At 43.8% G+C, this 115,582-nt stretch overlaps 1 protein-coding gene across 1 annotated transcript; it reads left to right on the forward strand.

Annotated features, from left to right (window-relative positions):
- Positions 1–225: 225 nt before the first annotated feature.
- Positions 226–87,781, forward strand: DAP (death associated protein). The gene is made up of 4 exons (XM_077810792.1): positions 226–352; positions 10,840–10,936; positions 80,811–80,853; positions 87,549–87,781. The coding sequence occupies exons 1-4, from the start codon at positions 298–300 to the stop codon at positions 87,666–87,668; spliced, it is 315 nt and encodes a 104-aa protein (XP_077666918.1). The 5' UTR covers positions 226–297; the 3' UTR covers positions 87,669–87,781.
- The last annotated feature ends 27,801 nt before the right edge of the window (positions 87,782–115,582 follow it).

The following is a 115,582-nucleotide window of genomic DNA, read 5'->3' on the forward strand; positions in this document are numbered from 1 at the left end:
TGTAATTCTGCCTTGGATCCCCTCCCCCACCCCCGCTCCTGTCCGGTCTAACCCCGCCACGGTGCCCGGCTCCCTGGCCCCCGCTCGGCCCCAGCTGCCCCGCCGCGGCCGGGAGGAGGGGCCGGGCGCGTGGGCTCGCCCGGAGCTGGGGCGCGCGCCTCGCCCCGGGCATCCTGACATCAGCGCCCGGCCACGTTGGCAGCGCGGGCGGTGGAGGGGGCGGGGCCGGGGCCGGGGGCGGGGCCCGCGGCAGCCAGTCCCCGGCCCTGCGCAGCCGGACGCGGGGCGCCGAGCACCATGTCTTCGCCTGACCAGGAGCGAGCCGAGACCCGGGCTGGACACCCCCCTGCCGGTACTGCCCCACCCCCACCCCGGCTGCGGGGAGCAGAGGGAGGCTCGCCAGGCTCGCGGCGCTTGGCGGGGGGGTCGGGGGCTTGCGCGGGGCCGGCGCACGCCAGCCTCGGGGCCAGGCTCCTGCTGCCCGGGCCAGGGCCGACCCCTCCCGCTCGCCCCGGCCCGGGCATTAGGTGGTGTTGGCGCAGCCCCGCCAGCAGCCCGGGCCGAGCGGAGCGTGCAGCGACTCGCTGCCTTGCGACCGAGCCCCGCGCCCGGCGGTGGCGGCGGCTGGTGTGGCCGAGGTGGGACTTGGTAACGCCCGCGGCCACGTCGGCGCCGCTTGCCACTCGCTGCAAATCTGGAGGCGGCGTTTGTTCAGGCGCCAGGCCGCTGGAGGCTCTTTTTGGTCTTTCCGTGGGGACAAACGTGCAACCGTGTCAGCATGTTGGTTACTGTCCGCACGGAGATTTGGAAAAGTAGAGCCCCGTGCGAGTGCTGAGCAGCGGCCTGAGGGCTGGCTGGCTGCCCTGGTCCCGAGCCGCGATATGGCCAGGTGTAGCCGCCGCCGCCGCCCCCTGCTTTTTTAAAAATTCTTATCAGACTTAAACACTTGCTGTTCAAAACAAAGTCTGAATCGACTCCTCTTGCTCAATGCCATTACCGAGCAGACGTGCCCCACCCCCGTTCAAATCTTCAGTTCTAGCTTGTGCTCTCATTACACTTTTTTTTTTCCATCTCTCTCTCTCCCTTTTCCCTGAGCAGTCTGCGCTAGAAAAAAACCCCTACATTTCTGAGTCCAACGTGTCTCACTTCCTTCCCTTTTCCCAGATAAGTTTTGTATGGGCAAGTAATGCCTGGCTTGGTGCATGTTGTTTGGCTTTCCAGTTTAGTTGCTGAGCATGGATCAGCTTTATCTCTGTTTTCTCCTGTTGAGGACCCAAGAAACAGTCTTCGAGTGTTGCCCTCATCATGTGCCCCCTTCATGGGGAAGGGACAAAATAAGAAGCTGGAAACACAGGACCTAATGCTTTTGCTATTCGCACCAGTGCGACTTGAATGTAAAACACTGTTGTGATTTAGTAGTGCTTTTACACATTTTTACACAGGTGTACATGACAATCCAGATTTTAAGGCAGCAGAGAATCAGACCCAGTGTTTCTAGCCATAATAAATTGTGGAGATTAGAGGGGGGGAAAAGGGCTGTGATAATACACATAAAAAAGGGCTGCTTTATTGCTAGGTCACAAGACTCTTCTATTGGTGTTGGCACAACAATGCATGTTTGGGGATAAACGGGGCAGAAATTAAAATAATTTTTAGGAGCAGCATTAACTCCTACGCTACATGTCTGTGGGGTTCCTACACAATCATGCAATGTGGCTACATCTGAGCACCATCGCATCCCCTGCAGAGCCCCACTCTGCATAGTGGGCTTTTATTGTCACCCACAACAAGCAATTCTTCCTGCTCTCCTCACCCAGCTATCTCCCAAAGGGGTGCTTTGGATCCTAGGTGAGCAGCAACCTTTAAAACGACTTCTTTCTCTGTCTTTTTTCAGAGGGAGAGGGTTTTGTGTTTTTGTTTTTTTGGTTTTTTTTTTAAGATGGTACTAAAGTTTCAGCTCTGTTCCTTTTATTCACTGGGTTAGTTTAATAATTCTGTCTTCTAGCCAGTAGGAATAAAATTATAATTTTAGAGTCTTACAGCACCATTATTGCTATGGTTTTAAGATTTTGTCACAGGAATTTTTTCATCAGAGTCACGGACTGGTTATGGGCAATAAACGTTCATGGAATCCTATGACCTGGCCATAGAGACATCGCCGCGGGCGGGGGCAGGACTGACCGTCCAAGCCCTGCTGCTGCGGGGAGCTGAAGCCGAAGAAGTCACAAAGGTCCGTTAAAGTCACGGAGTCCATGATCTCAGTGACAAAATTGAATCCTTAATTATTGTATAAAGACATTATGTCTCACAGGTAAATGGCAATGAATTTAAGCAAATTTGGGTTCTATTTTGCAGCTTTATGATGTACACAGAGTCTGAAAAGTGAATGTTCATGTGTCATTTTTTTGTAAAATACAAACAAAACATCAGAAATTCAAATTATACATTGTATGGAAGATGCTGACTAGAGAATTAGTAAAATGAAAACATCAAGGAGCCAAGAGAGTAAAAAGTTGAACCGTGGAAGAAATTTTTGGTCAGACTGTTTGACGGTTTGGTTTTGCTAACACTGTGTCCAAGGTATTAATAACAAAAAAAAAGAAAAAAAAAGTGGGGTGAAGGATAGGTTTTTCCAAAATTAGTTTTAAAAATCTATATTTAGGCATGTAAATAAGGGACCTGTTTTTCAGAAGTGTTAATTGAGCACCCAGCTACTCCCATTGGAAACAAGCAACGTATATGATACAATGACAAATTAAGTACAATGCATGTTTCAGCTGACTGGCTGGCATTAAATGTTTTTACTGTAATACCTGTGGAAGGTGTGAGTGACAGCACAGAGACTTGACTTGACTTTTAACCTCTCTCTATCCCTAGAACAGCTACAAAACAGACATTGGGAGTGTAAGCTTCCCCTGATCTTGCTGCCATGGTGCTTTAACTTCTTCTGGTTTGTTTTTTGAGGCACCTACTCTAGAGGTGAAGAGGCTGTTTAATCATTGTGCCTATTCAGATTGTTGCAAATCTCAATAGAGATGCCAAAATGTAATTGCTATGTGGACATCTGTCTACTGGGCCTTGGAATTAGACCACTGGTTCATTCTGTCTGAGCCTGTGAACAGTTGTCTGCTTATAGACTTAGAAGTGACTCAGACAGAGGATGGTTTTGAACCATTGACAGAGGTGAGAGGCTGCGAGCTGTATTTCCATCTCTTCTAACACTGGAGAAAATCCACAGTAATTCCATTGACTCTAGTGGACATCCATTAGATTGTCAGTGGTGTACCTGATATCAGGACCTAATTCTCTAAATGCTGAGCTATCTAGTTTCATGATTAAAAAAAAATATTGAAGTGGTAATTTACAAATTAACACTAATAAAATGGAGATTTGTGGTTTTAACAAGAGACTGTCAGAGACCAGGACATGGGTGGTCATGTCTAGTGCTGACATTACTCTGAAGTCTTTCATTTAAAACAAAAACAAAAACAAAAAAACCTGTTTAGATTTCAAGTTGAGGTCTCTATATATCTGGATATCTGTTGGTAAGTTTAGCGTATCTATATTATATTTGAAGCTGTTTTGGTTAGTACATCTAACACTCGCTGTAAAGAACGTAATTATGTTTACTCAGTTCTTTTAACATCGGCAGGGTAAGTGAAGAATTGTGGGTGTGGACAGTGTATTTTTGAAACTGCACTAAGACATTTTTTTAATTCCAACTGCCTGGTAGAATACTGACAGGAAAAGGTATATTTAGTCAACAATGAAGGAGTATCTAGTAACATTTTCATAAGTTTCCAAACCTTTCATTTTTCTCTCAATATTAACTTAATAAATGCTGACCCAAAAACATACAAAGTAAGAGTATATTTAATGAACTTTTAATAGGATACATTTATTTTCCTCATGTTGGTACAATTTAACATTGGGCTGGAATCATTACCATATAGTTTGTGTAAAATTAATTTTAAATACATAGCATAAATATTCAAGGTTACTTGCAAGGAAAACTGTCAAAGGGTAAGACTTTGGGGCCTACATTAGAGTTTCTGGGCACGTAGTGACTTCATTCAGACTTGTGGGTGCCCGGTGAATACAAGATTAGCCCCAGACTTGACATATCAACAATCTAAATGTACTAAGCTGTGAATAGTAATGGAGCTGAGATGACTGGGGAGCCTCTGGTAGATATCAAGAAGAAGAATCAAATATGTTAGCATGATATCTCTCAGACTTCAACAAACGGCCTACAGCTACAAAACAAGCCCATCCATTGGTGAACAAAACTAGAATCTGTACTGGTTCCAGATCTCCAACTAGCATCCCTACTTTAGAGCAGTGCCTAAACAATCCAACAGGATATTTGGAACAATCTTGCTTGTCAAGGAACATACAACAGTCCTTGCCCTGTATTAAAAAAGACATCTTTCCTGCCTTTCGGGGAGAACACAAGGCATAGCAGTTAAAATCAAATCAGGCTCTTACTCCAGAACCTGAACAAATGAAACCCTGCTTTTTTTTTCTGAAAGCGTCATAAGGGGCTATTGGACTTTCCTTGCTTACGTCACACTAGAACTAGGTGGCCTCCCTTGCTGATCCTCTCTTTGCAGCTTGAGGCAGATTCCAAAAAAAGTGGAAATACAAGGAAACTGAGTTTAGGTCCAAAAGTTATGTAAAATTTTGGGACACAAAAAAATGACTGTTTTTAAACTTAAAATCTTGGAAGTACATAGAGAATTAAATGCCGTAGTAGTTTCTTCCACACTGACAAAACTTACTACACTAGCAAGAACACAAAATGATGGGGGTTTTTTTTGTTTATTTTTGTTGTCTGAATATTCCCAGTAATAAACCAGCAGAGAACAGTGACCAATAGCTTGACTGTGTAATAAAAGTGGAGCAAGACCCTGACCCAACCAAATTTAGGGGTAACTTGATCTTTTGTGTCCTATTTGGTGAAAAGAATGGTGTGGAAATAGACATCATAGTGAATGCTTGTAACCTGACAAGTGGGGAAGTGAGCCTTCCCTAAAAGTATAGTAACTTGAAATTGATCCTACTACATTTTCTTTACGCTTGTGAATTAAGGTAAATAAAAAAATTAAGTTCAATAGAGCTATTCATCTGAGTAAAGACTACTCATGTGAGTAAGAATTGTGGGACTGACCTTATATCTTTGTGCTATTTTCTTTCAGGTGGGGATTGAAAAAAAAATCTTTTAGTTTGTCCCAGTTCTTGCTGGTAGATATGTTTACTTTTGTGCTTCTACACTGTTATAGACAGAAAAAAACATACAAAGCAATAAGCTTTGATAATATTTGTTTTAATCTTAAATAAAAAAGTCATGCTTCCTGTTCTGTGGTTCCTCAAACAACTTATCTTCCATAACCTAGATTTTGTTTTTATTGCACCTTTTTTCTGTCTGTATTGATTCCTACCTCCGAGCCCATTGTGGGAGGTATTAATGGGGCTAATTGTCTTTATAAGCAAAGGTAAATGGAGATATTAATGCTGGATGGTGTTTTATAGGCCATGACGTTATTTGCTAATGCAAGCAGTGTCTTTAATAGTTTGCATCATGAAAGATTAGCAGGAGTTTGTCATGACGTTTCTTTGCACTCACTAGTAAAATCCTCTTTATATCTGATATAAACAGTGTTCACTATTGTAGGATTTTATGTTTTAAAGATAATCCAAGAATTCTTAATATAAATTTTGAGAAATAGTAAACTGCTAGATTTTTTTAAAAATATGTTGCCAAGCATGATTGCTTTAGTTTTGCCTTGTAACTGTCGCTTAAATTGTTCTCCATTGTAAAATTAGGGTACATTTTAAAGGTTTTGATTGTTTTAATATTTTAAGAAAAAAAATCTAGTTAAAAATCAACCAAATAAATCCTGTAATCAAACTGCTGTTGCCTTGTCAGGATAAATTTTTAAAAACTAACAATTTTGCATTGCTCTCCTAGACACATGGTCTATAGCAGAGGTGGGCAAACTATGGCCTGTGGGCCATATCCAGCCTGCGGGACCATTCTGCCCGGCCCCTGAGTTCCAGGCCGGGGAGCCTAGTCCCCAGCCCCTCCCCCGCTGTCCCCCCTTCCCTGCAGCCTCAGCTTGCTGCGATGCCTGCACACTGACCCACCGCTCTGGCGGCATGGCTGGCTCCGGCATGGAGCAGTGGCGTCCTGGGGGGCAGTCAGGGGATGGAGCAGGGGGCGAAGGTTGTGGGAGGTGGGACAGTCAGGAGATGGGGAACGGGGGGGGGTTGGATAGGGTGTGTGATCCTGGGGGGACAGTTAGGGGTGGGGGTTCTTGGGAGTGGGGGGGTCGGAACAAGGAGCGGGGGGGGTTGGATGGGGAAGGTTCTGAGGGGGGCAGTTGGGGGTGGGGGGGCCAGGCTGTTTGGGGAGGTACAGCCTTCCCTACCCGGCCCTCCATACGGTTTTGCAACCTTGATGTGGCCCTTGGGCCAAAAAGTTTGCCCACCGCTGCTCTATAGGGACAACACCGAAATTTTTTTTTTTTTCCCCACAATTCTAACTTGTGAAAAGCTCTGTTCATCCACAGGCCCTTTGGTTTATTTCCAGAATTCAGAGATCACCATTCCTTGCTATGATACAAACTTCTCCTTAATGTCTCTGTCCCCCAGAATAAATACAACATAAATATTAGCAGTGTGTACTTGTCTTCAGAATGTGGACAATCTCTCAGGTTGATGTGATTGTTCATTCATTATGTTTGTTCAGGTTGTGGCTTCTCTGAAACATCCAGTGAGCTCTTTCATAGTAGCAATATCAACTTGAAACACAAACGAAAAGGTTTGATGTGACTCTTTATGCTTGCATAGAGTTTTGCATTCTCTGTCCCTTCAATGACTTTCTAAAGAAACTACTGATTGTAACACAATATGAAACCTGTTTCCTTCAGGGACATGGTTGCAATAAGGTACAAGAATTTTAAGGTGGTGACCAAGTAGATTTTTACCAGTTACTAATGTCACCACACAATGTTAAAACTGAAAATTTAAAAAAAAAATAAAAATCAGTTTTACGACTTCGTTCTTTTAGGCCCAAAGTCAGGGAACCACTTGAGTTGTCCTGATTACAGAACCAGAGTTTAGTTTCTGTCTTACAGTTCTCAAGATGAACAGTGAACTGAGTTTCACTTTCAAAGAGAATGTTTGGGTTGGTCTACACTGACCAGAGTTTCAGAGCTGGCAGTTACAGCACCGCTCAGAGAGCACTGAAAAGAAACTGCTGTTGTGTGTTCACACTGTCAGCTGCCTGCCCAATAGTGTGTTCACACTTGCGGCACTTGCTGCGGTATTTGGAGCAGTGCACTCTGGAGAGCTTATCCCACAGAGCATCTCTTCCTCTTCTGCTGCTAAGAGTTGCGGGAAGGCGGAGGGGGTCGCAGGGCATCCTAGGTCCTGTCCCATGATGCTTCACCAAAGGCAAGTCATGCTTGGCCAACATTATTGCCTTCTCTGATGAGATAAGTGGCTCTGTGGATTTGGGGAAAATGGTGGATGTGTTATATCTTGACTTTAGCAAAGCTTTTGATACAGTCTCTCACAGTATTATTGCCAGCAAGTTAAAGAGGTATGGATTGATGAATGGACTATAAGGTGGATAGAAAGCTGGCTAGATTGTTGGGCTCAGTGGGTAGTGATCAATGGCTCCATGTCTAGTTGGCAGCCGGTATCAAGCAGAGTGCCCTAAGGGTTGGTCCTTGGGCCGGTTTTGTTCAGTATCTTCATTAATGAACTGGAGGATGGTGTGGCCTGAACCCTCAACAAGTTTGCAGATGACACTAAGCTGGGGGGAGAGGTAGATATGATGGAGGGTAGGGATAGGGTCCAGAGTGACCTAGAAAAATTGGAGAATTGGACCAAAAGAAATATGATACGGTTCAACAAGGACAAGTGTAGAGTTCTGCACTTAGGAAGGAAGAATCCCATGCACAACTATATGCCTCTGGGCTAAGCATCAGTTCTGCGGAAAAGGACCTGGGGATTACAGTGGATGAGAAGCTGGATATGAGTCAGCAGTGTGCTCTTGTTGCCAAGAAACCAATGGCATATTAGGCTGTATTAGTAGGAGCATTGCCAGCAGATTGAGGGAAGTGATTATTCCCCTCTATTCGGCACTGGTGAGGCCACACCTGGAGTATTGTATCCAGTTTTGCTCCTCCCACTACAGAAGGGATGTGGACAAATTGGAGAGAGTCCAGCGGAGGGCAACAAAACTGATTAGGGGGCTCGGGCACATGACTTATGAGGAGGGGCTGAGGGAACTGGGGTTATTTAGTCTGCAGAAGAGAAGAGTGAGAGGGGATTTGATAGCATCTTTCAATTACCTGAAGGGGAGTTCCAAAGAGGATGGAGCTAGGCTGTTCTCAGTGGTGGGCATATGACAGAACAAGAAGAAATGGTCTCAAGTTGCAGTGGGGGAGGTCTAGGTTGGATATTAGGAAACTCTGTTTCACTAGGAGAGTCGTGAAGCACTGGAATGGGTTACCTAGGGAGGTGGTGGAATCTCCATCCACAGAGGTTTTTAAGGCCCGGGTTGACAAAGCCTTGGCTGGGATGATTTAGTTGGTGTTGGTCCTGCTTTGAGCAGGGGATTATACTAAACGACCTCCTGACGCCTTCCAACCCTAATATTCTGTGATTCTAAAGTTACCGTTAATGGGCCAAGAAACAAAGCAGGTCTGCCAAAGAACCTGTAGCAGCGGATTGTCCCGTGAATCTATGAGAGTTTCCTGGAGATCTCTGAGGCAGATTCCCGTGAAGTGAGGGAGTCAATCAACAGCCTGTTCCGCCGGTTAGACTAGGCATGTGGTGGTATGTGCATCATACAGACACAAGCATGCTTTCTGCAACTGTCCTGCCCCCAACAACTCGCTTCAGCGATTCCCAAAATCAAATCCACTTACCAGGGGCTTCCTCTCCTGTTTGTGCTTCACCAAGATCTGGCAGCTGTGACTGGCTAGCCTTCTCCGGGGTAGGAATGAACTGCTGGCTGCATGCATCTCTGACCTCTGAATTGTCCTCTGCCTCTGGGTCACCCTCCACATCCTGATCCAAGATTTCCTCCTCCTGGCTTGGTCCTCTCTCGACTGGCACGCGAGCCACTGAAGTATCCACAGTGGTCTTCACAGAGGAGGTGTGGTCGCTGCCGAGTATCGCGTCCAGCTCTTCGTAGAACTGGCAGCTTGTGGGTACAGCACCAGAGCAGCAGTTTGCCTCCCGTATCTTGTAGGCCTTACACAGCTCCTTCACTTTGACTCTGCACTGCAGTGTGTCCCGGTCATGGCCCCTTTCTGTCATGCATCATGAAATCTGTGTGTAAGTATCATAATTCCTACAGCTGGAGCGCAGCTGGGACTGGACAGCCTCCTCTCCCCAAATGCTGATGAGGTCCAGGAGCTCAGCATTGCTCCAAATTGGGGAATCACTTGGTGCATGGAGCAGGCCGGGCCATCTGGAAGGTTTTGGTGAGACCACTGCATGCATCACCGAGCAAACAGGAAGGGGACTTTCAAAATTCCAAAGGAATTTACGGGGTGAGGATGGTAGCTGCTCACCTGAGGGCAGGGCAGTAGAGTTCAAAATGATGATTATAGAGGCGAGAACAGGCATTGTGGGACACCTCCTTGAGGCCAATCGCAGCGCTGTAATTGCCCAGGGTATCTACGCTGGCACCGTGATGCTGTACCCCCAGCACAGAAAGCTGTACGCCTCTCATTGGGGTGTGTGGGGTGGATGTATGTGTGTGGTGTTTTTGTTTTTTGTGTTACAGCGCTGTAAGTAAATAGTTTCTGTGCACTAAATGGCTTTGCAGTGTGTACATCTCAGGAGCTACAATGCAGAAAGCTGCTTTACTGCGCAAAAACTTGCCAGTGTAGACAAGGCCTTTGTTTCTATTTGGACTAAAAATAAATCATGAGAGAACTTCTGTTGGGTTTCAGGTTTGGTAATCAGCATTGCCAACTTCAAGAGATCAAAAATTGTAAGTTTTTTTTTTTTTTAAATTATTTTTTAGGTCAGTCTCTTGTTTGTTTTTTTTGTTTTGTGTTTTTGTTTTTTAACTCCTCCTGCCCATCCCCAGGGTGTGTGCATGTGACTGTTAGTGTTGCCTACTCTCCCACATGTATTGACAGTGCTGTTGAGAGTTCTTTTGCGAGATCATAAGTGAGGCTTAATTTTACTTAGATATCTCATCTCTCATGATAAATTTGTAAGAGTTGGTATGTCTGGGTAATGCTTGTATTTTACAGACACAAACGTTTGCACCAAAGGTGAATGGATAGTGTCTTTAAACTTTTTTTGGGTAATGCTATTTTTTTAAAAAAACCCTTTTTTTAAGTTGAGTTTTGTGTTTTACTAGTACTATAGTATGAGTAGTACTGTACTTTCAGTATTTATTTGCTGTTGTTGTTATACGATAATAAACTTCTGTGTGTGCTGTTTTGCAAAAGAGACTGCTTCTATGTTACTCAGTTGGATAATCCCAGACTTCCTTGGTCTCCTCTCGTTGCCAGAAATTAATGGAGACAGATGTTGAAGTAAGAGTCTAACATTCTAAGGAGATACGAAAATAATAAGATGTACATTGAGTGGCCAACTTGGAAGGCTATATAAGGCAGTATAACATGCCTAGGAGTGAGACGCAACAGCTGCTGCTCAGATCTTCCACCTGCAAATATTCTCATGCTCTCACTGAGTTGTAGAACCTGATTATTAAATTTGTTTTTTGGAAATGGATCCTTATTTTTACTAGTTTTCTCTCCTTTGGTTATATTGATTTGATTTTTCTTATTTTCATTCCAGTGAAAGCTGGTGGGATGAGGATTGTGCAGAAACACCCGCACACTCCAGATGCCAAAGAGGAGAAAGATAAGGATGACCAAGAGTGGGAAAGCAGCAGGTGAGCAGTCTGAAGTCTATACGTGATTTTATGCATATAGTACAGCTAATTCTATCTCTTCGAACATTAGCATGAGTTTGTTTACCTTGGTGATAAGTTTAGGTGAAACATGTTTATTTGGGTAAGGCCTTTATGCTGTCTGCAGTTGCTTGTAATCTGCCTTTGTTTTTGTATTCCAGTTCAAAATAGAAACACAGAATCAGATTATATATGCCCTTGTAAGAGGGTTGGGAAAATAGCAATTTACACCTTGCTGAGCTGTCTGTAGATCATCTTGCCAGGTGAATGCGGCCCCTTTCTGCTCTGATTCCCCTCTCCCCTTCCAAGTAAACCTGAGACAAGGCCCTTCTAATCCACAGTTTTCCTAAAATCTGTTGGAAAATCCTGCCAGCTGTGAGGTATCTGTAGAGGCCAGGGAAGTCTGGACTCGGGCCCACTGCTTCTGAATTGTTCCCCAGGTCACTAAGGGTATGTCTACAGTAGGTAGGCAGTTAAACCCCCGCAGCTGATTCGGGCTTATGGGGCTCGGGCTAAAGGGGCTGTTTACTTGGGGTGTAGATGTTTTGGCTCCAACTGAGCTCTGGGACCTTCCTACCTCACAGGGTCCTAGAGCCTGGGCTCCAGCCCAAACTCTGTCTACATCATAATTAAACAGCCCCTTAGCCTGAATCAGTTAGCATGGGCCAGCCATGGGCTTTAATTGCAATGTAAACCATGCCCTCTGCCCCCAGAGTTCCAAGTTATGCTCTTGTGATTTCCTTCCATGTCTGGCCTATTCCACTCTCCCTTGCAGGGATTTGAGTGAGGAGCAAGGGGTCAATTTAAAATAATACAGACAATGTTTGCCTGGTTATTTTAGAAGGGGGAAACAGCATGGATTTGGAGGGGGATTATGCCATACACGGCAGCTGTTTTCTGGTTCCTTTCCCCATTCACCCAGTTGCCAAAAACACAGAGCCCCAAATGTGAGAAAAACCAAACTTCTGGGCTTTTGTGACGTGAGTGATGCTGTACTGGTTCAAATTCCCTGCTTTTTAATTCAGTGTACACCAAGCCCACTCGTTTTGTGTTTTTTCATTCCTCCCTGGGATGATATGGCTGACAATACCACCTGTTTATTACTGTCCTGGGCTGAGGGGGGAGAGACAGCAAATGTTTGAGGATGTGTGAGCTTCTGGCTCCTTGACTTCTTGTTTTGAAGCTGGACTCACCTGCTGGGAGACTGTGCAAAACAGTAGTGTATTTTTCCATATTTACTGGACTCCTTGCCTCATTCTGCTGAAAAATCAGTAAAAAAGGTTTCATTATTGTATGTCAAAAATATTAAAAGTAACTTTAACACTAACAGTATTTAAGATTGATTTATTTTTATTTGGCATTCAAGTTTGAAAGCTGTAGTGGCTTCTTATGCTTGAAATATGTAAAATAAACATGTATGGTGCCAGCTGTTTCTCCTTTATAACTAAGCCCAATTTTACCGAAATCCTATTTATGCTGATTGACCTCACTGCTCCCAGTATTTAGTAAAGGTGCCAAAAAAAAAAAAAAAAAAAAGGTGGTGAGCTACTTTCTTCTGTGCTGTTCTTAACACTGTTTTAGCTACAACAAGCTGCATTGTCTTCAGGAGTAAAAACGAGCCATGAACTTTTTTCTTTCCACTGGTCACTGCCACTTGAAATAAAGAATTTGTGTGTGGAGAAGGAGTTTTAATTAGTATGTCTGGATGAAAAGCTGGAAGAATTGAACAGCCCACCTTCTACCGGATTAGTCATCTCTAAAATCTGTCTGGAAAAAAGCAAGTTGGAGCAGAGAATTTTTGGGCGGGGGGGGGTTGGGGGGGAATTTTTCATCCTCTTTGCCAAATGTTTATTGGCTTTGAAAGGCGTATACTTCCTTTGAGGTGTGTAACGTGCTGTTCATTTTACTTTATTCTCTGTACTGTGTCACCCTGAAACCATTGTAGGATGGTCCTGTCTGTTCCAGATCCAAATGAGAAGTTTTGCTGTGCCATTTTGATAATGGTGACCTCTGAGCCTCTGGTTTGATGTAGCTGTCTCTCTGATTTGTTGAAACAGGGTTGCCTCCAGTGTTTCCCTTTCATAGCAAAACAGTACTGTGAAAAGCAATAAATATAACTAGAATTATCTTACTGTTGTAAAGCAGGGCACACAGGAATTTTTTTTGTACTTAGAGGATAAAAGTATAACAACCTATAGAACTTTCATCTTAAGTAAGGGGAGAAAAGCACTTACGTCTCGCAAGATCAATTGTTTCAGCTTGCTGACCACTTTATCTCTGGAAGTACCCACTTGGTGCAGACTCTTCACTCTTGTCTTTCTGTAAACTATATTGATCTTGTGCTTTTGACCTCACAGAGGTGTTGAGGTAAAGTTAGTTTCAAAATTGTTTTGGAATTCAATAAATATCCGTTTGAATTTCCTTTTAATCAGATTGAGCCCTACTGTGGTAACGCTAGCAGGAAGGGTATAGTTAAACAGGAAGCAATGTGAGTTAGTGTCTGGAATTGTATGGCATTAACCTGAGGGGGTAGGTGCTGTTCCTGGTTTGCTTGTCTGGAGAGGAAGGGAGAGAGAGCCGCCCACTCCCCCAATCATAGGCTAGTAGTGCTGTAGCCCCTGGTGTAACAAGGCAGGGCATATGGACTCAAGCAGCAGGTCATTTAGCTGCAGCTGGGCAGGGTGGAGATGATTTAAATCACTAGTCAGGAAGACTTGATTTAACCATGGATTTCGACATAAAAGTGCATTCTTGTTGGTTGTTATAGCCTTAATACGTATTCTTCACAACTCAGAGATACATGTAGGTTTCATTTTTAGAAGGTTCACACTATACATTTTTTAAGTGATTTGTTCTAAAAACTTTTCAGATTAGTTTTACGGCTATATCAGAAAATGAATGATTGGTTATTTCATTTACCAAAGGTAACTGAAGCAGATATTTATGAAGTCATTGGGAGGTGAACTATCTCCAATTCAACAGGTTAATCATTAATATTTGGAGGATTTTCTTGCCATGCTGTATAAGGAGGAGAACATCACCAGACAGACATTTAAATTGTTTTATTTAACTAAAACAACAACGTTATGTATTCAACAACAAACATTTTAACAAAACAAAACAAGCATATGAATTTTTGAATTTTTAGTTAAATATTTAAGTTTTCTAAAATCAGGTTTGTTTTTGTTAAAAATTGTTTAACTAAAATAGTTAAATGAAATTAAAAAAAAAAAAAAAGACTGTCAGCCAAGTCAACATGAGAAACTTAAAATATTGGCTTCTGCAGCTAACTCAGTCGTCTTCACGTTCATTTTCCCGTTTGTTCATAATCTGGAAAAGAAAAACAAGCTTTCCTGCTTTTTCGGCTCCCAAATGATTTCTCACTTTGGAATCAGTTAGTTCAAAGGAAGAAAATATTCTTTCTACACCGGCAGAAGAAGCTACTGCTGTTAAGTGAGATTATCACTTCAACAGTCTCTGAATCCAAGTGCGTAAGTGACTGGTGTGACTTTCTTTAAAACATCATCAGCAAACATATTTCTTGAATGCTTCACCCTTAGCTCTGAAGTTTATTATAGTTGGCATTATGGAGGGATGATTGTTGGATGTCCATGTCATAGCCAGCTCCTCTTCTTCAGCAGTTAAGGTTTGACCCTGGTTCCGAGTATTGAGAATATTTGCAAGAAAATAAGCTGGAGATAGTGCTTGTCCCATTTGTTTTTTTAATGCTTGTAATTTAACTCTGTCATTGCATATTTCTCTCTTTAAGATCTCACTCAGTTCCTTGCAAATTTCAACAGCGTCAGCAATAAAACACCTATTTCCCTGCATTTTGCTCGAGGCTATAGAAATAGGCTTCAGGGTACTCCGCATGTGTTCAGTGTTTCTCTTAAGCTCAGTGTTGAGAACTTTGGCTGTGACAGTGCCATCTATTTTTTCACAATTGTGTTCACAAACTGCCATCAGATTAGGCCAGTTCTTGACATAGTGATCAAAACAGTCCACTACTGAGTTCCATCGCACGTCTTGTGGGAGAGTTAACTTGGTTCCTCCCACTTTTTTCAGAGCAGCTGCTGCAAAGTGGTTGTTCTGGAAGTACTTTGCAATTTCAACAACATTAGTCTTTATTTCTGGAACACTGAAGTCTTTGGCTAGGAGGTGCATCAAATGAGCACTGCAGCCATATGTTATTTGCTTGGGACGCTCTTGTAAATTTTTTCTCACGTTGGATACATTTGCAGCATTGTCTGTGACCAGGCTGCGTACTAGACATTTGAATTTTTTTTCACAGTTTGTTATAGCTTTTACTGCTGCTACTTGTAAGTATTCTGCTATGTGTGCATTTCCTGATGTATCAATTGTTTCTGTAAGGAAGACGTTCCCTTCTTCTGTTGTCACACAAGCACATACAACAGGATCATTGTGGACATTGCTCCACCCATCAAGACTCAGGTTAACAATTTTACCCTGGGGTCGGCAACCTATGGCATACGTGCCAAAGATGGCACGCGAGCTGATTTTTAATGGCATGCTGCTGCCTGCCAGGGCCTTGGGGAAGGGGAGTGGAATCAGGGCATATCCCCTCCAGCCCCCTCCGTGAACCGCTCAGGGCAAGGGGCTGGGTGCACCCCCACGACCCCAGCCCACACCCCAAGCCCTCTGCCCTGACCCCTGCAGCCCCCTCACACCCTCTGCCCTGACCCCTGCAGCCCCCTCACACCCTCTGCCCTGACCCCTGCACCCCCTCACGACCCCAGCCCTCTGCCCTGACCCCTGCACCCCCACACATACCAAGCCCCCCCATGCCCTGATTCCTGCACCCTCCTCACACACCCTGCCCTGATTCCTGCACCCTCCTCACACACCCCAGCCTCTTGCCCTGACCTCTCTCTATCCCCCCACAACCCCAGCCCTGACTCCTGCACCCTCCTCACACACCCCTAGCCCCCTTCCCTGACTCCTGCACCCCCACACATACCCAGCCCCCCCGCACCTTGTGCCCTGACTCTTGCACCTCCCACATTCCCACCTTCAGCACCAAACGGGAGCTCCTGCACACCCATTCCCACCTGCACCCTCGCTCTAAATGGGAGCTGCCCAGGTAAGCACTCCACACCCAAACCTCCTCCCCCAACCCTAAGTCCCCTCCCTCATTCTAGCTCCTGGCTAGACTTTACCCCCCCCCAACCCCCAGCCTGCTCCTTCACCCCCAGCCCTGTGCTCAGTGCAGAGAGAGAGGAAGAGAATGGGCTAGAACCAGGGAGAAGGTAGGTACCCACGCTGTATGGGCAGGGCCGGGATCCCAGACTGGCAGCGGGCTGAGTGGGGCCGGTAGCTGGGACCCTGGCTGGCAGGAGCCAGCGGCCGGGACCACAGACCGGCAGAGGGCTGAGTGGCAACGGGCTGAGCCGCTCAGCCCGCTGCCGGTCTGGGGTCCCAGCCGCTGGCCCACGTTCAACCCGCTGCCTGTCTGGGGTTCTGACTGCTGGCCCCTTGCCAGCCGGGGTCCTGGCCGCAGGCCTCACTCAGCCTGCTGCCGGCCTAGGTGAACGGAACCCCAGGCTGGCAGCGGGCTGAGCGGGCCGGCGGCGTAAGATTAGCATTTTAATTAAATTTTAAATGAGGCTTCTTAAACATTTTGAAAACCTTGTTTACTTTACAAATGACAATAGTTTAGTTATATAGTATATAGACTTTATAGAGAGAGACCTAAAAAACTTTAAAATGTATTATTGACACGCAAAACCTTAAATTAAAGTGAATAAATGAAGACTCGGCACACCACTTCTGAAAGGTTGCCGACCCCTGCTCTAGACCTTTTTCACACTGCCCAATTTCTCTTTCATACAGTTTATCCAGCAATTTGCCTTCGACATTTGCTATGTTGGATGGACTATATCCTGGTCTTAATGACTGAACCATGTTAATGAAGTGTGGGTTCTCAGTCATATGGAAAGGAGAGTTTGCTGCATAAACAAACCAGGCAATTTTTTCATCAATTACCTCTTTTTGTAATCTGCTGGTTCTTATCACAGATTTATCTATGGTTGTTTCTGGATGATGGAGATTTTTTTCTTTTTGCTACACGTGATAGCCACAGTATATGTGACCCACATGATTTGACTGAAACACTATCATTAGCAGATAACTCTGAAACTACAGAAAATGTTGGTGACCTTGAAGGTGGAGAGTATTCAGAATCCTGTATGTTGAAGATGGATTCTCCTAAACAAAATAAGTCAATGCAGTTATTTAATTGTTAATTACCATACTGCTCATTTAGTATTACTCATTGCATTCACTGACACTCAGTACTATTTTAAAGGTGAAATTGTAAAAGGAAGATCTGCCTATTTCAGCTATTTATTTTTTATCCGAACTGCATTTAAAATGGTAGTACCATAGAGTAACAACTATATTTTTTTGCTCAAACATGAGAATTCAAGAATAGTCTAGAAGGACTTAATTAAAACTATCTTTAGGTAGGTTTTTCCCTCAGAAAGCATTTTATCAAAACTATCCAATTTAAATAAAAATAAATCTGACTTTTTTTTTTTAATTTAATTGTATTTATTTATTTTTATCCACCCTGCAGCTGGGTAGCAAAAGCAGACATGACACTAGATGTAAAATTGTTGCTGCCTCAGTCAGAATTAAATTAACAGTTGTATATCCGCTAATTTGCTAGAGGATGCTGCTCCTTTGAGTGACTCGTCCCTCCATTCCAGCCAATCCATGCTCTCCTGCTAAAACTTGTGGGCTGCTGATGTCCATGTAGAGGGGCTTCCATGTGTTCAGGGGGGAGAGGAAATGATGCCACTGAAGCTGCTCTTCTTTCTTCCCCAGTCATCAATGTGCTTACCAATCCCTGCTGGTTGCCATTTTTGCTCTCCATATCTAGAAACTGAGGGGGATGTTTTTGCCCTGAATAAGCCCCATCACTTTTCTTCCGTTCAACTTAAGTTATTCTTCAGTCATCAGATGAGTGACTTGATTTACTTTTATTCATGGTTCACTGTCCTAGAACCATGTTGTTAATGATGCTGAAATTAATAATGTTTCCATGAGCACTAGAGTCAGGTAGGCACTGATGAGCAAATATATGAGGAAGAATATGGAAATCTAGTGTATTTTGTGCAAACATGAATTATGTATATAGTGAAGACTTTAATTTTAAAATCAGATTTGCATTTCAAAATAGACCTTAATATCTGTGACTGATCATGAACAGAATAAGAGCTATTAAGCATTTTTTAAAATGCAATTTTAATTTATAGGTAACTTTTAGGTTTTTTTTGCAAAGCAGGGAGACTTTGTTTAAGCTTTTCTTTTTATGTTTTTTGTTTTGGCCACATTGCCACCATAAACAGTCCTGACGTTCTTTATATGATATCTCTGCTTTTTTGCATTCATAGTTAAACATTTCAGGGAACTTTGTCAGCTGACAATGGCAGCTGATAATGAAATAAGGGAAAAATGATACAGAAAATATTAACTTATGTGTATTTAAAAGGGCGGCCTGAAAGATCTGGTGTGCTGGTGACTTTATCATCTCATTTTAGGTCCAGTTTCACACAAGAATAGTGAGGGATAATGCTGGAGCTGGTGATGGACACAGAACAAACCCACATGCAGTGTGTATTTCCTTCTGTTTTCAGAACTCTCCTAGGCTGGTGGTGGTTGAGGTGGTGGGATTGCACCACTGCAAGTAGCAAGGGTACAGTGTGTCCACGTGGTATTTCAGGTGCAGTTTTAGCCTTTGTCTATACCACTTGCATTGTACTACACCAATTCTGTTGCACTGCCATTTTAGATGTTTATTCCACAGTTTCTGGTATAGCTCTTTGAAGCAGTGATTTCTGGGAGATTTCAAAAGGGTGCTTGGAGCCCACTAAGATTGTTGCAGAAGTGGTCAAACTCCCATAATTATATTAGAAATTCCAGAACATGTTCCATTTCTTAGACCTCTCCTCAAAATGACAATAAGGCAAGATGAATGGCTGGCTTTTAATGCTCCTCAAGAAAGCTTTCTTCTAGAGTTCTTGCAAAGAAGTTGAGGCATCTGAAGTAGCTGCAACGAGGCAGTGGGGTTGTTCCAGCAGCACCTGTGGAGGGCCAGACCCAAAACCAGGAGCTGAGTGTTATCACAACAATGCTGCTGCAGACAGGGGCCCTTGGAGTAGCCAGCTTTGTCCATTACTTACTCCTGGGGGAATTCTGCATCACTGCACATGTGTAGAATTTATGTACCCCGCAGATTTTGTTGCTTCCCTGCAGAAAAATGACTTTCTGACGGGAAAGCCATAAGAGCGGTCATGCAGCCCTCCCCAGTAGTATGTTTCGGATGCCCAGGGCAGCCGGCAGAGGAACGTAAATCGCTGTCGGGCAGGAGCTGGGACTGGAGAAGACACAGGTCATGCCTCCTACCCTGCAGCGGGCTCAGCTGCTAGTCCCGGCTGGACTGGGGAGGACGGGTGTTCCTCTTCCCCTGCACAGCATCCAGGGCCGTGTTAGACCCACCCTCAGATTTCTCCCCCAGCTGTAGGAAGCTCTGAACACTCTTTCTCCCCCCTCCACCCCACTTCCTGCACCCATTGGTTCTTCGCTTCGCTGGGAGGGATCACTGTATAAGGAGCTGCTTCCTCATCTACCCACCCCCTGTGCATCCAGACCCTCCGCCTGAGCCTCACCCCCCGTACTCAATCACCCCGTCCCCCCATGAGCCCCTCTCCCCCTGCACCTGGACTTCCCCAACAAGCCACCTGCACCTGGATCCCACCCCAATGAATCCCATTCCCCCAGCATCTGAACCCCCCTGCTGAGTCCCCCACACCTAGACTCCTCTGCCAAGCTCTGTCCTCCCCACCGGCCCCAACCACCTTCATCTGGACCCCCTGCAGAGTCCCATTACCACTGCACCCAGAACCCCCCAACAAGCTCCTGTGCATCCAGATCCGATCTCTTCCCATCCCCCTGGGCGCTCAGATCCCTCACTGAGCCACCCGCACCCAGATTGCCCCACACAGAACCCTTTCACCCCACACCCGGATTTTCCCACCCCCACACTAAGCCCCTTCACACTTGGATCCTGCTTTGCTGAGCCTGCCTGCCCACACAGAGGAGCAGGGCCCTGGAGTGTTCCTGGGGCAGGCCCGGTCCTTGCGCTGTGTCAGGGTTGGGTGCAGCCTCACTGTTGAGTCTGTGTTCTGGGGGGAGCTGCATAGTGATCTCCCACCTCTGTGCAGCCAGCGGCCTATGCTCCCCAGTGCCATGCTGGAACCTCCACATTTATTTGACAAATAAACTTTGCAGAATTTTAAAACGTGTGCAGAATTTTTAATTTTTTGGTGCAAAATTTCCCTACTATTTCTTTCCCTTTCCCTCAAGGTAGCTCTTCAGTAACTTGATTCAGAGTAACAGCCGTGTTAGTCTGTATTCGCAAAAAGAAAAGGAGTACTTGTGGCACCTTAGAGACTAACCAATTTATTTGAGCATAAGCTTTCGTGAGCTACAGCTCACTTCATCGGATGCATACTGTGGAAAGTGTAGAAGATCTTTTTATACACACAAAGCATGAAAAAATACCTTCCCCCACCCCAGTCTGCTGATAATAGCTTATCTAAAGTGATCACTCTCCTTACAATGTGTATGATAATCAAGTTGGGCCATTTCCAGCACAAATCCAGGTTTCCCCCCCCCGGACACACATACACAAACCCACTCTCCTGTTGATAATAGCGTATCTAAAGTGACCACTCTCCTTACAATGTGTATGATAATCAAGGTGGGCCATTTCCAGCACAAATCCAGGGTTTAACAAGAATGTCTGGGTGGGGGGTGGTAGGAAAAAACAAAGGGAAATAGGTTACCTTGCATAATGACTAAGCCACTCCCAGTCTCTATTCAAGCCTAAGTTAATTGTATCCAATTTGCAAATGAATTCCAATTCAGCAGTTTCTCGCTGGAGTCTGGATTTGAAGTTTTTTTGTTGTAATATTGCAACTTTCATGTCTGTAATCGCGTGACCAGAGAGATTGAAGTGTTCTCCGACTGGTTTATGAATGTTATAATTCTTGACATCTGATCTGTGTCCATTTATTCTTTTACGTAGAGACTGTCCAGTTTGACCAATGTACGTGGCAGAGGGGCATTGCTGGCACATGATGGCATATATCACATTGGTGGATGTGCAGGTGAATGAGCCTCTGATAGTGTGGCTGATGTTATTAGGCCCTGTGATGGTGTCCCCTGAATAGATATGTGGGCACAGTTGGCAACAGGCTTTGCTGCAAGGATAGGTTCCTGGGTTAGTGGTTCTGTTGTGTGGTATGTGGTTGGTGGTGAGTATTTGCTTCAGGTTGGGGGGCTGTCTGTAGGCAAGGACTGGCCTGTCTCCCTAGATTTGTGAGAGTGTTGGGTCATCCTTCAGGATAGGTTGTACATCCTTAATAATGCATTGGAGGGGTTTTAGTTGGGGGCTGAAGGTGACGGCTAGTGGTGTTCTGTTATTTTCTTTGTTAGGCCTGTCCTGTAGTAGGTGACTTCTGGGAACTCTTCTGGCTCTATCAATCCGTTTCTTCATTTCCGCAGGTGGGTATTGTAGTTGTAAGAATGCTTGATAGAGATCTTGTAGGTGTATATCTCTGTCTGAGGGGTTGGAACAAATGCGGTTGTATCACAGAGCTTGGCTGTAGACAATGGATCGTGTGATGTGGTCAGGGTGAAAGCTGGAGGCATGTAGGTAGGAATAGCGGTCAGTAGGTTTCCGGTATAGGGTGGTGTGTATGTGACCATCATTTATTAGCACTGTAGTGTCCAGGAAGTGGATCTCTTGTGTGGACTGGACCAGGCTGAGGTTGATGGTGGGATGGAAATTGTTGAAATCATGGTGGAATTCCTCAAGAGCTTCTTTTCCATGGGTCCAGATGATGAAGATGTCATCAATATAGCGCAAGTAGAGTAGGGGCGTTAGGGGACGAGAGCTGAGGAAGCGGCATTCTAAGTCAGCCATAAAAATGTTGGCCTACTGTGGGGCCATGCGGGTACCCATAGCAGTGCCGCTGATCTGAAGGTATACATTGTCCCCAAATGTAAAATAGTTATGGGTAAGGACAAAGTCACAAAGTTCAGCCACCAGGTTAGCTGTGACATTATCGGGGATAGTGTTCTTGACGGCTTGTAGTCCATCTTTGTGTGGAATGTTGGTGTAGAGGGTTTCTACATTCATAGTGGCCAGGATGGTGTTATCAGGAAGATCACCGATGGATTGTAGTTTCCTCAGGAAGTCAGTGGTGTCTCGAAGGTAGCTGGGAGTGCTGGTAGCGTAGGGCCTGAGGAGGGAGTCTACATAGCCAGACAATCCTGCTGTCAGGGTGCCAATGCCTGAGATGATAGGGCGCCCAGAATTTCCACGTTTATGGATCTTGGGTAGTAGATAGAATATCCCAGGTCGGGGTTCCAGGGGTGTGTCTGTGCGGATTTGATCTTATGCTTTTTCAGGGAGTTTCTTGAGCAAATGCTGTAGTTTCTTTTGGTAACTCTCAGTGGGATCAGAGGGTAATGGCTTGTAGAAAGTGGTGTTGGAGAGCTGCCGAGCAGCCTCTTGTTCATATTTCGACCTATTCATGATGACAACAGCACCTCCTTTGTCAGCCTTTTTGATTATGATGTCAGAGTTGTTTCTGAGGCTGTGGATGGCATTCTGTTCCGCCCAGCTGAGGTTATAGGGCACGTGATGCTGCTTTTCCACAATTTCAGCCCGTGCACGTCGGCGGAAGCACTCTGTGTAGAAGTCCAGTCTGCTGTCTCAACCTTCAGGAAGAGTCCACCTAGAATCCTTCTTTTTGTAGTGTTGGTAGGGAGATCTCTGTGGATTAGTATGTTGTTCAGAGGTATGTTGGAAAGGAGAGTGGGGTGGGGGGAGGTATTTTTTCATGCTTTGTGTGTATAAAAAGATCTTCTACGCTTTCCACAGTATGCATCTGATGAAGTGAGCTGTAGCTCACGAAAGCTTATGCTCAAATAAATTGGTTCGTCTCTGAGGTGCCACAAGTACTCCTTTTCTTCAGTAACTTGTGATCCAGTCTCGTTGGTTTTCTCTGCAAAGTTCATTGTGCAACATTACTCTTAAAATACAAAATATCAAGTGACAGAGGGTCCCCTCCCTTTGGCTGACGTGCAGTAAAAGTAATTTCTGTTCAGTTTAGAATTCCAGTGTTTTTCCTCCAAACCACTCAGTCCTAGGTATAGGAATGGTAGGGACATAACATTAGACAATAAGACTTAGAATTCAGTGGGTGGAATGGGTTATTGAGGGGAATGAGATCCGTGTAAGAGGAAGGAAGGATTTGTGTGGTTCAGTTAATTTGAATGCACAAAGGTGTATGTATGACTCGCAAAACCAGAGCCTGAATAACCTCTTTGTGCAGAGGTTCCTAGTAAGGCACAAATCAATGAAAATATTTTAAATCCTTTGAGAAATAGTTATCTGATCTTACTTAATCAGAGCTGCAGTACCAACACTTATTTCATGCATAAGATGTAGTATATCTAACATCAAGTGTAGCATATTATTGTAATAGCTGGTACATCCTGTAGTTTGCAGCTGTAGCTGGAGTTGCCGGGAGTTGGACTCTCCCAAATTGGTCTTTTCCATCTCTAATTATTTGGATTCTGTATTAGTTGTCTTTGCACATGAAAATAATTGCAATAATATTTAGATAAGTGATGCTTTCTATAATTCTACAGATTTCATTTGTTTCATCTTGCTGTATGGTTGAGGTTTTGATTGGAAATCATATCCATTGCTGCTGCCTGTTTTTTGTGGCATATTTAGGAAGACCAAGAGCTTTAATTATAACTTGGATTAGGAATTCCAGAGAGTGCAAGATGGTATATCGTAAACAGTTTTTGTTATCACAGAAACTACATGGTCTGGGTGGTATATTTTAAACTGCTTAGGAGAAAAGGTTCATAACCATGGCACTGAACCCCATACAAATGCATGCTTGGCTGAGGCATGGGATTTCACGCTAACTTACATGCCAACATCTTAAATTTTAATGCAGTAAATGCTTCTGAAGGACAGACCATTTGAAATGATAGCAACTTGTTCAGTTTTGCCTAAGCGTTTCATTAGCTATTGTTGTAGGACACCAGTAAGTGGAAACGACAATCAGATTTTGGTACTTGGTTCTTAGCAGTAACTGCTACGTTTTGTCCTTGAACCAAACAGAGTAAACAGTGAAGACTTCTGGGACTAAATACTCTGATTTGTTTCTTTCTCCTTAGTTATATCTGCAGTAGGAAGGGGGCTATTGCAGAATTACCAAGCATTAATATGGGTAGTTTTTAGGTGTGGGGGTGTGTGTGTGTATAAACAGATTTGATGGAAAAGTTCCCCCCAGTAGTATGTCAGATCAGTCCATTTTACATAAAATATTTTTGAGATACACAATCTCCATTGATTTAAGGGCAAACCTGCCTTGGAATTGTGACTCTAGTGTTTTCTTTAATTTCTCCTTGTGCATTAGAAAGTATGAATTGTGCAGCATTGATTTTAATTCAGTTTAAGACCTGGAAATTGGCCATGATTCTATTGATCTTGCAAAATGAAACTACTTCAAAGGATGGTTTAAAATCTGTCAGATAGTGAATTAAAAGCATAGGCACACAATGAAGCATATGCCTGTCCATATGTCAGAAGTGCTTGGCACTGTGCTTGTTCAATTCTGGGGTGAGAGGAATTGCTTAAGGCACCCTGGCATCCTTCAGTTGTCTGTCAACAAAACTTGCTAAATCTCAATACTGTAATTATAGTACATCTGCTGTCGCGGTTCAGAAGCAGTGCAGAAAGCAGGTGTGATTTCCCTTCTCCCCCACCCCCTTTCAAAATGCGAATATTTATGCACGTTCAGAAGTCAATTTCTTTTCCTTTTCCCCCTTTCCCCTTCCTTTCCACTTCAGTTCATTAGAACTGGTAGGGAGTAAATGGAAGTAAAGCCAGCATCTTTTCTTTTGCTACTAGTGATTGCCAGATACCATTGCAATGTATTCAGTTTCTGCATTCTAAAATACCTTCTTGTTTTTTATCTCTACTCAAGCAGTTGTGCTAATGAGGTATTAGAATAAGTGTATGCATGTCAGTTTATTTCTGAACTACTTGTATCAAATGTATATAGTATTAATTTAGTGGTTAAATCATTTGAAACTGTATGTATGTGGATAAACACTTTCAGTATTGCCACCACAAATGTTGAAAGTTGTGAAACTGTCTAATCATGAGTAAGAATATGTTTTAGTCACAGGTATTTTTAGTAAAACTCTTGGACAGGTCACAGGCAGTAAACAAAAATTCTGGCCTGTGACCTGTCCATGACTTGTACTATATACCTCTGACTAAATCTTGGGGGCAGGGGTGCTGTGGGGGTGGGGGCAGTTGGCGGGGCTGGCAAGCTCCCTCTCTGGCTCCACACCTCCCCGGAAGCGATGGCATCCCTCTCCCTCAGCTCCTAGGTGGAGGTATGGCCAGGCAGCTCCACGCACTTCCTCTGCCCCCAAGGCTCCGCAGTTCCCATTGGTCTGGAACCAGGGTGAATGGGAGCTGCGGGGGCGGTGCCTGCAGGTGGAGGCAGTATGTGGAGCTGCCTGGCCATGCTTCTGCCTAGGAGCTGAGGGATGTTGCCGCTTCCAGGAAGCCCCCCCTCCCCCGAGGTAAGTGCTGCCCTGAGCCCTCACCCTCTCCTGCTCCCAGTCCTGAGAGCTCCCCTCCTGTGGCATTATAGCCCCATATTCTTCATAGTAATATTACTATGATATGATTATGGCATAACAAATGCCTCATCTTGCACAAAATACACCATTGAAGTATTGAAATGGTTATAATTTACTGAATATGATTATCCTATTTATATGCATGTATTTTTTTGGTATCTGAAATTCGGAATATTGTTTATTACAAAAGTGTTTACACCTGGGGAACGCCCACTGGGTAGAATGCAATCAGTCTACATGGCTGGCTTGGGAGGGCCAGTAGGGAGAACAATAGGTTTTAGAAGATGCTAATCTCCCACCAGAGAGCCTTCCTGAGGATGGTACAAACAGCCTCTGAGTCATGGCTGCTGAGTCCCTACTGGGGTCTGTTAGCAAGTCACCTGGTACTGGACTCCATCATAGAATACCAGTGTTTTTCCACTGAAAGGCATGAGAACTAAAGTTGGAGACAAAGAGTTCCCGCCATATGCAAAAGCTATTTAAGGCAGGGGAGTGACATCATCATGGTTCTTCATTGAATCCCTGTCCAAAGGAGATGCTTGGAAACACCTGAGAAACGCTGGACTAGGGGAGAAGGGCTGAACCCAGGCTAGAGAGATTTCTAGCTTGTGAAAGGAATACCTGGAGTTTTGAGCTGCAAGCAAGTGCAGCTTGCCCTTAAGAATCTCTGCAAACTGCCTAAAACAACAATTAGGGTGAGAATTTGCTACTCATATCCAATTTCTTTAGTATGTTAAGCTTCAGTTGCATTTTTGTTTTATTTGCTAGGTAATCTGCTTTGGTCTGTGTGCTATACCTTATAACCACTTAACATCTATCTTTTGTAGTTAATAAACTTGTTTTTGTTTTGTCTAAAACCAGTGTGTGGAAATCATAACAGGGGGCAGAAAGCTGTTGCGTATTTTTTTCCACTTTGAGGGAGGGAGTGAATTTCATGAGCTTACGCTGTACACTTCTCTGTGCAGTGCAGGATGGTATAATTTAGGACAGGGATCTCAAACTCAAATCACGACAAGGGCCAAGTGAGGACTAGTACATTGGCCAGAGTACATTGATGAGTACATTAGCTGGCAGCGTTTTGCATCAACCAGAGCATCGGTGTTTGGTTTGGTTTCGTCTCAGGATATCAATCTCTGTGTTGCTTGCAAATGTTCATCAGTGAGCCTTGACCTTAACACATATTTGTTAATCTTCAAGGAAGAGGAAAACTGTTCACATATATATGTACTTCCAAACATTACCATTTACCCTTGCAGAAGCAGAGAATAACATGGGAAATCTTTCTTGTGACAGTAACTGGATAGAATTCTGGAATTCCAACATCTGTATACTTCTGATTCAAAGTGGTATCACACTGAAGCTCCACTACTTCCATCTGCATTTCCTCTGCAACATTGTCAATTTCCACAGCAAATGGTGTGGAAAGAAGTTGAAAATGTGGTTCAAATACCTTGAAATTTTTAAACTGCACATCAAACTATTTGTGTAAGTTAGAAATGATAGTTGCATATTCTTTCAAGGATTTGGGTTCAACTTTTCCTAAGGAATTCAGAGTGGAGAAATGGACCAAATTGCCAGCAGTCAGCTGTTTTCCCCCACAAAGTAAGCTTGACTTTGAATGACTTAACACTGTCATACATCTGTGTTATCACCTGTTTTCTACCCTGAAGCTTCAAGTTCAGTGCGTTCAGGTGATTAGTTACATCTGTTAGAAAAGCAAGATTGCAGATAAAAGTGGAATCAGCAAGCTGTGGAACCTCTTTGTTCTTCGAGTGATTGCTCATATGTATTCCACAATAGGTGTGTGTGCTCTCCACGTGCACCGGTGCTGGAAGTTTTTCCCCTAGCAGTACCCGTGGGGAGGAATGCCCCCTGTGACTCCTGGATTGGCGCCTGCCTGGGACGGTATAAGGTGAGCTGTGTGCTCCCCCCACCCTCAGTTACTTCTTGCCGTCAGTGAAGGTGCGTCGGAATGACTCTGCTCCAGCTTTGCTGTAGCTCAATCTCCAGTACTGTTCGTTCGTTCAGTGTTGGTACCTGGAGTGAGTTAGCTGTTTAGTTAGTTTAGTTAGTCAGTGAGCCCAGGCCGGGGCATGCCCCGCGCCCTGGGGTTTAAGTTGTGCAGCTCTTGTAGGTGTTCTATGCCAAGAAGTGACATAGAAGTGAAGTCTCCCGTGCAGCCCCCAGTGGGGGCTCGCTTGGTGGCCGGAGCTTTAGAAGCACCATCAGCCTCGCTCTCCAAACCCCCAAGGAAGGAGTCTGTGGGACATACATCCTCGGCACTGTTCCGGGAGTCCGACCAAGTGGTGGACCCTCTGGTGCCAGCTCATGCCCAGAGCACCACACTGGCCTCCTTGCCCCGCCCAGAGGAGGCGATTGCGGCCCTGCTCCGCAGGAGGACTTCAGGACCCATCAAGAACTCTTAAAGAGGTGGCAGCAAGCCTCCATCTCCAGGCAGAGGAGATAGAGGAACCGTCAGACTCCCTGTTTAACATGCTGTCCTCGTCAGTATCGGGTAGGGTGGCCTTGCCTCTCCATGAAGGGGTGGCTAAAATTTCAAATGCCCTATGGCAGACAGTGGCCTTGTTGGCTCTTATCTCTAAGAAGGCGGAACGCAAGTACTTTGTACCCACCAAGGGGCATGAGTACTTGTATACCCACCCTTTGCTCAACTCCCTGGTGGTCAAGTTGGTCAACCACAGGGAACGGCAGGGTCAACCAGCCCCGACCCCAAAGAACAAAGACTCTTGGAGACTGGACTCTTTTTCGGAAGGAAAATGTATTAGTCTTCGAGCTTCCAGTTGCGAGTGGCAAATCATCAGGCTTTCCTGGGCCGGTACGAATTCAGTCTGTGGCGCTCCCTGCCCAAGTTTGAGGACTCCCTCAAGGAGCGCGATAGAAAGGAGTTCAAGGTGCTAGTGGAGGAGGGGGCAGCGGCCGCTAGAACATCCCTGCAGGCAGCCTCGGATGCTGCGGATACGGCTGCATGATCCATGGCCTCCACGGTGTCCATGAGATGGGCGTCATGGCTCCTGCTCTCTGGGCTTTCCAGTGAGGCGCAGTCCTCCATGCGGGATCTCCCGTTTGACGGGAAAGCTCTGTTTGCAGAGGAGACAGATACAAGGCTGCACGGCATGAAAGACTCTCCCCCACAACTCTCCAGGCTCTGGGCCTATATGTACCGGTTCCTGCAAGACCTAAGTTCAAGCTGCAGCAGATTCCCACCCAGGCTGCCCTAGACGTATGAGGCCACCCACAAGAAACAGCAGGACTATAAGAGACGCCGTCAGAGGCAGTCTCCACCGGCCCCCCCAGCCTGGCTCCTCTAAGGGCAAGCAGGCGGCGAAAAGGCACTTGTGACGGGATGCTTGGGGGCACCCTGCCAGTCCTTATCAGGGAGCCGCCCTCAATGAAGCTCTCCTTCTGCAACCGGTTGTGTGCTTTCCTCCCGGAATGGTCGTGGCTAACCTCGGACCAGTGGGTCCTCAACACCATCTCCTGGGGTTACAACCTCCAGTTTACTTCCTCCCTGCCCAACCTTTGTCCCTATTTGGGGACCCCTCGCACGAGGCTCTGCTTGAGCAGGAGGTGGGGCGGCTCCTATGACTAGGAGCGGTATAGGCGGTGCCCGAGGAGTTCATGGGCAAGGGGTATTACTCCTGATACTTCCTTATCCCGAAGGCCAAAGAGGGGCTCAGACCCCTCCTGGACCTGTGAGGTCTGAACCAGTACATGGTGAAACTCAAGTTCCGCATGGTTTCCCTGGCCTCCATCATCCCCTCCCTGGATCCCAGGGACTGGTATGCTGCCCTCGATCTGCAGGACACGTACTTCCACATATTCGCGGGGTACATGTGCTTCCTCCGTTTCGTGGTGGGACAGACTCACTACCAATTCACGGTCCTCCCGTTTGGTTTGCCTGCTGCCCCCAGGGTGTTTACGAAATGCATGACAGTGGTAGCGGCCTACCTCAGACAGCAGGTGGTCCAGATTTTTCCTTATCTGGACAATTGGCTGGTCAAGGGCACCTCCCGGTTGCAGCTGAGGGATCACGTGGCGCATAAGAGTTTATCGGGGCGCTCCTGGACGCAGCTTCGGCCACAGCTTCTCTCCTGCCAGACAGATTCGAGACCCTGAGAGGTCTCATCGACTCGGTCTCAAAGTTCCCGGTGACAACAGCCAGGGTTTTCCTGCAGCTCTTGGGTCACGTCGGCGTGCACGTAGGAGGTCCGTCACGCCAGACTCAGGACGAGGCCCCTCCAACTCTGGTTGGCCTGTAAGTTCTCCCAGGCCACGGACAGGATGGACAAGGTCCTCACCGTGTGGGACTCTGTGATCACCTCCCTACAGTGGTGGTCCGCCCAAAACGACATGCTCCAAGGAGTCCCATTCAGGGACAGGGCCCCATCGTTGGAGCTGGTGTCAGATGCGTCGGACCTGGGTTGGGGGACCCATGTGGGGAACTTTCAGACCCAAGACCTGTGGTCCTCCCAAGACCTGACCCTACATATAAAGGTCAAGAAACTCAGGGCACTGCGGCTGGCGTGAATGGCCTTCCGCTCGCACCTGGAGGGCAGGGTAGTCAGGGTCCTCACGGACAACATGGCCTCTATGTTCTATATCAAAAGGCAAGGCGGGGCCCGATCCTCTGCCATGAATCCCTCAGGCTGTGGGACTTCTGTATCGCCTATGACATCCACCAGAAGGCCTTCCACCTACCAAGCGCCCAGAATGAGAGAGCGGATTGCTTGAGCAGGGACTTTTCCTCGCAACACGAGTGGTCCCTCCACCTGAAAGTGGCCCACCGGCTCTTCCGAAGGTGGGGAACTCCCCAGGTGGACCTATTCTATTCGCGACTCAGCAGAACCGGTGATGTCCCTGGTTCTGCTCCGGGGGGGCCTGGGGAAGGGGCGCTATCTTCGATGCCTTTATCCTGTCCTGGTCAGGCTGGCATCTCTATGCCTTTTCCCCTGTTCTCTCTAATCAGCAGGGTCCTGGAGAAGATGAAGACAGACAAGGCCTGGGTCTTCCTGATTGCCCCAGCGTGGCCCAGGCAATATTGGTATGGGACCCTCACGGGCCTGGTGGTAGCTCCGCCGTGGCCGTTGCCGCTCCGCCTGGACCTGCTCTCTCAGGACCAGGGGTGCCTCCTCCATCCCAATCTAGAGGCTCTTCATCTCATGGCGTTGCTGCTCCGTGGTTAGGCGGAGAGGAGAGGACGTGCTCAGAACAGGTTCAGCGCATCCTCCTTGAAAGTAGACGGCCCTCCACTCTCCGTGCTTATTTGGCGAAGTCCCATTTTTCTAGATGGGCGGCGGACCACGGTGTCTCTCCCTTGACCACCCTGATCCAGGTTATACTTGACTACCTCTTCCACCTGAGAGCCCAGGGCCTGGTGCCTTTGTCAGTCATGGTGCACCTGGCAGCCATATCAGCCTTCCATCCTGGTGCAGGGGCACACAGTATTTTCCCATGCTATGACTGGCCGGTTCCTCAAGGGGTTGGACCGTCTTTTTTTGTATTCTAGACCCCCAGTCCCACAGTGGCACCTAAACCTGGTATTGGCTTGTCTCATGGGGCCCCTGTTTGAATCACTGGCCACGTGCTCCTAGTTTCACCTCCCGTGGAAGGTGGCCTTTCTGGTTGCAATCACGTCGGCCAGGTGAGCCTTGGACCTCAGGGCCCTGACCTCCGAGCTGCTGTACATGGTTTTTCATAAAGATAAGGTCCAGCTCTGTCCACAACCTGCATTCCTCCTGAAGGTGGTCTCTGGTTACCACATGGGTCAGGACATCTTTCTACCCGTCCTCTGCCCCAAGTTCCACGCGTCCAGAGAGGAGCGACGTCTCCACATGCTCGATGTGCGACAGGCTCTGGCTTTCTACCTCAAGCGGACCAAGCCATTCAGAAAGTCCTCGCAACTATTTGTCGCCTCTGCTGAGCACGCGAGGGGCCAGTCGATTTCCATTCAGCGGCTTTCCAATCAGATCACTTCATGCATCCATACCTGTTATGAGCTGGCGGGTGTCCCCCTGCCACTCACTGTGAGGGCACACTCGACTTGGGCGCATGCCTCATTGGCTGCCTTTGTGGCTCACGTCCCCATTCAGGACATCTGTAGGGCCGCCACATGGTCTTCGGTTCACACGTTCACCTCGCACTATGTGATCGTCTCCCAAACCAGGGATGACACCAGGTTCGGCAGGGCTGTCCTTCATCCTGGGAACTTGTGAACTCCTACCCACCTCCAACAGATATAGCTTGGAATCGCCTATTGTGGAATACACATGAGCAATTACTTGAAGAAAAAGAGACAGTTAACTTTTCCGTAACTGGTGTTCTTCGAGATGTGTTGCTCATGGCTATTCCACATCCCGCCCTCCTTCCCCTCTGTCGGAGTTGTCTGGCAAGAAGGACCTGAGGGTGGGAGGAGCGCGTAGCTCCCCTTATACCGCGCCAGGCAGGCGCCGTTCCTACAGGTACTGCTAGGGGAAAAGCTTCCGGCACCAGTGCACGTGATGAGCACACACACCTATTGTGAAATAGACATGAGCAACACATCTCGAAGAACACCAGTTACAGAAAAGGTAACTATCTGATTCCTTCATGAAAATGGGGAAAAAAAATAAAATTTTCTTCTCTAAGTGCAAAAATATGCTTCAAAACATTTCCACAACTCAGCCATCTAACTTCAGTGTGATACAGAATTTCTCCGTATTCGCTGTACATACTTGCTAAAAAGAAGTGAACTCTCTGTCATTCAGCCCTTGTGCACATATAAAATGGTTTTAACAACTACATCCATAACTTCCTTCATTTGTAGACTTTTACTACACAGGGCTTCTTGGTGCAAAATGCAGTGTGTACTGGTGAAGCTAATTCCCGGTATATTGAGGCTGTTCAGTTTGGTCTTCAGTAACCCAACCACACAAACGTTTTCAGAGCACATTGATGGCGCACCATCTGTAGCCAAAGATACGAGTTTGTTCTATGGCAGCACAACTTTTTCAATGCACTCTTCCAGCCCTTGAAATATGTCACGTCCCATTGTGTTACCTTTCAGTGGCATTAAATCTAGCAATTCTTCAGTTATATTCAAATTACAATCCACACCTCTAACGAACACTGCACATGGTGCGGTATCTGATACATCTGTACTCTCGTCAAGAGCAACTGAAAATTCTACAAAGTTTTTTGCCATTTGAATCAATTGTTTTTGCCCATTATCTGCTAAATTCGTTATCCTGCAGGCAAGTGTATTGGCAGAGAAGCTTGTGCCTTCAAAAACTTTCTTCTTATCAGGACATAAAATTTCGCTGGCCTTCACAAGACATTCTTTTACGAATAGGCCTTCTGTAAAAGGTCACAATGATTTAGCTATCATTTTGCTTATCACAAAACTTGTTCTTACTGAATCTTCGCTAGGCTTGTTAATCTCTGAAAATAAATTTCTTTGCTTGGCAAATGCTGCTTTAAGGTGCCGAACTTTTTCCTCTCGGATTTTTCTGGTGAATGCATCTCATTTTTCACGGTGCATCGTGTTGTAGTGCCGAGGCACGTTATGCTCCTTGGAAACAGCAATCATTTGCTGACAATAAGGCATTAAATTTTATCTTTTACCTCTGTGAAAAAAATATAAATTCTCCCTTTTTGTCTTGAAAAAACTTTTTTTTCCTCTTCCATGAGTGGTGTTTCTTTTTTTGACGCCGAAGTCATTTCTGAGGGCTTTTAATAAAATATAAATAGTCAGTAATGCACCTCCACTAAAATGACAAAACATGCATTTACTTTTAGAATTACTTCAGTTAAAGCCCCCCCCACTATTCCCCTAGCCCTCCCTCACTCCACCCCTTCCATGAGGCCCCACCACTTCCCTGCCTTTTCCCACCCCTTCCCTACATCCTCACCCCGGCCCCGCCGCTTCCTCACCTCCTCCCCTAAGTGCGTTGCGTCCCCGCTCCTCCCCCCTCCCTTCTGGAAAGTCCTAAGCACTGCCAAACAGCTGTTTGGCAGCTGGAAGACTGGGAGGTAGGCAGAGAAGCGGGGATGCAGTGCGCCCCGGGGGGGGGACAAAGGAGGAGGGGGTGAGGGGAGCTTGGCTGCCTGTGGGTGCAGAGCACCCACAAATTTTTCCCTGTGGGTGCTCCAGCCCCGGAGCACCCACGGAGTTGGCGCCTATGGCAGGCCACAGGAAATAACTTCACGGGCCGCGTGTTTGAGATCCCTGATTTAGGGCTTACCCTTCAGAAGGGGTGTGCACCTCTGAAACTGGTTAGTGCCCTAGCTGTATAGCCTTCCTATGGTCAGAAAGCCTGTCTGCATGTTACAGCTGGGTGAGTCCCTACCTGTGTGGTGGTGAAAGTGAGGGACCGGGAGCATGTCTGCAGCTTGTCACAGCATTACAGGGTGAGTGGGAGCCCAGGCTGGTGGGTTGGCAGGCTCAGTGGTATCCCAGTTCCAGGTGGCACCCTGGCGGGGGGGTACCCATCACTCCTCCCACACCCAAACTGCTGCTGCTGCTGGGTGTCCTGAGACCTCCCCAGCAGCAGCCAGCCACACCGACCGCTGCAGAAATCACAGAGGTCCCAGAAAGTCACGGAATCCGTGACAAACTCTCAGCCTTAATCACAAGGTGTTAAATATTTATTTATAGCTCTTTTAAAGTTTTGTTTAGTTTTGCATTTGGGTTTTTTTCTTTTGTTTTGTTTTCCTTTAGAGAGAAGCTACCCATCCCAAAGTGTGAGATTTCCCAAGGCAAAATGCACATACAAATATGTGGACATTGGCACTCTCCCTCTGCACCCCCTCTGCTGACATTACTGTCTCTTTCCCCTCTCCATCTCCCTCTTAGCTCACCCAGCCTTCTGTATAGATAGAACTATAAAAAGAGCAATGTTGGAAAAGTTACTGGACTTTGGATTAGACCCTTAAATGTTCAAGCTAAGTAAAACACAGCTAGAGATAACTTGGTTCCCACTTTCCCCAATTCAGAATCCAGCTGTCCCATTGGTGGATTTATGTAGTTAGCTGTAATTGTCTAGTTTAACTTGCAAAAATGGTCATTTAATTATTCATGTGTTTGAGATTTACTTTTGTGTATCTGAGCTCTGCTTTCTCCCTAGATTTATTTTTACACTTGGAATATTTTTGGATCAATCTCTCATTATTATTATTTATCTTTTAGAAAAGAATTGTTAATCAAAGCATAAGGATTGCCATACTAGGAACGTTGATCTGTTGTTCATCCAGTCAAATGTCCTGTTTCCGACAGTAGCTAATGTCATATTCTTAAAAGGGTGGAAACAGTCACATTCCATATTTAGCTGTGCCATTCTTTTTATATAATTTGATTTAAGTTTCTTTGGGTGAGGACCATGTCTTGCTTTATGCATATAAAGCACCATGTACACTTACTCTATGGGACTATATAAATTTTGTAATATTGGGTATTTCCTTTGTTTCCCAACTTGTGATCTGGTTATACCGTGAAACATAAGCCTTAATGAATGGCCTTTAAATAGCTTCCTGCTAGCTATAGAACAGCAGGTGGTACTCTTTATATAGTGTCATTTTTCCTAATGTACCTCATTATGGGACATGTAGATTAAATAGGGTCTTCCAACCCTGGGTTTAAATAGTCAGAAAGAGAGGGTAACCGAAGGTTGGAAGACCCAAAACTGGATGGATGGATGGATGGATGGATGTTCAACAAAAGGATTTCAGTAACTGGGGTTTACAAGGAACTGCTTTAAGACAGAATAGAATGGAAGAGAGAAACTCAAAGCTGACCCCAGATAGATGTCCTAAGACAGGAGTAGTCAATAGACTGACCACCAGAAGCTTTTGAATGGACTGCAAAAAATTTTATTTACTTGTTGTTGCCATGTATAGATTCCAGAGAAACATTTTTCACCTTGACCAGGAAATTTGGACCTTAACAAAAAATAGACCCCTGATCTAAGGCTAAGAAGAGTAGATTAAGAAGGAGAACTTGATCAGCATTCTTTATATTTACTCTCTCATATAACTTCTTTTCTAAACCAAATTGCCTTTGATCATATTGAATATTTGTGTAGTGATTTGAAAGTGTAAACTGGATATGTAAATACTAAGCATGTAAATAATTCCTCCTGTAGAAGCCATAGTTGACTCACTGTTTCCCATCACTTTTTGTTCCTCCTCTTGGGACCGTTCCAATTTCTGTTATGTCTCTTTTGAGCTGAGTTAACCCAAAGTGAATGCAGAGTTCACAGTGGGGGGCATATTCCCATTATATGTTTGACTCTATTAAAACTGAAATTCTTAACTGAATGGGTATGATGAATATACCACCGGAGGGCTGACTCCAGCGCTCTGCTCCTGCAGAGCCCAAAGTCCTTGGGAGCTAACTGGCCTTGGGGAAGATGGAGTTCTCTCTCATTGTGGGGAGGTAGCCTAGAAGGCTTTGAAGCCTATGCTTGGGTTTCCCAGGTAGGACTGCAGACTTTAAAGGCTACTGGACTGTCTCTCTCAGTTACCCCAACATTTTTGGAATTCTCTGAGACCTCTGAATAATTGGGATTATGAAGGTCTGTAATAGCATAGCATCTCCCCTATACCAAATCATGCACTTCTTACTTAAGCGCAATTCCCATTGATTTCAAAGACAGTTCTGCTAGCCTAAGGACTGCAGGATTTTGTCTCATGTTATTCTGCATTCTGTAGTCTTAATACAGCCAGATGTCTTATGTTGTTTTTTTACCACAACTGCACACTGAGGTTTTCTGTGTGTACAATTAGCTGTAACTGTTTATACCTATCTGCATTACTTTGCACTTATGTTAATCTGTACAATTTCCCATCTGACATTTTTCATAGTCCTCCCTAACATAACAACGTAAAACATTGCCTCCTCACAGGTTTTCCCATCTTACTATTCATCGCCTCTTCAGAATCATTCATATATAGCTATTACATTAATAAACATAAAGATTAACTTTGTTATAATGATATCTTTGAGTAATGACTATTGAGCTCAACTTTTTAGATAAGTGGGTCTGTAAATTAATTTTATCCCGCTGATCAGAAAAAATGTAATCAGAATGTTAAGAGTGCAACCTTTGGGGGGAGGGATAGCTCAGTGGTTTGAGCATTGACCTAGGGTTGTGAGTTCAATCCTTGAGGGGGCCATTTAGGGATCTGGAGCAAAAATTGGGGCTTGGTCCTGCTTTGAGCAGGAGGTTGGACTAAATGACCTCCTGAGGTCCCTTCCAACCCTGATATTCTATGAATACCCTGACTTCCCCATAAAGTATAGCTCTACATAGAAAGTAACTTTAAGTAATTACTGTGACTTACAATTCAGTCATAACAAATACTAACCTTGCTCTTGATCTATCCATAAGAAAAGGAAAGTAGACTGAAATATTGACTTAAATACAGAGCTTCTGTAAACCGAGAGTGAAGAAGTTATGAATAGGTGAGTTTAAAAGAGAGAATGTTCAGGAATGGATGTGAGACAGGGAGAAGATGTTTGCTAGAGGAAGCTTTTCAGAGAACTACCCACTATGACTCTAAGATCTCTTTTTTGGGAGGTAACAACTAATTTAAAACTCAGCAATATGCATGTATTATCAGAATTATTTTTTTCAATTTGCATCACTTTGCACTTAATCAGTGCTGAATTTCATCTGCCATTTTGTTACCCAATTACCCAATTTTGTGAGATCCCTCTAACTCCTCGCAGTCTACTTTGGATTTAACTATCTTGAATAATTTTGTATTGTCTGCAAATTTTGCGACTTAATTGAACAGTACATGTCCCAGCACAGAGCCTTGAGGGACACCACCTCGCTCTAGTGTGAAAACTGTTTCCTATCTTCCAAGCAGTTACTAATCACTGAGTAGTACATACTTCCTTTCTTCCACCACTGAAGTGGGGAGGGCTTCAGTGTAAGCCGAAGAGTCTACACTGCAATTTTTAGCCCTGCAGCCCAAGTCAAGAGAGCCCAAGTCAACTGACCTGGGCTCTAAGACTTTGGTGCAGGTTTTTTTTTTTTTTTTTTTTAATTGAAGTGTAGATGTACCCTCAGACCCAACTGCTCTAGGGCACCCTTCACAGGATTGTGTGTGGGGCAGAAGGGTAGAGCAGGGTTAGCACACCCAACCAAGCAGATACCCAGCAACCAGGGTGTAAGTACTGAGGGTCCTTTGCTGCCATTCCTGCTTCTCTCAGGCTCGGAAAAGGGAACCCTGCTGCTTGCAAGAGATTAGAGTGCATGGTCTGCAGGATATAGTAGTAATGGGAATAGAAAGTTGTGTGCCTATTTTGTGCAGGATTGTCACAGTGATCTGTTACCATGATGAATCACTGAGTACCAACTAGTGGATGCGGGGCTTTTTTAGCACCGATTCCCTGGATTACAATGGCACCTGAATGAACCACCGCCATTATCCCCAGCTGCTGTCTGTCATAAGAATTGGTGTCACTGGTTCAGTAAAGTGGGGATTTGGGAATCCGTTAGAAACTCTGGTTCTTTGAATTTATCAGTTGAGGGAATGGAGAACAAAGAATGGGACACTGACTTCTGCCAGTGGATATGATAGGGTGATTTGAGGAGGGGTAACAGAAATGGGTTTTATATGAACACTGGTTCATTGAAGCATCTCTGTGCATACAGAGAGGAGTGTCGGTGAACAGGAGTGATTTAAAGGCTGGAGGAGAATTTCTGGGCAGGGGGATGGGCACGTGGGGGTGATGAGAGCCCCCACTTTAAGAACTGGCACTAGCTGCTGCAATGCCTCCAAAGGGAAAGACAAAACTAGCCCTAGGAAACAAAGATAGACGAATAACTGAGCCAAACTGTTAGTCTGAAATTTGAAATAAAAAGTTGACATTTCCCTCAGAAAAATTTGCAGCACAGAGTTCTGGCTGAACTGCAAGCAGCTGTGGTAGCAAATCAAAATGGAGGAAATTTCTGGAGGCAGGGCATTTCCCTGCTGCCACTGAATGACAGGTCTGGTCCTTCTGCAAGCTCCAAGCAGGCTGAAGTACCCATTGTAATGGATCTGGGGACCTTTAGCATGAGGAAGAAATAATTCTTTATAAAGATTTTTGTAAGAATGTAACAAAAGCTTAGAAAATGCTTCAACGTGGATATTTTGTTTAAACAAACCTAAGCTCGAGACATTTAAAACATGCAAGTTTTGTTTCACTTGTTAAAAACATATCAAGTTATCCTTCTGGTATCTTTGAAACTTTTTGGCCATGTCATAAGCTAGCACACAGAAAAGGAACCGTGGTGGTTTGTGATCATATGTTCATTTACTCAGAAAAGCTTAACCATAGGCAGAACAAAACTCAAAGATAACCAACACAGGTTTGAGACGGTTGTCTACACAGCCAGCACTTAATCCAGGGTGATGTCTGAAGTCTTAACTTCATTAGAAACATTGACATTCAAAGCCCACATCACTCTGGTGTTCTGGCAGTCTTCATTTTATCTTGCTCTGAACGCAGAGCATTCTGTTACTGCTGAAGTACAGTAGTAACGTCTAAGATCACTAGTTTGAAGTGATATCAATAAAATTTAGATGATTCACAGAACTAGTCCTTGTTATCGGTGTCAGCTTCCAATCAGTTCCCTTCAGCCTTTGCTTTGATCAAAAGAGGTGACCCTACTGTCCTTTTAATACCTAGTGCAAAATAAGCTTGCAATTAATACTTTAAAGTTCAAGTGATTCTGATGCAATCTCATTTGACAAAACATATAAATTAATCCTTCAGTTCTAAATCTTGATCAGTTAGGGAGTTAGTACAGTTCTCTGCTGCAGATACATCACAGAAGCTAGAGTGTTTAACAAGGATGGAAGAATACATAAGCATGAACAGAATTTTAGTGGTAAGCATTCTATCACATCAGTGTAAGTAACAATATTTGTATATTTGCAGAATTAACAAGGATTATAGAGTGCAAAAGTAGGCACTCGACTTCAGCCCTTTTTTAAAAATGCATTTGACAAAAAGAGCATAAAAAGCTCGTCATTTCTACTTAAAAATAATTCAGGGCTGGTGGTTCTTAAAAAAAGACTATTAGCATACACATCTCAGCACCCATCCACCGTTAAATCAAACAACAGTAAGATATTTAGAGCAAGAATGACTTCTTCACCAATGTATTTATCAGCTTCCCAGTTCCCAGCCTGTCAGATGTAACAATTAGTTTCATGATTTCAAATTAGACCTGACAGGCAGTCCCTTGATAAAAGAACATGTTTTACAGACTCCTTTTTCTTCAAAAAACCCCTCTCACTAAGTACACACATGTTTCTAGCCTCCTACCCTTGCCAGCTGTTCATCTCTTCCTGTCTGTATAAGAATCTTTACTATGAACACAACCACTATGGATGATGATGAGACATGAGAAGAAATAAAAGATGCCTCCCTACCCCCGCCCCAAGTAGCTGTTAATCCTGTATTGCAATACGAATGGAAGAAGAGAAGGAGTTGACAATTGCTGTCATGCAGATGAGAACAACGTCCTTTGAGGAACATCTGGTATCTAACAAATATGATATTTGCTACCTCCACCACCATCCTGAGACACAGATTCCACACTCGCTCCATGCAGAATTATCAATATTTGCAACCCCTTTAGGTCTGTAGATTGCAGAGTGCCCATACTACCAAATATCAATCACAGATGCTGCATGGCTAGGGCAGCCAATGTTCAATGTACCAAAAAATTCTCTTACACGTCTTCATGCTTCTAACCATTGCTGCAGGAAATTTCTTGCCAAGGGAAGGATAGCTGTCTTTCAGCAATCCATCTCCTTGAATGAAATGTCATTGTCAAAGAAATGCAGACAGATGTGGCTTGCACATCTAACTTCTCACTTTCATAGGAATTGCCATACTACATCAGGCCAGTGGTCCATCTTGTCCCATGTCTCTGATAGTGGCCAGTACAAGATGCCTCAAAGAAAGATACAGGGAGCTAAGTAGTAATCAGTTGTGGAATAATCTGACAAGAGCGGAAATTTTTCCTGATCTGTCTGTTGGTGATTGGCTTATACCCTGAAGAGGAAGAGGGGTGGGATGTATGGGTGTGCGTTAGAAAAGTGAAATTATGGATATTATTATAACCTTGTAATCATTCTAAGATCTTCGACTCAATGATATCATGCAGTGATTAGTTCTCAGGTCACCTACGTTTTGTTTATGTATTTTGTTTTTCTTTGATTTGCTGAAAATACAATCATCCAGTGGTTTTGATGCTTATCCAGTACATTTAAAAAACAACCATATAAACAAAGGGCTGCCCATAAACTCACTCTCTCTTCCTTTGCTTTAGAGAAGAAAGGGAAATGATGGGCCTTCCTGCATGTTTCAAAGATTAACAAATCTGGGCTCTGGCTGATCAAGGGAGAGGGAGCAAATTCCAAAACCAAAGCTGCTCAGAGTGCCCTTCTGGCAGCTCCCTCATTTATATTGAGGGATCTCCACCTCAGATGCCTCTGCTGCTGTCAAGTTTGGCAGTATGTCAGATAATCAAATGTCCAAAACCAGTTAGGGCTTTACAGGCTAGAAACAAAACATGGAATTCCACGTGGAACCTTATTAGAAGCTAATGCAGATCACAGAGCACTGGTGTAATCGGGCTCCCAATATACAACTCCACTTAGCACCCTGCACTAGGTTCAGCCTCCAAATGGTCTCAAGGTGTAACCATAGGTGTGCACAGCACTTTTCCTTAGGGTGTGCACCCAGGCAATTATTTTTTTTTTAAAGGTGAACATTTATTGAATATTCAGCCATAAAGGACATTATTTTTATTCATCAAACAAAGTAAAGAAACGAAAACTTAACTAAACAAATTTTTTTAATTAACAACTAAAACTTTACTTAAAAAATGAGACATAAAATACCAAATTTTTGCTGTAGTGATAACCAGGCATATACAAAGATACAGTCAATTTTCATGATCTTTATCTTTAACCAGATAATGAGCTAATCCAAATTGACCAAAACAGATTAAGGTTTCTTCATCTTCCTGTCCTAGAGAATGAGATGTCGCTCAGCAGGTGTTATGGACTTAAATTCCTCAATCACATCATTGTAATTAACTGACAAAGCCAATTTTGTTCAATGTACAAAATCATAGACTATCAGGGTTGGAAGGGACCTCAGGAGGTCATCTAGTCCAACCCCCTGCTCAAAGCAGGACCAATCCCCAATTTTTTCCCCAGATCCCTAAATAGCCCCCTCAAGGATTGAACTCACAACCCTGGATTTAGCAGGCCAATGCTCAAACCACTGAGCTACCCCCCCCCCCCCCCCCATGAGCGAGTCAAGGCGCTGTTGGGACATTGTACTTCTTAGTTTGTTTTTTACATGTGCTAGTTTTGAAAAGGCTCTTTCACACGAACAGCTTGTAACAGGTAAGACTGGAAAGCATTGAATAGATTTGTGTAAGGCCTGGAACATGGAAGACCGATCCGATTCCTTTAACCAATCAAGCCACTCTCTGGTGGTGTTCGTAGTGCTACCTTTAGGAACAGATCCGTCATAACCCTTGTCAAGTTTCCTTCCCCACTCTGAACTCTAGTGTTCAGGTGTGGGCACCCACATGAAAGACCCCCTAAGCTTATTCTTACCAGCTTAGGTTAAAACTTCCCCAAGGCACAGATTTCTTTCTTGCCTTGGGAACCAGCTTAAGTTAAAACCTGGTACACTGCCACCACCAAGCGCTTTAAGGAAGAATTCGGGAAGAGAGCACTTGGAGACGTCTTCCCCCAAAATATCCCCCCACGCCATTATACCCCATTTCCTGGGGAGGCTTGAGAACAAACAAGATGAGCACAAACCAGCCTTGGATTTTTAAGACCCCCAAAACCCAATCAGATTCTTAAAAAACAGAACTTTATTAGAAGAACAAAACAAAGATAAAAGAAACACTCTGTAAAATAAGAATGGAAGATAATCTCACAGGCAGTCAGATTCAAAACACAGAGAATCCCTCTAGGCAAAACCTTAAGTTACAAAAAGACACAAAAACAGGAATACACATTTCCTCCAGCACAGCAAATTTCACAAGCCAAAACAAAGAAAACCTAAAGCATTTTTTAGCTAGATTACTTACTAACTTTACAGGAGTTGGAGGGCTTGCATCCTTGATCTGCTCCCAGCAAAGGTATCACACAGGCAGACAAAAGCCTTTCCTCCCCCCCCCCCCTCCAGATTTGAAAGTATCTTGTCCCCTCTTTGGTTATTTTGGGTCAGGTGCCAGCGAGGTTCCCTTAGCTTCTTAACCCTTTACAGGTGAAAGGATTTTGCCTCTGGCCAGGAGGGATTTTATAGCACCGTATACAGAAAGGTGGTTACCCTTCCCTTTATTTTTATGACCCCGAAGCAACCTGACTTCAGCTTCCAACTCATCCAAGGACTCTTTAAATTTGTTGGCCATAATTCTCATAACGTACCTGCCAATGTCTAAGCTCAGCAGTTTTCCCATTGCAGTCACAATTTTACAAGTCTCCTGTTCAAATCGCTGGTCAATGCCAGTAATCATTGAGTCTAGGAGGGGTAAAATGAAATTATGCTCCCCTGCTCCTCTTCTGTATGAAAGCGATGCTGGGACTCAAATGCGTCATCAATACAAGTGGACGTTTTTCTCTTCTTAACTGAAGGAATCGATATATCATTCTTTACACACATTTTCACACTGTCATTGAAAATAGATTGAAAATATTCTGGGCCACTTCTCATCGCAGTCAAAGAGTTACACAAGCTTTTCACCCCTGTCATTGCAGTAAGTAAATTAAGATCTGGAGCTTGAAGAGCCTTACTCACTTTTACCACCATCTGGAGAATAGGGTGCATCACGGGAAGGGCAAAGATGAACTTGAGTGAATTTAGTTCATGGATAAGGCCCCTGGCTTTTATTTTAACGTCAGTAAGGTGAGTTGTTTCGATAATCTCTTGTAAAGCTTGTAAAATGATGGAGTAGTTTTGTTTTACAGTAGCCACTGCTTCTGCTCTGGATGCCCATCTTGTGTTTGACAGGGACTTCAAGGTTTTCCTACTTCTTGTGAAATCTTCCCCATTACTGCATGTCGCACAGGACTGCCCTCCATGAAGGCATAAAGAGTCTGAATAACCCTAAAAAAATCAGACAGTTCTGTTTTGTTTACTTGAAGAGCATGCGTCTACTAGGACGAGGTTCAAGCAATGCGCATAGCAGCGTACATAGAGAATTTCACTGATTCTTTCTTTACATTCCATTTGAACTCCTGTAGTACATCCAGACATAGTAGATGCGCCATCAAAACAGACAGACGTCACTGATGACCAGTCAATTTTAAGAATGCCAAGGACATCATTTAGCTGGTCAAAAATAGACTGAGCATCAACTGTTAATAGTCTCTGAACAGACACAAAATGTTCAACTGGACTGTTTTTCATTGTCAAAATACCGCACCACAATGGACGTCATCAGCAATTATTAAGACCATTTTTCCATTTAGTGAAGACACAATCTTTTGTTGTACAACGTTGTGCAAGGCTACAATTAAATCATTTTGGATGCGATTACTCAGGTAGCATTTCGAGGAGATTGTCGCACATGCTTTGCCATTATGGGATCATATTTTTGGAGCATATTGACAAGATTTAGAAATAAACGTTTCTCAAAACTGTCAGCTTTTTCTTTGTGACCCCTGAATGGTCTCCCACCTTTCGCCAAATAGAGAACAATCTCAATCAGTCGCTCCATTACATTTCGGTTATGGCACTGTTCTTCTTCTTGTTTAGAGAGATTAGCCTGCTTGCCCTCATCCAACAATACATGAATAGATTTCCCTTCATTAAAACTTGACCATGAAGAACAGCTCAACACATAAGATTTTGACAATTGGTGGTTTTTAAAACATTCGTTAGCCCTATGCCAGTTTCTGAATCCCTTATCAATAAATGCTGGATCAGTGTGACCTTTGTTTGCTGCATCATTAGAGGAGAAAAAATGGCAGTAAAAGCAAAATGCTGCGACCTTTGATGGGCTATATTCTAACCACCTATACTGTTCATACCAATCGGACTGAAAACTTCTTTGTTTATTCCCTATTTTACTTCTAGGAAACATGCTCAATCTAGGCTGATAAGGACCTCTAGATCACCGAGACTGGTGTTCTAATCTATTTTTTGGAATATCACAGACTGGTCATCAGCTGGAATGTTTGATGGCTTTGAATAGGAACTACACTGACCTGAACTAAGAAACAAAGTCTGTTTCTGTTGGTCGTTACTCAGTTTATTGCACGCGCTGGAACTGGTGGTGGCATTATCTTCATATAAGTTCTTAACTGAGGAGTCCGAGGTATTTGCACTACTATCAGCACGTTCATTATAATTCAGTTTGTCTACTCCTTTTCTAAACAACGAACCGATCCGTATTTTAAAATTAAAAGGGGGTATCATACGATTGAATTAAAACATAAAGCCATGGGCTTGTTATGCTATTTCAGTAGAGCACACGCGACAAAGATTACAAACACTGTAGACACTGCGCTGGGCATGCCTGATGCATCTGCTTATATAGGTCAAAGAATTTTCTAGAATAGTAGTCAGAGGGGGAGGGGAGGACCAATGGTAATGCGGTACCGCAGTAGTGGGGACTCATGCTGCGAGTGAACGTGGGCTTTCTATACATTTCTACAACATCTATACTACACAGTTCGGCACTTATTGCATAATACAACAATCCATACTTTAAAACTAAAAGAGGGAATCATACGATTAAATTAAAATGCAAAGCCACTCTTTTTTTTTTTTTTTTTTTTTTTTTGAGACATTAGGGCAGGGGTCGGCAACCTTTCAGAAGTGGTGTGCTGAGTCTTCATTTATTCACTTTAATTTAAGGTTTTGCGTGCCAGTAATACATTTTAATGTTTTTTAGAAGCTCTCCCTCTGTAAGTCTATAGATTATATAACTAAACTATTGTTGTATGTAAAGTAAACAAGGTTTTCAAAATGTTTAAGAAGCTTCATTTAAAATTAAATTAAAATGCTCATTTTATGCCGCCGGCCAGGGTCCCGGTTGCCGGCCCAGCTCAGCCCGCTGCCAGTCTGGGCTCCCAGCCCTGCCCACATAAAGTACCTACCTTCTCCCTGGTTCTAGCTCATTCTCTTCCTCTCTCTCTCTGCACTGAGCTGAGAGTGGGAGTGCACTCAGCACAGGGCTGGGGGTGAAGGAGCAGGCTGGGGGTTGGGGTGTAGGGTCTGGCCAGGAGCTAGAATGAGGGAGGGGGCTCAGGGTTGGAGTTTGGGTGTGGAGTGTAGAGTGCTTGCCTGGGGAGCTCCCATTTGGTGCGAGGGGTGCAGGTGGGAATGGGTGGGGGGTACAGGAATTTGGTTTGGTGCGAGGGGTGGGGGTGGGAATGTGGGGGGTGCAAGAATCAGGGCTTGGGGTGTGGGGAGGCTGGTGAGGGGGGTGCAGGAGTCTGGGCAGAGGGCTGAGTGTGTGTGGGGGGGTGTAGGGCAGAGGGCTGGGAGTGTGGGCTAGGGTCGTGGGGGTGCTCCCAGCCCCCTGCCCAGAGCGCCTCATGGCAGGGGGCTGGTGGGGATATGCCCCGTCCCCACCTCTTCTCCGCCTCCTGGCTCTGCTTCTCCCCCTCCCTTACAAAGGCCATCAGCGGATCGGCGGCAGGGAGGGAGGGGAGAGGAGAGGAGGGGCAGGAACCCAGCATGCTGGGGGAAGAGGCAGGGGATTGGGGGGGGAGCTTGCCTGCCCTGCAGAAGCTGGCAGGACCAAACTTCTTCACCCTGCCCCTGCAGGGAAGGGGGGAGGGTGCGGCGGGGAGAAGAGCGGGCTGGGGTGGGCAGGATTTTTAATGGCATGCTGCTGCCTGCTGGGGGTCCCAGATGTCGGCCCCGCTCAGCCCACTGCCGGCCTGGGTTTGGCAGCGGGCTGAGCAGGGCCGGCAGCCGGGACCCCGGCAGGCAGCAGCGTGCCGTCTTCGGCACGTGTGCCATAGGTTGCTGACCCCCTGCTTTAGGGTGTGCCTGGGCACACCCGGCACACCCTGTATGCACGTCTATGGGTGTAACCCCGTGGGGAACATGGTACAGCAATCTAATCTTGTGGTGATAAAGGCATGGATATTTGTGGCAATGTCCTTTCATTGGGGAGAAAAGGAAACACTTGTCTTGCCAGACGCAGAGGGAATAAAAACACTCTTGGCTTCAGCCGCAACCAGGGCATCCAGGAGAAGCTCAGAATCTAATACCACCACTACACAGACCTGTTTTATAAATGGTCACACTCCCTGAATGAGGGATGCAGGTACAAGTCCCGGCAACTCTTCTGGCTGCTTTTTCCTCAGCCCACCAACATTCTCATCTGGACTGAGTCACAGCCAGCTAACTGTCATTCAAAACCTAGTCTAGTCACTAAGTTATTTGTTTCACTGTTCTGGCTGGGTCAGACCTGGAGACTGACAAACTGGGAAAATATTACTTTTCATAAATGTTTGTGCCACTCAGTTTCCCTGTTCAATTTTGTATTGCATGCCTGAATGCATTGGGCTAAATAAAAGGAGGCTGAAAAATGGGTTGTTAAAAAACCCAGGAGAGGTAAAACAATGACACAGATAAGACACCCTCTCAGGTTCACAACGTCAAAGGAATTAAGATAACAATGGCTGGGCCATCAATTGTGGGCAAATGTTACCTACCTGGCTCCATCCACTCTAGGCTGTTTTACTCTTCCCAAATCTAAGTCTGGAATCAAAGGACACCTAATATCTCAAAGACCCTAGAAAAGAGGGGATTGTTGGGGTAAGCTGAGAACTAGTGAGTGTGCTTAAAGAAACCAGGAAGACCCAAAGGTGCTTTTCACCTGGTGACTGTGCTACTACTACAAAAAGAAAAAAGAAAAAAAAACTTCAACAGAAAAATTCAACTCAGTCAACATAAGAGGCAGTAAGGATTCAACATGGCTGTCAGCTACTCAGAACAGTTCTGTTGTGTCAGACTGCAGACACCATGGTGGAAATGAAGAAACCTTTGCTTCCAACACTGCCATGACATATGGTCTTAAAAATGTTGTACATAGTCAGTCAGACTTTGTATGAGATTTCTGCCACCAATTCTGGAGACATCTTTGCTTCCTTCATCCGTCATGGGTCACACAGTGTTTCCTTTTTATCATTTTTAAGTGGGTAGTCTTTCAGTTTAATTAAGTGTCTCATTCCTGTATTGGGAAAAAGGATAAATAGGACCAACCCACTTACCTTCATCATACCATTTGTTAGTCTGTATACAGTAACTCACTTAAAGTCGTCCTGGTTAACGTTGTGTCGTTGCTGATCAATTAGAGAACATGCTCATTTAAAGTTGTGCAATGCTCCCTTATAATGTTGTTCGACAGCTGCCTCTTTGTCCACTGCTTGCAGAAAGAGCAGCCCGTTGGAGCTAGCTGGTGGGGGTTTGGAACTCATGCTGTTGTTCAGGAACCTCCTCCAGATTAATTCTTAATTCACTGGCCATTCTTTTGAAAAGGTCTTGAAATTTTGAAAAGTCATCTGAAGATGATGAGGAAAGAGGAAGCAGGGCTTCATCAGGCATAACAACTGGGTCTACTGGGTTAGAGACAGATCGTGCCTGATTCTGCACTTGTGATGGTGCTGTCTGGTGACTGGCATCAGTGGCAGGTTTGCGAACTTGTGGTGTTGGGCCGGTGTCGGGCCTGGTTGAGGTGGCATAGCAAGTGTGGTCTCGAGGATAGGATGCCCACGGAGCCCAATATTGCCACTATGGTGGGAAGGGCATAGGTGGTGCCATCCAGAGGTTTACACACCACGGGGCACAATCCTGAGAGTAGGATGAGGTGAGGTTTCTATGACCTCTATTAATTGGGGTCTGAGGATGAGAGACTTCATATGGTGAAAAATCCTCCTGGAGACCAGCGTCCTCCTCACTGGAGGAAGGCTGTTCGGACGCTGGCTGAGCATTTGGCGAGAAGTAGGCATTCAGTACGGGCGACTGCAGAATGGGTAACACAAGCAGGTCACTTGACTGCATAAATTGGAGTGCTGAAGCTCCTCTGTGTGGTGAGGGCTGTGCGAGAGGAATCTGCTGCGACAAAAAGTTCCTTGTACCGGTGTCTTTAAAGTTGTTTGGCTGCCGGCCAGCTCAGTGGGTGTCGCTGCCGGTGCCGGGAGAGCGGTGATAGCCTGCGGGGGGTCAGGCCCATTCATCCACATGTGTCAGCACCACTTCCACCACAGTGCCGAAAGGTGCCACCTGAGAGGCAGGCACCTGGAAGCCTGAAGCCTCAGCACTGGAGCCTTGTGTTACTGCCGCAGCCGCAGGCGGGTTTCGCCCCGCGTGTCAAAACTGCTCAGCCAGGGGAGCGCTGGGAGGGAGGCAGTAGACGTGCCGGGAGAAGTCTTCTCTGGCGAAGTTCGCTTTGCGGGTGACAGAAGGTGATTTTTTTTTTTTTGAAGTTTTCTTCATCTTCTTAGAGGCAGGGTGGCTGTGGTGTGGAGCAGACCCAGAATCAGCACCTAGGTCTGAAGCTGATCCTAAGGATTTTTGCAGCAGGAGCAGCTTTAGCCTCAACTCCCTGTCCTTTCATGCCCTAGACTTAAGTTTGCTGCAGTGGGCATATTTTTGGGGGATGTGGGACTCCCCCAAACATTTTATGCATTTTGAATGGCCATCTGACAGAGGGACGGCATCCCTACAATTAGTACAGCGCTTAAAACCTGGGGAGCCAGGCATGTCGGAAGCGGCTGCACTGGCGGGAACTACGAGAATTTTTTTTAATTTTTTTTTTTAAAGAGAAAAAAACACACCCTACTGGTAACACGCTATCTAAAAGGGAGAAAAAGTTTTCTAACAAGTCTGCTGAGCTCCGTCTCAGGCCGGGGATGGTAGAGAAGGAACTGAGGAGAGCGGTCGCACACTGTTAAGGTACACTTAGAGCAGGGGGGCAAGCTCTGCGCATGCGTGACCGGTACGAGTACCGCTGTAAAAATCTCCGAGCGAAGTCGCCTAGAGTGGAGCACCCACAGGGACAGCTCTCGAAGAACTTAGAGGAGCGGGGACCTGATGCAGGGGCTGCTGGTCCACACTGGTCCCCACCACCTAGCTCCAACGGGCTGCTCTTTCTGCAAGCAGTGGACAAAGCAGGCACCTGCCAAATGACGTTATAAGGGAGCATTGTGCAACTTTAAATGAGAATGTTCTCTAATTGATCAGCAACCTAACAAAGAAACAGTGTTAACCAGGACAACTTTAAGTGATGAGCTACTGTATTTGCTTCTTCTCAAATACCTATTCTTTGCTAAATAAATTTATTCTCTTTTCACTATAAATGTATCTAAATGCTTGTATTAAGCAGAACAGTGGAAGCGATAAGCTGGTTTGTACTATTTTGTTGGCAGTAGCCGATCTGTGAATTCTGTAAGTATTCAATGGATCAGGGGCTGGGCATTCTAGAAAGATGTTTGGAGGACTCAGAGGCTGGAGTGTGCCCATCACTAACCCAAAAGAGGGACAGCGGAGCTTGCATATTCTAAGAGGCAGATACTTCTGCTGCCTGTAGCTGATCTCTTGCAGCGACAGACAAGGCTATCTCATGCTAAGGGAAAGGGGTAGTGAAAGGGGCTGCACAATCCTGGATACCCGTTAAGTGTCACAGAATGGCTCATTAGTGAGTGTGAAAAAAAAATCAAGAGGGTGGAGTGCCAAATAGTGAATTACCAAAACCACATCCTGTATTGGTTTTTTTTTTTTTTTTTTGGGGGGGGGGGGGTCTTCTATCCAGTGAAACATCACATCTTCCTTTGAATTATAGGGACATAAAATGAAAGAATAATTTCAGGATGTCAAGAACCAAGATTAAACTTTTAAATTAACAAACATTTGCTTCTTGCCCTCTATCCAAATATTGACTAGCCTCAAAGTAGAACTAGAGGCTATGTTAATAATCCAACATGGTATTTCAATTTATTTTCATTTTCTGAATCCTGCATTGAAAGAAAAAGGCAAATACACAAAATCCTCCTTTCATATACTTCAACTGTAGCAGAATCCGTTTTTCACCACACACTGCATTTCCTTCCTTTTCTGTATTTGAAAAGTTAGTGTCTTTTTTTCTCTCAGATACATAATGAATTTGGCAAGTGATGAATCATCAATTAACGGTGCAACTCCCCATTTCCTTTTATCTTAACTTTTTCAGTTGAATTTCCTTTTCTTCAAACCATCTTTAAGAGACTTTATTAATCTGGGCCACTTAACTCAATTTCATTCTCTTCCCCGTGCTTTAGACATATTTTTTTTATTCTTTTCCTCTGTACACTTTACTCAGTCTTTTATTTTTCAAGCTCAATCCAAATACATACTCGTGCCCCAAATATACAGAGGCCATAAAAGATTTAATCATACCCAATTTATGCTACACATTGAGATAATGGACAATTTAATCTAGTGCCAATAGTTAAAATATTTACACATGTATTGCTGTTCATGCCACACTCAGATTCTAGGAATGATTTCTTAAGCACTCACACATTACAAAAAAATCAGGATCAAGTGGAACTTTACAGTTCCAATTACCACTGACTGTTAATTTGAAGGTGCATGAGGCATGACTTTTCTCCCACCTGAAGTAGTATTAAACCTGTAGAAAGAAAACATCTTAGGACTGGTTTGTTTCCTATGACAGATATTATTGGTGGGGGGTAATTTTCTAATTCAAGAGTATGTCTTTAATTTCTTTTTAGGTCTACCTTTCAGAAACCAAGCCTAGAGAGCCTTCTTTAGGGAACTGTAAACCACAGTGTGTCAGGGATGTGTCAGACGGATTAGATTTATCCTTTTCTTCAGGGAAGCTATTAATAACATATACAATAGTTTGTGACTCTAGAGAGTGGAAAACACTAATGTCTACTACTGAATTTTCCCTTCAATTTGTCACAATCTCCTAATATCCCTGGTAGGTTGAAGAGGCCTAACAACAGAGGGCCAGATCTCCATCTAGTAGACAACTGATACCAGCAGAGCTGTGCTCACTCACACCAGCTGAGGATTTGGCCTGGAAACCACACTTACAGCAGATCCAGATGATAAATTGTTTAGTGTACCACTGGCTGGCTCTTATATGTGTGTCCAGCTCTATAAATTCCTTTAATGGACTAAAGATGTTTTTCAGCCCATCTTAGAAGGATCTGAAACTACTGCAGAAGTAGTTCATTGCAGGCTCATCCGGGCTCATTTCCATAACAACTGCAATGTCAGAACAAGAACTTCTGAAGAGCATCACAGAATCATAGAATATCAGGGTTGGAAGGGACCTCAGGAGGTCATCTAGTCCAACCCCCTGCTCAAAGCAGGACCAATCCCCAACTAAATCATCCCAGCCAGGGCTTTGTCAAGCCTGACCTTAATAATATCTAAGGAAGAAGATTCCACCACCTCCCTAGGTAACGCATTCCTGTGTTTCACCACCCTCCTATTGAAAAGGTTTTTCCTAATATCCAACCTAAACCTCCCCCACTGCAACTTGAGACCATTACTCCTTGTTCTGTCATCAGCTACCACTAAGAACAGTCTAGATCCATCCTCTTTGGAACCCCCTTTCAGGTAGTTGAAAGCAGCTATCAAATCCCTCCTCATTCTTCTCTTCCGAAGACTAAACAATCCCAGTTCCCTCAGCCTCTCCTCATAAGTCATGTGTTCCAGTCCCCTAATCATTTTTGTTGCCCTCCGCTGGACGTTTTACAATTGTTTCCACAGCCTTCTTGTAGTTGGGGCCCAAAACTGGACATAGTACCCCAGATGAGGCCTCACCAATGTTGAATAGAGGGGAACAATCACGTCCCTCAATCTGCTGGCAATGCCCCTATGTATACATCCCAAAATGCCATTGGCCTTCTTGGCAACAATTCATATCCAGCTTCTCATCCACTGTAACCCCTAGGTCCTTTTCTGCAGAACTGCTGCTGAGCCATTCGGTCCCTAGTCTGTAGCGGTGCATGGGGTTCTTCCGTCCTAAGTGCAGGACTCTGCCCTTGTCCTTGTTGAACCTCATCAGATTTCTTTTGGCCCAATGCTCTAATTTGACTAGGGCCCTCTGTATCCTATCCCTACCCTCCAGCGTATCTACCTCTCCTCCCAGTTTAGTGTCATCTGCAAACTTGCTGAGGGTGCAATCCACACCATCCTCCAGATCATTAATGAAGATATTGAACAAAGTGCTTCAGAATTGATTCCTTGAGGACCTGCTCCATGATTTTTCCAGGGACTGAGGTGAGGCTGACTGGCCTGTAGTTCCCAGGATCCTCCTCCTTCCCTTTTTTAAAGATGGGCACTACATTACCCTTTTTCCAGTCTTCTGGGACTTCCCCGGATCGCCATGAGTTTTCAAAGATAATGGCCAATGGCTCTGCAATCACATCTGCCAACTCCTTTAGCACTCTCGGATGCAGCGCATCCGGCCCCATGGACTTGTGCTTGTCCAGCTTTTCTAAATAGTCCCGAACCACTTCTTTCTCCACAGAGGGCTGGTCACCTCCTCCCCATGCTGTGCTGCCCAGTGCAGCAGTCTGGGAGTTGGTCTTGTTCGTGAAGACAGAGGCAAAAAAAGCATTGAGGACTTTAGCTTTTTCCACATCCTCTGTCACTAGGTTGCCTCCCTCATTCAGTAAGGGGCCCACACTTTCCTTGACGTTCTTCTTGTTGCTAACATACCTGAAGAAACCCTTCTTGTTACTCTTAACATCTCTTGCTAGCTGCAACTCCAGGTGAGATTTGGCCTTCCTGATTTCACTCCTGCATCCCTGAGCAATATTTTTATACTCTTCCCTGGTCATATGTCCAATCTTCCACTTCTTGTAAGCTTCTTTTTTGTGTTCAAGATCAGCAAGGATTTCACTGTTAAGCCAAACTGGCCGCCTGCCATATTTACTATTCTTTCTACACATCGGGATGGTTTGTCCCTCTAACCTCAATAAAGATTCTTTAAAATACAGCCAGCTCTCCTGTACTCCTTTCCCCCTCATGTTATTCTCCCAGGGGATCCTGACCATCAGTTCCCTGAGGGAGTCAGTCTGCTTTTCTGAAGTCCAGGGTCTGTATTCTGCTGCTCTCCTTTCTTCCCTGTGTCAGGATCCTGAACTCGACCATCTCATGGTCACTGTCTCCCAGGTTCCCATCCACTTTAGCTTCCCCTACTAATTCTTCCCGGTTTGTGAGCAGTAGGTCAAGAAGAGCTCTGCCCCTAGTTGGTTCCTTCAGCACTTGCACCAGGAAATTGTCCCCTACCCTTTCCAAAAACTTCTTGGATTGTCTTCTGCTCATCATCCATATCTATAGAATCTTCTATGGGATCTCCACTTCCTCTGAACAGACATGCTGTTTGTGTATTCCTGAGACTAGAGAAAAGTCTCACTGGGTATAAAATCTGCTCCCAGGTGGTAGTGTGAAGTGCTTACAAGGGGGTGTTGAATTCTCAATGGGTATAATTAAGGAGTACTTTCTGAACTTGAGCATACAAAGTCTACTGTAACCAAAATAATCAGGGTGTTGCCCCTAACCCATCTCCACACAAAAACTTGTAACCTTGTTTAATGGTGCTTTCAATCCAGGCTAACTGGAATGGATGAGGGTATGTTTTGTACAGCATCGAGTACATTATCAGCACTTAAAGTATGCCAGGAGGCACATGCACTTAGCAATGGGTTTTTTTAAAATATTTGAAATATAGCATAAAACTGCTCCAGCCAACCATAGCTCTTGAGATGTATACCATGAATCTGAGCTGTACAGTATGAAAAAGTAAGCCCTCCATTGCAAGATTTGGAACATTTTATTTCTATTCAGAAAGAAAGCCTTAGGCTGGCGTTGGAAAGGAGTGACAAACGTTCAAATTTATAGAATATAGGAAAAACACTCTGGTCTTAGTATAGTTGTGTGTATTTTTACTGTTCCTGTGTGAGTAGCATTTAAAATTGGAGACCCACGCCTTCATAAACATCCTCAAAGATGTCTAGTTTAAGGCCTAATCCTATGCTCCTCGCCCAGGCAGAACCCGCATTGAAAAGAACAGAAATTTTGCCTGAGGGAGGAGTGCAGGATTAGTGCAGGCCTTACGTATGGAGTAGTCCCCTCACCCCCGGCCCCATATAATAAAACTGAAGGAATCACTGTATGTGGCAATACTTACATTCAAAGTACATTGGAGAACAGAACACAGATGGCCTGATTCTGATCTCACGTTAGTTATACACTAAAATAACATGACTATCTTTAATGGAGCTAATCCTTATCTACACCGGTGTAAATGTAATCACATTCAGGCTCATAGTGCTTAAAACTTAAATAACCACCTAATGAAGAGGAAAATCAATCGCAATACTAAATGCCAGTTTTTCGTTTTTAACCACTATGTTCAGTATTATCCCCACAATACTAATTTTTTTCAAATCCTTAAGTAATTCCAATATTATTTTTTCTCGTTTCTAGTACTGGTGGCCTGAAGCAGCCACAGAGAGTTCTCCCCTTTCTGGTCAGCAATCAATCAATACAGAAGCAAACAAGGTTTTTAATCTGCATTTTCACTCTGTGGTCCCCTACTTCAAAGTCCAAATTCAGTGTTTACGACTCAGGGCTTGTTAGCACTTAAAATGCTGCTGTGGTACAGCTGCTTTGGTTGCTATTGCGCGTCAGTGAAGATGCTGCTTATGCCGAGGGGAGGGCTTCTTCCATTGGAGTAGTTAATCCACTTGCCCAAGAGGCAGTATCTACATCGACAACAGAAGCCCTTCTGTCTACACAGCACTGTCTACACCAGGAGTAAGGTCAGTGTAAATGCATCACTGAGAGGTGTGGATTTTCCACACGCCTGAGCAACAGTTATACTGATATAAAATGCTAGTATAGGTCAAGTCTCAGTCAAATTAGGACAGAGTAAATCTAACAAGAAGGAAGCAAAAAGAGCTAAATGAATTAACAGATCCCTTTAGAAGCCCAAAGTATCAGTTGCAAGTCCCTTCTACTCCCTCTTAGTTCATGGCAATTTTTATTAAAAATAAAAATAGCAGCATCTGGTTCTTTGGCATCCATTTCAAGTACATATTCATACACACAACTTTGGAAGAGCCTCCAGAGTTGCAGAATGTTTAAATAATGAAGATTTTTGGCTTGGTTTATTCATTTGGATGCCATTTTGTTATACTTTGGATTTGGAGATTTTTGTGTATTATAGTAAGTCTGTAAATCTCAGAGAAGCATTTGTTTATAGCATTTTCTTCTGTCCCTAAACTGGCACAGAGACCCTTATCATATGTACTCTAAAATGGAGTAGTGGTAAACAGAAGTACATTGCAAAAGATTTGAGTATCAAGCCATAAAACTGGGCATTTTATTATTTGTATGAATAAGAGCATGCAATATCTCAGTAAACAAGGTCTGCCACTGCCTCCTTGTGCTCCCTTCTTTTACTTGTCTTTTCTTTTTTCCTCTTGCTCTTCTCTAAAAGAAAAATAAGGCTTAAAATCAAGTACTTGTTTTGAGTGTAATCATTCTTATTCCAACTTGACATCACTCTTCCAGCTAATTTCACGTAGTACTCTATATTGCTTAAGGGCGTAATTCAGTTCCTACTCAAGTCAATGGAAAAACTTCTGTTGACTTCAGTGGGTGAAAAGTTGGACCCTTATTCTTTAAGTTCTTTTCACACATGCCTATGACATACAGATATTGGGGACAAGAAAAGGTGCTATCTGAAAGCCATATTCAGTATCTACCTTGATGGAGTTCTTTACTGTCTTGTCCATTTGATTTGTTGTAATTATTCAGAAAGACTGTCACACTTTCAGTACTTCCATATGTGCTCAGTCTTCTTATATTACAGTTCCCCATTTTTAATGTGTAAAAGGGATCAAAAAGGCTAACACTATGTTAGGAACGGGATAGAAAATAAGATATAAAATACCATAATGCCACTGTAAAAATCCAGAGTGCACCCACACCTTGAATAGTATGTCCAGTTCTGGTCGTGTCATCTCTAAAAGGATATAGTGGAACTGGTACAGGTTTGGAAGAAGGGCAGCAAAGTTGATCAACGATATGGAACGGCTTCCATACAAGGAGAGACTAAAAAAGATTAGGGCTTTTCAGCTTAAAAAAGAGACTAAGGGTCTGACCTCATATGGCAGCTCTTGTGTTCTTATGTACTATAGAGCAGGGGTTCTCAAACTTCATTGCACCGCAACCCCCTTCTGACAACAAAAATTACTATACGACCCCAGGAGCTGGGACTGAAGCCTGAGCCCACCCAAGCCCTACCACTTCAAGGTGGCGGGGCGGAAAGCCAAAGCCCCATCTCTGCAGGCCAGGGGCCCAAAGCCCAGGGGCTTCCACGCCAGGCAGGGGCCCTGTAACCTGAGCCCTGCTGCCCAGGGCTGAAGCCCTCGGGCTTTGGCTTTGGCCCCAGGCCCCAGCAAGTCTAAGCTAGTCCTGGTGACTCCATTAAAACAGGGTTATGACCCACTTTGGGGTCCCAACCCACAGTTTTGAGACCTGCTGCTGTAGAGAATTGCTATTTCATTTTGTCAGAGAAGAAAAATAAATGCTAATACATATTTGTGTATTGTAAAGCACAAAAGCACAGATGAATGTGGGTGCTGTCATCACGTCAAGGGTTCATAGTGCAGTAATTATCCATTTTTATTACCTCAGCATGAATACAGCATAAAATAATTTATACTTCTCTTGACTTTAACAGTTTTAACTTCTTTAGTCCTTTATTCTGCATTGTAAAGATGCAGTTCTACTATACTAAAAAAAATAGTAAACCAATTTGTCAAATTTTAAATGAAAAAGACAGTGTCTTTTGAAGGAAGAAACAACCACACATAGTTTTGATAATTCAGTACCACATTTACAGCAGCATTTTAATTTCTTGATGCTCATGATACAAAGCCCATATGGAGTAAAAATTTTCTTTGTTTCAAAACAAAAAGGAAAGAAGGAAACATCTCAAATTTGAGTGCCATGAGGACTTGCTGTGTAAATCCAGTCCATTTAAAATAAGAATCTTGTAACTTGAGGCTTTATAATTATGTAGTCATTTCATAGTGAGCTGTTTCCTCAGTAGTCTGCCAAATGCTTTAAAGAAAATACAAATAAACTATTTACAACTTTTCTGAAAGTTTGTGACTTTGACAGCTTTTTTCTTCCCACCCTGCAAAATAGATTGTAGATTCCTTGAGGACTGATTTGATTATGAACTGTGTAAATAGTGGTGGACATGCAGTTACAAGGCTAAAACCCCAAATTTCCAGCCCTCAGGTCTGAATAGCTTTGCAGGAGGGATAAAGAGTCATTTGACTCAAGATATCCAGTTCAAATCCATCCAGAGGCATAATGACTGTGGTAGTGTTACCTGTGGTCTAATGACTGTTTGTCCAAACTGCAATTGACGTCTTAGCCTGGGCGTCAAAGGAATTTCCCTGTCACACCAGAGAAAGTTCTTGAGTCCAAGTCAGGGTTGATAAGCGACAGCAGTGCTATTTGAGTTGGCCTACGCTTCTGATGCCTATTCCGTGGATAAATAGAGGACTTTAGTTCCTTGGGTTGTCATGCCTGCAACTTATGCCAATATTACATTCACTTCAAAAACATTCAGTGATCAGATAGTCCAATTTACATAATCACTGTTGTTGTCAATAGACTAGAAACAACCAGCCCTTGCTTCTATTCCTTCTTGATCATCTTTATAGAGTAGAGGACATGTTTATTAACAAAAAAATCTTGTAGTGATTTAAACCAAATTCTGTGATCCTGTTTTGAACCTATACAGCTCCCAAGCATCGGAATTAATTCGCTTGAGCAATCTCACTATGTGCCCTTAATTTTTTTCTCACAAACATTTGACACCAATTAGAATGTGTCCAAGTGAATAAAGAAAATTTTTCCTTTTTTTTTTTTCTCCTGAGATGGAGCATAACTTTTATTTTGCCAAGAAAAACATTCTCCTAATCAAGATGGTAGCTCTTAAGGGAATACTGATGAATGACAAGACTGTATGGTTAACCCCCAGTTTTCAGTAGATGTAATGCCACTGATTTTCTTATAGCTGTGCTCAGTTTTCATTTTAATCTGTTCTGGTATTTTCCACTGAGGGACCATGTGTGTGTGAGAGAGACCCTTTTACTCTGTTAAAATTGGAATCACTAAATGACAGCAAACACTGCCATTTTTTCCCATCAGAAGCAGCTTTGGAATCAGCTCTTGTAGCTCTCATATTGGGAAATGATGGCTTTGATACTTTGACATCACTTTTTAAAGACACAGTACATTGTCCGTTTGATGGTTGGTGCTATATCCCAAAACTCGCTGGAAAACCTGATTCCCCTATATCTGAGAATTTCTGCTTCTGAACTATTCAGATATTCTGCTGCAGCAATTTGGACTGTTATTTCCTCTTCCCTTTTAAAATTGAGATGCCATTTTAGGTCCAACTTTGCCTTGTTCATTTTTATTAAGTAACACTTCTGCAATTTTCAGAGATTTTTTTCATTGCTCAACAAAGTCAGTCGGGAGTAAATGTGGGGAGTAACCACACATATCTTGTCAAAAAATAGCCAGTTTATACACGGATGACCTCTCATTCACACTTTGTACTTCACCCTCAAGGGTCTATTATAGAAATGAATAAATACAGTCAAGAGTACTTCTGGGGTACAGAAGAATCCTTTCATTGCTTATAGGATATGTTGGTGAGAGAAACACAAAGGGAAGCTGAGCACCTATATCATGAATGAAAAGGTGTTACCAGTGTTATAGATTGCATTTTAAAATAAAAAAGAACTAGAAATGGTTTAGAGATGGGCAAGCAGATGAATAGAGACATGGAGAGATGTCTGAGAGTCCCAGTCTTTTCACTCTAAGAGGTGAGAGAGAAGGTAAGCCAGTGCGTCATCATAAAGCTATACTAAACAATAAATGATGCCGAGAAAACAGATTGAATACTGCTGTTTACCCTTCCTCAGAATACAAGAACAAGAGGATAGTCTATGAAATTGAAAGGCAACAGACTTGTTACTAATAAAAAGGAATGATGTCTTACTTACACGGTTAGGTCGTGTAAGTCACTGCCAGAAGATACTATTGAGGAGAGGAGCATAGTTCTCAAGTTCATAAGAGGACTAGACATCTATATGAGAAAATCCAGTTATATTAGATAGAATAATATTTTATTAGAAAAGGTGTAGACCCTCATACTTCGTGGCATAAGGCAACTACTATCTGACATGATTTGGAAGAAACTTTTCCTGTGTGTTGGCTATTCCATAATTGCCCATTGTAGAGGTCCTTACATCTTTCTCTGAACCATGTGAACTGACTACTTTTAAAAAAGCTCAGTCCTGCAAGGGACTTGCAGTCTGGCCTTGATCCAGTAAAACAGTTAAGCACATGACTATCTTTCAGCACATGAGTAGTCACAATGACTTCAATGAGACTACTCACTGGTTTAAAGTTAAGCACCTATGTATTTCACTGGATCAGAGCTAGGGTGCTCACTCAGCATCTAACAGGATCAAGCTCAATGACAGGACACTAAACTAGATGAGCCATGAGTCTGATCTGGCATTGCAATTGCTTTCTGTGTATATATGTCTTTTTTATGAATTTTTCTCTGTTAATTTTGTTAGCAGTTTTGCTATTCTTAAAATAAACAAGTTTTAAGATAAGGAAGGTGGATAAACATAATATTAAAAAAACCTTAAAATTGCTTGTCTTTTTTTAAATTTAAATTGGAGTTTTTATTTACATGCTGCTCGTTCTTTACTTTCTTCCCATTTTATGGTGTTATTGTTAAAGTGGATGTTCTGGACATTTCTTTTTAGTTTCCTAATTTTTTGTAGAATTTCAGGTGTTGCATAAAGGTTTTTTCTAATAAGTTTCATACTTCACATTTTCAGATATGCTGAAAGACCAGCCCACTTTCTCAGGGTATGTCTTTACTACCCGCCAGATCGGCGTGCAGTGATCGATCCAACGGGGATCAATTTACCGCATCTAGACTAGACACGATAAATTGACCCCCAAGCGCTTTCCCGTCGACTCCTATACTCTAGCGCCGCGAGAGACGCAGGCAGAGTCGACGGGGGAGCAGCAGCAGTCGACTCACTGCGGTGAAGACACCACAGTAAGTCGATCTAAGTATGTCAACTTCAGCTACGTTATTCACGTAGCTGAAGTTGCGTATCTTAAATCGGTCCCCCCCATTGTAGACCAGACAACAACATACACTCTCTGGAATCCAGGCAGCTGCTGGGTGAAATAGACATGATTCTTGTCAGTTTTACTGCCACCCAACCCTATAAAGTAACTCCTCGCTTAACGTTGTCCCAGTTAACGTTTTTTCATTGTTACATTGCTGATCAATTAGAAAACATGCTTGTTTAAAGTTGTGCAACGTTCCCTTTTAACATTGTTTGACAGCCGCCTGCTTTGTCCACTGCTTGCAGAAAGAGCAGCCCGTAGGAGCTAGCTGATGGGGGCTTGGAACCAGGGTGGACCTGCAGCCCCCCTAAGTTCCCTGTGCAGCAGCTGCCCAGCAGACTATTAATTGCCGGGCAGTTCAGCTGTCCCTCCCCCCACTGCCCTGTGCTGCTCCTGCCCTCTGCCTTGGAGCTGCTCCCGGGAGCCTCCTTCTTGCTGTGCAGAAGTGGGGGGAAGAGGGGTGCAAATGTCAGGGTGTCCCCCTCCCCCCGCTCCTGCCCCCTGCTCCTTTACCCCATCTCCACGGAGCGAGGGAGGTACAAGACAGGGCTCAGGAGTAGGGAGCTTGCTGGCAGCAGCTGCTGTCTCAACTTGCTGATCTACTTAAAAAGGCAGTGTACTTAGAGTGGGGTTAGCGTACTTAAAGGGGAAATGCACGTCTCTCTCTCTATTTCACACACGGTGTGTGTGTGTCTCTCTCTCACACACACACATATACACACACACACACACACACAATGTGTGTCTCTGTTTCTCTCTCTCACACACACACACGTTGTGTGCCTCTGTCTCTCTCTGCCATGGTGTCTTCTCCCTCCATTTGTGTTGCCTTGTAGAGTGTGAGGCTACATTAACCTTTAATGTAACCCTTGAGGGCTCAGCCAAGTACTAGTTCATCATTTAGCTGTAAGGCATTCCCTGGGAAATATCCCAGCCTCTGACTCCACCACCGTAACCAAGCTTCACAATCATCATTGCTGTGTACAGTGTTCACTTGTTTGTTTAAAATTTACACTCTGTGTGTGTGTGTGTGTATATATATATATATATATATATATTTAATAGTCTTGTGTCTGGCGAAAAAAAGTTCCCTGGGATCTAACACCCCCCACCGCCCTCCCATTTACATTAATTCTTAGGGGGAGATTGGATTCGCTTAACATCGTTTCGCTTAAAGTAGCATTTTTCAGGAGCATAACTACAATGTTAAGCGAGGAGTTACATTGTAGGTCTGCCCTGGAGCTGGAAGCCCAAGCTCCACAGCAGCCTGCCAGGAAAGCTGACAGAGGAGGCAGAGAGTTCTGATGGAAGCTTGCCTGGCAAGAAGGGTTCTGTGGGAACCTGGTCTGCAGTTCCACAAAAATTGATTGACCCGGAACTGTTTTTGACCAGCTGTAGTTGGTATACACTCCTGTTTTTGAAAATGATGGCCTGTGTATAAAAAAAGTTTCACAGAAAGTTTATTAATGTAGTGAAAGTCTAAATTACTGTTTAACTCTGAAGCAGTATGTTTTTTGAAGTAACAGTTTTAATGCTAGGTGTTTTTAATAAACAATACAATTTTAGCCCCCTGATGCTGCAAACATTTATGCACATGCTTAACTTTAAGCACATGAGAAATCCTGTTAAAATCAATAGATTACTCATATAAGTAAAATTGTATTTCTGCTTTAGTAGTTGCAGGGTCAGGGCCTTCATTTTCAATATTGTTTTTTTGCCTATTGCAGTTTCGTAAAAGTGTCAATTGATATACTTACCAATAATGGCACTTAAAAAATAGCATTTGTAATTTTCTTCATAATAAATTTAATACTAATGTTGCAGTAGCACAAATTTAAAAATCAGTTTTACAAAGACTTGACCTATATTTTTCTAAATCAGGTGATTCAAATCACTCCGTCCTGGAGCCAAGGGCATCATACCTAAATATAAGGGAATACCTGCCAGTGAAGCTGCCTCATGTCCTGAGAATTGCAGTGAGATGATATTCAACAAAATCAGAGTGGAGGATTCTGGATCTTCATTGGCTAATGAGAAGGAAAGAATAAACTTCCTGCCAATCCCTGAACTCTCTGTAGAGTCCCAGGAGCTAATTTAGGAGGCAACTGCTGTACAGTTCAGTTGGACATCTGCACAATCACATAGTGTCAAATCCTGAGGCCTTTACTCAGGGCTGTATTCTGCCCCTATGTGTTAATACCAGGTAGGGGGCAGGAAACTCCCTGACGTTCCTCTTGCAGAGTTTCCTCCTGAAGTATGATGTTCTGCTGTGAGAGGTGAGAAAGTGGGTGTCTGGCCTATAAACCTTGTAGATCACCAGCAATCTGTGTGGCTCTTGGGTTTCTGTGGGTCCATGCGGAAGCCCTCTGTTGGCTGGCACTTTGGTGTCCTTTAGTGGAGCTGCAGTGCCGGGACTTCCCCAGCAATACCACCCTTAAAGGGGAATTCCCTAACATGGAGAGAGGGTTCATCTCACCTTGCCTGCTCCCTCTTAGCCCTCTACCCCTGCACAGATCTCAAAACTCTTCATGGGGCTTGACGAGGGAGGAGAAGGCTGCTGTATATATAGCTGACCTCCCTTTCTGGGTGGGAGAGATGCGGGAGAGTTCTCCCTTTGCACAGATTTCAAGGTCATGATTGGGCCTTTGATCTTACTCGCTTATTTGATCAGGCAAATTGCTGTAAGGAATGAGAACAAACTGAGGACCTCAAGATTGCACTAACAAGACTTTGCATGTCTATAGCAATTTCTATCTATGGAACCCAAAGCTCTTTACGAGCATTAATGTATACCTTATAGGGATACTGTAAGATGTAAAGTACTAGCTCACCCATTTTACGATGGGTAAACAGACACATTAAATGTCTAGGATCACAGAGCAAGTCAGTGACACAGCTGTGAATAGAACCCAGGAGTGACCCTTTCCTGGTATCCTGCTCTAACCGTCCTGCAATATGTTTGTGGATGAACCAATACATTGTGTTTTACATGTAAAACAATTTCCATGCTTTGTGATGTCTTTGACACAAAGTACAGATGGGTTAAGTAATACACAGAATTTGCTGTGTGAAACTGAACAAATTCCATAACGGTTTAGCAGCACCATCACAAACAAAGGTGTCATTCAGCTCATCGTACAATTCTCTGCAGGTTATTGCTCTTGTCAGTCACTACCTGAAGCCATAAAAAATGTTGATAGTGGACTCTGCAGAAGCTGAAGCTACACATTTAGGATACAGCAATCTTAATGTAATCTAAGACCTGGTAGATGATTCTTCTACAGGTTCAGACACACGCTTAAAGCCCAGTGTGTTATGAATGCAAATGAAGAGCCAACGTGTTTAGTTTCTTAAACCTTTAAATAAAGTAATTGAATGTTTCACATCTCTTTATGAGTTGGCTAGACAACACTCTAGAGGTCCAAGGCACACTGAAATCCTCATTTGCAAGTTTGTGGCAAAACTAATGTTGGATATATGTTGCTGCTGTTCTGGCTGTAAGCATATATACTTGTGGTGTTGGATATTTAATGAGTGGTACTGTGCCGTATAGCTGAAGTAGGCACTCTTGGTATCTGCCGAAGAGTTAAATCTGGCTAGGGATTAGAGGAATTTTGTGTCTTTCAATGCCGCCTCACATTTTTAAATGAAGCCATGTGGGAGAATCCTGTAGCAGAAGTTTTGAATGGTACATCTGCACACACTACGTCCCCAGTGGTGCCAGCAGCAGCAAAGTGAAATGAGCGTTGGCCTTTCACTCCCCAGCACAGAATAAGTTGACAGCATGATGTAAAACCACCCTCAGCCCCAGGAGGGAGGAAGCACGTCCATTGTTCCCTAGTAGTTTTCTCCCACTTTTCAGACCTAGTAGAAGTGTGTGTCAGTGGGATCAAGAGAAGTTGCTTGTCATTGAGATATGACACTATTGAGAGTAGTGGAAATGGAAAACTGGAAACTTCATTGGTCCCTCCGAGGATTCTGACACAAAAAGGATGGAGAAGGAAATACATATAAATAAATGGGCAAGTGCCAACAATAACAATGAGTGGAAGAAACAGAAAAATCCAACAATGAGACAGACAGATAGACACACACATACCAATGGCTTCCATAATTTATGGTGGATATTTGAATGGTGTCATTATGTATAACTAGCTCAGTCATCCAAAAGCCATTCATTGTAGGTAGGCAGCCAGGTCAAATGCTTACCTCACAAGTACTTTGCAAACACACTTGTCCTTGATTAGGCAAAAACTGAATGTTGCTGGTAGGAATTAATGCCTCTGGTGTTGTACATAGTTTCACCTTCCAGAGGTGGTAATATGGTCAGGTGAATTTAAAAAATCAATAGATCAAGGCCTCCCACCCTGAATAGCTGTATTACGTAATTTGGGGTCACTTTGCCCCCTCCTGTGGGAAAGGATTAAAGGGGAAGATAACCCCACAGAAAGTCCCTCATGGAATTTCTCACTTTGTTTTGTTGGGGGTAATGAGAGTTTGTCATCCTGTGAAATATGCTCCAAGACCACACAGATCATAGGGAATCTGAAGGAGGCCACCAGATCTGGATCTCTTACCCTTCTCCCACCTTCCACTCCCTGGTTGCATTACTTCATTGAAGCTGTGCTACTAGGGCCTACTTTAAAGGCATGTGTTCCACTGCAGAGGCAGAGCTACAGAAAAGCAGTACAACCTGGGGTTATATTGCCTTTACCAGGGAAACTAAAGAAACTGAGCCCACAGAGAGCCCGTTGTGGCCCTGGGAAAAGAGGAGTGATGGTACAAGAGACATAGCTAACTCTTCCCATTTTCACTCAGAGATGAAGCTTCAAGACTGAATTAGCCATTAAACTATAGATTTCCCTGTGGATTTTCTAAACCCCTAGTTTTCCTCTGTGTACCGTTGTGTCACCAAAGCCCCTTGTACTTTCCAGCTGTGCTTTAGAAAAAGTTTTCATCCCCAGTGACTCGTAATTTAAAATATGAATTTTTACTTTTTTCAGCTAATGCCGGGGCATCCTAAAAATGGCACACTTACTTGAAATGTTACAGTAATCAAAGAAAACACAGAACTAAACATTTGCCTGTAAAATTTGTGTAAATTCCCCTCATTCCCTGCATTTGTGTGTGACTTGAGTAGAGCCCCCCGATAGATAAAAATGAAATTAAACCTTAGTTTGCAGATGGCTGTTGTGTTGCAGCGATAGTGTTGCTGTCATCTGGGTGCCTAGAGTACATCTCCATGGGCTTCTTTGCTATAAAGATTTTAAATAAATATGACAGGAAGCCAATACCCTTCTGTCAATTCTAATGTCATAACAGCGAGTATTCAGAGCCAGTATACACAAGAGGTCTGCCTTCTCCTTTGAATGTACTGTGAATAATAGGAATGCCATATTGGTTAATATAAAATTGTGCCATGAAAATAGAGGGTGAAAATCAGAAAATGGTTTCAGTCTTTTATTAAATTAGGAGTGTCCTCTTTACACCTGCTCTTTTTTCCCCTTTGCTGGTGAAGATAACTTATCTATCCATTCATTAGCTGTATATTTGATTTGGCCAACTTGCCTGCTGGTAGAATGATTCCTAAATACCAGATCCAAAAATGACAGCTCAAAAAGAATATGGAAGAAGGATTATAATTACTGGTGAATCCAAGTGGAAAAAATATAAAAGCTCTTGTATATCATTTTTGTATTGTCCTATATGCCTGTAGTGTCCTAACATAAGATTTGTTCAGTCTTAAAAGGGGGCTAAATTTTCTCACCATTTTGTAAATGTTATGGTGGCTTTGTGTTGAGCTTTGCTACTAATTGTTTTAAAATTTGTTTCATCTTAATCCATGTAATAATGTCTGATTTGGTTAAATGAACAAGCAATTTATTTCATCCGTTCCTTTTTAAGATTTATTTTATATATTGTAAAATAGGTCATTTAGGGAGCACAAACCTTTTCTCAGAGATGATGGTTTCCTTTTCCTTCCACAGGTGTAATTTCTCTCATCTGTGACCCTAGAATTTGTCACATTCTCTCAGGATACTCTCTTCCTTATCCGTTTGTGTTAGCCATTTGCCTCTTCTCTCAATATCCCATAATATTGGGATTGCTTTTATCCAAGGGCAATACCAATGTGCAGGGAATATTGGCAGTGTCTATACAGATTTGTACAGTCTCCCAACTCAGATTTTGTCTCCCCTCAAAAAAATAAAAATGGATGGAGGAAGAAAGGAGTGATCCCACATAGACAAGATTTTTGCAAAGGATTTTGGTAGTTGTTTTCTAAGACCATATGATTTCACTAGGCAAAAACCTCTGCTATACCAGCAAGCGCCTGCCATCTCACATTCAGTTGTGCATTTTCTAACCTGCAGTGAAACTTAGGCTGCTCCTGATACCAAACGCATAATCTGAGATTTTAATACCGGTTGATGATTCTGCAAGTTACAAGGATGGTTATTCAGGAATACTAAGTAGTCTGACTGGGAACACTGATTGTCTAAAGCCTCATTCTCATTGGCCAAATGGACCTTTTGATGATAATACACCAACTTCAAGTGGGCAGAGCTGGTGTAATGTCACTGGAAGAGCAAAACACCTTGTGCCTATTGTTAAATGGGATGGGTAGGAGTGTACGTAGGAAGGCAGTTAAAGGAGAAGGATATTAGAAGCAGCTAGTGGGGAGCAGGGGAGGGCAGAGAGGAGGATGAGTTTTTAAAAATGTATTTTTTTCAGTTTCCCTTGTCACCCCCTTCAAAGTGTTGAGCTCCCCTTTCAGAAGTAGTATAAGACCTCCAGCCACTTGGTTTTGCAAAAGCTAAAACTAAACTGGAACTGTTCAATACTGAGTTCTTACTATAAATAGCACCTCTAAAGAGGCTTTTGAGCTAGGGCAGTGGTGTGCAAACTTTTCCAGTTGCACCCCACTCCTCTTACCATTAATGGAATCTGTCCGTGCGCACCCCTCACCCCATTACTGCACAGCCAAGACTTCCTCAGCAGCCGAGCTTGGGCTGAAGGCAGAGCTGGATGTTAGAGAGTTTATTCCTTCACTCTCCCACTTCCCTGGTCCTTCTCACATGAACAGAGAGCAACAATACCCGAAGTCCGCAGGTGCAAACAATTCGATGTTTATTGGGGTGAACTTCCAGCAAGCTTAAATACAAGTTCCTTTTCCTTATTTCCGAATCCCAACTTACTTCCTGTTTGCCCCTAATTTATATAGTAATATTCTTAGCTATACCTTAACCAATCATTCTACTAAAATTTAACTAACCAATCCTAACATATTGTAACATGATTATGTAACCAATTATATCCCACCACCTTAATTAGTTTACACCCAGCAAAATTAATTATACAGCAGACAGGAACAATCACAGAACCAGACAGAGATTATACAGACAAACAATAGCAAAGTGGGAACTATAATGGCAAGACAATACAGAAGTGAGGATTTCACATCCCAGCTATTGATAAGTGAGTTCTTGCCAGACAGGATGCTATCAAACTAAGTTTTCTTTTACATTTTCTAGGCACTTCCCTTTCTCTGGAGGTGATGGGAATACAATCCTGTCCTGATAGTGCCTAACAGCCCAATAGCACCTTATTTCAATGTGACTAGTTTGGAATGTGAGGATGTGACCGGTCGCTTCCCAGCTTATGGCTGCCTCTGCTGCTTAGCCAAAGGCCTTAGCCTAAGAACAGGGCCCCAGACTGTCACAGTAAGAGAAGGACCTTACATTGGCAGACAGTGATTTTGATTCTTTCTTTTATACCTCTAACTAGCCAAGTGATAAGAATACACCTAAATTCTTAAAGTACAGGCCTTTACAGGCAGGCCTGAATATCTATATCCTAACACTGGAGGCGGAACTGGGGATGGGGGAAATATCTGGGGCTAGAGGCGGAGCTGGTCTGGGAGTGGAGAGAGAATGAGGGCATAGCTGGGCAGGGGGCGGAGTGGAGGTGGGGATGGGGGCAGAGCGGGATTGGGAGTGGAGTTGGACCTAGAGGCAGAGCAGGACTGGAGGCTGAACAGGGTTAAGGGAGGAGCAGGGCTGGAAGCATGGTGCTCCCTCCCTACCCCCTGTGGGGGCTAGCCTGAGTCCTACTGCACGCCCCCTGAACTTTCCTCTGTGTCCCCATACGGGGGCATGCCCCACAGTTTGGGGACCACTGAGCTAGAGTTCCTGACAGTTCTTCTTACCCTAATAGGGAAAGACACATAGTTTAATCAAACATACTAAAAAATAGGGAAAGCATATTTAACATTTTAAGGATTATCATAGTGGAAGGATTCATTATGTTTATAATTGTTTTTTCAAAAAGTGAAATGTAAATTCTCAAGCCCTATTCTGCCATCAGTAAATAATGCCAGATTGTGTAGACTTGCTCACAGATTAGTGGAGCCATACACCAGCACCTTTGTGAATGCACACAGCCTGTGTGCTTTATTGCTATATATTAACTTATTGCGACAAGTAATATTTCCATTTTTTAATCGCTTTACTATCTATATTTATGATTCTTAATGTTCTATAGCTCAATTACTCTTTGATGTACTGGGACTCCATTACACAAATAAACTGTGCTGAGTACAAATGATCTACTGTACCAGGAGGGATCTCTGCATTTGCATATTAATGACATTCTATAAAAGTGATGGCTTAGACCATTAGAAAATAGATCCATTAAAATGTATGGAACAGAGTTTATATGCCTAATTGCACATCAGATGAAAGGGAAGTCCTTTTGAGCTAAACAAGGAAACCAGGATAGCTTCTTAAAAGAACTATTGCTAATCTAAACTCACTAGATGCTGGGAAACAGGAAAAAGAGAACAATGCATTTGTAGATTGTCCCTGATTTCAAAGCTTAGGATATGAAGGACATCTTAAATCAAATGCTACTATGTATTTGTTATATTTCCCCATCAAAGGCTAGATGTACTAGAACTAAGCCAGTGTTTAGGCTGACTACATATTCTTGCTCGGGACATATCACAGCTGACACCTCAGAAACACCACTTCAGGTTGCTCCGTAGTCAAGAAAGACTGTACTACCATGTGGGCGATGAGGTAAAATCTATAATTTTATCTGGAATTTAAATATAAGTATCCTGTGAGGACTGTTCCATTACTTCTCCCTTTCAGACATTTCATATACATGATCCTTTTTATTTCTGTTTCCTCTCTTCTGTAAACTACTAATAAATACTCCTGTTGTTTATCTGAGGTTAAATTAGATTTTGACTGCTTGGACTGGGAAACATTACTGACTTGCACTCCTGAAAGGAACTCATCTGCTTGCTCCAAGTAGGAAGAGAAGAGTGAACATAAGAGCCTGTAAATGGGTCAGTAACATGTAATCTGCTAGCAATGTCAGCAAGGGGCCTAAGAGAGATGGGTAAGAGAGTGAACTCAAGAAAACCAAATGCCCTAAGGGTACAAAGTTCCATTGTATATATTAAAGTGAACTATCAGCCTCAGTTGCCTCTGGAACAAGTAATATCCATTCAAATAAACATAATGCTGGAATATGACATATAACGCAGCTAAACTTCACTAGAAAATTTAGCAAGTTTTTGTTGCAGCAATTAGCAGTAAAAAGACTAACGTTATTGACATTGAAGTGATTTTAATACCTATTGAAGTAAATAAGTGGTGTTGCCTCACTATCCTCAGACTTGGCAGGAGAGCTATACCTTATCTATTGTCACAGCTTTCATAAACATTTAAAGAAAAGGAGTACTTGTGGATACAGACTAACACGGCTGTTACTCTGAAACCTGTCATAAACATTTAAGGGGCTAGAAACTTTTTCACCACAGTTAGAAGCTTATTCTCTGAAGACTTCTATTAAAATCCTCCGAATGTTCATATTTTAAATCTCATTACTGCAGATTTCTATTCTTCTGGTATTTCCATTTATATTTTTAATGTTATGCTTTCTAAATGCCAAATCCTTGTCCCACTGGAATCAGTGGAAGTTTTGCAGTTGATTTTAATACCAAATTTTGGCCCTATATATTAAACCCAGGGGAGTAGTAGAAAAGATGAAAGTGACCCAGTGTTATGCTGTTAGGAATATTAGATATTTCTGGTTGGGAAAGGAATCTACCTCTTGCAGCTGCAGCCTGGGTGATGGAAGGAGAGAGGAAGGTTTCTGCTTTCCATTGTCGATCTGAGCTCTTCTACTCCAAGTAGAAATTGAAAACTAGCTTGTGTTGAGAAACAGTCACTTAAACAAAGTCCTGATGTTATCAGAATCTCTTTTTAAAGACTCTGTGCCATGTCCTTTGTTACATTAAAATATTTTTGGCTGAACAACTCTGTTAAAGGTGAATAATAAAGTAAAAGAATATTTTTGAATTTGGCTTTTTGGTTCCTTAATGATCTATAAATACAGACTTATGTATAAAATGAATGTTCTGTGTGTTTTCTGCATTTGACATACAAGGAATTTCAGGTAGTAAGGCTTATCAGCCCTTGACGCCTCTGTTAATGGAAACAGGCATTGCAGCCCAGAGTGCAGCTGTATGCACTATGAAAATCCTGCTAACATCTTGGCAAAGACCGTAAGGAAAGAGAGGGAAGCCAGAACCTGATGTTTCATATGGGAAAACAAGCATGAACATGCATGCTTTATGGAGGGAAAACTGTAGGACAATCTTTAATATATTAAGGAAGAAAGGAAGAAAAAGTCATTAAACCTTTACCCCTCCAGAAAATCCACTGACAAGTCGGAAACTTTCTCTGGAGAGTAGGGTGCAGTATAAGCCACAAAAATTAAATTCTGGGCATGTATGGGTTTCAGAGATACCTTTTGAATGTGAACTAATGCAAGTCTGTCTTCCTGAGTCTGCAGACAGCTCAATGCCTTTACTGCTTCCCAGAGCTAACAGTAGTACAGTGGAATTTACAAGAACATAGTTATTTTACATTTGTGTTGGTTTCACTCCACAGTTGCTGTAGAAAGCTTTGAGCAACAGCAGAGGTATGCATTGGAGCTATGCACAGACAGGCAACTATACAAAACATGGAGGATGTTAGAAAGTTAAACTAGTGCAGACTTCTCTTCATAACAGTCAGGAATCTCCAATATTTGAGGCAAGGATATAGAGTGAAAAGGAAGAACTTCACATTCCATTGCTCAAAGGAGTAGGAGGGTATAAGATGTAAACTTATCAAATGCCTACTGGTCAGAGGGTGAGGTTCAAGTAGGAATCTGAGTAGATAATGGCGCGGTTGGTACTGACCGAGAATCTCACTGCTACCCAGCTGCCCTATCTGTTCCAATATCTGTGGCTAGTTCTCTGGCTGATAAGCATTTTACTTCCATAAATTAGATTTTCCTTTGAATGTTGTCACCTTTTAAATAAAATTTACTTTTAGCATGTTTAAAACATTTGTCAGTTTTTGCACATAAGTGGCTACAGACATTAAATGTACATAACAAAACACATATTACAGCTGTTGCCTGTGCAAACTTCATCACTGAATTCCCTGGGGAATCACTTGTATGTTAGAATGACCAGGCTGAGCCCTAATTGATGAAGCAGCAGCTGGACTATATACAAATACCATGGATCTATAGAAAAGGCGAAATACTTAATTCTTTCTGTTCACAAAACAAAGGCTTAACAAACTCTGTTTATAGTTCCATATACTCCAATGTTAGTGCTCGCTAAACAATGTGTGGGAAGTGGGGGGGTGGAGGGGAATATTCCCTAAAATGGTTTTCTCCTGTGGATACAGAGCATTAAGAAAGGTACATGAAAGAGAGAACGTCTTTAAAAATTTGTATCCAGGCTACGCACCCCAATAGGCTGATACTGCATATCAGCAAGACGAATATCAGTCAGTTGCTATTAAATTTAATTTAATTAAATTAGAACACCCCATTTATTTGTATATGAATAACAAAACTAGTTATTGTTAATATATGTATATATAGGATATCTGACTACTTCTTGAGACTTGTGAAATTGCATTCATTTGCTGTACAGAAAAGGGAGACAATTTGGAAGGGTTGAAGCTTTCATATGGGATTTATTCAAATTCAGACCGGTACATGGAACAATGAAGTTGTTTCCCACAGATAGTATAACGTGCATGCGTGCGTGTGTGTACGTACATACATATGTACTCTGTGCTGCCTGTTTTTTGTTAGTGGAAGCATTATCTGCAACTTTTTTTTAAACTTAGCTTTTAATATTTACCAAAGTTCCTGAATTTGTCTCAGGTTGTCTTGTTGTTATAGTACACAAGACTGGGAGGTTCAACAGTGCCATCTTGTGGATCATCTTGCAGGTTTCAAAACGTGGTTTTGGTTGGCATACAAACAACCTCGACAGCATAGCATGTGGTAGAATCTCAGATACGGAATGTCTGTGTGCAATCAAGCAGAATATTTCCCTCTGGTAGCCAGCCAGGCTAATTATTACTTTTGTGTCCTGAAAATTAATAACCCAAATATATTATAAGCAAATCAGAAGGTCTTTCAGGCCAACTGATGAGCAGTGTGCTTGTTGTTATTCTTACTTAGTTTGCTGGGAAATGTGTTTTTAATCATCTCAGTGTGTGTTTAATCATCTCAATTTATTTTCATAGACAATGTCAGAATCAAAGGCAACCAGGTACACTCAAACATCTCTTTGAAGTTGTATATAGGAGACCTTCAAAATGGCACTAAACTAAAATTGAAAACAGTTAACTCTTGTTTTGTAGCAATGACATACAAATTCCCAAATAACTTTGAAGGCTAAGCTGGATGGCTTAAGCTCACCAGTTGTTGTTTTGTTTTATTTATTTTTTTTAATTCCAGAAGGCTAAGGGCAGGATTGAGGTCTGAAGTTTTGCCCACTGAAATCAGTGATCACAGTTGAACTCCGGGCTGGAAGGTTTACAGAACCTTAGGGGTTCTCACAATAAATTTGTTGATGGCCTCGGTGCAGCCACCAACTCTTCCTGGTGGCCATTCTGACAATTTTTCCTAAAATACTTAATTAACCTTGAAAAAACATATAAATATGCACATATACATGTCCAAATCATTGGTTTCAGAGTAACAGCCGTGTTAGTCTGTATTCGCAAAAAGAAAAGGAGTACTTGTGGCACGTTAGAGACAACCAATTTATTTGAGCATAAGCTTTCGTGAGCTACTGCTCACTTCATTGGATGCATACTGTGGAAAGTTTAGAAGATCTTATTATATACACACAAAGCATGAAAAAATACCTCCTCCCACCCCACTCTCCTGCTGGTAATAGCTTATCTAAAGTGATCACTCTCCTTACAATGTGTATGATAATCAAGTTGGGCCATTTCCAGCACAAATCCAGGTTTTCTCACCCTCCCCCCCACACACACACACAAAACTCACTCTCCTGCTGGTAATAGCTTATCTAAAGTGACCACTCTCCTTACAATGTGTATGATAATCAAGGTGGGCTATTTCCAACACAAATCCAGGTTTTCTCACCCCCCCCCCCCCCCACACACACACACACAAACTCACTCTCCTGCTGGTAATAGCTTATCCAAAGTGACCACTCTCCTTACATTGTGTATGATAATCAAGGTGGGCCATTTCCAGCACAAATCCAGGGTTTAACAAGAACGTTGGGGGGGGGGGGGAAGGAAAAACAAGGGGAAATAGGCTACCTTGCATAATGACTAAGCCACTCCCAGTCTCTATTCAAGCCTAAATTAATTGTATCCAATTTGCAAATGAATTCCAATTCAGCAGTTTCTCGCTGGAGTCTGGATTTGAAGTTTTTTTGTTGTAATATCACAACTTTCATGTCTGTAATCGCGTGACCAGAGAGATTGAAGTGTTCTCCGACTGGTTTATGAATGTTATAATTCTTGACATCTGATTTGTGTCCATTTACTCTTTTACGTAGAGACTGTCCAGTTTGACCAATGTACATGGCAGAGGGGCATTGCTGGCACATGATGGCATATATCACATTGGTGGATGTGCAGGTGAACGAGCCTCTGATAGTGTGGCTGATGTTATTAGGCCCTGTGATGGTGTCCCCTGAATAGATATGTGGGCAGAGTTGGCAACGGGCTTTGTTGCAAGGATAGGTTCCTGGGTTAGTGGTTCTGTTGTGTGGTACGTGGTTGGTGGTGAGTATTTGCTTCAGGTTGGGGGGCTGTCTGTAGGCAAGGACTGGCCTGTCTCCCAAGATTTGTGAGAGTGTTGGGTCATCCTTCAGGATAGGTTGTAGATCCTTAATAATGCGTTGGAGGGGTTTTAGTTGGGGGCTGAAGGTGACGGCTAGTGGCATTCTGTTATTTTCTTTGTTAGCCCTGTCCTGTAGTAGGTGACTTCTGGGAACTCTTCTGGCTCTATCAATCTGTTTCTTCACTTCCGCAGGTGGGTATTGTAGTTGTAAGAATGCTTAATAGAGATCTTGTAGGTGTCTGTCTCTGTCTGAGGGGTTGGAGCAAATGCGGTTGTATCGCAGAACTTGGCTATAGACAATGGATCGTGTGGTATGGTCACGGTGAAAGCTGGAGGCATGTAGGTAGGAATAGCGATCAGTAGGTTTCCGGTATAAGGTGGTGTTTATGTGACCATCATTTATTAGCACTGTAGTGTCCAGGAAGTGGATCTCTTGTGTGGACTGGACCAGGCTGAGGTTGATGGTGGGATGGAAGTTGTTGAAATCATGGTGGAATTCCTCAAGGGCTTCTTTTCCATGGGATGATGAAGATGTCATCAATATAGCGCAAGTAGAGTAGGGGCGTTAGGGGACGAGAGCTGAGAAAGCGTTGTTCTAAATCAGCCATAAAAATGTTGGCCTACTGTGGGGCCATGCGGGTATCCATAGCAGTGCCGCTGATCTGAAGGTATACATTGTCCCCAAATGTAAAATAGTTATGGGTAAGGACAAAGTCACAAAGTTCAGCCACCAGGTTAGCCGTGACATTATCGGGGATAGTGTTCTTGACGGCTTGTAGTCCATCTTTGTGTGGAATGTTGGTTTAGAGGGCTTCTACATCCATAGTGGCCAGGATGGTGTTGTAATTCATTTATGTAGTGGTTTATTTGCAGACTCAATAATAAAAAATAATGTACAGTTGTCTCTATTCTTTATTGGACCTAAACAGAATAGAAACACAAATCAGATGATTTGCATGTTGTCTTGTTTCTTGGGGTTTTTTTGCTTTTTTGGTTGCCTTTTCTTTTTTTCTACAAAGCCTGAGTTGGGTGCCTTGGCTCCCTGTACAATGCATGGGGAGAGAGGGGCCTGAGAATGAGATCCCGAAAAGCCAGGAGCCACGTCAGCTAGGCCATGAAAAATGCATTACGGACCATGAAAGCTGGTCTTTTGTGTGATTTTACCCTTTACTATACAGATTTCACTCAGGAGACCAATGAAATTGGTCTAAAATTGGGGGTCCTGAGCCAAAAGGGAGTTGTAAGGGGGGTCGCAGTATTACCACCCTTACTTCTCCACTGCCTTCAGACCTGGGTGGCTGGAGAGCGGCAGCTGTTGGCTGGGCGCCCAGCTCTGAAGGCGATGCCTCACCAGCAGCAGCGCAAAAAGAAAGGTGGCAATGCCATACCATGCCATTCTTCTGCGCTGCTGCTACCTTCAGACCTGGGCGGCTGGAGGGCAGCAGCTACTGACTGAGGGCCCAGCCCTTCAGGCAGCAGCACAGAAATAAGGGTAGCAATACAACACCATGCCATCCTTCTGCGCTGCTGCTGGCGGCGGCTTTGCCTTCAGAGCTGGGCTCCTGATCCACAGCCGCTGCTGTCCAGCTGCCCAGCTCTAAAGGCAGCACCACCAGCAGCAGCAGCGCAGAATTAAGGATAACAGTACTGCAACCCCCGCCCCCTAGAACCTTGTGACCCCACCCCAATTGTAGGACTCCTACAATTACGACACTGTGAAATTTCAGATTTAAATAGCTGAAATCATGGAAATTACTATTTACAAAATCCTATGACTGTGAAATTGACCAAAATGGACCCTTAATTTGGTAGGGCCCTACCCGTGGGAGACGCCCTGCCCCTCTCATGTAGTTCTGCCCTTAAGTCTGGGATGCAGGGAGGTGCCTACCTCTGCTTGCAATCCAAGCCAGGAACCCTGTCCTGGAGTCTGGTGACTAAGCTGTTTCTTGTAAGAATGAGTTATGCAGGTGCCTAACTCCACACAAGATGGCCCAGTGCCCCCGCTCATAACCTGCACCAGAGTGGTTAGGAAACTCACCTAGAGTGTGAGTGAGAGCCTAGTTCAAGTCCCTTTTCTGCTTGATGAAGAGAAGGGATTTGAACAGGGAATCTGCCATCTCTCAGGTATGCATTCTGACCACTAGACTGGAGGTTATACAGCGAGTTTTGTACACTTATACAATTATTTAAAGTGGACCAGCTTCAACAGGATGGTTTGAGTAAGACCCACATCAGAATATCTCATAGCTCAGTGGTTAGGGCATTCACCCAAGAAATGTAGTTGATCTTTCCCTTTTCAAGTCCCACCTCATCAGACAGAAGTGGCAATAAAACCTGGGTCTGCCTTGTCCCAGCTGAGCACCCAAACCATTGGATGATAGGTTATGAGGGAGGTCATCTGTCTCCTGCTCTTTTGTGTGGAGTTGGGACTGCTCACAGAGGGAGGCAGCAATGTGCATGCCCAGACTCAGAAATGTAGGTGTCTAGGGAATTTTCACAGCAGGAACTTAGGTACCGAGTTTTGGCACCTACTGGGTTAGGCGCAGCTGAGCAGGGGTTTTGTAGATCACCAAGGAGCCTAGAAATTGGATTTCAAGACCTAAAACTGGGGTTTAGGTACCTAAGTCCCTTTGTAGGTTTGGCTCTGCCTCCCTTCTCTAAGGGAAGAACACCTGTGTGCCAATCATCCCTGTTCAGAAGAGAGCACTCTCTTGTTTAGTAAAATATTTATCATTTTCCCATTTGTCTCAAACTCTCTTAGTCCAGTAAAAAGGTGTGTGCTTATATTTCTCTCCAAGTGTCCTCCTTGAGGTCTGACAACTTGATTCAATGTTGGCAGACTGGAAATCTTTTGAGAACTCTGCTTCTACTCAGACACATAGTACTGCGTGGTTTTAGATGGTTCAAGTATACTAGAAAATAGTGTTTCAGTTGAACCCAGGAAGGACAGTGACATGTGAAAGTGTAACCTACCTGACCACAGAGGAAGTTTCTTTCTAGCCTCCTAGTTAAGAGGTTAATTTGTGCCCTAGAGCATGAGGGTTCATAGACTTTTTACATTTTTTTTATCCTAACTGATGTGATTATGGATGCATTCAAGTCATATAAATGTCTAATTCTGCTTTTGAATCATACTAAACTCCTTGCCTCAATAATACCTTGTTGCAGTGAGAGCTGTAGATTAATTATGCGCTCTTTAAAAAGTATTTCCTTTCATCAGTTTTAAATGTGCTGCCTCAATCGCTAACATGGAAAGCCCTCCATGCTTCTGATCCTTTCCCTTGCCCGTCTCTGTACGCTTTCTATTTCATCTGTCTGTCTGGTTATGGAGTGGCCAGGATTGAATGCAATATTCTAAACAAGGGTTATAATTAACATTTTCAGTATTGTTTCTATTCCCTTCTCTATTCATCCTAACATTTTTGTTTGGTTTTCTAACTACCAGTGCACAATATATGAGTAGTTCAAATGATTCCTTCTGGTGTGCAGGGCTTTGCGTTAGTCTGCGCTGAATTTCATCTATCACTGTGCTTCTCCATCATCTAGCTCTGTGAGGTCAGTGGCGAATTTCTCACAATTTTTTTCTAATCTTGACTTCCCAAAGTAATTGTGTTAGCTGCTGAATTTTACCATCTCACAGTTTATCCCCTTTTCCACAGCACTGATAAAGATATGAAACAACACTGATCCTACTATGGAAAGTTGAAGTTCTGCCACGTTGGAAGTTAGCAATTTATTCCTTTATTTGTTTTCTGTTTCTTGCATTTTTTTCTTCATGCTCCTGTCTCCCAACTAATTAACTCCATAAAGACAATGAGCATTGTCAATGTGTACAACAGGGTTCAGATACTGAACTATGCAGTCTCTCCCTTTAAAATAATGTAATATTATGCGTTCTCTAGGGACTTCCATATTATTAATTTTTAACCCTAGCATATGGTCATTCTTTACAGTATATCTGTGAGACTTGAACTCACAGATTTAAAACCACTGCAGAATGAAGACATAAGCTTTTAGTATTCATAATACCTTATTTCATCTAGTTTAATTTTCAAGTATTCTATCTTCTCTATGATTTTCTTGTAATGTCAGTAAACACCTTGTTTAAGCTTCAGTACTGTGAAATAATAGAACTCTCTATCTTACTTGGATACTTTCAGTGCAAATGAACATAGTAACATTTGTGATGTTTAAACGGTGGACAGTACTGCACATATAAAATTGGAATAAGTGCTTTGTACATTCAAATCTTAAATGTGGGCTTTTTCTCCACGTTATAATAAAACTAGAATTCCTTATGAAAGTATTTTCATGAACTTTAAACAATCCTTGCAAATTTAGCCTTGTATTCCTTAAATAAGACCTACTTTACCTTTTATTTAAACTTAAATAAATGTGTCTATCAAATATAAAATAGTAAAAGCATGTATAAGAATTTTATTTTAGTAATAATAGTAGTTTTTTTCACTTTTTTGTTTACTAAAGCCTAGAGAAAGTAATGTTGCATCTTCAAAACAACATCTGTCAAACCGATTTTCATCAGATTAACTATATCCTCAAAGCAACCATCACAGGTTATAAAATACTAGAAATGTAGGTTGTACTTAGCATAAAACACCAATAGAATTTAAAGCACTTGAAAGTGTATTACAACTGTAGCAATGATAGCCTGCTCTTTTCTTGGGGTCTGCTGACATGCTCACATTCCCCAACCCCTATTTTTAGCAGGTGTTTCTCAGTAACAGTAGTGTATGTTGGACTACTGCAAACACAGTAAATGTCTCAGTGCAGTGGTTCTAAAACTGTAGTGTCTGGGACTGGTCTAATGGTTCGCAGAATTAAACATTCTGAGAACGAGGCAGTAGGGTTCGGGATGGAAGGTGCATCTGTAAGACGATCTCTCATAAAGTTGTCCTGTGAATTAGAGTGAGAGAACTACTGATTCAGTGTACCATGTCCTTTTCTTATCCTTCGAAATCTGCATTGGCACATGTCATAGTTAATCAGATCTTCAAAGAGAAAGCTGAGGATCTTGATTTTCAAAGATCTTTGGGGGACAAAGAGGTCTAGCAGAAATGGACAGGAGAATCAGTGGATTTAATGTAGCATACACACATTATCCTGTAACCCAATAGTTTATATCTATGTCTAGGTTTCCTTATTTTCTGCTAAAGAAGAAATAGGATATGATTGTGCATTTACTGACAGGTTGCTGTCCCTTTCACTGCAGGAAGGGGTTGGAATGGGGGCAGGGAAGGGGTAGGAAGAGGCGAGGCAGGGCAGGGGCGGGGCCTCATGGAAGGGGTGGACTGGGGGCGGGGGCAGCGGGTGGGGGGGTGTCAGTGATGCAGCCCTCAGGCCAATGTACTAGTCCTCATGTGGCCTTCGTGATCATTTGAGTTTGAGACCCCTGGGCTAATTAGTGTAGCAAAACAAGGTTGAAGGGAGAATTTGTCTTTTCTATTTCAAGCATCCATTAATTGCCAAGAATATCCAGAGTCATCTTACATTAGGTTAACAAAGTCTTACTTCTGCTGTACCTGTGTTCTTTTTTCCTCGAGGGTGAGTAAAGTTGAACAAATCAATTAAATAACTATAATCTTTCTTATTTTTCAGCCCACCTAAACCAACGGTGTTCATCTCCGGTGTCATTGCAAGAGTGAGTTTACATGTTAATTTCTTTTCAGTCATTTGATTAAGAGGCCTTTTCACTTCATCACTGATTAGAGAAAGATTCTTAATTTTGATCTTTTCCCTTCCCTGTCATATTTGACTTGATTGGGGTTTATATTTATATTTTATTTAAGCCTCCTTGAGTATTTTTTATTTTGTTATGTTTTGGGTGAATAGCTATTTTGAAATTGTTTCTACTGTTTCAGTTTCAGAGCAGCAGCCATGTTAGGCTGTATTCGCAAAAAGAAAAGGAGTACTAGTGGCACCTTAGAGACTAACCAATTTATTTGGGCATAAGCTTTCGTGAGCTACAGCTCACTTCATCAGTTTGTGAGTTTAACAATGTGAAGCTATTGGGCTTTGTCCTGTATCCTTGATGCTACTGCGTCCACTTTTTTCAAAACTCGTTACAATACGGGCCATCTCCAGTAGCTTGATCCATGTGGGTAGACACCTGCTGAACTCAAATGGGCACCACACAAACATAAGGGTCCGGCCACACAGATCCAACTGCATGATCTAACTCTGTGTGTGTGTGATATGATAGAAGCACTTACATCCTTATTGCATCTCAGACATAAGTGTCTCATTAAAATTATACTGGGGAGATGCATAAATGTAATCAAGTAGTGAGAATTCTGAAAAGCTGAGCTTAACCGTGCAATTGCCTACATTAACATTATTAGCTCCATCGCAGTGCACATATTTGGGCTACATGTGCAACCCTTACTCACAAATGTGAGCACCTGTTCATGTAAATAGTCCATTAAAGTCAATGGGTTACTTTTGGGCATACTGATGTAAGTGTTCCATAGTCTAGTTTCTTGTGGACAAACTTTTTTTCTATTTTGTAGTAGACTAAGCTCCTTGTGGGGGGTAACGACTGTCAGTGCTCAAAAATGATAAATATGTGTTTTAGTTGCTTCCTATAATTATAATAGAGCTAAGGCATGAATATCAACATGATGTGATTAACATTAATTTGCCATGAGTTTAATAATAATTCATGCCCAAGCTCACTATAATTGTCAGTGTATGGAATGTAACGTAACCTCCCTATATACTCAAAATGAATTACCCAAACTTGTGTCAATCATATTACCACCAATTGGTGAGGTGAAACTAAGCTAAGCGTGGGTTAAATGAGTGTAAATAAATTCGTTACAGTTATGTTTTGTTTGACCCAGACCCCACACCCTTACTAGACTGCGGTGTTCAGTTGGTAAGTTTAATTTATTTTGTGGGGCTGGAGCCAGAGGACCATTTAATCAGTGGTCAAGCTGCTGTGAATAGTCTTGTCAGAATCAGTTAGGAAAAATTTGCACCCTTGTATGTGCCCGGCCACCACAATGTCCTCTGCAAGACTTAAGTCCTGTATTGGAACTGAAGTGGGTGCCAGTGGAGAGGCAAAGCCCACACTCCCTGTGAACTGTGAAAGGTTTCCATGCCAACCCAACCTGATGGTGGTAATTGGGATAGGCCATAGATCCACACTGGGGAAGTGATATAGCCACAAGATCTGACATGCCAAGAAGAGGCTGCTGCCATTTGCTCAAGCCCTTGAGCTGGAGTAGCAGAGACTTGCTGGCCTCAGAATGAGACTGGGTGTGTATTTCACCACTATAGTTGTGCTGGTCTTCCCCCGCATAAAGCTCAGCATTACTGTGCCTTTGAGGATTTCATCCTGAGATGTTTTGGGGGGTTTGTTTGTTCGTTTGTTTTTTACAGCCAAAGACATTTGCAGTACAATTTAGAAGCTTTAGTCTCACTTTGTTAGCTCTAAAATGGTGACATTTTGCCTTGGTGACATACAAACATCCTTCACGTTGCTGAGCATAAAAAAAAGGGACCTGGACTTTACAAGGTCCAGGCCTAGAGAAAATAGAAGGGAAGCCCTTTCCTTAGTTACCTTGGAACTTTTCCTTCCTCTAGCTTGTATCTTGCTCTATAGGAAACACTTCACTCCTTGGTAGGTTACTATGGTGACCTGCAGCATGCTTGCAGCCAGTGGTCTGCACTCCATAGCTCGGGCAGGCAGTACTGCACCTCCAGGCTCTACTGTGGCTGCCTTTATCTGATGAAGTGAGCTGTAACTCACGAAAGCGTATGCGCAAATAAATTGGTTAGTCTCTAAGGTGCCACAAGTACTCCTTTTCTTTTTGCGGATACAGACTAACATGGCTGCTACTCTGAAATTTATCCTCAAACTTTGTCAGTTCACCACCAGCAAACAAACCCAGTGTTTGAACTAGGAGCCACTTTGGCAACCACATCCTTCAGTCGGAAACAGAGGGTTCTCTTCATGGCAGAGAAACATTTCTGGAGGACAGTGATAGACCCACTTTGGCAACTGGTTGCCTTCTAAAACACTCACCAGTCACATTTAGTGTGTTAACAATACCTGCATTCAGCCTGCCATCTCAAGCATATGTGAGAGGGGTGTAGGAGAGGGTACCCAAAAAAAAAAAAATCAATGACAGCAGAGGAGAAAAAAGAGGGGAAAATATCACTTCAGAGAAGAAAATATCTTCAAAGAAGAGAAAGATTTAGTGCGGAGAGGGATTAAATGAAGCAATTTAATGGTGAAAGTTATAGTTAGCCTAATGTTTGCAATGTTGTTGTAGCTGTGTTGGTCCCAGGATATTAGAGAGACAAGGTGGGTGAGGAAATATCTTTCATTGGATCAACTTCTGTTGGTGAAAGAGACAAGATTTCGAACTACACAGAGCACTTCAGGTCTAGGAAAGGTACTCAGAGTGTCACAACTAAATACAAGTTGGAGCAGATTGTTTAGCATAAGTAGTTAACACATGTTCTAAGAGACCATTCAAGGTGAAGTGGCCTGAGAGCACCTCCCTAGTCTTTGGCCAAAAAAGGGGGAGGTTAGTGAGTTACAGATTGTTGTAATAAGCCATAAATCCAGTGTCTTTATTAAGACCATGAGTTTTAGTGTCTAGAAGAGTTATGAATTTAAATTCCCAGACTCATCTTCTGCAGGTATTGTGCAGGTTTCCTTTGAGGATGAGGACTAAGAGGTCAGATATTGTGTGATTGTTTTGTGAAAAGTGTTCACCCACAGGTGATATAGTGTTTTTGTCTTTTATCATTTTTCTGTGAGAATTCATGTGAGAGCTCAGTTGTTATCTGGTTTCACCCACATAGAATCATCTGACTGGACACCTAACAGTAGACAAAAACAGCACGCTTGATGATTACATTGATAGCTTCAGGAAAAAAATTGACTGAAATCCTTAAACATCCCATTCACCACAGTCTCTCCACTGCTGAGAAGACAGCAACACTGTCCCTGAAATCCACCCATCAGATAGTGATCAAACCAGCAGACAAAAGGTGCACCATTCTAGTCTTCAGCTGTGATGACTATATCAGTGAGACCAACCGCCAACTCTCTGACACCACCTACTATAAAGAACTCAAAGACCCCCCCACACACACCACAGTTCATCCAGGAATTTAAGGATATCATCAAATCCTTCCCCAAACAACTCCAAGAAAATCTCTACAACCTCATCCCCCATGAACTGCCCCCCCAGAGACCTTCTACATGCTTCCCAAGATACATAAACAGAGGAACCCAGGCAGACCTATCATATCTGGGCATGGCACTTTTATTGAAGGAATATCAAGACTCATAGAAACCATCCTCAAACCACTCACCACACAAAGGGACAGCTTCCTCCATGACACAAACAACTTCCTCCACAAACTCTGCAACATTACAGCCTCCTTCAGAACACTATCCTTGACACCAAGGATATCAACTCCCTCTACACCAACATCCCTCACAATGATGGCATCGCTGCCTGCCTTGAATCTACAAGACAAAGGACAACACTCAGATATCCAGCCAAAACACATCACCAAACTCATCCATTTCATTGTCACCCATAACAATTTTACGTGCAACAACAAACACTTTGTCCAAGCCATGGAAACAGCTGTGGGTACTAGAATGGCTCCCAATATGCCAACCTGTTCATGCACCCCCATGAGGAAGAATTTCTGGACAAATGCACCACAAAACCAGTGATATACCTGAGATACATTGATGATATTTTCATCCTCTGGACAGATAACCTAAACTCCCTCATAGATTTCCACCACAACTTCAGCAACCACCACCTGTCCATTAAATTCTCTTTAGAACACTCCCACACCAGCCTCAACTTCCTGGACACGATGATCAGCTTCAACAGTGAAACCCTTCAGACAACTATATACAAGAAACCCATGGATCACCACACCCATTTTCAGAGATCCAGTTACCAACCCAAACACACCAAGAAATCTGTTATGTACAGTCAGGCCCTCGGATTCCACAGAATATGCTCAGAGGAGAAACTGCAAGATACACACCTTAACACACTAAAAACTGCCTTTGTCAAACAAGGACACTCCACCAGAGAAGTAGATCACGTCATGGAACAGGCCATCCAAATTCCACAAGAGAACCCACTTCAATACAGGAAAAAAAAACCCTTCAACCCCACACCAATAGTTGTCACCTGCCACCCAACACTGTAACCCATATAAGGTATCAGTAAACAATTACAGCCCATACTCAATGGGGACCTGAAAGAAATATTTCCCAAACCCCTTCTTCTGGCCTTCAAACAATCCCCTGATCTCAGTAAGCTCATCAGAAGCAAGAGCCCGACAACCAGGACACACCAACACAAAGCAGCACCGGACCCTGTCAGATCAACAGGTGCAAAACCTACCTACCTATTTCCACTGCTACATTGACCAGTACCTCCCACAACACACCTTTCAAGATCCATGGCTCCTACGTATGCCTATTGCACCTTGTGGTGTACCTCATCCAGTGCACTAAATATCCCAACAACTATGTGGGTGAAACCAGACAATTACTATGCTCTCAAATGAAGTCACATAGAAAAGTGATAAAAGACAAACACCATATCACTCATGGGCCAACCCTTTCACTAAATGTCATTTCATATCTGACCTCTCAGTCTTTGTCCTAAGGGAAATCTGCACAACACTTTCAAAAGACAAATTCATAACTTTGCTAGACACTAAATATCACAGTCTAACTAAAAACACTGGATTCATGGCTTGTTATAACAATATGTAACTCACTAACTTCCCCTTTTTTGTCCTATGACTGAAGAGGTGTGAATAGGCCACTTCACCTTGAATGGTGTCATAGAATAGACTAGGTGGGTGAGTTATATCTTTTATTGGACCAACTTCTGTTGGTGAAAGAGACTAGCTTTCAAGCCACACAGAGCTCTCCTTCTTAGAATGTGTTTACTTATGTTAAGCAATCTGTTTCACCGTGTATTTAGTTGTGACACTGAGTACCTTTTCCAGACCTGAAGAGAAGCTCTCTGTAGCTCGAAAGTTTGTCTTTCAGCAATAGAAATAGGTCCAATAAAATATATCACCTCTCCCACCTTATCTCTCTAATGAACAATATGGCACTGAAACAGCAAAGGCAAACTTGACAAAATATAGAGGGGACATTAGGGTAAAATGGAGGGAAAGTAAAGCAGACATAGGATTTCTGTTTTGTATAAAATCACTTCTTACAACATTGTCAGTCTGCCAGTAAGCAGAAGTTAAAGTGTTTCTGGCCTAAACATAAGAAAATTAGATTCTTCCCCAGCGTTTAGACAGGGATATGGTGATACTCCCTCTCTAGTCCCTGCCCCTTTGGATGCTAATGATTGTCCTCCATTGCTTTTTGAAGGGTTGACAGGGATGACTTCACAGACAGAAATAAGCAGCTGCCTGATTCCTTGCTGATTTTACAACAAATACATACTACTGCAATTGACCTGGTTTTGCAGAGTAGGTGTTAGGTGATGATGGCACAGGTGGGACCAATGCTTCTTTAAAAGGGACATTTTGAGCTTGAAATCTAAGCCAGGTTTATACTTTTGAGTTAAAAGCAGTTTGGGTATGCAGCTCCCCTGGTGGAATTCTATTTATTTGTGTGGTTTAACAAACTCCTTTCTCCTGTTTTTAAAATGTTTTCCCCTCCCTTGCTGCTGTGTGAAAAAATTGTCACAAATAAGGAAACTGAGCATAATGAACCAGTGAAACTGAGGCCATGTCGACACGTACAGCTGCGCCACTGCAGCGCATCTGGTGAAGACGCCATGTGCCGATGTGAGAGAGCTCTCCCATCAACATAAAATCACCTCAATGAGTGGAAGTAGCTATGTCAGCGGAAGAAACTCTCCCGCCAACAGATAAGCACTTATGTCAGTGTAACTTATGTCGCTTAGGGGGCGTTTTATTCACACCCCTGAGCGACATACATTTTCCCGACCTAGATTGTAGTGTAGAAATAGCCTGACTTTACACCAAGTGCTGACACTGCAGAAACCAAAAACAGAAAAATGTTCTCTCTCCAGTCTGTAAGATACAGTCATTTTAGGTGCTCCTTGGAACAACAGGAGGTGAAAATTTTCAGACAGAAGTGTGATTTTTTTTTAAGTTGACAAAATCCCTGTTAAATGTGCCAACACAGAGTGCATGCAGTGTGTGTGCAAAGGAAGAAAGGAATTAGAGGGACCCACACTGTTTTTCACATGCTCTCTATGCTTTAATAAAAAAAAATACTATCAGTTTGAACTGGTTGGCATGTTTTTTCCATGTTTGTGTTTTCACTGGTGTGTTCTTTAACAGGGTGATAAAGACTTCCCTCCAGCTGCCGCTCAGGTGGCTCACCAAAAACCTCATCCCTCTGTGGAAAAGCTTCCTCATCCACAACACGTCAATCAGCACATCCACCAGCCTCGCAAGTGAGCCCTCTGTCAAAAAGCCAGCCAAACTGCGTCAGTGAATACATTGTAGAAAGAAGAGATTAGAGTTTTTAGGATTCACGCTACCAAATCAATAAAACTGGCCTTTAAAAATGATATATGTTGCTTTTGCCTTAATTCTCCATGGTTTAATAAAAATGGAGACTTCATTAGATTCTGTTACTCCAGATGGAAAACATGCTGCTTCGCTGTTGTGTGTTTGCTGATCAAGAGCATTACTCAGTTTTTCCAGTTCATTTTTGCTTAGCATTGTAATATATCTGTTATTGCCAAGACCAAACTTGAACATAAATAATTAATCTGATGAATGGATTTAGATGCAGGATTGCCATAGCCAATAGCAGAGGTAGCTTTAATGTTAAACCTGTTGGGGATCATATAAGATTTTGTGTTTGGTTTATTTGATGTGGGGAGGATGTTTTTTGTATTTGTTTGGGAGGTTTGTAATACATGGGAGTCTGATTTTTATAGAATCTTGCAATCTGGACTATATTTGTAATCTAGAATATAAAAAAGAATGTTACTAAAGTTTTTATGCTTTAGATTCTCTCCTTTGAATTTAGCCATGGCAGAGAAGAATTGACCAAAAACCATGCTCAAATAAGGTGTGAGGGGAGGAATCTAGTTGATCCTTCATGACACATGTTCCACTTACACCACCTCTTCCATGTAGACGTTGCACATATGAAGTGCTGTAGCTTTAGGTGGGAGGAAGATGTCAAAATAGGGGGAAGCCTGTTCTATGCAATGTCATTCCTCAGCTCAGCTGTTGAATTTGTGAGACTTCAGGACCCTGTGAAGCCTTTCTAAATAAAGTGAGTAATAAGGCATAACGGTGTGTAGTAAATCAATGAGGTGCAAGTAGTCCAATACTGTGAAGAAGTGAGCTCCCTTACTTCCCACTGAGAGAGTTGACGGAACTCAGCATCTCACAGAATTGGGCCCAGAATAGAAGGGTAAATTCCTGTAATTTAAATACAGTATATGGTTACTGTTCTAAAATATGGACTATCTATAACTGTAAATGTGGATAACATCATCATGCATGGTCTGTTATATACCATGTCTGATGTTTTTGCTAGTCTTTTACCATAGGCAAGCAGATGATGATACAGATGAGATATACCATTTTAACTAACATAATCTGATTAGTCAAGGTTAGGTCTGGCCATGTGTATAAATCTTTTTATGCTTGCACAGTTTAAAATCACTAGCTCTATCAAAATCAGTACCCCTATCAATTGCCTCCCACATCTAATCTCTATACACCCATGAAAAAATTTTAAAAACACGTAGCCTGTATTTTGTAATATGTACTTGAATTTTTAAAGGAATATAAATACACTACAGGCTTTAGTACCCTGCAGGATTATAGAACTTCACTTCAGGGAATGTGGCCACTTGGACCAACAGTGAAGTCACTCATCTGGCAAACCCTGGGAGCTCTGGGCCGCTCAGGGCTTTGGTGGTGCATTTAGGGTTAAAATCAAATAGCATGAAAAAGTAGTGAGAGGAGAGCTTTAAAAATACTCTTTAAAACCATGCTAAATAAAGTCATGATTATTCTCTGAGTGGCTGATTATTGTAAACTGAAATAGAAAAACCAGTGGTATTTTCTAAATGGGATAATTTAGTTCACTGTGAGTAAGATTTACCCCTGTGCAGAGGCCCTGCACAAGGGCTGTGCGTCACTTGGTGAGGATCCTCTACACAGAGAAATGAACTTCACCCTGTATGCATTCATGTACATCTGCAGACCAACAAAAAGTATAGTCTGGCTATACGATCCTTTTGTAAATGAAATAAGATTGTGAATTTCTTGGGCTTCTGGGAAAATATTCAAATTTAATAAAAATGTATGCAGGGATATTTTCGTGTCAGCTGTCTTCACCGTACTGTCAGCTTAAGAGACTTGTGAACTGTACTTGCCTTAAGGATGGAGCATCCGCTCAAATTAAAATGTGCATATTCAGCATTTGAAAAAACCATACTGAAACACACAGCACAGGCCCCTTCTCTAAGGGCACAGTCTTGTAATCCCTTCCACTGTGGTTTTGTTAAAGCCAATGGAATTACTTACCTGAGTGAGTTGACTTGCGTTTTGGGGCAGTCACTGTCTACTCCTCTTTTTGTACAGTGGCTACTGCAATGGGGCCTCATGCTTCGTTTGCCTTTAGGCGCTATTGTAAAACATGGCTAATACTAATAATACTTGCTTGTTGGCAGGATTCAGCCCTAAAGCATTGCTGATACGCTAATGGTCCAGTCAACAGTTGGCACTGTCCTGCATCAGTACATCTTCCTCAGTTATTTAGTGGTATGTGAGTACTGGCTTTGGAATTTACTTGTGTCTAGCAATAGGAGATGACACTGCATGCTTCCACTGATTCGTTACTTATTACAGTGACCATCAAACTTATTGTTAAAAGCTAGGCACATGGATAGTTACATAGTTCTCCTATTGCTGGTTGTCGGTGGAATAAATACAGTATATATAGACAACCTTTGCAGCATCCATTAGATAGTCTAGGCAGCTGTAGCTGTGTGCAGCAGAAAATTTCTCAGATAGTTTTAGCGATTTTAGAATTAATATAAGCTTAGAGGGACTCGCTCTGTATAGACATAGTATAGAAACTGTTGGATATCCATGTTTGCACACATAGCACCACCTTGTCCAAAATAAAAAAATCTGAGCCAGGGGATGGATTGGGTGCTGCTGCTGCAGGATATATTTTAATTAAATAATTGCATTTTAACAGCCTTTAAGTGCGATATAAAGTATCCAGATGTTCAGCTGTTAACCTGAAATGAATGTTTGACGTTTCCGGGAATAGAATTGTCAGCATGGTAATGTAACAATAAAAATGGCTCCTGTGGTATATATTTGTGTACCGCTCCATAGGTACAATACATCTGAACTGTTATTTGATTCTTACTCAAAATGTTAAGCAATGATTCAACATTTGAACTAGTGACATTTATTGAGGTTGCTTGGCACAAGATACGGGAAGTTCTAAATAGATTCTCATCCTGTGAAGTATTCCTGGATCATTTAAAATAAAACTAGCTGCTGTCTACTAGACTGTTGGTTGCTAATGCTAGTTATGAAACCGAAAATCCAGGGATCCCCAGAAGTTCTTCGTGTAGAACAGATGTAGAAGCTGGGGAAACTAGGTACAGCAGTTTGTCTTAAATTGATATGGTAAAGGAAAGGGTACTTAACATTTTAATGTAGTACTTGTTTCAGTTCTGTTCTCTCTCAATGCAAAAGGTTTTATAATCAGCATAGTAGTAAACTTCTCAAACTCCTTTAACACGATGTATAGATTTGTAGCACCCTTTGTAACAAGCTAGTTTAAAAAAACTAAGATCACAATATTTTTGGAGACTTACTGGTAGTAGTAATTTATTATTATTACTACTTACAAAGCACTATAAATGTGCGTGGTGCTTCACAGTACACCTAAAGATGGATTCCCTGCTCTGAAGAGTTTACTATCTAAAGCTCTGATGCTGCAAACATGTACACGTGTTTAACTTTACAGACATGACTTGTTCTGTGAACTTCATTGGGACAAACCACATGCATAACAGACAGCTTCCCCATTCTAGAATTCACAAACCTGAAGTGGTGGGATATTAAGCCTAATAAAGATGGAGTGAAATTTTCACTGTTTGTGAATACTTTGGGGTGGTCTCTTAGCACTGGAGGTTGCCTTTTTCATTTACAGGTGGTGTCTTGTGCAGGTTTTACTGTAATTGAGAGGGTGCAAGGAATCTACATTAATGAAAAAAAATTTCCTCAAACCATTGGTACTTAGATGGGGTCATATAATAAGTACCCTCTCAGAAAAACTTGGTAACTCCACATGGTCGCTGTGTGACTTTTTAACTATTCCTGCCCTCAGGTTGTAGTTGTGGATCATGCAGGAGGCGGGCTACCTACTCTGAAGATATGGGTGGGAAGGGGCTGTAGTTCTGTGGGTGGACTGAGGACTCCATGGAATGTTAGCTGCTCTGAGTTCTTTTTCTAGGCCCCCTGCTCCCTGGTAATGTGAGACTACATACCCACGGGCCATTCATTCCAATAGCTGCATAAATGACAGATTCTCTAGGGAAGCGGGGCTCGGGGTGATACTGGGGCACATGTTATTGCTATTTAGTACAACATTACCTGTGGATATCTGCCATCTCCTGAGGGGAGAAGGCTCCTGAGCCCTAGCTGTAATGCGTTAAGGTGGAGAAGCCTCCAGGGGCTTGGAAGGGATAGAAAGCATGAAGTGGAGACGTTGCTTCTTTTTTCTGCATCCCTGAAAGCCTTTCAGGAATTTGTTTCTCCTAATTCCTCTCAGCCCACATCAATTGACAGAGAGTATCTGGCGAATGGTATTTTCCTTCACCTTTCTATAATATCCTGGGAAAAGCTTTGGGACTGGAAGGCTTGGAGAAGAGATGGAAAAGAATGTTTTGTACAAAGTGGTCCACAAAATGAAAAAAACTGAGGATTGCTATTTAAGACTTGTCCCTTTCCCTCTCCTGCAAGCTACTGAGCTGAGGCAGGAACAGGGGTACAACATTCTAAGCGGACTATTTATTACTGCTTGGAGGTGGCAGAGGTATTAAGATGTGATCATTTATGCAACCTTTACTGATCTCACAACACTTGCTAAGGGCCAGGTTTGAAATGCAGACACCAAGCCTATTACAAGATACACGCTTGCAAGTGATCTGGTAAGTAGCCCTGTAATACAATCCCTGCTGCCCAGCTTGTCTTTGAGGTATTTGTAGCAAACTGAAGTCCGTAGTATTCTACACTCACAGCATTAAAAAAAAAAAAAAAAAAAAAAAGCTTTTGTAATCTATGATTTTCAGGATTCTAAAGGTTGATTTGCGGTTAGTGAATGATGAATATAATACCACAGTGCCTGCTGACGATAGTGAGGACACCTGTGTTACCTTGTAGTTCTCTCATTATTGTGTGTGTATATGTGAGCAAAAATTCTGTAGCAAAATGTTTTTACCCTTGCTTCTGGCTGATAATCAGGTGACTGTGTACAAAGGTAGGCAAAGTAACTTCATCCCAAGGCATTCTCAGTAAACCAAGCGATGTATGGTGTCAATGGGAGTCAATCTTTTTATAACAAATGTTTCTGGAAGTTCAAAACCATTTATTCATTTCAGGTTAAACTCAAGTGTTTTCTGCACTTAGTGGCAGCTTCAGAAGCTGGAATAACTTGAGGCTCATGGTATTTTGAATGTGACAGGAACCCCAGGCCATGTTTGAAATCTCATAAGGCAATCTATTCTTTTGAGAATCCTAGCCAGGTTCCTCCTCCACTGAGGGGAGACTGTACTTGGCTAACCAAACCATATATACCTTCTGAGGTTTGCCCATTACAAGAATAATAGAAATTAGAGCTAGAAAGATAATGTCTCAGGTCCAGGAAATAAATGTTCAGCCTTTCCTTGCCTCAGTTCCCCATCTGTAAAATGGGGAGAATCGCACTTCCCTACCTCACAGGGGTGTGATGAGGCTAAATACATTAAAAAATTACGAAATACTTTGAGGTTTAGTGATGAAAAGTGCTATATAAAAGCTAGGTATTATTACTGTAATGGAATTGAAATAAGTAGCCTATTGTAGCATGACAGGAAAAGATATAGATTAGATTTAAAATGCTATATTGTGAAGAGGCTGTTACTACATGGATGGCAAAACCAACCCCTCCAATGCTAAGGTGGGTTGAGGTACACGGGAACAGAATCTTTCAAGGAGGTGATCTACATGGTGAGGATATACAGCCTTAGGATCCACTGGCATAGAATCCTCTGCCTTTCCATTGCAGCTCAATGTACTACTCACACTCACATGTGCAGGCTTTTGCAGGATCAGGCCGAAAGACAGATGAGTTAGCTCCATCTTCATTACATTTATGGTTAAGCCCTGCTTCATTATTTTAAAGAAAAATGTTTTAGCCTTTACCTCTTAAAGGACATTTAGGGCTTGTCTACACTGGCAACGTTAAAGCGTTACTAGTTGTCTCACCTGCACGAGGGGCGTGGCTCCCAGCGCTGGTGCACTGTCTACACTGCCATGTTACAGCGCTGAAACTTGCAGCGCTCGGCGTTGGGGAGTGTTTTTTCAAACCCCTGAGCGAGAAAGTTGCAGCGCTGTGAAGTGACAATGTAGACAAGCCCATATTTAACCTTAGGTTTTTCTGTAATTTTAAAATGATTTATAACTCTTGCTCTCTAATGATGCTTAGCGCTTGCCTCCATTTTGTACAATTAAACCTCACGCCTTTTTAAAAAAATCTGTTTTAACCCTTGCCTATTTCCATTGCTGACACAAAGCAGGCAGGCCAGGAAAAGCAAGTTATTGCTGAGGTAGTCTCAGTGCTTAACTGAGTAGAATGCAAGTGGCATCACAAGGGCAAAGTGCTGGGAGAATCTAGAGCCGGTGAAAGTGGTAGGCTTTCAACCTCTTCCCCCAATAGACCCCTGGAGATGGAGGTTGCATCAGGTGCAACTGCCCTAGAGCTAGTGGAAGGAAGGGAATGGGAGTAGGCCCTAGTCCAGGGGTGGGCAAACTTTTTGGCTGGAGGGCCACATCTGGGTATGGAAATTGTATGGTGGGCCATGAATGCTCACAGAATTGGGGGTTGGGGTGCAGCAGGGGGTGAGGGCTCTGAGGTGGGGCCAAAAATGAGGAGTTCAGGGTGCAGGAGAGGGGCTCTGGGCTGGGTCAGGGGATTGGTGTGCAGGGGGAGGGGCAGAAAGGTGAGGGCTCCGGCTGGGGGTGAGGTGTTGGGGGTGCAGGAGGTTGCTCTGGGCTGGGATGGAGGGGTTCGGAGGGCGATCAGGGATGGGGCAGGTGCTTGGGTCGAGGATGGGGTCCAGGGGTCCAGGTTCTGGATGGCGCTTACCTCAAGCAGCTCCCAGAAGTAGCAGCATGTCCCCCCTCCAGCTCCTATGTGGAGGCACATCCAGGTGGCTTTGCATGTTGCCCTGTTCACAGATGCTGCCCCTGCAGCTCCCATTGGCCGCAGTTCCTGGCCAATGGGAGCTGCGGGGGCAGCGTGTGGAGCCCCCTGGCTGCCCCTACGTGTAGGAGCCGGAATGGGGGCATCCTGCTGCTTCTGGGAGCTGCGTGGAGTGAGTCAAATCCCTGACCCTGCTCCCCGGCTGGAGCGGGGCAAGCCCTGGACCCTGCTCCCCGGCGGGAGCTCAAGAGCTGGGTTAAAACATCTGGAGGGCTGGATGCGGCGCCCGGGCTATAGTTTGCCCACCCCTGCCCTAGTCCCTTATGATCTCCACTGCTTCTGCCAGGTGCTGGGATAGTGGAGGGACTCTTTTAAAAAAAAAAGGGTAAGTGAATCTGCACCAGTTGAACTTGGTGGTGCTCAGTAAAAGTGACTTTCATTAGAAAATTATATTGCAGACAAAATGGCCAGCTACAGTTCTGTACAGTCCCAGAGCCCTAAACTCCCATTGACTTGAATGGGAGGTGAGGGCATTCAGCAGCATCCGGCAGGATTTGGGCTCCATTCATAATTCAGTGATTTGTAAGTGTGCATGACTGTGAATTTTCTTCCAGGGCAAGGAGAGGGGAGAAATGTTTACATGTAAGGTTTAAAATTTTACAGGCTTCCAGTTATCTACAGGGCTCAGCCCAGGAAAGCATATGTTGGTCATGTGTGCTACAATAGGCAGAACCGGGCATATATATTTTATAGGTTGTGGAATCAAGACATAATTCAACTAAAACTGAGCCCTCAGATTATATCTGATATTCTAATCCAGCCACACACTGAGAAAAAGAGTAGTCAGTTTTAGAATCTGAGATCTGATATTTTATTCATCTCATGGAGATGGAGCAATGTGGGCTCAGACTTCAGTGAATACATTTATGAAATGAACACCTTTAATGTCCTTTACATTATAGTTTCTCAGTGTTGAATATTTAAATCTGAGTGGTTTGTTTTAAAAAAATAGTTTAAGTAGAAGCTGATTCTATGCTCAGTTCCTACTCTCATGAAAAACTGTAACAAATAGCCCAAGTGAGAACTTTTTTTCCATATAGTCTGATTTATCAACCAGAACAGGATAAACATTAGCCTACTGCTGATGTGACAAATGTGACAGCTGGAGGGGTCTGGAATGAATACAGAAACCTTAAATAAGCTTTTCAATTGAGCTCATTATGAGGACATTTGTTAAACACACAGCCTCTTCTTTTGCTGTGCCAAGCAGCTCTTAGCATATACACATTGGAAACCTATATTTATAGCACAAGGGCTCCATGTTGCATGCTAATTCCTGGTTCACCATTAGCCGATTGTTTCTAAGTTAAATATTGATGAGAAGTATAGACCGTGATCTGACTATTTATCATGGTTTTGAATAATCCTCTCTCCTGAGTTCGTATATTTACTTCAATAGACGTTAGTGCATTAATATACACTTTTCTGAATGTTATTGTATGCAGAATCAATAACTGCTTTTGACGGTCAATCTTTTTATAACTGGTGTGATTTTATCCCGTGGAGGCAGGCGACAAAGTGCAGAACATTCCATCAGCCTTCTTGTGCAGGAATCTATATCAACAGAACTTAAGCAAAGTCTTCCTGGATTCCCTGCCAGATGTCAGCCGTCAAATCTTTTAGTGTAAGGAAATTTTACAGCATCTCTACTGTAGATGGCCCAGATCCTGCCAACAGAGTCTGCACATCCACGGCGTCCTGTTGAATTCAGTGGCCCTCCTCGTGGGTAGTATAAAGGTAATTACAGACTTTGGTTGCAGGAGGGAGGGATCTGTTATCTGAGTTAAAGTGGTAATCTCCAGAAACGTACCCACAGCAACTGTAAGATATCAATTTGAAAAATAGTAAAACAGGAGAATTAAGAGCCAGCTCCTGGACTGCAGCTGAGCGCTAATCCCTAGCATTATAGTGCTGCTTCAAAAATGCTATTACAGTAGACACTTGTTTGCATCAACACTTTATAAGAGCAACTGCCGCTTATGAGCAGCATTTCCCCGGGACCACGTTCTCTCCTGTGAATGGTCAATACTCCCCATAACAGCCAGAGCTGCGTAGGAGCAACGTAGCAAAAGGGCGCCTGATATGTTGCTACTAATGAGCAACTACTGTATTCTGATCTGATACCATTGTTACATTCACCTTGCTCTGGTGTAAACTACACAGGAGCAGGATCAACAATACATCAGGCCTGGAAGGCTCAGTGTTCTGCACACTGAGGTGAGTGGGTAGCTTCTCCATTTCTCAAGACAGCGACTGGGGGTCGGGTCTCATTTACAATCCAATATCAGTTTAGTGTGCTAATCCTGTATGTACTTAAGGGTTGTTTCTCAGTAATTTCTCTTCTTGTTTCCAGCCAAGTTAAGTTTTGCTTTTCTACTTCAGTGTATTGATTTATTTCCCATCACTCATATTAATCTCTGTACATGGAGTAATAATAAACAAACTGGGACAGGAAGGAATTGAGTCAAACTTGACTGCCTTTAAGTCGTGCTGCTTGGCATTGTAAGAGGGATCAGGCCTTCAGCCCTGGAAAATGTATACACTTTGGCCCTGATCCTACAAGGAGACATTCAGGCAGACTCCTGCACCTGCACAGCCCCACTGACTGCAAGGGAAGGGAGCTGGAGTTCATGGGGGCTCAACAGAGGCACAGGGGGTTCACCTATGAACCTCTCCTTGCTAGACTGGGGACTTAAAATGGTGGCAGTAACTGTTTTTACTTTTTATTGGAAAGCTCCACCAACTGCTATTGTGTAAGGCGGTTTGTTGGCAAGCAGGAGCGGTCACTACTATGAAGCGGACATACCCATGCATATGCAACCCACACACCTCGTCGGTGTGGTGCTCTGTCCCAGCTTGTGGCACCAAGACCACTTCGAGATGAATGAGTCTGTCCTACAGCCTTAGCTAAGGGCCACGTGGCCACATGCAGTAGAGGCTTATGCATTTAGCTCCATAGGTCCCAGGTTCGATCTGCCTGCCGACAACCAGAGTCTGTCAGCATTACAAGAAGGGGCCTGTCCGGGATTTCAACGGGGAAGTCTCTGAAGCTCAGGATGCGCTTCCTCAGCTAGGGGAAGTATGTAACCCACACACCTGGGGGGTGTGGTGTTCTTTCCCATCTAGTGGCACCGAGACCACTTAGAGTTAAATGAGTCTGCTCTACAGCCTTAGCTAAGGGCCATATGGCTTCTAGCTCATGCACGAAGCTTCAGAGGTCCCAGGTTCAATCCCACCCACCGATAACCAGAGTCTGTCAGCATTACACATACACACACTATATGACTCAGTATTCATTACCAGTAGTAAATTCTTCTAAATGGGAGAATATGCTCTGATTTTGCAAAGATTAATAAAAAGGCATATACAGTATTCATCAGCTAGAACATTTCCACCATGATGACACACACACTTCTATGGATCCTGCATTAATTTACAGAAGTAACGACACTGTTACTGTTCTGCAATGGTTACTAAAAGGAGTCTAAGTTTATATACTACTGTTCTTGTTACCAAAAAGACAGCAAAGCACTTGGCAGAATGTCTGCTTTGCACAGAGATACTATTCAACTGTTAGTTTAAAAGAAGACATTGTTCTTAATGCAGCATTCTTTACAGCACTGAAAATCCAAAAGCCCTTTGACTAACTTTTTGAAAGAGAAGAGGACACGGAATGAAAAGATTAAGACACAGTCCTTTGCAAGCAAGCTGTCATAAATACAAAGGGAAGGGTAAACACCTTTAAAATCCATCCTGGCCAGAGGAAAAACCCTTTCACCTGTAAAGGGTTAAGAAGCTAGGATAACCTTGCTGGCACCTGACCAAAATGACCAATGAGGAGACAAGATATTTTCAAAGCTGGAGGGGGGGAGAAACAAAGGCTCTCTCGGTCTGTGTGATGCTTTTGCCGGGAACAGAACAGGAATGGAGTCTTAGAACTTAGTAAGTAATCTAGCTAGATATGTGTTACATTCTGTTTTGTTTAAATGGCTGAGAAAATAAGCTGTGCTGAACGGAATGTAGATTTCTGTTTTTGTGTCTTTTTGTAACTTAAGGTTTTGCCTAGAGGGATTCTCTATGTTTTGAATCTAATTACCCTGTAAGGTATTTATCATCCTGATTTTACAGAGGTGATTCTTTTACTTTTTCTTCTATTAAAATTCTTCTTTTAAGAACCTGATTGCTTTTTCATTGTTCTTAAGATCCAAGGGTTTGGGTCTGTGTTCACCTATGCAAATTGGTGAGGATTTTTATCAAGCCTTCCCCAGGAAAGGGGGTGTAGGGTTTGGGGAGGATTTTGGGGGGAAAGACATTTCCAAGCGGTTTCTTTCCCGGTTATATATCTGTTAGACACTTGGTGGTGGCAGCAATAAAGTCCAAGAGAAAAAGGAAAATACTTTGTACCTTGGGGATGTTTTAACCTAAGCTAGTAAAAATAAGCTTAGGGGGTTTTCATGCAGGTCCCCACATCTGTACCCTAGAATTCAGAGTGGGGAAGGAACCTTGACACAAGCAATAGAGACCACCTTCCCCCAGAAGTTATTTTCCCTCCTCAAAACTCTGCTTTAATGCCTACATAAAACTTGATAGTGGTTAGGCTGCTAGTGTGCTGAGGCCACTGCCTTTCATGCTGACCAATACTGTTGCATTGTTTCCTTGTGTGCCCCTGTCTGGATCCATCTGTTCTCTCGTGTTTCATACTTAGCTTTTAAGCCCCTCGGGTTGGACTGCCTTTTTGTTCTGTGTTTATACATTGCCTAACACAATGGGGGCCTGGTCCATGACAAAGCCCTGGCTGGGATGGTTTAGTTGGGGATTGGTCCTGCTTTGAGCAGGGGGTTGGACTAGATGACCTCCTGAGGTCCCTTCCAACCCTGATATTCTATGATTCTATGAGGGTTCATAGATGCTACTGTAATACAAATAAATACTAATAAAATAAAGTTCTACCCAGAAAAGTGAGTATATGAAGATGGCACCTTGTTCATTGAGCCATTGCCTTGCACCTTTTGTAGGCCTGTATCTATGCACTACCACTGGTGTGAGTGGAGAATTCAGGTTTGGTAGCATTTTGCAGTCACTTTGCAGAGAGGTATCAGTCTCTGTGTGTAGTCAATCATATCTGCTGACTTTAGTGACAGAAAACTGGTTTTGCCTCCCATTAGCTTTGCAGAGCCAGGAAAGTGGGGTGAGAGCAGAGCTGGGTTCTTTCTTATTGTGCATCGTTAACAGAATTGCTTATTAAGCCCAATCATTTACACCTGTGCAGACCCACTGAAGTCTTTCAGTGAAGGCTTTCACTGATGTCAGTGCAGAGTGTAATTTCAAGGCAATGTAATAAATGTAGATGTGAATGAGACCCTCATTTGGCCTCACAACCTTTGTTGGTAGATATGAGGTGCACGAAGGAAAGACACCAACTTCCCATTCTGACTGGTCAGGCTTGCAAGGCTAGTGGGAGAGGAAGGGGAAAAGAGAGGAAGCACTTTAAATGTGTCAGAGTGTATGGGAGCCAGTAAATATGGAGCCCCAAATTGTCATTTTTCATGGAGTCACTTTTCAATGAATAGCTGTGTCATAAATATAAAGGGAAGGGTAAACCCTTTTGAAACCCCTCCTGGCCAGGGGAAAGCCCCTCTCACCTGTAAAGGGTTAAGAAGCTAAAGGTAACCTCGCTGGCACCTGACCAAAATGACCAATGAGAAGACAAGATACTTTCAAAAGCTGGGAGGAGGGGGAGAAACAGAGGGGTCTGTGTGTCTGTCTATATGCTGGTTTCTGCCGGAGATAGACCAGGAATGGAGTCTTAGAACTTTAGTAAGTAATCTAGCTAGGTATGTGTTAGATTATGATTTCTTTAAATGGCTGAGAAAAGAATTGTGCTGAATAGAATAACTATTTCTGTCTGTGTATCTTTTTTGTAGCTTAAGGTTTTGCCTAGAGGGGTTCTCTATGTTTTGAATCTAATTACCCTGTAAGGTATCTACCATCCTGATTTTACAGGGGGGATTTCTTTATTTCTATTTACTTCTATTTCTATTAAAAGTCTTCTTGTAAGAAAACTGAATGCTTTTTCATTGTTCTCAGATCCAAGGGTTTGGGTCTGTGGTCACCTATGCAAAGTGGTGAGGCTTTTTATCCAACATTTCCCTGACAAGGGAGGGGTGCAAATGTTGGGAGGATTGTTCATTGTTCTTAAGATCCAAGGGTCTGGGTCTGTAGTCACCTAGGCAAATTGGTGAGGCTTTTTACCAAACCTTGCCCAGAAAGTGGGGTGCAAGGTTTTGGGAAGTATTTTGGGGGGAAAGACGTGTCCAAACAGCTCTTCCCCAGTAACCAGTATTTGTTTGGTGGTAGCGGCCAATCCAAGGACAAAGGGTGGAATATTTTGTACCTTGGGGAAGTTTTGACCTAAGCTGGTAAAGAGAAGCTTAGGAGGTTTTTCATGCAGGTCCCCACATCTGTACCCTAGCATTCAGAGTGGGGAAGGAACCTTGACAAGCTGCATTTGAAGGGAGTAGCCAGTACTAAACTTGGCAAGCAGTTGGGAACTTTTTCTTCCTTTCGTTTTGCTGGTCAGCCAACCATCTCTCCTTTCTTCATGTTCCCAGCCCAATGACTTCCCTTCTCCTCAGTCCTTACGTATTTCTGTTTTAAAGGAACAAGCAACTAATACATCCCTCAGTTGCAGCAGGAGCACAGGAGCATTTGAGAGAGCATTAAAAAGCAGTGCAACAGGAAACTGGTTGTATTAAACCCAGCATCAACCTGAGCCGTCATTTGTCACTCCAACTGACCTGAACTTTAAACCCTTCAGTAAGTTCAGCTAGGGGGGACCTTCTCCTCCTCCTGCATCACCTTTCCTGAAGAGATTTGCCAACATGGCTACTGCTTTCTCCAAGGATCCCGCTGACCCAGAAAGCGGGGATTGCTATATCCATCCAAGAGGTAGTGTTTCCAGTGGCCACCCTGACCTGGTGAGTAGAGCATGGACGCAAGAGTTAGGAGACCTGGGTTGTCAGTCCATTTAGCAAGGGGTTGTCTGGTGGCTTTAATAAGAGGAAGGAAACAACAGGTCTTTAAGTGAATGTGATTATTGTAAATGATTGGATAAATTTTGCTTGTGCAAATGGTGTGTCACAGATCTACTTGGGGTCCCCTGCCATCTACTCACCAGATGGCTGGGAGGGGAGTCCAAGCCTCTGGCTCCCCAGATATTTTAAGCTTCCTGGAGCCTGACTGGAGTGCAGCTGCTAATCCAATCTTTTGGTCCTTCGGCACAGGCCCTTTGTGTGACACCCTGTAGCGGAGTGGTCACCCCGCTCCGGCTTGGAAAGGGTTAAAGCCAGCCCTTGGAGAGGGCTGGGGCTGAGAGAAAAGGCTGGGCTGATTGGGGAAGGCAGCCACAGCTGGGGCCACACCCCAATCAGGCCACAGCTGGCCCTATAAAAGGGCTGTGAGCCAGGAGCTCAGACACACACTCCTTCTCTAGAGAAGGAGAGAGAGGGGAAAAGGACCTGGCTGCCTGGGAGAAAAGGGTACCTGGAGAGGAGGCGGCCAGAGGAGCTGGGGAGCTCCAGCCTGGAAAACCCCCAGGCTGCAGGCCTTGCTAAAGGCCAGGGAAAAGTACTGGGGCTACAGCGGCGTAGCCTGGGAATAGGCAGAGGCAGCTGGTCCAACCCCCTTGCCGATGATGAGTGGTTTACAGACTGTAGACTGGCCACTAAGGCAAGGAGGGGATAGAGGGTTGGGGGTTCCCCAGGGAGGGGAGACCCAGAGTGTGGGGGCACTGCCGGGGGTAGCACCCCAAGGTAAAGGGGCACCGGGTCTGGGAGGGACATAGTGGCCGGCGGCAGGCGAGACACCAGCCTGTAGAGGGTACTCCAGGCTGGAAGAGCTAATTCCCAGGACGACCAGCAGGAGGCGCCGCACCAGTGAGTCATTGCCTCGCTACACACCCCTTCCTAAGAGCCTTCTAATGGAGCGCTGACCCTTCAGACTCCTCATGCTCAAAAAAACAACCTCCCCCAAAGCTGAACATCTTCTCATTACTGTTCAGCTATCTCAGGAGGCATGTCAGTTGTGAAGCGGATACCACATAAAGACAGCAACACACTTCCCAGAGAGTGACACTATTGCTCTTTTATACTTAACAGATAAAGCACAAGTGAGTGCAGATAATATAGAACACAACAAACGTCCTCAACACAATGCTCCTCGCTAGCTCACCCTTCCCTTAGAATCATAAAATATCAGGGTTGGAAGGGACCTCAGGAGGTCATCTAGTCCATCCCCCTGCTCAAAGCAGGACCAATCCCCAATTTTTGCCCCAGATCCCTAAATGGCCCCCTCAAGGATTGAACTCACAACCCTGGATTTAGCAGGCCAAGGCTCAAACCACTGAGCTATCCCTCCGCCCTTATCAATGCTTGAGGGACCACCTATGTTCAGGTAGGTGGACAGGGTCCCCTTCCTCATACAGGCTTCTCCTACATGGCGGGTGACCTTTCTCTCTCTCTCTCTCACCTTGAGTTGGAGACAAATAGCCAATAACCCCAAACACCTCAGCGCCTCTCCTTTTATAACCCTCTGGTCTCCTCTGTCAGGTGACTCCATGTTCCGCTTCCCCATGTGATCCCAGACCCCTACCAGGTGATTTCCTTGACAATGCAACCTCTTCTCTGACAAATCAGTTCTCTTGATTAGAAGCCAGCTTGTTATTTATGGTTATTCTGTTTCAACGGGAGAGCATGTAACATCACTGACTCTTCGTTGTAATTCTTTTGCCACCAGCCTTTCAAATTTCAGCTCAACACAGAGGAGAACAGACAAGATGGAAGGCAAAAGCCTGCACCTTCAAAATGGAGTTTTCAGTTTGGTAAAGGAGCACACTGTGTTCAGAATCTCGTGCAGAGCCATAGCAGGGTTCTTCTTAGAAACCCTAGTAAAGTTACAGGCAGCATCCAGGGTTCCACCGTTATGGATTTAGCTGCAAAATTCACCTCTTGCTGCAGAATTGTGCTACAGGATCTCAGCTATCTTGAAAAGAGTGTAACCAATACAGTGCTACATGAGCCTGCCGAAAGCCTAAAGTAATCCCTCTGAGAGATGGGCACCGTTGCATGCATTTCAGCAGACGGTTGACTTTGAAACCTAAGATGACAACCAGCAGCACCATGAAAATAGAAACTGGGAACAATGTCAAACAAATTAAAATTCATATTAAAATAGCCTGGGGCTACTGTGCTGATTGTATAATTTATATTTAATTCAGTAAAAACCTCAATTAAAAAAAAACAGGCGTGAAATTGTTGCAGCACTTCCACCTGGCTGCCCTGGAATTCTAGGGTGTTGCTGGAGAATTTAGGCTCACCTTGTGGTGGAGTCCCTGGGGCCTTGGTTACAGGTGCCGCTGCAGCCGGGCACATGCACCCTGGGGATTCTCAATTCTTCTTAAAAGGTTTTCACAATGCCACCAAAAATCTGCCGTAGCCACGGTGATGCATCCAGTAATAATTAACAAACCGAACGGAACTGAGAGCCATGGCAATGGCTGTACATATTTTGCCTAACTGAGAGCAGTGAAAGCTCTGCTCGTTTTAAGACATGAGTCAAAGCATATCCCGTGCACCATACCATAACCTGCTTATTTAAAAGCCTGACTAGCACTGGTATGTGGGATCCTATCCCTTGAAGGAGTAGGGTGGGGGGGCTGGTGAATGCGGTGGCAATATGAGACTGCTAGGCGAGAAAATAGAGAGTTTAGTGTATTACCGGTCTTTCATGAGCCAACAGCCACAGATCATATTTTGGGCTCGATCAGACCCTTAATTATGTAAGAAGATTCATCGTTTATGGTCATGTAATTAATATGATTTGCAAAAATACTCGACTGGGAGATTATCCTAGAGTTAGAATCCTGCTTTGCTGGCCCGATTTCCCTGCTGCTGTCGGTGGCTGGCTGCCTCCTTTCCCCTCCCCTTCCAGTTGGTTAGTTAGTTGCCATTCTGTCTTCAGGACTTCTCCCTTCTGGACTATTCATCCAGTCTCCTAAGAAGCATAATGGAATGTTCCATAATTTTGCCTTCTCTGGAAGGTACTAGGTATTATGCAAAACATAGACTTACAATTTTTAGCCCTGTATTTATGCAAGGGTATTTGGTGTATGTTGTGCAAAAGAAATGCTGATTTAAGGCTTCTGTGTTTTTAAGGATGACATCTCACACAACTTGGACTGTAGGCAATAAAACAAAATCAACCAGTCCAGATGCTACAGTATGTTGTTACAACCACCTTCAAATGAAGTAAATGATTATTAATAAATAGTTTTCATCTCCAACAGTTTTACAGAACTTAACTAATCTTTATAGTGCCCCTTTGAGATAAGCAAATATTTCCATTTTATAGATGGGGAAACAGACCGTTGCTGTCCTCTATACAGCCATGACGTATAGGAGAGCCACCCACCATCATAACCCTCAAGCTCTGTGATCCTCTCTCTCTCAGAGGAGTGCTGCGCTTTACTATGGGTGGTGTACAAACCGCCTGAGCCAACCCATTCTGTGCAGAGCAAAAGAATTGTGCAAACATTGCACTTTCCTCTGTGGTGGGTAAGTGAATAATGTTATCCCTCTTTCACATATGGGGTGTGTGTCACAGGATATGTACCTGGTGGAAAATGCTATAAAATCTGAGAAATTGAATATGTTTACAACTAGGTTAACTTTACAAGCACGTACAATTACAAACATGTAGCTCTAAATAATAATTAATATTTTGATCTCAATGCACTTGAGAAAAATCAGTTAAGCCCTAAGTTAGCAAATCCATGCTGTATGGCAGAGCTGGGCAAACTCTGGCCCGCAGGACTGTCATGCCCAGCCCTGGAGCTCCTGGCCGGGAAGGCTAGCCCCGCAGCCCCTCCCCTGCTGTTCCCCCTCCCCCGCAGCCTCAGCTTGCCGTGCTGCCACCATTCTGGGCGGTGAGCTCCTGCCGGGCAACGCAGTGGCATGGCTGGCTCCAGCCAGGCAGAGCGGCTGCCAGACATGCTGCTCGGAGCAGCATGGTAAGGGGGCAGGGAGCGGGGGGGTTGGATAAGGGGCAGGGGGTCTGGGGGGGAACGGGGAGCAGGGGGTGGTTGGATGGGGCAGAGGTTCTGTGGGTGGGGGGCAATCAGGGGATGGGGAACAGGGGCGGTTGGATAGGCATGGGAGTCCCGGGGGGCCTGTCAGGGGGCAGGGGTGTGGATAGGTGTCGGGGGCAGTCAGGGGACAGGGAGCAGGGGGGTTGGATGGGTGGGGGCTTCTGAGGGGGGCAGTCGGGGGCAGGTAGTGGGAGAGGGTAGATAGGGGGCAGGGGCCAAGCTGTTTGGGGAGGCACAGCCTTCCCTACCCAGCCCTCCATACAGTTTCGGAACCCTGATGTGGCCCTTGGGCCAAAAAGTTTGCCTACCGCCGCTGTATGGTATAACTATCCCATTCTACACAGGTGGGGAAAGGGAGGTACAAAGTGTACAAGGACCCCTGTGACCCCCACCACTCCCTTCAGCCACGTGGGCTGGAGAAGAAAAATCTCCAGTGATTCAGATTGGCAGGAGCAGTATCTTGCAGGGGTAGAGAAGTCGAGGTGGGATGCTCTGCTCCAACATCTCTTAGACCTAGAAGGGTGCAGGGTAGATCTCCCCTCAAGGAAAACCAGACCCTATGCACTTAGCCACAGAGGCTCATCCACGGAGGCAAGGCATTGGCAGCAAACAAAGGAGTTTCTGCGGCAGGCACCTTTGAGCCACTGGTTTACTGATGATGTCACCAATCCGTCTTTTCCCAGGGTTTACTCTCGACATTCTCTCCCCTGTGCTGATTGGCTGTTTGTGCCCACTTCTCCCTCTGTCTCTTCACTTCAACCTCACTCCGGCTGCCCTTCCTGCTTCTCTCCCCTCCTCTCCCTTCCATCTCCCCACTCCTTTCTTTTGTCTTTCCACTTCGCTAATACCGCCCTAAACACCACTCACAAAAACCCACAAGTAGAAGGAATGGGCACATGTGAACCCTCCCATGGTTCACTCTGCTGGTATGTTACAGACCTTCCGCCACTTTGCCTCTCGTGTCTGTGTTGCCCCCTTACTAACACTCAGTGGGGGTGTTTTAGTTGCTAGCTCCCAGTACCAAAAGAAAGGGGGAAGGGTCGATGGGAAATCAGGACCCTGACACTGACAGTCCCAAGGGGCAATGGGGAGAGGCTACTGCTCCAGGTCAGCCTGATTGACAGGGCAGGCAGGCCAATAAGAGAGGCAGGAGGCCGGGGTCCTGGCGAGCTAAGGAGCGAGCAGGAGCCTGAGCTGAGCTGGGGAGCAGAGCTGTGCTGGCCAGAGCCGAGGGGCCGCCCAGGGGCTGTGCTGGAGGCAGAGCAGCAGCAGCGCGGAGGCAGAGTGCTGGAGCTGGGGCTGGAGCAGTCCGGAGCCAGGTGCGGTGAGCAGCTGGGGAGAGTGAGGTGGGCCCTGGGCAGAGGGCCCTGGCAGGAGACACCACCAGCCAACAGTGAGGGAATAGCCACTGGGCCAATAGAGGCTGTGACGAGAGGTCCTGGCCAATTGGCCGGGTCCTAGAAAAATGGGCACCCCCGTGCCCTGACCTGCTCTGCCCACCTGGTGCTCCTGCCGGGAGTGGCGTAGAGGTGCGGGGACTTGCCTGATCTGCCTGCCCGCCCAGCACTCCTGCCGGGGAGTGGGGAAATCTCCTGTGCCCCGACCCCGCTCCTCGGCAGGAGCGGTGTGGGGGGACTGCTGGTGGAAGGGGTAGAGAGGGGCCCCCACTTGCTCTGGCCCAGGACCCCACAAACCTTTAATCCACCTCTTCCAGCCAGCGGGCCTGGCCGTCAGACTTGGAGGGGGATCATAATCCCGATGCGGGGGGGGTGGGCCGATGCTGGGAAGAAGGGTCCTGCCACCTAGAGCCCGAGGGTGTGTGGCCACCGCCAGAGCAAGTGTGCAACTCGCAGCATCCCTGCATCACAGCCAGGGCCTGGGCACATGTGAGGAACAGACTGAACTGCCTTTACATTCCAGAGCCGCTGGTTGTGACGTCCCCGTGCCACAGAGCGGGGTGATGTTTTCCTTTAACCTTTCCTGGTTTTTCCTTATTTTTAAATTGATTGCTGTTTAATAAATCTTATTTGCTTGAACTATATGTAATGATTAGTGGGTCAGGGAAGCGTCCAGAGTGGAGAGAGTACCCTCGAGTGGAGACGCCTAGCTCCTGGCCTAAGTGACCCCTGGCAAGGTTGGGGGTTGAGCCCCCCAGGAGTCCTGGGCCAAGCCTTGTTGGGTTACGAGGACTCTGGCAGACAGGAGAGTGGAAGGGGAGCCCTTGAGGTCAGGCAGGCCTCTGGGTAAAGGGAATGGGAGCGAGGACTCAGATCCTTTCGCTAGCCAATTCCACCGGGGAGGTGTATAAGTCAGGAAAGTTCCCCACAATAATGGGATCATTCCCCCACTTTCATCTATTTAGATGGTAGGCTCTTCAGAGGAAAGACTCTCTCCAAAAACAGTGGGGTCCCTTACCTTAGTTGAGGTGCCACTGTAGTACAAGTCTGTCATAGGAGAGGCAAAGGCACAGAATTTGAAGTTTACTTATCCAGTTCTTGATTTATCAGGTTTGTTGACCACCACATGTTGTGCAGCCACAACCTCCACTGAAGTCACTGTGAGCTGTGGGTGCTCAGCCTCTCTGAAAATTAAGCGCTAAAGGCCACTTTTCAAGTTATCGGCACAAGAGCTGATCGAAATTGTTGATTAACTTTTTTTTCTTGTTGGAAAACATTTTGAAAGCAAATGAATTTTCATTCACAATTTTTCATTTATGAAAAAATATTTTGATTTTTAAAAGGGGTTTTTAATGTAAGGGTTGTTCCCCTTTGCTCAGTTTTCCCCCATTATTTCCACTGAAAAAATTTGAGCATGAGTGAGGGAAAAACCCACTGGGAGACAATGGAGTGGGGAAGACTCATCACAGATATAGCAGAAGAGGAGGGCAAAGGTGTTTGGTGGAAGGAGAGAGAATGAGAAGGGCAAGAGAAAGGATAAGCAAAATTAATCCAAAGCATAAGGTCAAAATGTTACCAAAAATAAACTATTGTTTGAATGTTTATGAACTGAATCCAAAGCACATTGAAATTAACAGAAAGACTCCCACTGACTTTAATGGACTTTGGACCATCCTCAATAAGAGGAGATATCAGGGTTCAGTAGTTCTATAGGAGGATGAAGAGGTGGTGGTTTTAGGAGACATGGTGGTGCACAGGAGTTGGGGACAGATGTGCAGTGTTGTTCTGTTTAGGGATAGGAATAGCTTATCAGAGGAAGGGGACTTTTTTGGTTTCCTGTGCAGGGAAGGGCAGTAAGAGGCATCCATCAATTAAGATATTTTTGTAGCCATTTTTAGCAGCTATCATCATGGCCATATATTGCATGTGACAACAAAAAAGGGTATAGGTACATACAGAACTAATATAGGTCTTTCTGACCAGGCTACAAGCTTAGCGGCTGGCAAACTTGCTCATTGTCTCCAGTACATGTTAAAATCCTGCCAGCTGAATTCTGTACACGTTGCATTTTGTAAAGAGAGGCCTGTGAGAGACCTGCAAAGAGGGAATTACTATAATCCAGCTTGGATGTCACAAAGCATAGATTAATATTTCATCATCTGGCTCTGACAATACTGTTGTCAGCCTCCCTTTGTTCCTGAGCTGGGGCTATGATCTTCAAAAGACAGCCCTAAAGTAAAGATTATGGCAGTGTCTTCACAAGCCAGAAAGACAGCAGTCTCTAGAAAATATCTTGTGTTCTTCTGAATTAACTCATCATTGCAAGCAGAAGTTTGAACTTCCAAAAACTCAAATGCTAATACAAAATTGTAACATATCAGCAGATTGTTAAAGGAGTTGGAGCCCTCAGCACTGCCAAGGCAGGACAGTGAGAATTAGACTGTGTGGGCATACTCAGAGTACTCAAGGTGAGTAAGGGGGCCAAAACTGGGCCCTAAGGTACCAGCTGACTTGGGGTGCGGGAGGGAAGAGCAGGAGACACTCACTATATAGATCTGAAAATAATGTGATTTACAATAAAAAAAAAAAAAATCCAAACACATTATTATACTGTTGGGAAATGAAACCAGAAAACAATATAGGAAAAATGGGATCATCACAGAAATAAAACTAGAACCTTAATAAATGTAGAGTCTTGAAGACTCAGTTTTAAAACTGATTTAATAAAAACCAATGCAGACCCGTGGATAGAGGCTCTTATTTCAATTTGAATATCTTACTTTGGTTTAGCTTAAACTGATTCCTAACTGATGTAAATTAAATCAAAATAAGCCTTGTTTAAACCAAAATAAGAGTGTCCACATAGGTTTTTGTGCCTGTTTATCTACATTGGTTTAAAATAACATCTTTAGTTAAACCAATAAACTTTCTTGTGTAGACAAGGCTTTGAGATATTTGAACACACCTTGGCATGCTGTTTAGGCTCCTCACCTAATAGAATCATAGAAGTGTAGGACTGGAAGAGACCTCGAGAGGTCATCTAGTTCAGTCCCCTGCACTCATGGTAGGACAGGGTATGTCTACACTACGAAATTAGGTCGATTTTATAGAAGTCGATTTTTAGAAATCGATTTTATACAGTTGATTGCGTATGTCCCCACTAAGCACATTAAGTCAGCGGAGTGGGTCCTCAATGGCTAGCATACCATGGCTAGCATCGGCTTATGGAGCGGTGCACTGTGGGTAGCTATCCCACAGTTCCCCAGTCTCCATTGCCCATTGGAATTCTGGGTTAAGCTCCCAATGCCTCAACAAAAACATTGTCGAGGGTGGTTTTGGGTACATGTCATAAGTCACCCCTCCCTCCGTCCATGGAAGCAACAGCAGATAATCATTTTGCACCTTCTTTCCTGTGTTACTCATGTAAGCTTGGAGCCCGCTCAGCTCACCGCTGCTGATGTGAGCATTGTAAACACCTCGTGCATTTTCCTGAAATATGTGCAGAACCAGGCTAAGAGACGCCAGCACGAGGACAATTGTGATGAGGACATGGACACAGACGTTCCTGAAAGCACAGGCTATGGCAATTCGGACATTGTGGCTGCAGTGGGGCTGGTTGATACAGTGGAACGCCGATTCTAGGCCCGGCAAACAAGCACAGACTGGTGGGACCACACAATGTTGCAGGTATGGGATGATGCACAGTGGCTGCAAAACTTTCACATGCGTAAGGCCACTTTCCTTGAACTTTGTGAGTTGCTTTCCCCCGCCCTGAAGCACAGGAATACCAAGATGAGAGCTGCCCTGACAGTTGAGAAGCGAGTGGCGATAGCCCTGTGGAAGCTTGCAACGCCTGACTGCTACCAATCAGTCAGGAATCAATTTGGAGTGGGCAAGTCTACTGTGGGGACTGCTGTGATCCAAGTAGCCAATGCAATCACTGACGTTCTGCTATCTAGTGTAGTGACTCTGGGAAATGTGCAGGTCATAGCGGATGGCTTTGCTGCAATGGGGTTTCCTAATTGTGATGGGGGCGATAGATGGAATGTATATCCCTATCTTGGAACTGGACCAGCTTGCCAACCAGTATATAAACCACAAGGGGTACTTTTCAATGGTGCTGAAAGCACTGGTGCATCACAAGGGACGTTTCACCGACATCAACTTGGGATGGCTGGGAAAGGTGCATGATGCTCACATCTTTAGGAACTCTGGGCTGTTTGAGCAGTTGCAAGAAGGGACTTACTTCCCAGACCAGAAAATTACTGTTGGGGATGTTGAAATGCCAATAGTTATCCCTGGGGACCCAGCCTACCCCTTGCTCCCATGGCTTATGAAGCCATACACAGGCAGCCTGGACAGTAGTAAGGAGCAGTTCAACTATAGGCTGAGCAAGTGCAAAATGGTGGTAGAATGTGCCTTTGGATGTTTAAAAACTCGCTGGTGCTGTTTGCTGACTAGGTTAGACCTCAGCGCAACCAACATTCCCATTGTTATTGCTGCTTGCTGTGTGCTCCATAATATCTGTGAGAGTAAGGGGGAGACGTTTATGGTGGGGTGGGAGGTTGAGGCAAATCGCCTGGTGGCCAATTTTTCAGCAGCCAGACACCAGGGCAATTAGAAGAGCACAGCGAGGCGTGCTGCGCATCAGAGAGGCTTTGAAAACCAGTTTCATGACTGGTCAGGCTACGGTGTGACAGTTGTGTGTGTTTCTCCTTGCTGCAAACCCGCCCCCTTTGTTGATTTTAATTCCCTGTAAGCAAACCACCCTCCCCCCTTCGATCACAGCTGGCAAAGGGAAAAAAGTAACTGTTGTTTTGAAACCATGCATTCTTTCTTTATTAATTTAAAAAAAAGTGAGATAACTGACAAGGTAGCCCGGGTGGGGTGCGGGAGGAGGGAAGGACAAGGTCACACTGCTTATTGTAGCCACACTACAAATCAAAACTGTTTGAATGACAGCCTTCTGTTGCTTGGGCCATCCTCTGGAGTCGAGTGGCTTGGTGCCCGGAGCCTCCCCCACTGCGTTTTTGGGTGTCTGAGAGAGGAAGATATGGAACTTGGGGAGGAGGACAGGCAGTTATACAATGGATTCAGTAGGGGTCTGTGCTCTTGTTGGCTTTCCTGCAGCTCCAACAGACGCTTCATCATGTCTGTTTGCTCCCCCACTAGCCTCAGCATCACCTTCTGCCTCTGCTCTTCATGCTCACTTAATGCTTTCCTGAACTCTGCCACTGAATGCCTCCATGCCAGGAAGGAGGAAAATCTGCTGCTGCTGCTGGGAAGAGGAGATGTGAATGGGGGAGGCAGTGGGGGGAAGTGTGCAGTGTCTAGTAGTGAAGAAATGGCACAGAATTGGACTATTATAAATTTAGACTCTGAAGAATTTTCAAACTCTACTCTAGTATTTTGTCACTGAAGATTCTGACTCTTAAGCTATTGAGGATGTCCCAGCTCCTATCACTTCTTCTTCCTGCCCTAATGAGTCAGAGTAACAAGACACCCTTCCTAGCTACGGCTCTCAACTGCAACTCGGGAGCAATCAGTCCTACATAAATTATGCATGGAAAGCATACATTGTTTGGCTTTGGATCCACCCTGAAAGCCGTGCTCTGGAAGCTAATGCACAGGGGAAGCACATGAGGGAAAGCCAGGATGGAGACTGTTAGCATGCAATGCCTCTCCCTCCCCCCCACCACCACGTAATAGTTACCTCAAAATACATAATTTATCCAGAGACTCATGAAGATCCTGTTTCAGGACTTGTAGGTGTAAATGTCCAGAGTGATAGCAGCCTCTGTGCTTGTCTGTCTAATCCATTGCCTACAATACTTTGCTGCATCCCAGTGATGACTCCCTTTTCCTCCTTTCCCCCATTATTCACCTTCTCTGTTGCCTTCATTTCCTGTGTACCTACAGAGAACTAGAAGAAAATCAAAATCAAATTATCATCTCGTTTCTGATTCCATTTCCCAATTCTGAGGCTAATTCAGCATTTAGAGAAAAATGCTGGTCCTGATAATGGAAAGTGTGAGGGGAAGAGAGGGAGGGTGGCACAGACAGAACTCTCAATTGTTCTCCAGAGTCTCAGCTTTTCATTTAAAAAAGTATATCTCTAGCTGCTATAGTTGTGAAGAAAATCAGAGACCCGAACATAACTGATGCAGAGACATCTGCTGTTGTTTGAGGAAAGCCAGAATCAATAGCTCTAAGTTGTGATCTGCCCCATTCAATTCAGTGGGTGCTACTGAGATGCCAAGGATGCTACTTTAAATGTCACATTGTTAACTCTTTCATTACTCATCAAAGTTTGTAAGAAAAGAGAGGAAGTATCATTATGAAGATCTACGCTGAAAAGGGGTGGTGGTGGCAAGTGGAACCAAATGAATAGTAGTGCATATGTGCAGCAGCTGTTAAGACACATAGGCCTTTAGCAGCACATGGTGCAGGAGACTGAGGCCATGTCTACTCTCACCAGGGATCCACGATGCTGCAATCAATGCAATGGGGGTCGATTGAGCGGGTCTAGTGAAGACCCACTAAATTGACCATGAAGAGCTCTCCAGTCAACTCCGGTACTCCACTGGAATGAGAAGAATAAGGTAAGTCGATAGGAGAGCGTCTCCCATTGATGCAGCATGGTATAGACACTGCAGTAAGTCAACCTAACTTACCGGGGTTGACTTACCCCGGTAGTGTAGACAAGCCCTGAGATTGGTTTTATTTTCCTGATGAGGGCTCAGAATTCAAATGTTTGGGAATCACTGAGCTGGTCTCTTCTGTTTATAGGAGATGATTTTAGTGTCAGGACAACAATTGTGGTCTTTTTTTTTTTTAAATTCCTGCCTAGTAAATAGTTGGAGAAGTATGTGTTAAGAAGCCCATCCGGATTAGATAACTTTTTTTTTCCTGAGGAATACAGTAATATTAATTCAGCTGAAGTATTTTCAATCATTTGGAATTTAAAGATTCCATTGCAAAATTTACTTTAAGAAGTGCCTGCAATACTGTCAGTCTACTAAAGAGCAATATCAGTTAAGAGGCCCACCCATTTAACTGAAAAGAAATATGGGATTAATATTTTTTTAAGAAAAGCAGTGTACTTTAAGAAACCAGTCATTTTTCAGTAGGTAATTTCTTCATGTTTTGTGCTCTGTTGGACAGCTAGAATAGTTCATTTTACCCTGGTTTTCTGTTTGTTTTGTTTTTACTTTATAGAGATCTATTTTCAGAATCCTTTGGCCAAATCCTACAGTGTTAACTCTTAAGCAAAACTCTTCATATACTTCAGTGGGAGTTTTGCTTGCATAGAGTATATGAAGTCTTAGAAACTATAATTCAAAAATGATCTATAGTACTGATGTAAAACCTAACAATGTTTGGCTAATTTTGACCATCTAATCTGTGTACATTTTGTTTCACAAAGGTACAACATAATGATCAGATTCTGATACTCTTACTCACACTGAGTTGCACATTACCCCAGGAGAGATCTCACTGATTTTAATGGATACACTTGTGGAATAAAGCAATATTCATAATGAGCAGGGGCATCAGAATCTGACCATAATAGCTAAGATGTAGTTCTTACAGAAATAATCATTGGGATTCAATAGGGATCAAAGAATGGTAGAAATTTGAAAAAATATTTTTAAAATCTAAGAAAAGTGCCTTCTGAGGATCACCTCAGCACTCAAATGGGTCAGAAATAATGCTGAGAATTCTCTTTTAGGCAGTGAAACAAATTACCATGCAACTTGAAAATGAACTATTTTGATGTAAAACCAGAAACACTTATTACGTTTGTCTCCAATGGGAGCTACAGCAAAAGAAACAAGAATGACTCGACTTTTATTTAATTCCATTTTTAGACAACCATTAAGTCTAGAGAAACAACTATGTCTATATAAATATAACTAGAGGTAGAAAGAAGTGCTTATGTAGTGACTTATGCAAAGATCAGTATAGCACAAATTCTTTTTACAAAGCTCTATGGCAAATAGCAGTCTAAGGTCAAATTCTCTTGATAGTACCCAAATGCAGGAGCAAATTTATCCTCTGTTCAAAACAAGTAGTAAATTTTTATTTGCCTTCATATAGTTAATATTAGATTTTTCATAAAGAGAGCCCAAGTATTGATTTTATGTGGCATACTGCCTCCACTATATCAGGTAAGATTTGTATTTTGTGAGAGAAATATTGGTAAGTCCAAGATTTTTTCTCTGAACGATCTTCTGTGAGCACCTCTACTGAATACTGACTCGAAGTTGCACTCATGCTCCTCGGCAGTTTCCTGTTAAACTATAAAACCCCC

The sequence above is a fragment of the Eretmochelys imbricata genome, chromosome 2, assembly GCF_965152235.1.
Source record: "Eretmochelys imbricata isolate rEreImb1 chromosome 2, rEreImb1.hap1, whole genome shotgun sequence".
Taxonomy (NCBI): domain Eukaryota; kingdom Metazoa; phylum Chordata; order Testudines; family Cheloniidae; genus Eretmochelys; species Eretmochelys imbricata.

Coding starts and splice junctions, on each gene's coding strand:
- DAP (XM_077810792.1), top strand. CDS start 298: ATGTCTTCGCCTGACCAGGAGCGAGCCGAGACCCGGGCTGGACACCCC. Junction 353..10,839: donor GGCTGGACACCCCCCTGCCG/GTACTGCCCCAC, acceptor TTTTCATTCCAG/TGAAAGCTGGTGGGATGAGG. Junction 10,937..80,810: donor CAAGAGTGGGAAAGCAGCAG/GTGAGCAGTCTG, acceptor CTTATTTTTCAG/CCCACCTAAACCAACGGTGT.